At 40.2% G+C, this 123,058-nt stretch overlaps 4 protein-coding genes and 1 long non-coding RNA gene across 6 annotated transcripts in view; 2 read left to right on the forward strand and 3 right to left on the reverse strand.

The window, feature by feature from the left end:
• Positions 1 to 21,202, reverse strand: part of LOC133538676 (zinc finger protein 721-like) — a 22,876-nt gene extending 1,674 nt beyond the window's left edge. Inside the window, exons 1-7 of one of the 2 annotated variants that reach the window (XM_061880373.1) lie at positions 19,616 to 21,200; positions 10,468 to 10,643; positions 9,540 to 9,641; positions 6,975 to 7,290; positions 6,310 to 6,389; positions 4,810 to 5,061; positions 1 to 1,770 (exon numbers count right to left, since the gene is read on the reverse strand). The exon at positions 1 to 1,770 is cut by the window's left edge and continues 1,673 nt beyond it. In XM_061880373.1, coding sequence (XP_061736357.1) covers positions 1,160 to 1,770; positions 4,810 to 5,061; positions 6,310 to 6,389; positions 6,975 to 7,290; positions 9,540 to 9,641; positions 10,468 to 10,643; positions 19,616 to 19,809 — 1,731 coding nt within the window. In that variant the 5' untranslated portion in view covers positions 19,810 to 21,200 and the 3' untranslated portion in view covers positions 1 to 1,159. Of the gene's footprint in view, positions 1,771 to 4,809; positions 5,062 to 6,309; positions 6,390 to 6,974; positions 7,291 to 9,539; positions 9,642 to 10,467; positions 10,644 to 19,615 lie in introns of both variants that reach the window. The other variant, XM_061880374.1, reaches the window with a different exon arrangement.
• Positions 21,203 to 33,252: 12,050 nt separating this feature from the next.
• On the forward strand, positions 33,253 to 40,677 carry LOC133538678 (cyclin-dependent kinase 4 inhibitor D-like). Its single transcript, XM_061880375.1, has 3 exons — positions 33,253 to 33,414; positions 33,676 to 33,847; positions 39,755 to 40,677. Exons 2-3 carry the CDS (start codon positions 33,707 to 33,709, stop codon positions 40,106 to 40,108), a joined length of 495 nt encoding a protein of 164 aa, XP_061736359.1. The 5' UTR covers positions 33,253 to 33,414; positions 33,676 to 33,706; the 3' UTR covers positions 40,109 to 40,677.
• A 20,378-nt stretch (positions 40,678 to 61,055) lies between these two features.
• nol11 (nucleolar protein 11) lies at positions 61,056 to 92,194 on the reverse strand. Its single transcript, XM_061880376.1, has 18 exons — positions 92,008 to 92,194; positions 88,817 to 88,930; positions 88,661 to 88,717; positions 88,406 to 88,554; positions 86,099 to 86,156; positions 84,394 to 84,535; positions 82,592 to 82,795; positions 81,992 to 82,068; positions 81,551 to 81,674; positions 81,368 to 81,459; positions 80,060 to 80,125; positions 77,592 to 77,776; positions 72,452 to 72,577; positions 72,147 to 72,371; positions 71,954 to 72,032; positions 70,252 to 70,344; positions 70,077 to 70,184; positions 61,056 to 61,607 (listed from the first exon to the last, which is right to left on the reverse strand). The coding sequence occupies exons 1-18, from the start codon at positions 92,152 to 92,154 to the stop codon at positions 61,494 to 61,496; spliced, it is 2,160 nt and encodes a 719-aa protein (XP_061736360.1). The 5' UTR covers positions 92,155 to 92,194; the 3' UTR covers positions 61,056 to 61,493.
• Positions 92,195 to 108,137: 15,943 nt separating this feature from the next.
• LOC133539244 (coxsackievirus and adenovirus receptor homolog) lies at positions 108,138 to 109,001 on the reverse strand. Its single transcript, XM_061881417.1, has one exon. The coding sequence runs from the start codon at positions 108,999 to 109,001 to the stop codon at positions 108,138 to 108,140; it is 864 nt and encodes a 287-aa protein (XP_061737401.1).
• A 10,607-nt stretch (positions 109,002 to 119,608) lies between these two features.
• Positions 119,609 to 121,446, forward strand: LOC133538563 (uncharacterized). Its single transcript, XR_009803042.1, has 3 exons — positions 119,609 to 119,676; positions 120,160 to 120,218; positions 121,279 to 121,446. It is a non-coding gene; the product is annotated as an uncharacterized LOC133538563 (long non-coding RNA).
• Positions 121,447 to 123,058: the final 1,612 nt, after the last annotated feature.

Genomic DNA, 123,058 nt, shown 5'->3' on the forward strand with positions numbered 1-123,058 from the left:
TTTACGACCGCAGATGGTAAAATCCCTAAATTCCTCGCAATAGCTCGTTGAGAAATGTTGTTCTAAAACTGTTCGACAATTTGCTTACAAAGTGGTGACCCTCCCCCCATCCTTGTTTGTGAATTACTTAGCATTTCATGGAAGCTGCTTTTATACCCAATCATGGCACCCACCTGTTCCCAGCCTGCACACCTGTGGGATGTTCCATATAAGTGTTTGATGAGCATTCCTCAACTTTATCAGTATTTATTGCCACCTTTCCCAACTTCTTTGTCACGTGTTGCTGGCATCAAATTCTAAAGTTAATGATTCTTTGCACGAAAAAAACGTTTATGAGTTTGAACATCAAATATCTTGTCTTTGTAGCATATTCAACTGAATATGGCTTGAAAATGATTTGCAAATCATTGTATTCTGTTTATATTTACATCTAACACAATTTTCCAACTCATATGGAAACGGGGTTTGTAAAATGAAATTGTATAAAAGACTTACCGAACGTGTGGCTAGAGTATGTGAAACAAATCAGTCTGGAAAAACAATCTTGACTCAGATGTATTCCAACATGGTCACTGGAGCAATGGCTTCAGTTTAAAGACGGTTCTGACAAATTGTAATTCCTCTGAAAACCAATCAAACAAATAAATAAATAAATGGGTTGTACTTGTATAGCGCTTTTCTACCTTCAAGGTACTCAAAGCGCTTTGACACTACTTCCACATTTACCCATTCACACACACATTCACACACTGATGGAGGGAGCTGCCATGCAAGGCGCCAACCAGCACCCATCAGGAGCAAGGGTGAAGTGTCTTGCTCAGGACACAACGGACGTGACGAGGTTGGTACTAGGTGGGATTTGAACCAGGGACCCTTGGGTTGGGCACGGCCACTCTCCCACTGCGCCACGCCGTCCCAACAAGACACATTCTGGCATTACTATGAAACATTCCTTTAAATAGAATGTCTAAATTAGGTTGATATAAATTACAACACTGAAACGTGTTCAACAAGATGAAAAAGGACCAGAAATGTATTTTCAATCAATTCTTATAAACAGAATAGCAGCAAGTGAATCGGTGCTTCATATTCAGCTCAGCTTTCAGACAGTACATTAGTAACACAGATGAAGAATGTTTTTTTCCCAATAAAGGGTGAATTACACCTCAGTTTGTTGTTTAGGTCTCCCCAATGGCTTTGTTGGAGGTTTTGGCTTCTTTTCGTGAATCATCCTATGCGATCTGTAGCCCTGAAAGTAATAAAAAGACTTCCCACATACTTCGCAGGTGTATGGTTTCTCTCCGGTGTGAACCCTCAGGTGCACTTTAAGTGTCTCGGCACGTGTGTAACTTTTCCCGCAGATGGCGCACAGGTGAGGGCGTTCTCCGCTGTGAGTTTTGAGGTGCACCGCGAGGTAGGAGGCATACAGGAAGGCCTTGCCGCACTGCTCGCAGTGGTAGTTCTTTTCCCCGCGGTGGGCCAACTCGTGTCGCTTGAGGCTGCACGACGAGATGAAAGTCTTTCCGCACTCGGAGCAGGCGAACGGCGAGTTGGCGGTGTGAATACGGCTGTGGATTTTTAAGGACTCTATGTTTTTGAACGGCTTGCCGCAGACTGGACAAGCGTAAGGCTTTTTGTGACTGCCGCGGTGTTCTTCAAGTTGATCTTTCAGGGGGAAGTTCATTCCACACTCCCCACACACATGATTGGTGACTGAGGGCGATTCTGTAGTGGGACTCTTCTCCTCAGCTAACGTCCATTTTGACTCTCCTGAGGGCAAAATATAGACATTTACAGTGCATCCGGAAAGGATTCACAGCGCTTCACTTTTTCCACATTTTATGTTACAGCCTTATTCTGGCCCACTATCAATCAATCAATCAATCAATGTTTATTTATATAGCCCTAAATCACAAGTGTCACTATAAAGTGGACTCTCACATTATTAATCGTATCCACTCAGCATCCATTGCACTGGTCACCTAGAGGCGGATTCCCACAATAGAATAAGAGGAGATGTATTGCGGAAAGAGATTATTCTAGAGCAGGGGTGCCCATTACGTCGATCGCGAGCTACCAGTCGACCGCGGGGGATGTGTCAGTCGATCTCCAGCCAGGCTTTAAAAAAAAATAGACCTAAAAATGAGTGATCATCAATCTTCACCAAGACGTCACTTAAATGACATTCACGGTACCGGAGGGTCTTGTGAGATGACGCTGGCTGCTGCAAGATCATTATTATGAAAATATGACAGAGAGGAAGGCGAGAAACACTTTTTATTTCAACAGACTCTCGCGCCGTACCTTCCGTCAAATCTCTAAAGGCCGACTGCACATTTCCTATCTTCACAATAAAAAACCCCGCTTCATGCTGCCTGCGCTAACTAAATAAGAGTCTCGGAAAACTGACGTGCACAAGCGATCCCTCAGAAAGCTGGCGTGCACATCCCTTGTGCACGCCAGCTTTCCGAGACTCTTATTTTGTTAGCGCAGGCAGCATGAAGCAGGGCTTTTATTGTGAAGATAGGAAATGTGCAGTCGGCCTTTAGAGTTTTGACGGAAGGGACGGCGCGAAAGTCTGTTGAAATAAAAAGTGTTTCTCGCCTTCCTCTCTGTCATTTTTTCATAATAATGAACTGGCAGCAGCCAGCGTCATCTCACAAGACCCTCCGGTGCCGTGAATGTCAATCAAGCAAGCTACGGAATTTGCCGCCAATGTTTTTCTTGTAAAGTGTATGGAAGCTGGATGAATCAGATGCCAAAAACCAACCACTTTCATGTGGTATTGTACAGAAAGGACAACTTTTTTTCTCCTCCATTTGAAAATGTGGGCGTTATCATCATTACTGTCTGATTCCAATCAATGCAAGTCATCAGAATCAGGTAATACACCAACTTATATTCTTGTCTTTGTGAAAGAAAGACATCTATATGTGTTACACATGCTTGTATTATCATTAAACACATTTAACTTGTTTACAAAAATGTCTCTTTCATAAACAAATAAATATAAATGATATATATATAAATGAGGTAGATCCCCTCGAGTTGGTCGATTGAAAAGTAGCTCGGCTGCAGAAAAAGTGTGGGCACCCCTGTTCTAGATTGTACCTAATGTCATAACTGTTTTTATTGACTATTGAGTATTTTAATGATTATGGGATAAGCAGTAGAAAATGGATGGATGGTACTTTTTTGTCACTTATTGTTTGTCTTTGGTACAATAATGTTTATAATTTTGGGCCATTGGTTCTTTGTTTTATTTTTGCAAAAATATATATATATTTTTTTATATTGCAATTTTTTTTATCTGTGGTATGAAAATTATTATGTAACATAAGTTATTATTATTTTTTTGGTTCTTTGTTGTTGCTATTTTTTTATTATGACATTTTATTATTGTATCATGTTGTACTGCATTTTAATCTTTTGTTTTGTGATTGTGTGATGTTTTTTGCCTGGACCCCAGGAAGAATAGTCTCCACTGCGGTGTAGACTAACGGGGATCCTTAATAAACTAAACTAAGCATCCGCGGTCCTTTTCAAGGTTTCTATGGTTTCCGTTGGGTTGAGTTTTTTCTTGCCCTGATGTGGGATCGGAGTCGAGGATGTCGTTGTGGCTTTTGCAGCCCTTTGAGACATTTGTGATTCAGGGCGATATAAGTAAACTTTGATTAATTGATTGATTGATATTCCAAAATGGAATACAATCATTTTGGTCTTCAAAATTCTAGATAACACCCCATTATGACGTGTTTTTTTTTAAAGAAAATTTGCAAATTTATTAAAAACATAGTTAAGTATTCACAACCTTTGCTCAATACTTTGTTGACGCATCTTTGGCAGAAATTATAGCCTCAAGTCTTTTTGCATACGATGCCACATGTTTGGCACACCTATCTTTGGGAAATTTCTCACAAATCCTTGTTTGCAGTACCGCTCAAACTCCATCAGGTTGGATGGAAAGCGTTGATTTTCATCCAGGATGTCTCTGTACATTTCTGCATTCATCTTTCCTTCTGTCCCGACTAGTCTTACAGTTCCTGCCACTGAAAACCATCCCCACACCATGATGCTGCCACCACCATGCTTCAGATGTAGGGATGGTATTGGCCTGGTGATGAGCAGTGCCTGGTTTCATCCAAACAGGATGCCTGGCATTAACGCCAGAGTTCAATCTTTGTCTCGACAGACCAGAGTTAGTTGTTTCTCATGGAAAGAGTATTTACTTTTTTACAGAGAAATGGCTTCAGTTTGGCCACTCTCCCATGCAGTCCTGATTGGTGGATTGCTGCACAGATGGTTGTCCTTCTGGAAGGTTCTTATCTCTCCACAGAGGAATGCTGCAGTTCTGACAGAGTGACCAACGGGTTCTTGGTCACCTCCCTAACTAGACTAAGATGAAAGCATCAATGTACATTCTGGATGAAAACCAACGCTTCCCATCCAACCTGATGCAGCTTGAGAGGTGCTGAAAAGAGGAATGGGTGAAACTGCCCAAAGATAGGGGTGCCGAGCTTGTGGCATCGTATTAAAAAAAAATGTAAGGCAAAGTACTGAGCAAAATACTTATGTATGCGTTTTTTAGTTATCTATTTTTAATAAATTTGCAATAATAAAAAACAAACATTTTTACATTGTCATTACGGGGTATTGTCTGTAGAATTTTGAGAACAAAAATGAATGTATTACATTTTGGAATAAGGCTATAACATAAGAAAATGGGGAAAAAGCGCTATGAATACTTCCTGGATGTACTGTATTACTAGGATTTATTTCACACTATAATAAATAGAAGTTGTTTCTGACCTTTGTGAACCTTCATGTGTGTTTTGAGGTTCCCACTCTGCGTGAAGCCTCTTCCACATATGAAGCACTTGAAAGGCCTGCTCCCCGTGTGGATGACAAGATGGCGTTTGAGGGCAGTGTTATGAGGGAACACTCGGCCACAGGTTGGACAGTCGACGACCTTCTTGGCCCTGGGCCGAAGCTGGTTAGGTTTGGGATCCTCCATGGACGTATCCTGAAGGTGCTCATCTGTGTGGTCTTCATAGTCAGCCTCTACGCAATACACATGACTCTGTATTACATTCAATAATGGATTGCCACTTGTACTGTACGTTGGTATTGGAACAATGATTGTCAAACTGTGGTACACAAGCTCCATCTAGTGGTATGCCAAATAATCAATTGTTTAAATATCTAAAAGTGTTACTGTTCAAACTACAGTGGCCAAAAATATTAAATATACTTGTTAAATATAACCTCCGCCTTGTTTTCAATTAATATTTAGGCCAATTATGTGACTGTATTTTAATGTTGGTCATTTTGGTGGTAATAGGAGAGGGGTACTTAGTGAAAAAAGTTTGCAAACCACTATATTAGAACGTTACAATTATGTGGACTAGGTGCATACTAGGGCTGCGAATCTTTGGGTGTCCCACAATTCCATTCAATATCGATTCTTGGGGTCACGATTTGATAATATTTCGATTTTTTCGATTCAACGCGATTCACGATTCAAAACGATTCTGTATTCATTCAATACATAGGATTTCAGCAGGATCTACCCCAGTCTGCTGACATGCTAGCAGAGTAGTAGATTTAAAAAAAAAAAAAGTTTATATTTGTAAAGGACAATGTTTTATTAACTGATTGCAATAATGTAAAATAGTTTTAACTATTAAACGAACCAAAAATATGACTTATTTTATCTTTGTGAAAACATTGGACACAGTGTGTTGTCAAGCTTATGAGATGCCATGCAAGTGTAAGCCACTGTGACACTATTGCTCTTTTTTTATTTTTTATAAATGTCTAATGATAATGTCAAAGACGGATTTTTAATCACTGCTATGCTGAAATTATAACTAATATTGATACTGTTGTTGATGATATTCATTTTTGTTTCACTACTTTTGGTTTGTTCTGTGTTGTGTTTGTGTCTCCTCTCAATTGGTCTGTTTATTGCAGTTCTGAGTGTTGCTGGGTCAGGTTTAGTTTTTGAATTGGATTGCATTGTTATGGTATTGCTGTGTAGTGGTTTGTTGGATTGATTAAAAAAATAAAAAATAAAATAAAAAATATATTTAAAAAAAAAAAAAAAAAGAGAATCGATTCTGAATTGCACAACGTATTCTATTCTATTCAAAACCATTTTTTCCCACACCCCTAGTACTTAATGAAAAAAGTTTGCGAACCACTATGTTAGAACATTACAATTATGTGGACTAGGTGCATACTGTGTCAAAATTAGGATTCATGTCAATCCTACCAAAGAATATTGAGTCTCTATACATTAGGTCTCACCAGTGTCATTTAAGGTATTCTCTGCCTTCCCGGTCTGCAAAGGATAATTCTCTGATGATATTTTTGTCTCCTTCTGACCCCTGAAATGCAAAAAGACAGCCACACACCATTATCACTACATTTCACCCCTCTCTATCAAATTAACTGCAAAGTCTTTTAAAATCACAGGCTGTGTAGACAACAAAGCAACGGTCTCGCGAATCAGAGCTGGGTCATAAAAACATTGGTTGCAGGCAACCTCTGAGTCCTATCATATCGTTCTTATTAAATCCACAAGATGGCAGTAGCTGCTGCTTAAGTGTCATGAGTGGTCAGTGCCCAGCAGTTTTATCTACCAATGCGTGCACTTTGAAATGCACATGTAAGTTGCGTAATTAATCAATTAGCTATTACGACATTGGTTCTCATGCTATTGTTTTTTTACTTGTACAAAAAACCTTGTTTTTGATGAGTTTAACTTTACACTTTGTCATTCACTTCAAATAATTTAAAGTTAAAAAAACTGTTCGTTTTTTTACAATGATTATCAAATTTGCAAAATAACAGCCACAAATTTTAGACCCCGCCCACTTTTTGGTTTAGTGAAATAAACGCCTCCGTTATTATTACAGCATTCGGGGTGGATAACCGTCTTTTGGAAACAGATATGATAAAAAAAACCATACCAAACACATGTGCCAGGAATGTAGTCTGAATTGCTGCCTTGCTCATCTGTGATGTCATCAAAAGGTGACATGTCAGAGTCAGAGTCAGATTCAGAGTCAGAGTCAGAGTTAGAATCGGACGATTCATCTTCTAAGCACTGGTGGGTTTTCAAAAGGTCCTCGTTTTCCAACTTAATGCCGCAGTGTGGACAATTGCCACCATCTTCTGCCGGTTCATCTTTTATAGGAGAAAGCATGTTGATCTCTTCCTCACACGCACAAACTGATTCTATATGGAGACTCTTCTCCTCCTCAGCTAATGTCCACTGTGACTCTCCTGGGAGCAAAAAGGAAAGATAATGTTTGTTATTTCTACATCCCTGGAATATACACAGGACAAAAAAGTTTCCACATGCACCAACAAGCAAGTGACAGTTTAACGGCAATCTGGTAGGTTGGGAAATGTGTGTTATAAAGTGGGTAACACGTGCCCCATTTCTCACAATAAATAACAATTACAACAGTTGTTGTTGCTGTCCATTTAAAACAGAAAAAAATCGAAAAATATTACTTCTGCGTAATGTAAATAACATGGCTGTGCAAAAAATACAAAATGTTGTGCAAATAATACAAAATGTATCTGTCAGAATAAGTATATGTAAGTTATCACACAACTTGTTTTCCCATGAGTTCAGGCTGCCCTGCGAGAAGACACAAGCTGTCTTTGTCCTTATCAAGCAAAAGGCCTACGGCTTGTAAAACTCCACTGTGTGCGATGGGATGCAACATGGAGGTGTCGGTTTCTTTGATCTATTGACAACTAGAGGAAGACCTTGTCATGACCCTAAATCTACAAAGCGGAGAGGGAGCAGACCTGACACAGCTCTTTATGACCCCCCTCCCCTTAGAAACAGCTGTAGCCATGTAATCAAGAAATGCCCAAATAAATGAGGAGGCGTGGAGCTCCCTCCTCAGAGTGTGGGACGACACTGTACAATGGTACAGGTCTACACGCTCTCCTCATGAGCTAAATTGAATCCTGTCTCTTTTTCTTTTCTTCTTGTCTTGTCTAATAGATGTCATCGGTGTTTGCACCTGACAGTATCAAACTCAGATAAAACTCAGGCATTTTTTAATTCCAAGTCAACGACGTAATGGACTGTCACACACGTACAGTTCTAGTCAGCACCCAGTAAGTGACTTGACCTAATTGTGCAGCTATGATCTTCCTCACTTCGGCATGCATTTTTGGCAGCATTTCTCCCTGCGACATATAACTTGAGAACAGTTTTGATTTGGGCTTACATGGTAAACAACTCAAATGGATGCTTTATCCAGAAGCATATATTTGTCCAAATGTGGCCAAGTACACGCATTGTGGGTTTCCCGGACGCCGTCTACATCGCTAAAAGAAAAATCTAAGAAGGATAATCCCTCTGCCATCTTCCACTAGTTATCTTAATAAATAAATTGTTGTTCTCTTCTACAACTCTCTCCTCATCATTTTGGATGTGCGTGTCTGTTATGATATCCCTTCCCGCCCTATCTTACCTCTGATTGGCCTGTCCGTAATGTTTTGCACTAATCTTAACCAATCATGACTCATCATTGTAAACAACTAACCAATCGTGAATGTTCTCATACGTGCAGGCACATCTTGGACGGAGGAAGGGGAGGGGTTTAGTAGCCAATGGAGTTTTGAGAGTGAGTGGGAAACGAGGAGAACAAGGAACACAACAAATAAGCGGTCTTCGGTCATTTTAACGTGAAAATAAAATTATATCGATATCACAATATTTTCTTAATTCATATTTTGTTTAAAAATATATCAACAAATCTTACAAACTCGATATATCCCGCAGCCTTAGCGTAGATCATGTGGGACTTCTTCACTGTTTCAGAAGAAGATATTTTAAATGCTATTTGAACTATTGCTATTGGCAATATTCCACAAACCTTCAGCGAGGTGAGAGAAAAAAACATCTATCATTAACAGAGTAAATTTGATCAGCCACATAACACACCAGCATCACTACAACAGTGTTTTGATAGCCTATAAAGACTGCTTAAGAAGCTGCACCAGAGCCAGCGTCAAAGAAAGGCCAAAGGCTTGTTCCTATCACAGCAGCGTTTGAAAAGTACAAAAGGTTTACCAGAGATAACCCGAGGGCTAAAGCAATCTGTGATTTAATTATTTCAATTATGGTGCTGGACGATCGGTCAATTACCATCGTTAAGATAGTGGCTTTTGTCAGGAACAAATCTACAGGTACGGTTTGTAAAATCCACCTTTGTTGGAGTCCTTTTTTAAATGAAGTACAACATCCACTGATATTAATGCGACCCCACTTTTATTTATTTCTTTAAAACAGCATGTAAAAACCTATCGGTGCTTGTTGAGGTCAGTTCCAAATCTGTGAACCTTATCATTTCATGCTTTAGCAACGTTTAACATGAGTATCTGAGATTATAACAACATTTACAGTTCAAAAAAGAGAAAGAAGACATTAGGTATCCTTTAACCATGAAACTATGGAGATGCATGCATGTATTTTCTTGCCTCGATGAGTTAAAAAGGACACTTACGGATTAAACAATGGTTGTGGTTGTCTTCTGGCTCATTGGACGTTTCCAGAAGATGATAGTCAATGTTTTGCTCGTCAACCGGTTCTGACTTTATGGTTTCCTCTATAACAGAGCAGGTGTTGAAAAGCAAAATAAAATCACTGCACTACTATTCTGTTTCAGGGTCAAACTCTCAGCATTTTGCAACCTTCATTGACAGTGGAGGCAATACTTTAACTATAACATTCTCAGAAGTTTAACAACTGTTGAAAAGGTTTCTAATAAAAACTATTATTGGAATAAGTATTGGAAAAATTAAACAACAGTTTTATTTTTACCATAAAAAATTAAGAGTGTACTACATTCAATATATTTGTTTCAGTTTCACTTTACGGTGTTAGCACTTTTATGACTTCTGCACATGAAGTTGTGCGTGTTTGTGCTTTCAGCTTTGGATTTGTGAGAATAGTAAGGTATTTTTCAAAGTGGCAAAAAGAGAAGCAATTAAAATCTCCCTTTTTCCAGTCCAATCTTAAGTGATATAGATAAAATGTGATACATTTCGCGAGGTTGGAAACAATCGATATTATTGAAAGCAAGACTTTTCAAAGTGTAAGGCGCCAGGGAGAGCAACTTGAGAAAAATATAGGATTTTTTTATTCTCAAACCTGCTGTGCTAACTTCAGTTTGGTTTAAAAGCAAAACTAAATAGATGTTTAGCTCCTAAAGTGAATGGGTAAACACAATCTGGAGTAAGCAAAAAATATGCTCCAGAAAAACTGCTTTCAGGGCGTAGTGAATGCCTCAACACATTCTATTCTCACTGTGCCGCACTGTAAAACCCCTCATTTAAACCATCTGGATTTTTTCAAACATTTTTATGATCACAGTATCTGCATTAAGACACAAATAAGATCTTAACTTATCTAAAATGAACTTGCAGTCTTACCTGAAAGAGGCCCGAGTAACCTCGAGTCTGCGAATGTTGATAACGGCTCGAGAGCGGCAGATGCAGTGGTCCTCTGCATAATAGACATCTGGAGTTCACAAACATAGTCTTTTAATTCCTGGTTTCTGGTCTGCAAGGGACATTCCTCGTATGTTCTTTGAGTCACCTTCTGATACCTGAAACACCATGAGACATTTGCATCAAGAGGGACAGATGTTTATACATGCCTTACAGTTTATTCAATTTAAAACCAAACAGGACAAGCAATTAGAGACATCAGCTAATGTACAATAGAGGTTAGTATAGTTTATTGATTGATTGATTGAAACATTTAGTAGAAGATTGAACAGTTCAGTACATATTCTGTACAATTGGCCACTAAATGGTAACACCTGAATAAGTTTTTCATCTAGTTTAAGTCGGGGTCCACGTTAATCAATTCATGGTACAGTCACAAGGTTTCCCCCAGGGTCTTTTTTATATTTGCTTAAAACTGTGGATTTTTCTGCACAATTATTTGCACTTAAATCATACATTTTTAGTAATAAATATGATAAACGTTGACCATCATGTATGTATTCAATTACAGGAAGTGTGTTTGTCCTAAACATTCCTTCCAACTCTTTTTACACACTAAGGCATTTTTTAAAGTATTCTATTCTTGAACAATTAGACAAAAATAACAGACCGCGGCTTGAATTCCGTGACAATATCGTTTGAGCCATCCAAATTATTGACACAGATTTGTTTTTGAATGAATATAAAGTGGTGTGCTGTGAGGGTCAGCAAGGCGATCTTTGCTAGCCTACAGTAACAAACTCCAGAAATCATGATCATAATTGAAGATAAAAGTAATTTTTAATTTACTTTCCCTAAATATCTGAAAGTATTCACATTCTCTTCATGCCATATTATGCTCCTTCCAGCGCTTTTTTTTTTAGGTTATATAGTTTTTATCCAATCAGAATTCAGCCAGCTTATGTTGCTATGCTGTACCAAATCTGCCAGAGCCTTTAGAATCAACAATGCAGGTGTTATGCGCTGTAAGTGAATGGGCACAAACATTTGACGGACGGTCGCGATAGCCAATCAGATCACGAGTTGTTGTCAGCTCCTGGTATGATCAGTGTCAGAGCTTGGTCCGCATCGCCGGCAGTAAGTCGGACCCATTTCCAGTAAGTATTGAACTCCGCCAAGGCTGTAATTTGTCACCGATTCTGTTCATAACTTTTATGGACAGAATTTCTAGGCGCAGTCAAGGCGTTGAGGGGATCCGGTTTGGTGGCTGCAGGATTAGGTCTCTGCTTTTTGCAGATGATGTGGTCCTGATGGCTTCATCTGGCCAGGATCTTTAGCTCTCACTGGATCGGTTCGCAGCAGAGTGTGAAGCGACTGGGATGAGAATCAGCACTTCCAAGTCCGAGTCCATGGTTCTCGCCCGGAAAAGGGTAGAGTGCCATCTCCAAGTTGGGAAGGAGACCCTGCCCCAAGTGGAGGAGTTCAAGTATCTAGGAGTCTTGTTCACGAGTGGGGGAAGAGTGGATCGTGAGATCGACAGGCGGATCGATGCGGCGTCTTCAGTAATGCGGACGTTGTATCGATCCGTTGTGGTGAAGAAGGAGCTGAGCTGGAAGGCAAAGCTCTCAATTTACCGGTCAATCTACGTTCCCATCCTCACCTATGGTCATGAGCTTTGGGTCATGACCGATAGGACAAAATCACAGGTACAAGCGGCCGAAATGAGCTTCCCCCGCCGTGTGGCGGGGCTCTCCCTTAGAGATAGGGTGAGAGGCTCTGCCATCCGGGGGGAGCTCAAAGTAAGCCGCTGCTCAACCAAATCGAGAGGAGCCAGACAGAGGAGGTGGTTCGGGCATCTGGTCAGGATGCGCCCTGAACTCCTCCCAAGGGAGGTGTTTAGGGCACGTCCAACCGGTAAGAGGCCACGGGGAAGACCCAGGACACGTTGGGAAGACTATGTCTCCCGGCTGGCCTGGGAACGCCTCGAGATCCCCCGGGAAGAGCTGGACAAGGTGGCTAGGGAGAGGAAAGTTTGGGCTTCCCAGCTTAGGCTGCTGCCCCTGCGACCTGACCTCAGATAAGCGGAAAAAGATGGATGGATGTAGGGCTGGGCAATATGGCTTTCTTTTAATATCTTGATTTTTGTAGGCTTTATCGTGATATTTTGCCTTAGCCTTGAATTAACACTGACTTGATACATATAATCACAGCATGATGATGAGTCTATGTGTCTACATTAAAACATTATTTTTCATACTGCATTAATATATGCTCATTTTAAACTTTCATGCAGAGAAGGAAATCACAACTAAGTCAATTGACCAAAACTGTATTTATTCAACAGTTATTAAGCAGTGGCACAAACATTCATGTCATTTCCATAACTGAAAGTGCAAGATTGTCAGAGACATTTTAAGTGTCAAATAAAAATGAGCAGCATAATAGGAAATCAAATAATGTCCGTCCATTGCTATGTGGTAGGTTACTACGGGCGTTATTAAATTCTGTTGCCGACTATTTTTTTCATACGGTATTGATCTGGAAATGGTTGCCTCAGCATTTTGACGGTGTGGGTCTGTGGCACCGAACGGAGATGTTGAAATGCGGAGTAAGCACTCTTCATTCTCTTGCAGGTGACTTTTAACATGATGCTACATATCTTTTTAAATACACCAATGGTGCAACTGGACACATCCTCAGTGATGTAACCTAGGATCACAGGGGGTTTCGGGTCTTTCAACAATCAGACCCCCTCCCCTAGGCGACCCAGCCAGGGTTGATCAGGCCCCAGCCTGTGTCCAGGTAGCGCTACTGCCCTACATGCCACGCCTCTCCCCTCCTGATCCACAGCCACCTTGATGCCACTTCTGCTGCATCTGTGACTAACTTCATGGCCCTTTGCTGGCTGGCCCCTGTGATGTCAAGCATTCTGTAGGCCCTGCAGAGAGATTTGCCCACAAACCCTCGACACCCCACTTCAACCGGCCGGCACATCGCTCGCCACCCATTGCTCCGACACTCCTCCACAAGCTGAGAGTACTTTGCACTCTTCCTCTCATTGGCCTCCTCCATACGGTCCTCCCAAGGCACTGTGAGCTCCAAGAGGATTACCTGCTTGGAGGCCACTGAGGTGAGCACAATATCTGGCCTTAGTGTTGTTTTAGCAACCACGTCAGGGAACTTCAACTGCTTTCCCAGATCAACTGACAGCTCCCAGTCGCGTGCTGTTGCCAACAGGCCAGACGAGGTGTTCCGGGCAGCCGGTGTTGACTTCTCCCCAGCTCTGATGAAAGCAGTACTCTTCACTGGGCGGAGGCTCTTGCTGTGACTGACTCCCCTGCAGATGGCATCAGCTATGGCCTTCAGGACCTGGTCATGTCGCCAGCGGTACCGCCCTTCACCCAGGGCTTTTGGACAACAGCTTAGGATGTGCTCCAAGGTTCCTCTCCTCTGGCAGAGGGGGCACCCTGGTGTCTCCACCTTTCCCCAGGTGAAGAGGTTGGATGGACTTGGCAGCACATCGTAGACCGCCTGGATCAAGAACTTTATTCGATGGGGTTCGGCTTTCCAGAGCTCGGTCCATGTGACCTTACGCTCTGATACTTGTTCCCATCTCGTCCAGGCGCCCTGTTGCCGCATTCCCGCCATCTGGCAGGCTCGCCTTTCCTCAACTCCTGCTCGCACTTCCTCGAGGATCAGTGACCTCTTCTCTTTCCCCTGCGCCTTGTCATAGCGAGGTGTTCTTCTGCTACCTAAGCCAGATCTCCCCTGCGCCACTGTTCCCACCAAAACCTTTTGCCGTAGCCTTGCCTCTGCAACATCCACAGCCTCGACAGCTCTCCACTTCCGCCCCGTCCTGACTTCAATCCCAGCCTGTGCAACCTTTGGGTCACTGGACTCCCGATACTGTAGGAGCTCCCTGGACCGTGTCACCATGAACTCCTCGCTCAGGCTGCTGATGGGGAGCTTCAGTTTGTTGTTATGCCCGTATAGAGCAATGCTGCTCAGGCTTGGCGGCAGTCCTAGCCACCTGCGCAGGAACCTACTGACCCTCATCTCAAAGCCTTCCACCGTTGAAATGGGGACTTCGTACACCATGAGGGGCCAGAGGATCCGAGGGAGAATCCCGTGCTGGTAAATCCAGGCCTTGAACTTGCCAGGAAGGCCAGACTTATCCACCACGGTCAGCCAGGTCTCCAGGTCTTGGTTGGTCGATCTTGTGGAGGCTGCGTCTCTCAGGCTGCAATTAAACACCTTTCCCAAGCTCTTCACAGGTTCCTCGGTGAGTGATGGTATTTTGGTGGTGCCAAGTGAGAAGCAGAATTTGCCAGTAACCTTTCCTTTCTTTAGCACTAGGACCCTCGACTTGGCCGGCTTGAAGTTCATGCGAGCCCAGGAAATCACCTCCTGAAGGCCATTCAAGATCCACCTGCAACCTGGGACGGATGTAGTGGTCACTGTCAGGTCGTCCATGAAGGCTCGGATGGGTGGCTGCCGGACTCCAGACCTGGAGAGGGGACCTCTGCACTGAACTTCCGCAGACTTCACCAGCATGTTCATGGCGAGCGCAAAGAGGATGACTGAGATCGTACAGCCAGTGATGATCCCCTTTTCAAGCCTGTGCCAGTCGGAGGTTGTTTTTCCGGAGGAGACTCTTAGATGGAAGTTGGCATAGTAGTCCAGAATGAGGTCTCTGAACTTCTTTGGAATGTGATGCCGATTCAGTGCCTCTTCGACCAGCTTGTGGGGTATGGATCCATAGGCATTTTCGATGCGGCGTCTTCAGTAATGCGGACGTTGTATCGATCCGTTGTGGTGAAGAAGGAGCTGAGCTGGAAGGCAAAGCTCTCAATTTACCGGTCAATCTACGTTCCCATCCTCACCTATGGTCATGAGCTTTGGGTCATGACCGATAGGACAAAATCACAGGTACAAGCGGCCGAAATGAGCTTCCCCCGCCGTGTGGCGGGGCTCTCCCTTAGAGATAGGGTGAGAGGCTCTGCCATCCGGGGGGAGCTCAAAGTAAGCCGCTGCTCAACCAAATCGAGAGGAGCCAGACAGAGGAGGTGGTTCGGGCATCTGGTCAGGATGCGCCCTGAACTCCTCCCAAGGGAGGTGTTTAGGGCACGTCCAACCGGTAAGAGGCCACGGGGAAGACCCAGGACACGTTGGGAAGACTATGTCTCCCGGCTGGCCTGGGAACGCCTCGAGATCCCCCGGGAAGAGCTGGACAAGGTGGCTAGGGAGAGGAAAGTTTGGGCTTCCCAGCTTAGGCTGCTGCCCCTGCGACCTGACCTCAGATAAGCGGAAAAAGATGGATGGATGTAGGGCTGGGCAATATGGCTTTCTTTTAATATCTTGATTTTTGTAGGCTTTATCGTGATATTTTGCCTTAGCCTTGAATTAACACTGACTTGATACATATAATCACAGCATGATGATGAGTCTATGTGTCTACATTAAAACATTATTTTTCATACTGCATTAATATATGCTCATTTTAAACTTTCATGCAGAGAAGGAAATCACAACTAAGTCAATTGACCAAAACTGTATTTATTCAACAGTTATTAAGCAGTGGCACAAACATTCATGTCATTTCCATAACTGAAAGTGCAAGATTGTCAGAGACATTTTAAGTGTCAAATAAAAATGAGCAGCATAATAGGAAATCAAATAATGTCCGTCCATTGCTATGTGGTAGGTTACTACGGGCGTTATTAAATTCTGTTGTTGACTATTTTTTTCATACAGTATTGATCTGGAAATGGTTGCCTCAGCATTTTGACGGTGTGGGTCTGTGGCACCGAACGGAGATGTTGAAATGCGGAGTAAGCACTCTTCATTCTCTTGCAGGTGACTTTTAACATGATGCTACATATTAGCAGTAATGTACTTTTTTGTAGCAATGCTTGTGGCCGACACTTGACAAATTACAGTTGTCTGTTCGACATATTCCCATTTGAAGCCAAACCACCGCCAGACGACGGACTCCCATGCTGTTTTTCTTGGGAATGAATTCTTCCTTCGTTCACACTTTTTGTCTCTCGTATTACCACTCGCACGGCTCTGCTAGCATCACAGCTAACGTTACCCATTCTGCTCCGTGAGGGCGTAGACGAATGTGACGTATGAGGTGACAGTATGTGACGTACGTATAAGGTGCGCTTGTCTGTGAGAAGGAGACACAGGAAAGAGCGAGAAGAGCCTGTAATGCAGTGGTTCTTAACCTTGTTACAGGTACCGAACCCCACCAGTATCATATGCGCATTCACTGAAACCTTCTTTAGTGAACAATAAAAGTTTTTTTCTTAATTAGGGTTAGGGTTAGAGGCGGCATAGCTCGGTTGGTAGAGTGGCCGTGCCAGCAACTTGAGGGTTGTAGGTTCGATTCCCGCTTCCGCCATCCTAGTCACTGCCGTTGTGTCCTTGGGCAAGACACTTTACCCACCTGCTCCCAGTGCCACCCACACTGGTTTAAATGTAACTTAGATATTGGGTTTCACTATGTAAAGCGCTTTGAGTCACTTGAGAAAAAGCGCTATATAAATATAATTCACTAATTTTATCCTATCTTATAAATATTAACCATGTAATTATGTTATTATATTAAATAAATACTAATGAAGATATGTTTTACAAACAAAGTTACAGGAATGTACACATGATCCCATGTTTGCATCTTATTGTGTAACGTGAATGTTTTAGTGGGAACTAAATGCGATATCAGAAAGGGGTAAAAATGATTTCCAAAGCAGGAACCCCAGCCAGACATACAATACTAGTACACAGCTCATGAAAAACAACATTTTGTGGTTATTGTTATTGTAATTGGGCCAAAATACTTATTTTAGAAAATAATCTCATGGAAATGACTGCTGTCATTTGATTATAATAACAAAACATTTAACTTGATATTTAGTCAGGTTTGGGACCGATGTTCTGCTGGTGTGGCCACAGTACATGTGCACGTCTAACGTCGCTCACATGTGCTCGCCTGAATGCTCAAGGAGTTTTTGCGTTTCCTCACGCATATGGAAAATTAGAGGGAACATTGTTTGGTGGTATCCATAATACGCCGATGGGGAGAAGTTTTTATTTACACGATGAGTCGGCTGCGCCTAGACCCCTGTGTCGGAGGCTCTGCCGAACCCCTGAGGCCGACCCTAGGGTTCGATCGAACCCAGGTTGAGATCCACTGCTGTAATGTAATGCCCGTAACTAAAAGCAACTGTGTGAGAACATCCATCCATTTTCTACCGCTTATTCCCTTTTGGGGTAACGGGGGGCGCTGGCGCCTATCTCAGCTACAATCGGGCGGGAGGCAGGGTACACCCTGGACAAGTCGCCACCTCATTGCAGGGCCAACACAGATAGACAGACAACATTCACACTCACATTCACACACTAGGGCCCATTTAGTGTTGCCAATCAACCTATCCCCAGGTGCATGTCTTTGGAAGCCGGAGTACCCGGAGGGAACCCACGCATTCACGGGGAGAACATGCGAATATCACGATATAGTCATTTTCTATATCGCACAGAGACAAACCCGCGATATATCGTGTGTATCGATATTTCGCCCAGCCCTAGTATGAGTACTAAATAGTTTCAAAGACTATGTCTCCCGGCTGGCCTGGGAAAGCCTCGGGGTCCCCCGGGAGGAGCTGGACGAAGTGGCTGGGGAGAGGGAAGTCTGGGCTTCCCTGCTTAGGCTGCTGCCCCCGCGACACGACCTCGGATAAGCGGAAGAAGATGGATGGATGGGAAAGTCAATTAAAAATTACTTTTATTTTTAATAAGGACCATGATTTCTGGTTATTTTAGGCCAGCAGAGAAGGCTTTGCTTGCCCAGACGGCAGTTTTGACAAATGATATGACGTCCCCATAACAACATCCCTAGCCACGCCCCCACCCGCCACCGTTACTTTGGCAATCAATACGAAACCCTCTCTTGGATTAACTCTAGTAGTGGAAATCATTAACTTGGGTTTCTGTGTGTTCTCCCCTGTAAAGCTAACACAATAGACCAGGGGTGCCCATTACGTCGATCGCGAGCTACCAGTCGACCGCGGGGGGTGTGTCAGTCGATCTCCAGCCAGGCTTTTAAAAAAAATAGACCTAAAAATGAGTGATCATCAATCTTCACCAAGACGTCACTTAAATGACATTCACGGTACCGGAGGGTCTTGTGAGATGACGCTGGCTGCTGCAAGATCATTATTATGAAAATATGACCGAGAGGAAGGCGAGAAACACTTTTTATTTCAACAGACTCTCGCGCCGTACCTTCCGTCAAAACTCTAAAGGCCGACTGCACATTTCCTATCTTCACAATAAAAGCCCTGCTTCATGCTGCCTGCGCTAACTAAATACAGAGTCTCGGAAAACTGGCGTGCACAAGCGATCCCTCAGAAAGCTGGCGTGCACATCACTTGTGCACGCCAGCTTTCCGAGACTCTTATTTTGTTAGCGCAGGCAGCATGAAGCAGGACTTTTATTGTGAAGATAGGAAATGTGCAGTCGGCCTTTAGAGTTTTGACGGAAGGGACGGCGCGAAAGTCTGTTGAAATAAAAAGTGTTTCTCGCCTTCCTCTCTGTCATTTTTTCATAATAATGAACTGGCAGCAGCCAGCGTCATCTCACAAGACCCTCGGGTGCCGTGAATGTCAATCAAGCAAGCTACGGAATTTGCCGCCAATGTTTTTCTTGTAAAGTGTATGGAAGCTGGATGAATTAGATGCCAAAAAACAACCACTTTCATGTGGTATTGTACAGAAAGGACAACTTTTTTTCTCCTCCATTTGAAAATGTGGGCGTTATCATCATTACTGTCTGATTCCAATCAATGCAAGTCATCAGAATCAGGTAATAAACCAACTTATATTCTTGTCTTTGTGAAAGAAAGACATCTATATGTGTTACACATGCTTGTATTATCATTAAACACATTTAACTTGTTTACAAAAATGTCTCTTTCATAAATAAATAAATATAAATGATATATATAAATGAGGTAGATCCCCTCGAGTTGGTCAATTGAAAAGTAGCTCCCCTGCAGAAAAAGTGTGGGCACCCCTGCAATAGACCATTAAAATGTAACATGCACCTTCCAAGTGACTTTACTTACGAGTCCAGAAGCACGAAGGCCAGCTCCTCGTCGGTCTTGCAGCCAACCTCTTCTCGCAGTTGTCTCCAGCCTGTAAATGCGTGTCCAATGTTGACTCTCGTCCGGTCCCTCACTCGGTCCAAGTCTCTTTTCCTTTCCTTCGCTTCGGCCGTCCTCACTCTCTTCTTTTGCTTCTTCTTGGCGGAGTCTGCCATGACGTCACAGCTAGCTCGTAGCTCGCGGCTACTTTAGCTTCTCCTTTGCCCAGTTTAATGACTCCTCTCAGCTAGACCATCACGTCAGTTCCAGGGCGTGTTAAAGCCCTAAAAAAAGCAACCTGGGACATGTTGGTGGTAATTACAAGGCGCGTTATGTCCCGACCTTGTACGGATGCTGTAGGAGCCGAGCAGCACCTGTAGCAAACGCCGTTTTGACGGCTTTAACAAATCCGAAATCTCAGTTTTTCACACCCGTTATTTTCAAAACATAACATGTGATAATATATTTGTTTAACGCTCTGCCCTACACAGTATGTTCTTTATCGAAGCTCTGGTGGTGCGTTGACAGCGAGGGGACCAGTGTTGCCAACTCCCCAGTAAGCAAAGTTGCTATTGGCTGTCATAGAAGCCGCTAGATGACGTCATCGCCTCATTTGCATAATTTATTGCCATGCAAGTTTAAATAGGTGAAGATTAACCTCGCGGGAGGGATAAAATGTGAATTTAAAAATGCTAAGTATGAGCACAACAGCAAATTAACTTTCCTCTGTTGATTTCTTGTTTGTGTTTTTTTATTTCCATCCATCCATCCATTTCCTACCGCTTATTCCCTTTCGGGGTCGCGGGGGGCGCTGGCGCCTATCTCAGCTAATTTACCGTAATTCGTTTTTGTCCTGGATTGTTAAAATATGGAGCCCATAAAGCAGGCCAGGGCAATTATTTTTCTTCAGGGGCCCAAATTTAGAGAATCTATCCATCTATCTATTTTTAAGAACACATACCGTATTTCCTTGAATTGCCACCGGGGCGCTAATTAATTTAAAACCTCTTCTCACTCCTGCGCTAACCAAAGGCATGCGGTAAAAGTAAGCATGCGCTAATTATTTTAAAACCTCTTCTCACTCCGGCACTTACCAAAGGCATGCAGTAAAAATGTGAGTGTGATGTAAGCTTGGACCTTAAATCCTACTGAATAGCTCTCAATCTTCTTCCCTTTATGCAATTTCAAATTACCAGTATTGAAATCAGCCTCCTCCATTTTGAAAATGGTGACAGGGGAAGTGTCACTCATGACGTCACGAGTTGGACCCGGCGGTAATACTAAGCATGCGCTAATTATTTTGCGAAGCGAGTTTGATCCGGCAGTAATTCAAGGCAGGCGCATACTATATGCCCTGCGGCAATTCAAGGAAATACGGTATACAAAACCTAACAATAATGTCAGATTGAATGCTAGAAAGGTTATGACAGATTGCCTTTAAAAACGGAATGCATCCATCAATCCATCTTCTTCCACTTATTAGGTCGCGGGGGCAACAGCCTAAGCAGGGAAGCCCAGCCTTCCCTCTCCCCAGCCACTTCGTCTAGCTCCTCCCGGGGGATCCCGAGGCGTTCCCAGGCCAGCCGGGAGACATAGTCTTCCCAACGTGTCCTGGGTCTTCCCCGTGGCCTCCTACCGGTCGGACGTGCCCTAAACACCTCCCTAGGGAGGCGTTCGGGTGGCATCCTGACCAGATGCCCCAACTACCTCATCTGGCTCCTCTCGATGTGGAGGAGCAGCGGCTTTACTTTGAGTTCCTCCCGGATGACAGAGCTTCTCACCCTATCTCTAAGGGAGAGCCCCGCCACACGGCGGAGGAAACTCATTTGGGCCGCTTGTACCCGTGATCTTATCCTTTCGGTCATGACCCAAAGCTCATGACCATAGGTGAGGATGGGAACGTAGATCGACCGGTAAATTGAAAGCTTTGCCTTCCGGCTCAGCTCCTTCTTCACCACAACGGATCGATACAGCGTCCGCATTACTGAAGACGCCGCACCGATCCGCCTGTCGATCTCACCATCCACTCTTCCCTCACTCGTGAAAGAGACTCTGAGGTACTTGAACTCCTCCACTTGGGGCAAAAACGGAATGGAATTTAATTTTTTTTTTTACTGAATGAGACACCCAGAATGTACTTGTCCAGAGTCGGGACCCAGGATGGACCGATTGCTTGTGTATCGGCTTGGGGACATCCCTGCGCTGCTGATCCGCCTCCACTTGGGATGGTTTCCTGCTGGCTCCGCTGTGAACGGGACTCTCGCTGCTGTGTTGGATCCATTATGGATTGAACTTTCACAGTATCATGTTAGACCCGCTCGACATCCATTGCTTTCGTCCTCTCCAAGGTTCTCATAGTCATCATTGTCACCGACGTCCCACTGGGTGTGAGTTTTCCTTGCCCTTATGTGGGCCTACAGAGGATGTCGTAGTGGTTTGTGCAGCCCTTTGAGACACTAGTGATTTAGGGCTATATAAGTAAACATTGATTGATTGATTGATAAAGAATGTGTCCATCCATCTTCGACCGCTTGTTCCTTTTGGGGTCGCGGCAGGTGCTGGAGCCTATCTCAGCTGCATTCGGGCAGAAGGCGCTGTACACCCTGGACAAGTCGCCATCTCATCGTAGGGACAACACAGATAGACAGACAAACATTCACACCCACATTCACACACTAGGGCCGATTTACAGTAGTGTTGCCAATCAACCTATCCCTAAAGAATGTGTGATTTACAATATTAATTATGAAGGATAAAACACTGAATATTGACAACATATACATCACACCCCCTTTGCCAATCAACCTGTCCCTAAAGAATGTGTGATTTACAATATTAACTATTAAGGATAAAACACTGAATATTGACAACATATACATCACACCCCCTCTCCATCCACATATTTTACAATCAAGCGAAAGGCAACAAAAATGCAAGAAACCCAGCGAAATATGAACGTGAAGGGTAAAAAAAAAAAAAAACACCTACAATCTGATATATGTGATAATTCACTAACCTTCAGAACTTTGTCGTAAAAATGTCCTTCCACGTCTGTCCCTGACACCCACACTTCAGGCTCTGGAAACACTCTGTGGAAACACTCCCCACCCACACTGCTTGGTGCCTCGTCTGAGCTGCTGTGACTTAGATTACCATAGTAACTAATTAGATTACCATAGTAACTAATTAGATTACCATAGTAACTAATTAGATTATTTTTTTATGATAACTTGCGTACAATTATTCTGACAAATATGGTTATCACTTTTGCATTCCGAAGTCCCAAATTAGGGCAAAAGTGATCCAATCCATCTGCGAATATCAAACTCAAGGGCCTTATCTTATGGGATCAAACTGAAATACAACTGTTTACTTATACTTAGAGTTTGGCTTTCTCCAAGATGAATATGAACATTCACCATGTGGAGAACATAATGTGAGTTAATTGATTCACTTCACTATATTAAACAAATATTTAGGGTGATTTTTATTGAGGCAGATGAGATTGGAACATATAAGGTACATCATTGAGTAAACTTCAAATATCACGTATATATCTGACTGCCGCTGTGTTGTGGTTTTTGATCATCAAAATATTTTTTAATATAATATAGTTTACTATAATATAATGTACATTTTGTTGTCCACCTGTGTTGGCCCTGTGATGAGGTGCGAACATGTCCAGGGTGTACGCCGCCTTCCGCCCGAATGCAGCTAAGATAGTCTCCAGCACGCCACGCGACCCTGAAAGGGACAAGCGGTAGAAAATGTTGGACGGATAATGTACATTGAATATATTGTAGTATTCCAGGAATGGAACATAGTTGTGATACAACCACACAACAAACCTCAGTGTGCGTCTTCGCTCTTTTCCCGGCAATACTCGAACGCTTTCATGGAGTATACCCTTCAAAGGATTTTTTGAAACTGAAACTTAACATGGAGGTTGATGGCTGTCATATCTGTGGAGCTGTAGAGGATGTCAATTCACTTTTTGTGGCATGTGAGGGTGTGCATGTGTTTTGGGAGGGGATCAGAGATTGGCTCAGAAACAAGGATGTGGAGATGTCCCAATTCGCAATAGAAGAGATCAAATTTGGCATATTTATAAATGATGGTAACATAGAAATTGTGTAGCCTTTACCTTTAGGCTGTTTTTGAGGGCGACTGTGTTAAATTAGTTTGACGCGTGCAAAAGATTCAATAACCAGTACTGTTTAAATGTTTGGATATGCCAATTCATTTATTTTAAGCTATCAAAATTAAAACGATTGTAGGCTATAGAGCAGGGGTCACCAACCTTTTTGAAACCAAGAGCTACTTCTTGGGTACTGATTAAAGTGAAGGGCTACCAGTTTGATACACACTTAATGGATTATTTATAAAAACATTAGATTTAAAACTACCAGATCTCATCCAACTCAAGACTGCCCAAATGATTTATAAAGCAAGTAAAGATTCACTTCCAACAGAGAAGATTTTTACAGAGAGAAAGGAATTATAATTTAAGAGGAGAACTACTTTTTAAGATCCAATATTGTAGAACAACGCAGAAACGAATGAGTATAACAATAGCAGGGGTTAAAATAAGGAACTGTTTAAAGGATGAAATAAAACACAGCACCAACATAAACCAGTTTAAAAAGCTTTTTAAATCATTTATCTTTAGTAAATATAAGAAAGAAGAGCAAACATTTTTTTAGAAAGACAATAATATATAATATGTATATAAATACAATTTATGATTTCATAATTATACATATAGGTTATATTAAAATGTATATATTACCACTTTATATGGAATTTAAATAAATTGTGTGTATATATATATATATAATATATATATATAAGTGTACAAATTTATGTTTGATCTAAATGTTAAACTGTGTATATGAGACGTGTGCTACATATATGTTGCTTATATATTGTTTGAAAAAAAAAAGTAATATAAGTGAAGCATGTTTTAGATTTTATATATTTTGAACCTTGTTCTTGTTGTGACGGGGTAGGTTTATATAAGCGTTGCTTCAACCTACAGCCTTTCGGCTCAATCATTGCTCAAATGAGTGTTTTTTTTTCTCGTTTTTTTTGTTGTTCTTTGTTTTATGTGAAGATTGCCGAAATAAAATACATTGATTGATTGATTGAAATAAATTGCCAGAAATAGCCAATTTGCTCAATTTACCTTTAATAAATAAATCTATATATATAAAAGAAATGGGTATTTCATTCCGTCGTACATTTTTTCCTTTTACGGAAGGTTTTTTGTAGAAAATAAAAAAACACTTAATTCAACGGTTTAAAAGAGGAGAAAACAGGAAAAAAAAAGAAAATTAAATTTTGAAACATAGTTTATCTTCAATTTTGACTCTTTAAAATTCAAATTTCAACCTAAAAAAAGAAGAGAAAAACTAGCTAATTCGAATCTTTTTGAAAAAATTACAAAAATAATCCATGGAACATCATTAGTAATTTTTCCTGATTAAGATTAATTTTAAAATTTTGATGACATGTTTTAAATAGGTTAGAATCCAATCTGCACTTTGTTAGAATATATAACAAATTGGACCAAACTATATTTCAAACAAAGACAAATCATTATTTGTTGTATATTTTCCACAACAAAAATTTTAAAAGAAATTCAAAAGACTTTGAAATAAGATTTAAATTTTATTCTACAGATTTTCTAGATTTGCCAGAATATATATTTTTTAATTTTAATTTATAATAAGTTTGAAGAAATATTTCACAAATATTCTTCGTTGAAAAAACAGAAGCTAAAGTAAAGAATAACATTTAAATTAATTTACTATTCTTTACAATATAAAATAAATAAAAATACTTGAACATTGATTTAAATTGCCAGGAAAGAAGAGGAAGGAATTTAAAAGGTAAAAAGGTATATGTGTTTAAACATCCTAAAATCATTTTCAAGGTTGTATTTTTTCTCTAAAATTGTCATTCTGAAAGTTAAAAGAAGCAAAGTAAAAAAAATAAATGAATTTATTTAAACAAGTGAAGACCAAGTCTTTAAAATATTTTCTTGGATTTTCAAATTCTATTTGAGTTTTGTCTCCCTTAAAATTAAAAACGTCGAGCAGAGCGAGACCAGCTTGCTAGTAAATAAATACAATTTTAAAAATAGAGGCAGCTCACTGGTAAGTGCTGCTATTTGAGCTATTTTTAGAACAGGCCTTCGGGCGACTCATCTGGTCCTTACGGGCGACCTGGTGCCCGCGGGCACCGCGTTGGTGACCCCTGCTAAAGAACATAAGTGTCATTTTTAGTATGCTGACCTTGAATTGAACATTGTCACAGCAGCGAGACCTGACTACACTGTTTGTGTCCTCCGTGCAATCGACCGCCGAGTGCTCCCACCGGAACCCAATGGAATGAAGCACCATGGCAACCGCACCATAGCAACGGTCCCATCCCTGTCAACACTTCCTGGTTCTCAAGAAGAAGTGGGCGGAGCAATCTGCCGAAAAGGAAATTCAGCAATCAATTAGAGAAAGCAAAATAAAAACAATATATACAAAACAGGAAATTTGGCTCCAACAGAAATGCTCGTCAATATTATTATGCTTCAAGCTCAAATTTTTATACATTATTGTTGAGTTCTAAAAGCAAAATTGTATTATCAAATTAACAATACAATTTGGAGAATGATTAAAATACAAAAGCCCTTCAATTTATATCCTTGTTAAAAACATTTAAAACGATTTAAATAGCACTTTTTTTTATAGTATTTTACTCCATCTGAATTTGCTTGTTTTATTTTCTTGATGTTGAAAATGCCCTGACTTTTGTGGGAATTTCAAATGTATGATTGTTGGTCAATGAAAAAAAAAAAAACATAAAAAACTCGAACGGTTTACTTCCTATAAACAACGTCACTTCCCTCTCTTCCCCAGAAGTCCCGCCCCCCAGTTGAAGTAATTGGCCAACACCCCATAGCCAGCGGCTACAAGAAGTCATTTATATGATGAGCAGGAGTACTCCCAGAACACATTACGTATACATACTTGCCAACTCTCCCGGTATTTTCCGGGCGACTCCCAAAATTCAGCGCCTCTCCCGAAAACCTCCCGGGACAAATTTTCTCCCGAAAATCTCCCAAAATTCAGGCGGAGCTGGAGGCCACGCCCCCTCCAGCTCCATGCGGACCCGAGTGACGTGTCGACAGCCTGTTTTCACGTCCGCTTTCCCACAATACAACTGTAGAATGATCGAGGGCGAGTTCTTGGTTTCTTATACGGGTTTATTGTTAGGCAGTCTCATCAACGTCCTCCCAGCGCGGTAACAACACACAATAACAGCAGTCACGTTTTTTGTCTACCGTAAAGCAGTTCGTATGCCGTAAACAGCAATGTTGTGACACTCTTAAACAGGACAATACTGCCATCTACTGTGCATGCATATGTGACAATAACATCTATGGCTTTTAGAGCAGTGGCTCTCAACCTTTTTTCTCTAGCGTAAAACAGTTTGTATGCCGTAAACAGCAATGTTGTGACACTCTTAAACAGGACAATACTGCCATCTACTGTGCATGCATATGTGACAATAACATCTATGGCTTTTAGAGCAGTGGCTCTCAACCTTTTTTCAGAGATGTACCCCCTGTGAATTTTTTTTTAATTCAAGTACCCCCTTATCAGAGCAAAGCATTTTTGGTTGAAAAAAAAAAAGATAAAGAAGTAAAATACAGCACTATGTCATCAGTTTCTGATTTATTAAATTGTATAACAATGCAAAATATTCCTCATTTTTAGTGGTCTTTCTTGAACTATTTGGAAAAAATTAAATAAAAATAACTAAAAACTTGTTGAAAAATGAACAAGTGATTCAATTATAAATAAAGATTTCGACTCCCACTATTATTTTAGATCCACTATGGACTGGACTCTGACACTATTATGTTAGATCCACTATGGACTGGACTCTCACTATTATGTTAGATCCACTATGGACTGGACTCTCACTATTATGATAGATCCACTATGGACTGGACTCTCACGCTGTTATGTTAGACCCACTATGGACTGGACTCTCACATCTGCGGTCCCCTCCAAGGTTTCTCATTGTCCCATTGGGTTGTGTTTTTCCTTACCCTGATGTGGGATCTGAGCCGAGGATGTCATTGTGGCTTGTGCAGCCCTTTGAGACGCTGGTGATTTAGGGCTATATAAATAAATAATGATTGTTTGATTGATTGATTGATTGATTGATTGATTGATTGATTGATTGATTGATTGAGAGTCGACCAATATAACGTAGCGATACTGCCGATACTTACGTTGTACCGATGTAGTATCGAGACAATCATGATGAGAGCTGTAGTTTTCAGTTCTGTTTGAGTTTTACTTTCACAAATATCAAATAGTGCGGGGATTACTATCAAAAGAGCCACATAACATATAATACATCTCATAAGCCTTTTGATAAAGGCCATGTTGTTTGGCAGCATTGGTATTGGATCGATACCAGCGGGATGAGATTGAGTCGATTCTTGTCTACGTATATTGTCATCAATATTTGATCGGGTTATCGAAATGTGTTTTCTGCAAAAAAAAAAATCCAAGTAAAATATTCCCAAAAAACATAATGTGTAGTTTCCTTTACTGAAAATGTGAAATGGAAATACCAGGTTATCCCCTGTATTTAATTGGTATTGGATCCATCTATCCATTTTCTACCGCTTGTCCCATTTTGTGGTCCCGGGGGGTGCTTGAGCCTATCTCAGCTGCACTCGGGCGGAAGGCGGGGCACACCCTGGACAAGTCGCCACCTCATCACAGGGCCAACACAGATATATTATATGTATATATTGGGGGTGGAAAAGTTCACAAACTCCACGGTGTGGATGTTTTTACGGTTTTGTAAGAGATAGTTTTGTGTTCAATGTAGTGAACATTGTTGGATTTGAAACACCCAGGATACCGTATCTCCCAATATTGCACCATTACCATTTAATACTTGTGGTTCTTACACAAGCGTATCATTAAATTGAACTTAGAATCGGCACCTAAAGTTTTGACTTTCTGACCCTTCAATGGAATGCAAGAATTTTCATATATATTGATTTTGAATAGTTGTGAGCCCTGTGATGAGGTGGCGACTTGTCCAGGGTGTAGCCCGCCTTCTGCCCGACTGCAGCTGAGATAGGCACCAGCGCCCCCCGCGACCCCAAAAGGGAATAAGCGGTAGTAAATGGATGGATTTATTGCTGGTTAATTTACCACAGGGGAAAGGCCGCCCCTGGCTAAATTGAGGCCCTCAGCAGAAAATTACATCACAAAACTTTATTCTCACATTTCTATGAAATAATTATTATATAAAATTTTATTTTATTCATGTTTGATACTAAAACAAATGTTTTGCTTTACCATTTTTGTTATCTGGGAGACTGACACGGGCATTTAGCTTTTCCAGACACCATCCTGACTCACGGTTTCAACATTTTGTACTTGTTAAAACTGTAACCCGACCCTGACTTAAGTTGAAAAACGTATTCGGGTGTTATCATTTAGTGGTCAATTGTACAAAATATGTACTGAACTGTGCAATCTACTAATAAAAGTTTCAATCAATCAATCAATAGTGCGTATTCAAAGTGCATGTGTAAAAAAAAAAAATTAAAAAGATTCCCAGTCCACAAGTATCCTCATTCTCAACACGTTCTCTTAGATTTCCATGTTATGATACATGTTCACATTATTTATTGACTGTATCTAAAAAAGATTTAAAAAAATATATTTTTATTTAAATGAAGATATGATACTGAACAATGACTTGGTTTATATTATTGTATATACCAGGGGCGTCACTAGACCTAATACTCTACTGGGGCACACCTGGGGCACAAATAATTCATGTGAGCGTGCAAAGCGCGCAAGCAAAAACATTTTTAGCACTTATTTATCATAAAAAATACATAAATAGTGCTTTAAACTATGAACTCATATCAGATTATGTTGTATGGATCTTTGATTAACCACCTGAAATTAACTAAGGCATTTGACCTACTTGTGCACTTTTTTACTTCAGACTTCTAAACTGCTACTGGTAAAAGCAAAAAGGAAGAGCGATGAATCTTTTTTAAATATATATTGCAGTAATCATCTGCAAATTTAACATCTACAAAAGTAAAACAAAAAATAAAGCACCCCTACATCTCTGGGTTCTTTTATATTATTTAATTTCCATTCATGGCAATGTGGCTAATCCTATTTCAGATACACAAAACTATAAAATACACACAAAACAATAAAGCCACAGTAGTAGAATAAATGATCAACTGTTGTGTGTCTGTTCAGGGAATCATTTTCTGAGAAGTAAACTGTAACGTCTCCTTTTCATTTTTGCAAAGTGGTCAATCACTCTGGACAGACATGGAAATATTACAGTAACTGTTATACAGTTGACCAGTGGTTCCCAACTGCTGGGTTGTGACATAAAAGTGGATTGTGTGTCATTTTCAGGGAGTCACAGTCAGATGTGTGCATGAAAAAAAAAAGTTTAGGGTGAAAAAAATCAAATTGTGGCAACAAAACCAGATAATTTTAGCCTTTTTTCTAGTGACTATTCGTGAGTATTTTAGCAAAAGGCAAACCGACTAAAAAGTTGGAGGAGGACTCAGGACAGACATGGAAATATATTTAAAAAAAATCTAAATGGGGCAACAAAACTCGATATTTTCAGCCATCTTTCTGAAAACAAATACAGAAATGTTACTATTTTTTCTGGAAACAAAACCAGATGCTTTAGCTGTAGCCATTTTTGTGGTGACAAAACAAGATTATTTTAGTCAAAGTCACAAACAATCGCGCTGCTAGGACGAAATCAACACCTAAAGTTTTGACTTTCTTACCTTTCAATGGAATGCAAGAAAAAAGTCGAGGATTTTCCAGAATTCTTGCTTTTACAAAGCCTCCTTTCCAGCAATTAGTCCTTTCATATTTATCAACATGTTACAACTTTCAAAATCTAAGGGTTTTGCTGTTAACAGAATATTGACAGTCTACTTCTCTGACTGACACTTTTTGGGCAGCATATCAAAATCTCCAGTCAACAGTTAAACCAATACAGAATGTCACATTTTAACAGAACTTTCATCAAAAATGTTGCTTTTCCACACACCATCCTGACTCAAGGTTTCAACATTTGGTACTTGTTAAAACCGTAACTTAAAAGGGTTTGCTGAACAGCTATCAAGGTATGATGCAATCGGCACCCATGTTAGCTACCCAACCGTAACCTAAAAAGGTTGGTTGAGCAGCTATAACGACTATGCGGCCAGATGTTCTGGTGGAAGGCATACCATCGCTACTGTTCCCCAGAGGGCACAGTACGCATGGGCAGTTAGTCAATTTGATTACTCTGACTGATCACCGATGAATGCGTTGAGATTATAGAACGAAATCCTGTATTGGCGCGCAGTATCAGCTAATCCTTTTGATAGCTCAGGTGATGGAATTGAAAGCTGAATAAGTTAATGCTGAGTTCCTTAGGGTACTGGTTCAAATCCAGCTCAATGGATCACACATTATGTTTTAATATGAATTGATTAACGTGGACCCCGACTTAATTTGAAAAACTTATTCGGGTGGTTCCATTTAGTGGTCAATTGTAGAAAATATGTACTGAACTGTGCAATCTACTAATACAAGTTTCAGTCAATCAATCAATAGTGTGTATTCAGAGTGCATGTGTAAAAAAAAAAAGAAAAATTCCCAGTCCACAAGTATCCTCAGTCACAACACGTTCTCTTAGATTTCCATGTTATGATACATGTTCACATTATTTATTGACTGTATCTAAAAAAGATCTAAAAAATATATATTTTTATTTAAATGAAGATATGAAATAATCCTAAATGAAATTCAATGACTTGGTTTATATTATATTATATACTAGGTCATAAAATCAGTGTCAGTTAAGTCGGTCCATAGGTTGCCTGTAGGGATTTTTAATGTCCAGCAGATGTCAGTATTTAGTGACACAGTATCAATACAGTTTTGCAAGGTGTCAAAAGGTTATACAACATCTCATCAACCCATCATTAATGATAAAACAAGTCAGGAAATTTCTAGGCTTTTATCTGCACTGAACATTGTCAGTTTTCTTTACTGTCAAAGACTTTTTGAATAATCAATCAATCAATCAAAAACACCAGTCAAATGACATTTTTGGTATGCGGTGTTACCTTTCACCAGACCTTTGTTTAATCTTGTTGTTTGTTATCTGGAAGATTGACACAGGCATTTAACTTTTCCACACACCATCCTGAATCACAGTTTCAATCGTAGTCCATGTTAACTACCAAACCGTAACTTAAAAGGGTTGGCTGAACAACTATAAGGACTAGCAGGTCATTGCTAGCGTTGCTGGAATGCACAGTACTCATGGACCAACCTTAGGGAAATTCTCATTGAAATTAATGGGTCATCCTCCAAAGTTCCACATTTTCCGTCTGATTCCAACTGTTCCAACTTCAAAATACTCAGCCTTATCAGGAATTGTGTGGTCAACTTCAACAATGCTAAAATAATTCCAGGATTTCAGTTCATCTTCAGCATTGGAGCATTTACATGCAATTCCTTCAGGAAATGCCTCATCTAGTTTTAAAGGTTTAATTAAAAAAAGGAAAATAACTACAAAAAAAATTACAACAATACAACATTTCCACATGTTTTTACCTATTCAAACCATTCCACCTTCGACACATTGCACCATTCTGGAAATCCAAACTTCCCATTTTCGTAGTTCAAAAAAAGTTCAGGATTTTCCAGAATTCCTGCTCTTCTGAAGTCAATCAATCAATCAATCAATCAATCAATGTTTATTTATATAGCCCCAAATCACAAATGTCTCAAAGGACTGCACAAATCATTACGACTACAACAACATCCTTTTTCTGGCGACTACTCCTTCCACATTTTTCAACGCGTTTTAACTGTTCCACCGTCGAAGCTTTCCTCTTAATCAGAACTGGAAAAATTCTCGGTTTCCCCGAAATTCCGTATTACCATTTGTCATTTCAACATGTTATTTACTTCAACAATTCTCCACCGACTGAGAAATTGTCCAAGACATCAATACATTTCGATTAGATAGTACTTTATTTATTCCTTCAGGAGAGTAAATGCCTTGGCAGAAGACACCACCTGATTAAATGTAAAACTACAAAGAGCAGACTGCCAAAGACTCTTATACCGCAGGATTTTTTATTTTTTCAAATAATCATCAAATGTCGCCGTTGACATCAGTGATGCAATTTGGAACATAAATTATATATTTAGTAAGTAGAGAGGATAAACAAGGAGACCGGGCAACAGGAATAAGCGGCAGGAAAAGGCTAGCTGGCTGGCCCTCAGTGGATAAAGTTTGGACACCTCTGAGTCATAAATGAATGAAGGTCCTCCACAAACAACAACGTATACGAATCGCCCGCTTTCTCCGTTACGTGCTCTGATTGGTCGGTCGTTGCTGTTGCCACGGTGATAGTGTAGTACCCGAGCCGTAGCTCCGCCTTTTTGCCAAATATGGCAAAGCCCCACCCTCTAAACGAGCTGTGATTGGTCAACGCGGGTTCCTCTCGGTGTTTGTAAAAATTGCAGACTGCAGACGCAGCTGTGGGGACCGGAGCTCAGCGCGCAAATGTATTTTTCCAATGTTGATAAACATTTCTTGTTCGTATCTTTCTTCAAATATTACCGCTCGTTGAAGAAATAGAGCAGAGAAAGGCAGGAGCGCCGCCCCCGAAATAAGCGACCGAGGTAGGTTTAAACCCCTTTTTTTAACGGTTCGCTCTTTCATGTTAGCCGTTAGCACTGATGCTAATCGCCGTCAGGATCCAGTTGACATGTCGCCGCTCCGCCTGAGGAGGCAGCGAGGTGGACAATTGTAGCCCAATTATGTCGTTTCAAGTCGGTTAGAGGCTGTGGCGTCACCGTGGAAACAAAGCTAGCTGCGATAGAATTGAATTGGCCGCCGTGCGCATCCAGTGTTTTGTCTAAATGTCCGCCTCTCCCCTCCAGAGAAGAAAGGTGAACATCACCGCAGTCTGACATGGTTTTCAGTCAGATGGATGCCGCTAAAGCGTTGACGTTTGCAGCGGCTAAAGGGAGCGTCGGCGAGGTGCAGAGGATCCTGGAGGAATGCAGGCTGCATCCCGATACTGTCAATGAATTTGGCAGGACCGCCCTGCAGGTAAACACGACGCACCTTTTTTACACCAGGGGTCAGCAACCTTTTTGAAACCAAGAGCTACTTCTTGGCTACTGATTAATGCGAAGGGCTACCAGTTTGATACACACTTAAATAAATTGCCAGAAATAGCCAATTTGCTCAATTTACCTTTCAAGGCCTACTGAAAGCCACTACTACCCACCACGCAGTCTGATAGTTTATACATCAATGATGAAATATTAACATTGCAACACATGCCAATACATTGCAATTTTAAAATTCCCGGGAGTTTCGTCTTGAAAATGTCGTGTAATGATGACGTGTACGCAAGACGTCACAGGTTTTTAGGAAATATGAGCGCTGCGCACACACACACAGCTAAAAGTCGTCTGCTTTAACGGCATATCCATCCATCCATTTTCTACCGCTCATTCCCTTTCGGGGTCGCGGGGGGCGCTGGCGCCTATCTCAGCTACAATCCGGCGGAAGGCAGGGTACACCCTGGACAAATCGCCACCTCATCACAGGGCCAACACAGATAGACAGACAACATTCACACTCACATTCACACACTAGGGCAAATTTAGTGTTGCCAATCAACCTATCCCCAGGTGCATGTCTTTGGAGGTGGGAGGAAGCCGGAGTACCTGGAGGGAACCCACGCATTCACGGGGAGAACATGCAAACTCCACACAGAAAGATCCCCAGCCTGGATTTGAACCCAGAACTGCAGGACCTTTGTATTGTGAGGCAGACGCACTAACCCCTCTGCCACCGTGAAGCCCGGGATAATTACACAGTATTTTGGAGATCTGTGTTGCTGAATCCTTTGCAATTTGTTCAATTAATATTAGGGAAGTCAAAATAGAAAGATGGAGTTGGGAAGCTTTAGCCTTTAGCCACACAAACACACGGTGATTCCTTGTTTAAAATTCACAGAGGTGAAACTTTACTATGGATCACACCGAACATGGATCCCGACCGAATTCAACCAGCAGGTTTCGGTGAGAAAATTGTGGTAAAAAGTTGCTTCTTACCAGTTATCCGCCCATTAAGCTGCCGTCGACTTCCCTGAGACACTGCGCATCAACACACCCGTGGACACACACCTCCGACTATCAGGTACTGTTAAACTCACTAAAACACTAGCAACACAATAGAAAGATAATGGATTTCCCAGAATTATCCTAGTAAATGTGTCTAAAAACATCTGAATCCGTCCCAATGCAAACGTGTTTTGTTTTTTTTAACTTTTTTTTTTTCTAGTCCGTCGCTATCAATATCCTCAAACACGAATCTTTCGTCCTCGCTCAAATTAATGGGGAAATTGTCGTTTTCTCGGTCCGAATAGCTCTTTTTGTTGGAGGCTCCCATTACAAACAACGTAAAGATGTGAGGAGCCAACACATGACGTCATCGTCTGCGACTTCCGGTAGAAGCAGGGCTTTTCTGTTAGCAAGCAAAAGTTGCAAACTTTATCGTGGATGTTCTCTACTAAATCCTTTCAGCAAAAATATGGCAATATCGCAAAATGATCAAGTATGACACATAGAATGGACCTGCTATCCCCGTTTAAATAAGAAAATCTCATTTCCCACTACTAGCGACCACGCAGTCTGATAGTTTATATATCAATGATGAAATCTTGACATTGCAACACATGCCAATACGGCCTTTTTAATTTACTAAATTGCAATTTAAAATTTCCCGCTAAGTGTCCTGTTGAAAACATCGCGGAATGATGACGTGTGCGTTTGACGTCTCGGGTTGTAGCGGACATTATTTTCCAGCCCGATCCAAGTTATAAGTAGTCTGCTTTAATCGCATAATTCCACAGTATTCTGGACATCTGTGTTGCTGAATCTTTTGCAATTTGTTCAATTAATAATGGAGACGTCAAAGTAAAAAAGATGGAGGTGGGAAGCTTTTAGCCTTTAGCCACTAAAACACAGCCGGTGTTTCCTTGTTTAAAATTTCCGAAGATGAAGCTTTACTATGGATCAGAGCGGTCAAGCGAACATGGATCCCGACTACATGTCAACAATCAGTTTTCGGTGAGAAAATTGTGGAAATAAGTCACCTCTTACCGGAGACAGCAGAGCTTGCGCTGTCCATGCGGCTGCCATGACTTTCCTCAGAGACTCTGGCGTCAACACACCCGTGGCCACACCCCTCCAACTTCAGGTACTAGCAACAGAATAGCAAATTCATCCTAGAATGATCCTAGTAAATGTGTCTAAAAACATCTGAATCGCTCTCACTGTCCTCGCCTTTTTTTTTTTTTTTCTAGTCCTTCACTCTAAATTTCCTCATCCACAAACCTTTCATCCTCGCTCAAATTAATGGGGAAATTGTCGCTTTTCTCGGTCCGAATTGCTCTTACTGCTGGTGGCTCACATTATAAACAATGTGAGGAGCCCTTACACCGGTGACATCACGCGCACATCGTCTGCTACTTCCGGTAAAGGCAAGGCTTTTTTTTTAGCGACCAAAAGTTGCGAACTTTATCGTCGATGTTTTCTACTAAATCCTTTCACTAAAAATATGGCAATATCGCGAAATTATCAAGTATGACACATAGAATGGACCTGCTATCCCCGTTAAAATAAGAAAATCTAATTTCATTAGGCCTTTAAATAAATTGCCAGAAATAGCCAATTTGCTCAATTTACCTTTAACTTTATGATATTACTAATAATGATATTCATCTTTGTGGAAACACTGATCATCTTAATGATTTCTCACAATAAATATATATAGAAACATAAATATCAATATGGAACACTTTGTTTTTTTATATTTTCTCTGAGTGCACATTTTTCAAATTGTACATTTTCAAATAATTATTATTCTTTACAATAAAAAAAAAAATACTTGAACATTGATTTAAATTGTCAGGAAAGAAGAGGAAGGAATTTAAAAGGTAAAAAGGTATAAGTTTAAAAATACTAAAATCATTTTTAAGGTAGGGCTGGGCGACATCGGGTTTTATTAATATTGCGATATTTTTATGCCATATTGCGATATACGATATATATTACAATATTTTGCCTTGGCCTTGAATGAACACTTGATGCATATAATCACAGCAGTATGATGATTCTAGGAGTCTACATTAAAACATTCTTCTTCATACTGCATTAATATATGCTACTTTTAAACTTTCATACAGAGAAGGAAATCACAACTAAGTCAATTGACCAAAACTGTATTTATTAAATACTCTTCATTCTCTCACGGGTGACTTTTTAAATGAAAGAACAAATTAATAGTGTTGCTACCTTTTTGTAGTAACACTTCTGCTGTATACTTTGCATATTGCTGTTGTCTGCTGAATATCTTCCCACTTGAAGCCAAACCACCGCCAGATGATGGATCCCCTGCTCTTTATTTTGGGCATTTATTGTTCTTCCACCGTTTGTGATCAATTTCGCACCTTCTCTCTCTTGTATTGTCACAAGCTCTGCTCTGCTTGCACGAAATGCCTTAGCTAACGTTAGCCATGCTGCTACCTCTGCTCGGCGAAAGCGTATGACGCAAGCCGCGCGACAGTATGTGACATATGTAAGAAGGTGGGCTTGTTTTCCGTCTCCGTGAGAAGGAGAGACGAGAAGGAGTGAGAAACGCCAGTAATGTAACGCACGCAGCTTAAAGCAACTGTGTGAGAGAGAACTTATAATCGGATATTACAATATAGTCATTTTCTATATCGCACAGAGACAAACCTGCGATATATCGTTTATATCGATATATCACCCAGCCCTATTTTAAGGTTGTATTTTTTCTCTAAAATTGTCTTTATGGAAGTTATAAGGAAAGTAAAAACATTTATGAATTTATTTAAACAAGTGAAGACTAAGTCTTTAAAATATTTTCTTGGATTTTCAAATTCTATTTGAGTTTTGTCTCTCTTAGAATTAAAAATGTCGAGCAAAGTGAGACCAGCTTGCTAGTAAATAAATACAATTTACAAAATAGAGGCAGTTCACTGGTAAGTGCTGCTATTTGAGCTATTTTTAGAACAGGCCAGCGGGCGACTCATCTGGTCCTCACGGGCAACACGTTGGTGACTCCTGTTTTACACTGACTTCATATGCATTGAAATGTAATTACATGGAAAAAGGGTAGGATTAAATAAGCTCCGTTTCTTCTTAGTCCTTTTCAAACATTTAACGAGAAACTGAAGAAATGTGAAGTATAATACTGTAACTGTCAGTTTTTTGCTCTTGTTGCTTTTTCACTATGAGCTATATAATGACTATAAAACTATAACTATGAAATGAAACATTTTAGTAGCACAGAAAAAAAATGCTATGCTATCATAAATATCATAAAGCCTAATGCGGGGTAGGGCTGGGCAATGTGGACGAAAAAGTATAACTCGATATTCGATGTATATCTCGATATATTTTTTGGCGGAAATACATATATAAACATACACATTTTTCTGCGATATTCACTGAAATTGAAGGGAATGAACTGTGTTGTAAACCAGTGTTTTTCAACCACTGTGCCTAGTGTGCCGTGAGATACAGTCCGGTGTGCCATGGGAGATTATTTAATTTCACCCATCTGGGTTAAAAATATTTTTTGCAAACCAGTATAGTCTGCAAATGATGTGTTGTTGAATTTCGCTAATTTTACCTATTTGGGTTAAAAATATTTTTTGCAAACCAGTAATTATAGTCTGCAAATGATGTGTTGTTGTTGAGTGGCGGTGCTGTCTAGAGCTCGGCAGAGTAACCGTGTAGTACTCTTCCATATCAGTAGGTGGCAGCCGATAGCTAATTGTTTTGTAGATGTCGGAATGTCGGAAACAGCGGGAGGCAGCATGCAGGTAAAAAGGTATCTAATATTTAAACCAAATATAAACAAAAGGTGAGTACCCCTAAGAAAAGTAATTGAAGCTTAGGGAAGGCTATGCAGAACCAAACAAAAACTGGACTGGCTGCAAGTTAAACAAAAACAGAAAGCTGGACAACAGCAAAGACTTACTGTGGAGCAAAGACGGCGTCCACAAAGTACATCCGAACATGACATGACAATCAACAATGTCTCCACAAAGAATAATAATAATAATAATGGATTAGATTTATAGCGCGCTTTTCTACTGTTAGATACTCAAAGCGCTCACAGTGAAGTGGGAACCCATCGTTCATTCACACCTGGTGGTGGTAAGCTACATCAGTAGCCACAGCTGCCCTGAGGTAGACTGACGGAAGCGTGGCTGCCAGTTTGCGCCTACGGCCCCTCCGACCACCACCAATCATTCATTCACCAGTGTGAGCGGCACCGGGGGCAAGGTTGAAGCGTCCTGCCCAAGGACACAACGGCAGCGATTTGGAAAGTCAATAGGTGGGAAGCGAACCTGCAACCCTCAGGTTTCTAGCACGGCTGCTCTATCCACTACGCCATGCCGCCCCAAAAAGGATAAAAACGACTCAAATCTTCTTGATTGCTAAAACAAAGTAGATGCGGGAAATATCGCTCAAAGGAAAACATAAAACTGCTACAGGAAAATACCAAAAAAAGAGAAAAAGACATTAAAATAGGAGCACAAGACAAGTACGAAAACATTACACACACGAAAACAGCAAAAAAACTCCAAATAAGTCACGGCGTGATTTGACAGCTCATGACAGTAAACCTACTTTGAGACAAGAGCTATATTATTATTCAGCCTGGTGTTCACTATTCTTTATTTATTTTAAATTGCCTTTCAAATGTCTATTCTTGGTGTTGGGTTTTATCAAATATATTTCCCCCAAAAATGCGATTTATACTCCAGTGCGACTTATATGTTTTTTCCCTTCTTTATAATGCATTTTCGGCAGGTGCGACTTATACTCCGAAAAATGCGGTGTAATAACGTGATGTATCGGAGAGTTGTTAATAATATAAATGCTCAAAGCGTTTGCTCTCCTGCAGGTAATGATGATGGGAAATTCCAAGGTTGCGGATGTGCTCCTGGAAAAAGGAGCAGATCCCAACGTCCAGGACAAGCAAGGGATCGCACCGATCCACGACGCCGCTCGCACGGGATTTCTGGACACGGTTCAGGTTTTGGTGGAGCACGGTGCCTCGGTCAACGTGGCCGACCAGAGCGGCGCCCTGCCAATCCACATCGCCATCCGGGAGGGCCACCGAAACGTGGTGGAGTTCCTGGCGCCGCGCTCCGACCTAAAGCACGCCAACGCCAGCGGTCAGACGGCGATAGACGTGGCCCGAGCGTCACGCGAGCCAGACATGGTCAACCTGGTGTTTGCTCACATTCACTCTTAGTGTCTGCCGGCTCCTTTTGTGTGCTAACTTTAACCTCATTTGTTTGTTCGCGTCGTTCAAACCTGGTGACTTGAATTCATTGCTGTGTAAAAGGTTTGTTTTTGTTCGCTGTAGCTCAACTTGCATGTATGACGCTGGACATTTTGCCATGGCAGCTCTTTTTTTCAGTCAGTGGGTGGCTACACACAGTAGGTACCTCTTTTGCACAGTGCAATTTCAGCACCTTTATATACAAATATTTATCTGTTTGGGAGTGCACATTAGCCCGTTCCCCTCCCAGTGTTTTGTTGTGTTTGCATTATTTGCATTGTGTAACAGTTGATGAGTTGTGTTATTGTTTTTAATTTGATGAAATTTCAAATGGTGCACCCTAATTAGTTGTGTTTCCATAACTAGATCAACTTAGTTTTTGAATTATTTATTGTTGATGAAATAGCAGTTACTTTTCTTGTCGCCTTGTAAATAGCATCCTTCATTGTGATTTGTTCAAATGTTATTTATACATATAATACTTTTAATACAAAAGTAAGATGATTCAAGCACACAAATAAAAGTTTGGAACTTTTGAAGTGTTTTGCAGCTGCTTTTTCCTCAAGTTGCACACCATGACAAAAGCTGCTTTGCGCCACGGCTTGGAATACGTTCATCCCTCACCACGTCACATTTTAAACATTGCGGCTATACCACATCGCGGGTTTTTTGGGGATATTTTTTTTAAAGCATATTCCACAATTTGTTTCGGTCGCAAATTAAGTATTTTTAAGTATAAAATGACAAAACGAACAAAATCAATACGTTAGATTTAGCTTGGTCTCAGGCAGGATAATGTTGGATTACAAGTGTAAAGGTGTATATATTCATAGCACTTCACTTGTTCCACATTTTATGTTACAGCCTTATTACAAATAAAATACATTTTTGTCCTCAAAATTCTACACACAATACCCCATTAATAAACAGAAAATATGATTTTTTTTTTTTTTTTGCTAATTTGTTACAAATGCAAAATCAAATATACTATTCAGATTCTTTGCTCAATACTTTGTTGATGCACCTTTGGCAACATTAACAGCCTCAAGTATTTTTGAATACGATGTCACAAGCTTAAGCACACCTATCTTTGTGCAGTTTCGGCCTTTCCTATTTGATTTATAAACGGTGCAGGCCTAAAATTTGGACACACCTTTACAATGTAAATAGTCGGGGAAAATAAAGAAAACGCATTGAATGAGGAGGATTGTCACTGAAGGCATCAAAACTATGAATAAACATGTGGAGTTATGTACTAAACTAAAAAAGGTGAAATAACTGAAACATGTTTTATATTCTAGTTTTTTCAAAATACCCACCCTTTGCTCTGATTACTGCTTTGCACACTCATGGCATTCTCTTGATGAGCTTCACGCACACCTGTGAGTGAAAAACATTTCAGGTGACTACCTCTCGAAGCTCATCGAAAGAATGCCAAGAGTGTGCAAAAAGTAATAGGAGCAAAGTGGCCATTTTGAAGAAACTAGAATATAAAACATGTTTTTAATCATATCACCTGTTTTTGTTAAGTACATAACTCCACATGTGTTCATTCATAGTTTTGATGCCTTCAGTGACAATCCACTATGTAAATCGTCATGAAAATAGAGAAAACGCATTGAATGAGAAGGCGTGTCCAAACCTTTGGCCTGTACTGTGTGTCTCTGTACATTACTGCATTCCTCTTTCCCTCTATCCTCACTAATCCCCCCAGTTCCTGCTGCCACCACCATGCTTCACTGTCGGGACGGCATTTTGGCAAACTTCTTACAAAGAAATGGCTTCCGTTTGGCCACTCTACCATACAGGCCGGATTGGTGGATTGCTGCAGAGATGGTTGTCCTTCTGGAAGGTTCTCCCCTCTCCACCGAGGAATGCTGTAGCTCTGACAGAGTGACCATCGGGTTTTTGGTCACCTCCCTGACTAGACTTAGAGGAATGCAGCAATGTACAGAGACGTCCTGGATGAAAACCAACGCTTCCCACCCTACCTGACGGAGTTTGAGAGGTGCTGCAAAGATAGGTGTGCCAAGCTTGTGGCATCGTAGTCAAAAAGACTTGAGGCTGTAATTGCTGCCAAAAGTGCATCAACAAAGTATTGAGCAAACGCTGTGAATACTTATGCACATGTTGTATATTTTTTTTGTAATACATTTGCAAAATTAAAACAAAAAAAAATGTTGAGAGTACATACCAGTCAGTGCTGCTGGAGTGATCTCCAAGGGGTGAACGTCACGTGCAAGCCAGGTGAGTTGGTGTCCTGGAGGACTGGTAAGATTTAACTCATCAGGGTTAGGTGAGTCTTTATGATTCCTTTCAGCTGTAAAAAAAAAACACATACATATCTGTTTATCTGACGGCGACAACATGAACACAATGCATTTAGCATTATCACTACCACTATTAAAATCACTATAGACAGTTATTTTAAACATGACAAACAAGTTAGCAAAAGTAAAACCTTTTTTAAACAAGTCGTGCATGCTTTTATTTCAGGTCGCCTGGACTACTGCAATTTGGCAGGCGCTTTTATCCAAAGCAACATACATAAAAAGTACATATAAAACAATTACAAAATATTAAGACAAAGTGACATGACTGAATGAACTCTCTGCTGCTGCAGCAACAGATACAGTCTATAGATATTTAGATATCTAATGTATTCATACATTGTTTATGTAGGATATACGCGTCTATATATAACCTAATCATATTGTTTCTTCAATTTAAAAATACCTGACCGTTTTTTTCCTCCTCTGGAATTGTATTCCAGTTTTGAACTCGGACGTCTGGTCACTTATAGCAGTGTTTTTCAACCACTGTGCCGCGGCACACTATCTAATTTCACCTAATAGGTTAAAATATTTTTTGCAAACCAGTAATTATAGTCTGCAAATGATGTGTTGTTGTTGAGTGTCGGTGCTGTCTAGAGCTCGGCTGAGTAACCGAGTATCCATCCATCCATCTTCTTCCGCTTATCCGAGGTCGGGTCGCGGGGGAAACAACCTAAGCAGGGAAACCCAGACTTCCCTCTCCCAAGCCACTTAGTCTAGCTCTTCCCGGGGGATCCCGAGGCGTTCCCAGGCCAGCCGGGAGACATAGTCTTCCCAACGTGTCCTGGGTCTTCCCCGTGGCCTCCTACCGGTTGGACGTGCCCTAAACACCTCCCTAGGGATGCGTTCGGGTGGCATCCTGACCAGATGCCCGAACCACCTCATCTGGCTCCTCTCGATGTGGAGGAGCAGCGGCTTTACTTTGAGTTCCTCCCGGATGACAGAGCTTCTCACCCTATCTCTAAGGGAGAGACCTGGAAACTCATTTTGGCCGCTTGTACCCGTGATCTTATCCTTTCGCTCATGACCCAAAGCTCATGACCATAGGTGAGGATGGGAACGTAGATCGACCGGTAAATTGAGAGCTTTGCCTTCCGGCTCAGCTCCTTCTTCACCACAACGGATCGGTACAACGTCCGGATTACTGAAGACGCCGCACCGGTCCGCCTGTCGATCTCACGATCCACTCTTCCCTCACTCGTGAACAAGACTCCTAGGTACTTGAACTCCTCCACTTGGGGCAGGGTCTCCACCCCAACCCGGAGATGGCATTCCACCCTTTTCCGGGCGAGAACCATGGACTCGGACTTGGAGGTGCTGATTCTCATTCCGGTCCACTCGGCTGCAAACCGATCCAGTAAGAGCTGAAGATCCCGGTCAGATGAAGCCATCAGGACCACATCATCTGCAAAAAGCAGAGACCTAATCCTGCAGTCACCAAACCGGAACCCCTCAACGCCTTGACTGCGCCTAGAAATTCTGTCCATAAAAGTCCATAAAAGTAACCGAGTAATACTCTTCCATATCAGTAGGTGGGAGCCCTGTAGCTAATTGCTTTGTAAATGTCGGAAACAGCGGGAGGCAGGGTGCAGGTAAACAGGTGTCTACTGCTTAAACCAAAAATAAACAAAAGATGAGTACCCCTAAGAAAAGGCATCGAAGCTTAGGGAAGGCTATGCTGAACGGAACTAAAACTGAACTGACTACAAAGTAAACAAAAACAGAATGCTGGACGACAGCAAAGACTTACTGTGGAGCAAAGACGGCGTCCACAATGTACATCCGAACATGACATGACAATCAACAATGTCCCCGCAAAGAAGGATAAAAACAATTGATATGTTTTTGATTGCTAAAAAACAAAGTAGATGTGGGGAATATCGCTCAAAGGAAGACATGAAACTGCTACAGGAAAATACCAAAAAAAAGGGAAAAAGCCACCAAAATAGGAGTGCAAGACAAGAAGTAAAACACTACACACAGGAAAACAGCAAACAAGTCCAAATAAGTCAGGGTGTGATGTGACAGGTGGTGACAGTACACCTACAAACCCCGCTGCCATATGAGTTGGGAAATTGTGTTAGATGTAAATATAAACAGAATACAATGATTTACAAATCATTTTCAACCCATATTCAGTTGAATATGCTACAAAGACAACATATTTGATGTTCAAACTGATAAACTTTTTTTTTTTTTTTTTTTGCAAATAATCATTAACTTTAGAATTTGATGCCAGCAACACGTGACAAAAGAAGTTTGGAAAGGTGGCAATAAATACTGATAAAGTTGAGAAATTCTCATCATACACTTATTTGGAACATCCCACAGGTGTGCAGGCTAATTGGGAACAGGTGGGTGGCCTGATTGGGTGTAAAAGCAGCTTCCATGAAATGCTAAGTCATTCACAAACAAGGATGGGGCGATCTGTCGTATTTTACGCTTCATAATGCGCCACACATTTTCGATGGGAGACAGGTCTGGACTGAAGGCGGGCCAGGAAAGTACCCGCACTCTTTTACTATAAAACCACGCTGTTATAACACATGGCTTGGCATTGTCTTGCTGAAATAAGCAGGGGTGTCCATGATAGCGTTGCTTGGATGACAACATATGTTGCTCCAAAACCTGTATGGACCATTCAGCATTAATGGTACCTTCACAGATGTGTAAGTTACCCATGCCTTGGGCACTAATACACCCCCATACCATCACAGATGCTGGCTTTTGAACTTTGCGCCTATAACAATCCAAATGGTTATTTTCCTCTTTGTTCTGGAGGACACCACGTCCTCTGTTTCCAAATATAATTTGAAATGTGGACTCGTCAGACCACAGAACACTTTTCCACTTTGCATCAGTCCATCTTAGATGAGCAGCGTTCCTTGATGTTGTTGATAAATGGGTTTGGCTTTGCATAGTAGAGTTTTAACTTGCACTCACAGATGTAACGACCAACTGTAGTTACTGACAGTGGTTTTATGAAGTGTCCCTGAGCCCATGTGGTGATATCCTTTACACACTGTCGGTTTTTGATGCGGTACCGCCTGAGGGATCAAAAGTCTGTAATATCATCGCTTACGTGCAGTGATTTCTCCAGATTCTCTGAACTTTTTGATGATTTTACGGACCGTAGATGGTAAAATCCCTAAATTCCTTGCAATAGCTCGTTGAGAAATGTTGTCCTAAAACTGTTTGACAATTTGCTTACAAATTCGTGACCCTCACCCCATCCTTGTTTGTGAATTACTTAGCATTTCATGGAAGCTGCTTTTATACCCAATCATGTCACCCACCTGTTCCCAATTAGCCTGCACAACTGTGGGATGTTCCTAATAAGTGTTTGATGAGCATTCTTTAACTTTATCAGTATTTATTGCCACCTTTCCCAACTTCTTTGTCACGTGTTGCTGGCATCAAATTCTAAAGTTAATGATTATTTTGAAAAAATAAAAAAGTTTATCAGTTTGAACATCAAATATGTTGTCTTTGTAGCATATTCAACTGAATATGGGTTGAAAAGGATTTGTAAATCATTGTATTCTGTTTATATTTACATCTAACACAATTTTCCAACTCATAGGGAACCGGGGTTTGTACTTTGAGACAAGAGCTATAGTCATGCATGCTTGCTTATGCTTTTAAGTCATATCCAACAATTGCGACAACAACTTTTTACTGTCAACTGAGTTTACGATTTCTGTTTATTGTGTGACTCCAGATTTTTTCAACACAAAAAATGTGCCTTGGCTCAAAAAAGGTTGAACACTGACTTATAGAACAGTGGTTTTCAACCTTTTTTCCAGTGAAGTACCCCTTGTGAACATTTTTTCAAATTCAAGTACCCCCTAATCAGAGCAAACCATTTTTGGTTGAAAAAAGAGATAAAGAAGTAAAATACAGCACTATGTCATCAGTTTCTGATTTATTAAATTGTATAACAGTGCAAAATATTGCTCATTTGTAGTGGTCTTTCTTGAACTATTTGGAAAAAAGTAAATAAAAATAACTAAAAACTTGTAGAAAAATATACAAGTGGTTCAATTATAAATAAAGATTTCTACACATCGAAGTAATCACCTTAAAGTGCCCTCTTTGGGGATTGTAATAGAGATCCATCTGGATTCATCAACTTAATTCTAAACATTTCTTCACAAAAACACAAATCTTTAAAATCAATATTTATGGAACATGTCCACAAAAGTGAATATTGCATTGTTGCATTTCTTTTCACAGTTCATGAACATCCATCCATCCATCCATCATCTTCCGCTTATCCGAGGTCGGGTCGCGGGGGCAACAGCCTAAGCAGGGAAACCCAGACTTCCCTCTCCCCAGCCACTTCGTCTAGCTCTTCCCGGGGGATCCCGAGGCGTTCCCAGGCCAGCCGGGAGACATAGTCTTCCCAACGTGTCCTGGGTCTTCCCCGTGGCCTCCTACCGGTTGGACGTGCCCTAAACACCTCCCTAGGGAGGCGTTCGGGTGGCATCCTGACCAGATGCCCGAACCACCTCATCTGGCTCCTCTCGATGTGAAGGAGCAGCGGCTTTACTTTGAGTTCCTCCCGGATGGCAGAGCTTCTCACCCTATCTCTAAGGGAGAGCCCCGCCACACGGCGGAGGAAACTCATTTCGGCCGCTTGTACCCGTGATCTTATCCTTTCGGTCATGACCCAAAGCTCATGACCATAGGTGAGGATGGGAACGTAGATCGACCGGTAAATTGAGAGCTTTGCCTTCCGGCTCAGCTCCTTCTTCACCACAACGGATCGGTACAACGTCCGCATTACTGAGGACGCCGCACCGATCCGCCTGTCGATCTCACGATCCACTCTTCCCTCACTCGTGAACAAGACTCCTAGGTACTTGAACTCCTCCACTTGGAGCAGGGTCTCCTCCCCAACCCGGAGATGGCATTCCACCCTTTTCCGGGCGAGAGCCATGGACTCGGACTTGGAGGTGCTGATTCTCATTCCGGTCGCTTCACACTCGGCTGCGAACCGATCCAGTGAGAGCTGAAGATCCCGGCCAGATGAAGCCATCAGGACCACATCATCTGCAAAAAGCAGAGACCTAATCCTGCGGTCACCAAACCGGAACCCCTCAACGCCTTGACTGCGCCTAGAAATTCTGTCCATAAAAGTTATGAACAGAATCGGTGACAAAGGACAGCCTTGGCGGAGTCCAACCCTCACTGGAAATGTGTCCGACTTACTGCCGGCAATGCAGACCAAGCTCTGGCACTGACCGGGGTGGTGGTTCCTCTCTTTAAGAAGGGGGACCGGAGGGTGTGTTCCAACTATCGTGGGATCACACTCCTCAGCCTTCCCGGTAAGGTTTATTCAGGTGTACTGGAGAGGAGGCTACGCCGGATAGTCGAACCTCGGATTCAGGAGGAACAGTGTGGTTTTCGTCCTGGTCGTGGAACTGTGGACCAGCTCTATACTCTCGGCAGGGTTCTTGAGGGTGCATGGGAGTTTGCCCAACCAGTCTACATGTGCTTTGTGGACTTGGAGAAGGCATTCGACCGTGTCCCTCGGGAAGTCCAGTGGGGAGTGCTCAGAGAGTATGGGGTATCGGACTGTCTTGTTGAAATATTATTCAATAGATATATTTATAAAGGATTTTTGAATTGTTGCTGTTTTTAAAATATTTTAAAAAAAAATCTCACGTACCCCTTGGCATGCCTTCAAGTACCCCCAGGGGTATGCGTACCGCCATTTGAGAACCACTGTTATAGCATATACGAATATTCTATTACTGTTGAACTATGAATAATAAAACACGCCTAAGTCCTTTATCCTTTTTGAAAAAAAAAAAACGTGTGAAAACCAGTGGTATTCAGTGAGGAAACATGAATTTAATGCGCTGACGTTTCATTTCTCCTGTCAAATGAATTGCACTGAGTGGAGCGGATCACCACTCCAAGATGGCGGCCCCGCGTCTCGTCGGCGCCAGTAGGCAGGCGCGCTCGATGCTGCGTCTAGCTACTTTTCAAAATGAACAAGTCAATGTGAACTACCTCTTCTTTATGTATATTTTTTATGTGTTCATTTGTGAAATACATTTTTTGGCGAACATGTTAAAAGGTGTTTAAGGATAATACAAGCGTGTTTAACACATATATTCCCTTCTTTCATGAAGACAAGAACATACACTGGTGTGTTTACCTGACTGATGACTTGCAATAATTGGAGGCAGACACGATTCACATTTTCGAATTGAGGAGAAAAAAAAAGTCGTCCTTTCTGTCCAATACCACATGGAAGTGGTTGGTTTTTGGCATCTTATTTGTTCAGCTTCCATACTCGTTTTTATACACTTTACAAGAGATACGTCGGCAGCAAACTCCGTGTCTCGCTAGCTTGTGCGCGCCAGCTTTCGGAGACTCTTATTTTGTTAGCGCAAGACAGGATGGAGCAGCGCTTTTATTGTGAAGACAGGAACTGTGCCGTCGGTCTTAGGGCTTTTGACAGCAGTTACAGGGTGAAAGTCTGTAGAAATAAAAAGCGTTTCTCGCCTTCCTGCCGGCCATTTTTTTCTTAATAATCAACTCGCAGCAGCCAGTGTCATCTCATAAGACCCTCAGGTGCCATGAATGTCAATCAAGTGACGAAAGTGACGCTTTTGTGAAGATTAATGATCGCTGATTAGGTTTTAAAAGGTTCCTGCAGTGGAAAAAGGCCTCTTCTCTTAAAAGGCAGTGGTACTGGGTTTGAATCCCAGTCGGAAATACACTATATTAGCAAAAGTATTTGGCCACCTGCCTTGACTAACATATGAACTGGAAGTGCCATCCCATTCCAAACCCATAGGGTTCAAAATGATGTCGGTCAATCTTTTGCAGATTACTGCCTCAACTCTTCTGGGAAGGCTGTCCACAAGGTTGTGTTTATAGGAATTTTCCACCATTTTTCCCAAAGCGCATTGGTCGAGAAGGCCTGGCTAATTCATCCCAAAGGTGTTCTATTGCAGGGGTGCCCATTACGTCGATCGCGAGCTACCAGTCGACCGCGGGGGGTGTGTCAGTCGATCTCCAGCCAGGCTTTTAAAAAAATAGACCTAAAAATGAGTGATCATCAATCTTCACCAAGACGTCACTTAAATGACATTCACGGTACCGGAGGGTCTTGTGAGATGACGCTGGCTGCTGCAAGATCATTATTATGAAAATATGACCGAGAGGAAGGCCAGAAACACTTTTTATTTCAACAGACTCTCGCGCCGTACCTTCCGTCAAAACTCTAAAGGCCGACTGCACATTTCCAATCTTCACAATAAAAGCCCTGCTTCATGCTGCCTGCGCTAACTAAATACAGAGTCACTTTTTATTTCAACAGACACTCGCGCCGTACCTTCCGTCAAAACTCTAAAGGCCGACTGCACATTTCCTATCTTCACAATAAAAGCCCTGCTTCATGCTGCCTGCGCTAACTAAATACAGAGTCTCGGAAAACTGGCGTGCACAAGCGATCCCTCAGAAAGCTGGCGTGCACATCACTTGTGCACGCCAGCTTTCCGAGACTCTTATTTTTTTAGCGCAGGCAGCATGAAGCAGGGCTTTTATTGTGAAGATAGGAAATGTGCAGTCGGCCTTTAGAGTTTTGACGGAAGGGACGGCGCGAAAGTCTGTTGAAATAAAAAGTGTTTCTCGCCTTCCTCTCTGTCATATTTTCATAATAATGAACTGGCAGCAGCCAGCGTCATCTCACAAGACCCTCGGGTGCCGTGAATGTCAATCAAGCAAGCTACGGAATTTGCCGCCAATGTTTTTCTTGTAAAGTGTATGGAAGCTGGATGAATTAGATGCCAAAAACCAACCACTTTCATGTGGTATTGTACAGAAAGGACAACTTTTTTTCTCCTCCATTTGAAAATGTGGGCGTTATCATCATTACTGTCTGATTCCAATTAATTCAAGTCATCAGAATCAGGTAATACACCAACTTATATTCTTGTCTTTGTGAAAGAAAGACATCTATATGTGTTACACATGCTTGTATTATTATTAAACACATTTAATTTGTTTACAAAAAAGTCTCTTTCATAAATAAATAAATATAAATGATATATATAAATGAGGTAGATCCCCTCGAGTTGGTCAATTGAAAAGTAGCTCGCCTGCAGAAAAAGTGTGGGTACCCCTGTTCTTTTGGGTTCAGGTCAGGACTCTGTGCAGGCCAGTCAAGTTCATCCAAACCATACTCTGTCATCCATGTCTTTATGGACCTTGCTTTGTGCACTGTTGCACAGTCATGTTGGAAGAGTAAGGGGCCCGCTCCAAACTGTTCCCACAAGGTTGTAAGCATGGAATTGTCCAAAATGTTTTGGTATCCTGGAGCATTCAAAGTTCCTTTCACTGGAACTAAGGGGCCAAACCCACCTCCTGAAAAACAGCCCCACATCCTAATTTATCCTCCGCCAAATGTCACACTCGGCACAATGCAGTTCAAAATGTAGCGTTCTTCTGGCAACCTCCAAACTCAGACACGACCATCAGATTGCCAGATGGAAAAGCGGGATTCATCACTCCAGAGAAGGCATCTCCACTGCTCTAGAGTCCAGTGGCGACGTGCTTTACACCACTGCCTTCCACGCTTTGCATTGGACTTGGTGATGTATGGCTTAGACACAGCTGCCCGGCCATGGAATCCCATTCCATGAAGCTCTCTGCATACTGTATGTGGGCTAAGTGGAAAGTCACATGAAGTTTGGAGCTCTGTAGCAACTGACTGTTGCAGATAGTCGGCGACCTCTTTGCACTATGCGCTTCAGCATCCGCTGACCCCTCCGTCAGTTTACGTGGCCTACCACTTGGTGGCTGAGTTGCTGTTGTTCCCAAACTCTTCCATTTTCTTATAATAAAGCGCGCAGTTGACTTTGGAATATTGAGGAGCGAGGAAATTTCAAGACTGGATTTTTGGCACAGGTGGCATCCTATGACAGTTCCATGCTGGAAATCAGTGAGAGCGGCCCATTCTTTCACAAATGTTTGTAGCAGGGGTCAGGAACCTTTTTGGCTGAGAGAGCCATGAAAGCCAAATATTTAAAAATGTATTTCCGTGAGAGCCATATCATCTTATTTAACACTGAATACAACTAAATGTGTGCATTTTTAAGTAAGACCAACATTTTTAGAGTACAATAAGTCTCTTATTTTTTTTAATAACATTGTTATTCTGAAGCTAACCAATAACGTTGATCATGTTTTTGTTTGGCCATGTGCTGTTTGTCCTTTGGACTCTTTAAGTTCCTGTTTTTTTCCACTCCCTTATCTGGTTTCTTTGGTTACTCATTTTGTCCACCTGTCTCTGGTGGACAAAATGCCCGCTCACCTGCTTCCCGAGCACTAATCAGAGGCAGTATTTAAGCTCGTCTTTGCCAGTCAGTCGCCCTGGCGTCAATGTGATCTTTTCTTGCTCTGTGCTGACTTGTTTCATGCCTTGCTATAGTTTCGTGCTTCATGCCATGCCAAGTAAATTTTGTTTGATTTATGTTCATAGTCTGTTTATGCGTTAGCTTTCTTCCTTAGCCCAAGTTGTGCCTCCGCTGTGAGCGATTTTTGTTTGTATCTTTTTTTAGTTTAAATTAAATCATGTTTTTACCTAAATGCCATGTCCCGAGTAGTCCGTCTGCCTTCCTGGGGGAACGACCCTGCAGAAAGCTGCGACCCCCCCATCATGACATAAAATACTCCTTACCATTAATACGACTTCTTGAACAGGTGCGGTAGAAAACGGATGGATGGATTTAAATGCATGAGAATGTTTTATATTTTTCACGTTATTTTTAGCACTGTGTTTACCAGCGAAATTATTCATAATTATCGCGTTAAGCAATGTCAGCTAAGATTTATCTGAGAGCCAGATGCAGTCATCAAAAGAGCCACATCTGGCTCTACAGCCATAGGTTTCCTACCCCTGCTTTTCTTCTGACTTACTCCTATCTGGGCCTGTTTTGGTTCTGGATGACTTTTGGGCCCGCATCACTTCTATTTGGACCTGATTTGGTTAAGTTTTGATGAGCACAAATTACCCAATGGTTTAATTCAAACAAAATCTTGTTGACATGTATGACTTAAGTGTTTTTATGACAATGACAAAGGAATTGATTGATTGATTGAATTTGTCTCATTCAAGCAGCTTTTCTAGCAATAATTGTAGTTTCTGAAAAAATATGACAAAAATGTTAAATATACTTGTTAAATAAAGCCAGAACTTTGTCCTTAGTGAATACTTAGGCCTACTATGTTACTGTATCACTTGAGCCAAGTGCTTTCTGAGGTGGTACTTGGGATAAAAAGTTACACTAATCGCACATTCAAAACAACCGTGGAAGAGGACGAGGCGACAACTGATTTTTTAAAAACTTGTTTAATAAAGGCCTTAGTGGCCACATGTGTGGACAGCACTTTTTAACTCCTTTTTGCAAAATTGTGTACACTACTGAATTGGGGTCTTATGGCCACTTATGTGGACACTTATACTGCCATCTGGTGGTGTCAGAAGAGTAAAACATATAATGGAATTTGGAAAAAAAAAGGTTTAAAAATTAAAATTAGCATGTCCCTACACATGAAGTATTGTGTACTTATGGACTAAGTGCATCATACCAAAAGCTGATTTTTAGTGTTTATTCTAATTAGGGTCCAATAAGCCCAAATAGCAAAGAGAAATAAAAAAAGCATGCAAACAAAAAGTTTGGGCCTTAAAAGGTTATGGTTGAACTGTTTGATGAATTTACATTTAAAGGCCTACTGAAAAGAGACGTTCTTATTTAAACGGGGATAGCAGGTCCATTCTATGTGTCATACTTCATCATTTCGCGATATTGCCATATTTTTGCTGAAAGGATTTAGTAGAGAACATCCACGATAAAGTTCGCAACTTTTGGTCGCTAATAAAAAAACCTTGCCTGTACCGGAAGTAGCAGACAATGTGCGCGTGATGTCACGGGTTGTGGAGCTCCTCACATCCGCACATTGTTTACAATCATGGCCACCAGCAGCTAGAGCGATTCGGACCGAGAAAGCAACGATTTCCCCATTAATTTGAGCGAGGATGAAAGATTCGCGGATGAGGAAAGTGAGACTAAAGGACTAGGGAAAAAAAATAGACGGCAGAGCGAATCAGATGTTATTAGACAAATTTGCTAGGATAATTCTGGAAAATCCCTTATCTGCTTATTGTGTTACTAGTGTTTTAGCGTAAGTCGGAGGGGTGTGGCCACAGGTGTGGTGACCGCCAGTGTCTCTGAGGGAAGCCACGTTTCTCCACGAGGCGAAGGCAGCCGTTGGGGCCGGGCTGAGATTATTTTTTTTCCCCTCCTCCACGGTGGAAGCATCCCATTTTTGGGGGCGGCCGGTCTGAGGAAGGAAGAGTCCGCAGCTGCCTCTTTGACAGGTGCACGAGGAATGACGCAAGCTCTCTGCTCATGTCTACGGTAAGAGCTGACTTATTGCCACCATTTTCTCACTGAAACCTGTCGGTTGACATGTGGTAGGGAACCATGTTCGCTTGACCGCTAGGTTCCATAGTAAAGCTTCACCGTCATCTTTCGGGAATGTAAACAAGGAAACACCGGCTGTGTTTGTGTTGCTAAAGGCGGCCGCAATACACCGCTTCCCACCTACATCTTTCTTCTTTGACGTCTCCATTATTAATTGAACAAATTGCAAAAGATTCAGCAACACAGATGTCCAGAATACTGTGTAATTATGTGATTAAAGCAGACGTCTAATAGGGGCTGGAACAAAATGTCTGCTACAATCTGTGATGTCACACGCACGCGTCCTTTTTTCTTTTTTTTTCTTTGTCATGAAAAAGGGACGTTTTTATGGTTGGTGCACTAACTGTAAGTGTATATTGTGTTTTTTATGTTGATTTAAAAAAAAATATATATATATTATTTTTTTTTATAAAAAATTCTTCTGCGGCCCGGTACCAATCGGGCCACGGCCCGGTGGTTGGGGACCGCTGGTATAAACTATCAGACTGCGTGGTCGGTAGTAGTGGGTTTCAGTAGGTCTTTAAATAAGTGCCTAAGGTGCACAAATATCCGTTTTTAAAAAGGTGTTACGGTGATGCTAAAAGCGAAGGAAAAGCTAAAATACTGCTTCCGGTTCAAACTGTCATCACACAGATAAACAAGCGTTTTTGCATCTGGGAAAAATGTAATCCATAAAAGGAAAACAGCACAAAATCCAATTTTACGGCAATATTTGATTGGAAATCAACCCTTTAAAAATGAATAAATCTGCCAAAATCAAAAACTGCCTTAATTTATTATTTATTTATTTTGTTTCAGAATTGGGACTAGAATGAACACGGGCCATTTTAGCCTTTCCTTTGCGTTTAGCATGTTTTTAGCATAACGTTAACATCTTTGGTCCGCGTACCTTCCGTTTAACTTGACTCTCTCTGAATCTTTGAAATAATTACTATTCGAAAGATTCGACACAACTGTTGCAATAGCAGCTAGCGGCGCGTCCCGCCATTGTTGTTTGAATCAAACAGTCTCTTCGGCGCCACATCACATATATGAAATCCCGCCCGGCAATCCTGATTGGTTCATTAACAGAGGCGGGCTTTGTAAAAAAAAAAAAAATGATTGTATGTGATTGGATAAACTACTTGTCCGTTATCTTGAGTGACGTGCGACTTCAACCACTCACATTGAAATCAGCCCGTGACGATATGAGAGTGACGCTAGGAATTACAAACCCGGTTGGAAGAAGAGCCAAAACTTCCTTGCCACCAATAAATGCATTCGAAACCCTTCTCTTTTCATCTTTTAAATAATTAATATTCGGTAGATTCGACAAAACCGTCGCAATAGCAGAATCAATGTCAGCACACTTCGAAGCTACGTCACGTCTATGAAATCCCGCCCGGCGATTCTGATTGGTTCCTTACCAGAAGGCGGGGCCTTGTAAAAAAAAAAAGATTAAATGTGATTGGATAAACTACTTGTCCGTTATCTACCAGACCCTTGTGGGGAGCTTAGCGAACTACAAGGGCCTGGAGAGAGTCAGTTCACCTTCTGCTTCTGTAGAAGCATTTAAGTCTCATCTTAAAACTCATCTGTATACTCTAGCCTTTAAATAGACCTCCTTTTTAGACCAGTTGATCTGCCGCTTCTTTTCTTTCTCCTATGTCCCCCCCTCCCTTGTGGAGGGGGTCCGGTCCGATGACCATGGATGAAGTACTGACTGTCCAGAGTCGAGACCCAGGATGGACCGCTCGTCGGGACCCAGGATGGACCGCTCGCCTGTATCGGTTGGGGACATCTCTACGCTGCTGATCCGCTTGAGATGGTTTCCTGTGGACGGGACTCTCACTGCTGTCTTGGAGCCACTATGGATTGAACTTTCACAGTATCATGTTAGACCCGCTCGACATCCATTGCTTTCGGTCCCCTAGAGGGGGGGGGTTGCCCACATCTGAGGTCCTCTCCAAGGTTTCTCATAGTCAGCATTGTCGCTGGCGTCCCACTGAATGTGAATTCTCCCTGCCCACTGGGTGTGAGTTTTCCTTGCCCTTTTGTGGGTTCTTCCGAGGATGTTGTAGTCGAACTACAAGGGCCTGGAGAGAGTCAGTTCACCTTCTGTTTATTTTATTTCCAAATTCTGAAACGCAAATCAAAAAATAAAATTACTGCCTTTTTTTCCAATTTTTATTATTTATGGCAGATTTTAAAATAAACAAAATGTTTCATTTCCATTAACATGAATTGATTAACGTCCCAGTGGGTGTGAGTTTTTCCTTGCCCTTATGTGGGCTCTGTACCGAGGTTGTCGTTGTGGTTTGTGCAGCCCTTTGAGACACTTGTGATTTAGGGCTGTATAAATAAACCTTGAATGATTGATTGAACGTGAACCCCAATTTAAACAAGTTGAAAAACGTATCTGGGTGATACCATTTAGTGGTAAATTTTAAGGAATACCGTATTTCCTTGAATTGCCGCCTGGGCGCTAATTAATTTAAAACCTCTTCTCACTCCTGCGCTTACCAAAGGCATGCGGTAAAAGTAAGCATACGTTAATTATTTTAAAACCTCTTCTCACTCAGGCACTTACCAAAGGCATGCAGTAAAAATTTGAGTGTGATGTAAGCTTGGACCTTAAATCCTACTGAACAGCTGTTAATCTTCTTCCCTTTAGGCGATTTCAAATTACCGGTATTGAAATCAGCCTCCTCCATTTTGAAAATGATGACAGGGTAAGTATCACTCATGACGTCACTAGTTTGACCCGGAGGTAATACTAAGCATGCGCTAATTAGATTAGATTAGATTAGATAGTACTTTATTTATTCCGTCAGGAGAGTTCCTTCAGGAAAATTACAATTTTCAGCACAATCCCATTCAAGATCAGACAAACATTACAGGGAGACAGAACAGGATCGCTGACGGGTCTGCCGGCTTCCAGCGCCCCTTACAAAAAAGATGACATACAGGTAAACAAGGGGGGGGGGGGGTAGAAGATTAAAATAAAATAAAAAAATAAAAAATCGGTCTTAGCCTAGGCCCTGGAGTGGGGGTGCAGACTGAGGCCAAGGGAAAAGAACAACTCATAGCCATAGTACACATCCCTCTTACATGTGTGTAAGAGGGAAACATCAAACATCAAAGAACACAGAGGACATTAAAGACATTAAAGCAGCAGATACAACCAGACACTTCTACATACAGCTATGAATAAAAAGTAAAAGAAACATATCCACTGTGGTGGCCTCTGCGGTGATCCACGCCATCGTCCGCTGGGGAGGAGGGAGCATGGCCAGAGACAGGAGCAGACCCAACAAAGCAACCAAGACAGCCCACTCCACTCTCGGCCAGTGTCCAGTCCGCATGGATGAGGGAGGATACGTCCAAGGTGACTGAGGTGTCCGACACCTGCTCACCCAGTCAAGACACCGCGAAGCCTCTCCGTCCCAGCGCTCAGTGCTAGCTCCGCAGCCCTGTCCCCTCATCCGCATCTCCTCCAGTCCCTCCAAACAGACTCCGGAGTAGCAGAGACCCAGCAGCTGGTCTCCATGGCCAAAAGGCTCCCGGGAGGCAGGTCCAGAAGTCCACAAAAAAGCACCACAGAGGTCACGAAAGTGCCACCCCTTGTCACACAGTCCCAAAGGGTCCCGGACCAAAATGCAAAAAAATATAATAAGACATGAAAACAAGAGGGAAACACAAAAATATGATACAAGAGCACAGAGCTCCTGCCTACAGCAGCCACTACAGCAGCGCCATCTTGGAAATTATTTAGCGAAGCGAGTTTGACCTGGGAATAATTGAATTATATTTTATGTAGCGCTTTTCTCAAGTGACTCAAAGCGCTTTACATAGTGAAACCCAATATCTAAGTTACATTTAAAGCAGTGTGGGTGGCACTGGGAGCAGGTGGGTAAAGTGTCTTGCCCAAGGACACAACGGCAGTAACTAGGATGCCACAAGCAGGAATCGAACCTGCAACCCTCAAGTTGCTGGCACGGCCACTCTACCAACCGAGCTATGCCGCCCCTCAAGGCAGGCGCATACTATATGCCCGGAAATTCAAAGAAATACGGTATGTACTGAACTGTGCAATCTACTAATAAAAGTGTCAATCAACCAATCAATCCATTAAAATAGTGCCATCAAATTGTGCTGTTTTCCTTTTATGGATAAAAATTTGCACAGATACAAAAATGCTTATCTATTTGCGTGATGACAAATTGAACCAAAAGTAGTATTTTAGCTTTTCCTTGGCGTTTAGCATGTTTTTAGCATAACGCTAACACCTTTGTTAAGCAGGAGTCCTATTGTCGTATGAAAAAAAGTGTCAAATAGTTGTCTAACGTTTGTTTCATAAATAAAAATAGAAAAAAATGGCCCGATATTTGTTTTTTAATTGGCAATTAAGATTTGGAAATAGAATGAACGGCAGTTACACGGACCTTAAAATACTGCTTCCGGTTCAATTTGTCATTACGCAGATAAACACGCATTTTTGCTTTTTGGATGAAGAATATTTTCGATTTTTGTGTTTATCGGGAAAAATAAAACGGCACAAAATCCAATTTTATGGCAATATTTTACAGGCAAAAAAAAAATATTTTTTTGTTTTAAAATCTGCAATATACAATAAAAATAGAAAAAACGGCCCCAATTTGGTTTTTTGACTTGAGTTTCAGAATTGGAAAAAGAATGAACGTGAGGTACACAGACCTTTTAACGTATCAGTACCCTGATATATGTCTGCCAACAAGGTGACTTTCATGGCTAATTGGGCTTGGGTCGCGAGCTCAGGTCTGATCATCATGTAGCTGGCCGCCTCGGGAGAGGGTGTATAGTGTTAAAGGCCGAAACACCCAACGACCCAGAGGAACACTACTGATGATGCGCACCCGTACATTTTTTTATCCGTCAGGTCTTCCATTCACATTCACTGTTCATCTACAAGGCCACCAAATGTATGTGCTCGCAAAGGATGCAAATACCTCATTCTGTGTTTTTAATTTGTCTTAAGAGTTGTTTTTTTTAACGTGTTTTAGGAGTCTTTTTATGTGTTTTAGGAGTCTTTTAATGTGTTTTAGGAGTCTTTTAATGTGTTTTAGCAGTCTTACTACGTGTTTTAGGAGTAATTTATGTTTTAGATGTCACTCTGCATCTCTTAGGAGTCATTTTAGAAGTTGTTTGTTGTGTTTAGGGAGTCATTTTAAATATTTTACTAGTGTTTTTATTGTGTTAAGTCATTTTATGCATTTGTGTTTCGCACAAGAGGTAGAACACGGATCAATCGTCCTGTCCCCTTAGCAGAAAAACAGCCCCAAAGCATGATGTTTCCACTCCCAAGTGGGCTGGCTCAAGGTGGAGGACAGAGTAAAACAACTTGCACTGAGCCTAGTCTATAAAATCCGCTACACCTCCTTGATACCGAAGTACATGTCAAATTACTTCCTTAACGTAAATGACCGCCATAACCACAACACCAGGGGGAGCTCCACAAAACACGTTAAACCCAGATTTCGATCTAACAAAGGTCTTAACTCATTCTCTTTCTATGCCACATCAATGTGGAATGCACTCCCAACAGGTGTAAAAGTAAGTGCATCTCTATCCGCCTTCAAAACCGCTCTAAAACAACACCTCCAGGCAACTTCAACACTTTACTAATACCCTCCTCCATTCACATCCCATCTCCCCGGATTATAAACAACTCAAATGTACTTCTAATGTATATACTTGTTCTTATGCTATGTGAACTCACTATGTTCTCTGCTGGCTGTACATATCCTACTAAATAAGACCTACACTGTTTCAATGTCCACATTTCTCTGTTGATGCAATTGTTGATGACTGAAGTTCTGATATCAACCAAAGCTCCTCATCCCACCCCCCGGATTGTAAATAATGTAAATAATTCAATGTACATACTATGATGATTAACTTGTGTGATGACTGTATTATGTTGATAGTATATATTTGTACCATGAATTGATTAATGTGGACCCCGACTTAAACAAGTTGAAAAACTTATTCGGGTGTTACCATTTAGTGGTCAATTGTACGGAATATGTACTGTACTGTGCAATCTACTAATAAAAGTATCAATCAATCAATCGATCAATCCCATGCTTCACAGTAGGTATGGTGCTCTTGGGATGCAACTCAGTATTCTTCTTCCTCCAAACACAACGAGTTGAGTTTATACCAAAAAGTTCTATTCTGGTTTCATCTGACCACATGACATTCTCCCAATCCTCTGCTGTATCATCCATGTATCCATTTTGGTATAAACTCAACTCGTCGTGTTTGGAGGAAGAAGAATACTGAGTTGCATCCCAAGAACACCATACCTACTGTGAAGCATGGGGGTGGAAACATCATGCTTTGGGGCTGTTTTTCTGCTAAGGGGACAGGACAATTGATCCGTGTTAAGGAAAGAATGAATGGGGCCATGTATCGTGAGATTTTGAGCCAAAACCTCCTTCCATCAATGAGCTTTGAATGGTTGACCAAATACTTATTTTCCACTATAATTTACAAATAAATTATTTTAAAATTCTTACAATGTGAATTCCTGGATTTTTTTTTCACATTCTGTCTCTCACAGTTGATGTGTAACTATGATGAAAATTACAGACCTCTGTCATCATTTTAAGTGGGAGAACTTGCACAATCGGTGGCTGACTAAATACTTTTTTGCCCCACTGTATATAATTTATACACACATACACTTTGACCTTCCAGACATTTTCTCTCTCAATGTGGCCCCCCAAGTCAAAATATTTGCCCAGCTCTGCGGTAGATAGTCAGGTTAGTAGAAATGAAATGTGTATTTAACAGGAATTTAAAGTGGCAATTGTACACCACACGACAGTATGGGATTGGTTGATTTAAAAAAAAATACCTGAAGCAGCCAGGCAGAAGAGCTGATTGGTTGAGAAAGTTAGGCAACGTTGGAAGAAGCGACTCTGATTGGTCCATTTCCCAAAAAGTGCAATACAGAGGGAAACTCCCCAGTTCCAACCAGGCAACTCAAACAAGGTTTGCTGCAATAAAAGGTTGAATGAACAGTTTAATGATGAAACACATACTAATGTAAAATCTCATTTCAAAAGTATTTAATTCCCAAAGGAAACATGGTTTCAAGTCAGATAAAAGATTTCCAAACATAATACCAGCTATACAAGGAATACTTTAAAACTACAGGTATTTATGCAGACAGTTTTACAGGCATTAAAAATATTAGCAAGTAAAAAAGCCACACAACCTATACAAACTGAATGGATAAAATCTTACACATGAAAACTTTTCAATTGCACCGTCATACTTTCACATTTTTAATCAAATGCCTGGACAACACATTGTTTGAATGATAATCACGTGGACAAATTGCCATCCATCCATCCATTTTCTACCGCTTTTCCCTTACGGGGTCGCGGGGGGCGCTGGCGCCTGTGGACAAATTGCATTAAATCCAATTCATGGCAAACATGGGAAAGTCGATATGATGCTATTTATTTAAAAGCATTCAACTGAAACCTAAAAAAGTTCTATGACTTCAATGGAGTACTTTCCCATGTCTTTGTTTATCTTCGCATTTTGGAGTTCTTGCAGGGTGCCCCCCATCTTTCCAAGCTCAGAAAATAGTTTTACCTGCAAACACAAAGATCATGGCTCAATATATTCCCATGAGAATGTTTCCCTTTGTGAAACAAAAAGTGCCAATGTGGTAGTCCTTGTAAACTCTTTGCAGGACTAAATCAACCATCCAGAAGCTTTAATTGCTGCACTAACTTTCACATTTGATGATACGGCACCAATTACTGGTACCTGGGAATCGATACCGGTACTCATCAGTACCAAATTTGAGTACTTCTGTGTCAGCATTGTTTTTAATAATAAAAATCTAATTTTTATTGAAACATTTAAGAATGAACTGCTGTCCAGTCTTATTATCGTACTTTATTATTACCGTATTTTTTGGCCCATACTGCAGACTTAAATCCCCTTTCCTTTTCTAAAAAAATTGACAGTGCGCCTTATAACCCGGTGCGCCTAATGTTATGTTTCATTCTGGTTGTGGTTACGGACCTCTAAGCAATTTTATTTGATACATGGTGTAATGAAATGTGCGACCAGTAGATGGCAGGCACACATAAGACTACACGAGGACGCTAGCAAGCAAGGCAAAAATAGAACAGGGTGCCCATTAGGTCAATCGTGAGCTCCCGGTCGGTGGCAGAGGGTGTGTAAATCGATCACGAGGCATTTAAAAAAAAAATAGACCTAAAAAAACCCAATCTTTGATCTTCACGATGATGTCACTTGATTGACATTCAAGGCGCCCAAGGGTCTTGTGAGATGCCTCTGGCTGCTGTCAGATTAGTATGAAGGGGGAAAAAAACAACCGACAGGAATGAGAGAGGCTCTTTTTATTTATCTCACCATACCATCCATCAAAAATGTGAAGACCGGCAGCATAGTTCCTCTCTTCACAATAAAAGTGCTGCTACATCCTGCCTGAGCTAACAAAATAGAAGTCTCAGAAAAATTGCGCATACAAAACAGCGAGCTACGGGGTTAACTCCAATCTATTTCTTGCAAAGTGTATGAAAAAGAGTATGGAAGCTGGACAGATTAAAACGCTAAAAACCTAATCACGTTCATGTGTTGTTGCAAAGATGACTTTTTTCTTCCGAACTATATATTCAACGTTATTGAATCCTGTCTGATTAAAACCAATGCAAGTTATCAGAACAAGATAATACACAAACATGTATTCTTGCGTTCATGTAATAAGGGAATCTTTGTGTAAAACATGATTGTATTTTTATTAAACACCTTTAACCTGTTAACAAAACATATATACACGTATGTATATTTATATATACACACATTTAATTTTCCTGAGGGAACTCCTGAAGGAATCAAAAAAGTAGTATCCTTCTATCTACATGTGTATCTATCAACAATGTAAAAATAGAGATAAAGGCATCATGTAATGAAAAAAAAAATAAAAAAAAAACACACACACACACATACACGTGCCGTGATTACATGATGCCTTTATCTCTATTGTTACATTTTGATAGAGGGTTTTGTTTTTTTTAAGATGCTGTATCGAGACTGATCTATTAAGCGTTTGAGCAGAAATATGTCGTATAAATGCTGTGTCACATGAATGGTTTTTGAAGTACTACCTTTGTAACTCCCTCCAAATAGCACAAACCTTAATGTGGGATTTATTTTAAACATTTTTAACGTCAAAATAAACTTTTTCTGTTCTTATACATCTATCAAGAAGATTGCCTTACCACCAGTCTACACATGTGAGTTCATTCCAGCGAACATAACTCATATACCTACAGGTGAAACCGCAAAAGCATGGTCCCATCTAGAGCATCTCCAAGATGAGATACCACCTCTGCAAGACTGGGGAGTAGGTTTGCTCATCGGGTACAATTGCTCACAAGCCTTATTTCCCAGGGAAGTCGTGTCTGGCAAAGAAAACCAGCCCTACGACCAGCGTACAGACCTTGGATGGAGTATTATTGGTAACCAGAATCCCTGTGTAGACTACGGCGATGCCATCAGAGTCAGCCATCGCATTGTAGTGAGACAAGTGACACGAGGTTTGGAGCCTTATATCAACCTCACGGGACCAATGTTTTTCTGGCTTACGGCTATACTACCCTGAGCACACCTGATCTCGTCAGATCTTGGAAGCTAAGCCGGGTCTGGCCTGGTTAGTACTTGAATGGGAGACTGCTTAGGAATACCAGGTGAATTGAAGGGAAAAGAAGCCTTCAATAAATCAGTCAAAGAAAGCCATTGTGTCAGTGCTATTTGGAGGGAGTTACAACCTTTGTGACATGAAAACAACACAAGTAATGTAAAAAAAACACGGTGTTTACTTTTTGATATCAATATAAAACTCAAAGCAGTTTACTCGCCATACAGCAATAGATGTCTATTACCCGACACCTTCTATGTTAGCTACTTCTCTTTGTTTGTAATGTCTATTTTCTGCTGGATTTACCCTCTATTTTATGCTGCAGCTGTAGCATATCTGTAATTTTACACATGGTAATTGTTATATATTGTATATATGATACACACATATAACATATCAGTATATATCCTATACTGTACATATATTATGTAAATATTACATATATGCTATATTTTATACTGCTTTTAGTCTATTATAAACCTGCATTGTCCTTTCCATCTTTTCCATCATTTTTAACTGAGCTACTGTGTGGAACAATTTCCCTTGTGGATCATTAAAGTTTGTCTAAGTCTAAGTCCAAGTCTAACGAATATTAAGTTTATTAAACAAGCTTTGTTCTTCTGCAACGCATCCTAGAGGTTCAGTGCAACAGTTTTGCCAACAAAAATAAAGAGGAGTGACACCTCTCACAAGGAATACACATTATTCACAGCCACCATTCAATTCGATGAGATGACAAAACATTTTAGCTAGTATTGATATTATTTGAACACTGGTACATTTTGCAGTTAAATAAAGGACTAGTAAGCATCCCAGTAAACGAAGCGAAGACTTTATAAACAAGTTGTGACCATGTTCTCGAAACATCGCCTGCAGCATGTTTCCTCACATTAACTCTCAGTCACAATAGCTGGTGGACGCTGTATTGAGAATATTAAAAAAACATCAAATCGTTTTCTCCTTTGCTGTATACTTTAAGTGGAACAAGTACGTCCATCTCCAATATTATCCACACCTGTCTCCATCCAAACACAGCAGTTTGCTCTTAAACGCATGGCGGAAAGCGAGGGAAAATGAAGTTAAACCAAGCGCTTGGCTCTGTTTACTCCGAGGGGAAATCTCCGGAGCAAAGTCTGTGTAGTAGGTCCGCTATGATTGTGAAGCCAAATGACACTAGTGCGCATGCGCCTAATTTAATGTTGCCGAAAATGCATTAATAAATGACAGGTTTTCGGTAATTAAAAATTTAGACCGTATCACTAACCGTCTGGAATTTTATCGCAAATTATCATTATACCGTTAACCGTTACATCCCCAGTCCATTAACAAGTAAAAAGTGAAAGGTGGTCAAGGCGTGTTCTTGCTGTCGATGATGGTAATTCTTTTAGGGCATTATGGCAAGTGCAGTGCTTAAATTCAAGCCCTGCACAAGGAGCTTAAAGGCCTACTGAAATGATATTTTCTTATTTAAACGGGGATAGCAGGTCCATTCTATGTGTCATACTTGATCATTTCGCGATATTGCCATATTTTTGCTGAAAGGATTAAGTAGAGAACATCCATGATAAAGTTTTCAACTGGAGAAAAGCCCTGCCTCTACCGGAAGTCGCAGACGATGACGTCACATGTTTATGGCTCCTCATATATTCACATTGATTTTAATGGGAATCTCCAAGAAAAACAGCTATTCAGACCGAGAAACGACAATTTCTCCATTAATTTGAGCGAGGATGAAAGATTTGTGTTTGAGGATATTGATAGCGATGGACTAGAAAAAAATAAAATAAAAATTAAGTTAAAAAAAAAAAACGCGATTGCAATCGCGTTGCATTGAGACGGATTCATATGTTTTTAGAGACATTTACTAGGATAATTATGGGAAATCCCTTATCTTTCTATTGTGTTGCTAGTGTTTTAGTGAGTTTAACAGTACCTGATAGTCAGAAGTGTACAACCACAGCCGGGTGTTGACGCGCAGTGTTATTACCACAATTTTCTCACCGAAACCTGCTGGTTGACATTCGGTTGGGATCCATGTCCGCTGTGATTCATAGTAAAGTTTCACCTCCGTGAATTTTAAACAAGGAATCACCCTGTGTTTGTGTGGCTAAAGGCTAAAGCTTCCCAACTCCGTCTTTTTACTTTGACTTCTCCATTATTAATTGAACAAATTGCAAAAGATTCAGCAACACAGATGTGCAAAATACTGTGTAATTATGCCGTTAAAGCAGACGACTTTTAGCTGTGTGTGCACGCAGCGCTCATATTCATAACAGCCCGTGACGTCACGCGTACACGTCATCATTACGCAACGTTTTAAAGAAAAAAGTCCCTGGAAATTTAAAATTGCAATTTAGTAAACTAAAAAGGCCGTATTGGCATGTGTTGCAATGTTAATATTTCATCATTGATATATAAACTATCAGACTGCGTGGTGGGTAGTAGTGGGTTTCAGGAGGCCTTTAAAAATCCGTCAAAATGTTTCAGTACGACTTTGATAACCTACAAAGCAGCATCACATGATGGGTGTCGGCGCATTACGACTACCGTAGTTGGATGTACTGTACATCAATATACGGGTATTATTATGGTGTGTATAAGGACCCCAAAATGACAACTGTTAAGAGACATTATCTGGAGTTTTGTTTTGACCCATTATGCAAAACCAACTTTTCTTACATGTTGGTACCTGCTGATGTGTATTTGGGATCTGCTTAAGTCCTAAAATGTGTCCACATCCGCCATTGTAGTTTGCGCTGTAGTCAATAAGCTCCTTTTTCTCTATCCTCTTGTGGTGGAGCATTTATTCTCCACTGATGCCATTTCTAATACAAAGTAGCGTACAGTTAAACTTTATATCTGTCAGTATACTCGCAATGGAAGCGCTGAAAACTACTGGTACAACAATGACGGGGAAAAGACACGTAAATAAGACCGCCCACAAAACGGCGCATCCGGAAGAGACGGTCAGAAAGTGGCTTGAAGATGGTCTGTAAAAAATCATCTATGCATCATATTGACCAGAGAACCACCATTACATGTTATGTAGACCACAAAGAAATGTTTTAAATGTAGGAAAAAATAATAATAACATGACCCCCTTATGTGTGACAATAGACCCGCTGATCCGGTGCACCTTATTGTCCAAAAATATGGTACAATTGTGAGTCAGTTGCTTAGTTAGCATTGAAAATTGCGACATTACCTAAAGATAATTTGGCTGAATCCGCTCTCAGTGCTGCTGGAGTGATGGCTACGTGTTAACAGTTAAAGGATGTAACCATATGAACATTTTATCCATCCATCCATCCATCATCTTCCGCTTATCCGAGGTCGGGTCGTGGGGGCAGCAACCTAAGCAGGGAAGCCCAGACTTCCCTGCTCCCCAGCTACTTCGTGTAGCACTTCCCGGGGGAACCCGAGGCGTTCCCAGGCCAGCCAGGAGACATAGTCTTCCCAACGTGTCCTGGGTCTTCCCCGTGGCCTCCTAACGGCTGGACGTGCCCTAAACACCTCCCTAGGGAGGCGTTCGGGTGGCATCCTGACCAGATGCCCGAGCCACCTCATCTGGCTCCTCTCGATGTGGAGGAGCAGCGGCTTTACTTTGAGTTCCTCCCAGATGGCAGAGCTTCTCACCCTATCTCTAAGGGAGAGACCCAAACTCATTTGGGACGCTTGTACCCGTGATCTTATCCTTTCGGTCATGACCCAAAGCTCATGACCATAGGTGAGGATGGGAACGTAGATCAATCGGTAAATTGAGAGCTTTGCCTTCCGGCTCAGCTCCTTCTTCCCCACAACGGATCGATACAACGTTCGCATTACTGAAGACGCCGCACCGATCCGCCTGTCGATCTCACGATCCACTCTTCCCTCACTCGTGAACAAGACTCCTAGGTACTTGAACTCCTCCACCTGGGGCAGGGTCCCTTCCCCAACCCGGAGATGGCACTCCACCCTTTCGGGCGAGAACCATGGACACGGACTTGGAGGTGCTGATTCTCATTCCAGTCGCTTCACACTCGTAGCCGAGTGTGAAGCGACCATATCACGGTTATTTTAGCCACAATTATCACCATTATTACAATGGTAATATTGTTGAATGTGCTCAGAAACTGCTTATACACACACTGAATCATTGGATTAAAAACAAAAACAAAAAACAATTCTAGCTTTTAAATGTTATAGAACATTTTGCATGTTGTGTTTCACTGATAGTTTCTTTACTCTTAGTATTTTATCAAGGGGCTAAGCTTTTATTGTTTTAAATATTGGTTTGTACTATATCACTTTATTTAAATGAAAAGTGTGTCGCAAAATTAAATGTATAATTACTATCTCTGGCAGGCGTTCTACTCTTTAGTTGTCCTATTCTTTTCAGCGGTCCTTGAACGCAACGTAAAAAAAACCCAAATGGTCTCGTTTTTCTTAGATCGATCATTCTGTGCTAAGAGAGCACAGCTTGTAGATTCAGTGTGCACAAGTGAATGTCGTAATTGCTCAGAAAGCAGTGTTTATATACATTTAGATTGTGGCATGTCTTTTCTTAATGAAAACATTTGATGTATTGCAACTGTATGCATCTTGCATTAACAAACTATAAACCACAGTGCAGAAAACCAATAATGTCTCTTTGTTTTATGTTAGCATTCAGTCCTTTGTGTGTATCAAAGTGCAGTTATCAAACATTTTAATTTAAAACAGTAAAGCACATTAGGAGTTTTACTGCGGTTATCACTGATACAGTTTATCGCTAAATATTTAGTTCAAGCCGGTAGAGTCTGCAACTAAAGTGGACGTCATGGGCAACTCAGGTACTACAACATGACATCGTTGGATTTTAAAGGGGAACATTATCAGCAGACCTATGTAAGCGTCAATATATACCTTGATGGTGCAGAAAAAAGACCATATATTTTTTTAACCGATTTCCGAACTCTAAATGGGTGAATTTTGGCGGATTAAACGCCTTTCTGTTGATCGCTCATGTGGTGATGACGTCAGAACGTGACGTCTCCGAGATAATACAGCCGCCATTTTCATTTTCAACACATTGAAAACACCGGGTCTCAGCTCTGTTATTTTCCGTTTTTCGACAATTTTTTGGAATCTTGGAGACATCATGCCTCGTCGGTGTGTTGTCGGAGGGTGTAACAACAATAACAGGGAGGGATTCAAGTTGCACCACTGGCCCGGAGATGCCAAAATGTCTGCCGCCAGACCCCCATTGAATGTACCGGAGTGTCTCTACATTTTACCGGCGATGACGGACATGGCACAGAGATGTATGGATAACCTGCAGATGCATTTGCAACGATAAAGTCAACGAAATCACAAAGGTGATTTTTTTTAATGTTGACTTATGTGCTAATAGGACATATTTGGTTGCGGCGTGACTGCCAGCTAATCGATGCTAACATGCTATGCTAATCGACGCTAACATGCTATTTACCGGCGGTGCTAAAGCAGACATGGCACAGAGATGTATGGATAACCTGCAGATGCATTTGCAACGATAGTCAACAAAATCACATAGGTGAGTTTTGTTGATGTTGACTGCCAGCTAACCGATGCTAACATGCTACGCTAATCGATGCTAACATGCTACTTACCGGCGGTGCTAAAGTAGACATGGCACAGAGATGTATGGATAACCTGCAGATGCATTTGCAACTATATTACGTTTCCTTCCACCCACATTTAATGCAAAAAAAACACCAATTGACGGATTTAAGATGCTCCAGTGCCAAGAGATGCGAAAGTCCTGATCGTTTGGTCTGCACATTTTACCAGCTATGCTAACGTAGCTATTCGGCCATGCTATGGCTATGAATAGCGTCAATAGCTATTCGCTCAATAGCTTCAGTTTCTTATTTAATACTTTCATACTCCAACCATCCGTTTCAATACATGTGTAATCTGTTGAATCGCTTAAGCCGCTGAAATCCGAGTCTGAATCCGAGCTAATGTCGCTATATCTTGCTGTGGTATTCGCCATTGTTTGTTTACATTGGCAGCACTGTTTGACGTCACAGGGAAATGGATAGTCGCATCGCAAATAGCGAAAATCAAGCACTTTAAAGCTTTTTTAGGGCTATTCCGGGACCGGTAAAATTTTGAAAAATACTTCAAAAAATACAACAAGCCACTGGGAACTGATTTTTATTGTTTTTAACCCTTTTGAAATTGTGATTATGTTCCCCTTTAACGTGAATTGGTGCCCGGTAGGATACGGCCGATGCCAAAAAGAAGTAACACATTTGATAACCGATCCCTTGCTGCAGAACATCTTGTGAGTTTCTCAATGTTGGTTTTGTTGTTTTTTATATGGGAACATTTATTATTTTGAGACATTTTTCAGACATGAAACAGGAAGAAAGAGGAAATACCTGAGCATTAATGTAGCGGTACAGGTTCTCGACCAGGTTTTTGGCTTCTGTACTCATGACCAGAACGGTGAAATGAGCATCCAACAACAAACACATCCAATTCATAATCTATAGGAGAAGAAAAAACATTCTCAATAAAACACAACTTCTCATTCCGTTGCGTATTGTTACACACCTGGGTCAGACTTGGTGATCTACAGCCATGCTCCTGAGGAAATGCAGCTTGATTGTACTTTTGGTAGAGGAACTGCAAGTACTGGAGAAAAAGCTGATGAAATGAGAAAAATGAAGTCAATTAAAATGCAGATTTGTTTTGATCAAATGTCAAAGGGAGAGCAGAGGTAGGGATACAAATCGAAAACCGGTTCTTGTTTGGATAGGGTTCCATTCCTGGGAACCGTTTGCCAGTTTTTTTAAGTTTCCCTTAGCAACACAAAATCTGGGGAGTTGTTCACGAGGAAGGATGGCAACAGGGAACTTACAATATTTGTAAAAGGGTAAGTTCACCAAAGTAAAGAAATACTACCAAAAACACTCGCGCACACACAGAAATGTGAAAACTTGGGAATAAATGAAACGTTTTCAATCCCCTCGTAGCCAGAAGTACATCTTCACAAGCAGCAACAGTGGCGATGTCAGCAGTGTACTGCAAGCAACTAACTGTCATGTTAGTACCTCATTGTGAAGTGAATTGTATTTATATAGCGCTTTTCTCTAGTGACTCAAAGCGCTTTACATAGTGAAACCCAATATCTAAGTTACATTTAAACCAGTGTGGGTAGCACTGGGAGAAGGTGGGTAAAGTGTCTTGCCCAAGGACACAACAGCAGTGACTAGAATGGCGGAAGCGGGAATCGAACCTGCAACCCTCAAGTTGCTGGCACGGCTGCTCTACCAACCGAGCTATGCCGCTGCGACTAACTGTACATATAAAATAAATACTTATCATGCAAATCATGAGGACATATATATACATTAGGGGTGTGGGGAAAAAATCGATTCGAATTTGAATCGCGATTCTCACGTTGTGCGATTCAGAATCGATTCTCATTTTTTTAAAAATCAATTTTTTTTATTTTTATCAATCCAACAAAACAATACACAGCGATACCATAACAATGCATTCCAATTCCAAAACCAAACCTGACCCAGCAACACTCAGAACTGCAATAAACAGAGCAATTGAGAGAAGACACAAACACGACACAGAACAAACCAAAAGTAGTGAAACAAAAATGAATATTACCAACAACAATATAATTTCAGCGTAGCAGAGATTAAAAATCCCTCATTGACATTATCATTAGACATTTATAAAAAAAAAAAAAAAGAACAATAGTGTCACAGTGGCCTACACTTGCATCGCATCTCATAAGCTTGACAACACACTGCGTGTAATGTTTTCACAAAGATAAAATAAGTCATTTTTGGTTTGTTAAATAGTTAAAAAAAAATTACATTATTGCAATCAGTTGATAAAACATTGTCCTTTACAAATATAAAAGCTTTTTACAAAAATCTACTACTCTGCTTGCATGTCAGCAGACTGGGGTAGATCCTGCTGAAATCCTATGTATTGAATGAATACAGAATCCTTTTAAATCGGGAAAAAATCGTTTCTGAATCGAGAATCGTGTTGAATTGAAAAATGTTTTGATTTTGAATCGAATCGTGACCCCAATAATCGATATTGAATCGAACCGTGGGACACCCAAAGATTCGCAGCCCGAATATACATACATACATACATACGTGCAGTGTTTATATAAAACATTGATGGTTTTAAGTCAACTTTGAAATCTCCTCCCCATGCAGAGGGCTACAGACTGGTAGTCATCATATAAAGTTAAAACGAAGAACTAAAACAGAGAACTCACAAAAACGTGTTGGGATGAGAGATCTTTTAAATGTGGAAGGAGGAGGTCATCACTATAAGCTGTCTGCAGGATTTCATTTCTGAACAGCTCCAGTTAAGATGTCACAACATGTATAATTTTCATGATTAGTCACTAAGCTGAGAAATCAATGACTGATACTTAAGTTGTGTGCGTGGCTGCAGTTAAAGGATACAGTAAAACCGCCTTGTGCAAGCCTACTGGACAGATCGGTTCTAGTTGTGCTGAATTTTTCTCTTCTGCTGTAGTCACTGAGGCATCCGAGTGGTCTTCCTTCGAGGAAGTGGAGCTAAAACCATTCTGAAAGCCAACCTGACCATGTACCCTGGAGGCCAATGTTTCCATGAAGGAGACGCTGTCAGGCTCCAGGTTGACTTTCTCTGCATCTGTATCTGGTATACTGCATGAGAATGCAAGAATACAGATGGTTAACCATATGACACATTAAAAGTGCTGCGAGTGGCTAGCTGTGATACCTACCTGGTGAAGGCCTTCAGGCAGGTGCAGGTGACAGCTTCTGGGATGTCAGGGAAAAACTGCAAGCAGAGCTGACATAGGAAGTAATCCTTCTTTTCCAGGGCCAGCTGCACCAGGTCAGGGCACACACTGCAACAAAGATGCAATAGCTAAAAGATGCCATAAAGCAAAAATGCTGCTGTTGGTCAGGCTCCATGCGAAACAGTTGTATTTTTGACACAATGCCAGAATGAGAAGAATTCCAAGAGGTCATTAAAAAAACAAACAAAAAAACATTTATTTTTGTAATGAGTTACAGGTGACAAGAAAAAATGAATCAAATTAAGTGGAAATTTGTGCAACTGCAGACAACAAGGATGAGTATCAAATATTGTACATTTTGGCACAAACCAATTTCTGCCAGTCCTACCAGGCACCGATTCATGTAAAATCCAACAGTGCCATGTTACGGTACCTGGGTTGAATGTTACATCACGCCCGGTTCACTCTTCGCACTTCGGCGGCATAGCTCGGTTGGTAGAGTGGCCGTGCCAGCAACTTGAGGGTTGCAGGTTCGATTCCCGCTTGTGCCATTCTGGTTACTGTCGTTGTGTCCTTGGGCAAGACACTTTACCCACCTGCTCCCAGTGCCACCCACACTGGTTTAAATGTAACTTAGCTATGGGGTGTCACTATGTAAAGCACTTTGAGTCACTTGAGAAAAGCACTATATAAATATAATTCACTTCACAAAAAAATTCACTTCACTCCAGCAGCACTGAGAGCTGACTCAGCCAAATTACCTTTAAGTAATTTCCAATGCGAACAAAGAAATTTACTCAAAAAGCACTCCAACATAAGTTAATTGAGGGTTCACTTTTCCAAAAATGTGCTAGCTTGATGCTAGTATACATTGGCTTTGCTATTGTCATGCTGCTGATTAGTAGGGCTGCACGATTTAGGGGAAAAAATAAATAAATGCAATTTGTCTGTCCAAAATTGCAATTTGCTTTGCGGTGTGTATATTTTATACATGAAAATGCATAAAACTGCAAAAATAACAAGTGAAAGAAGACGCGTTACTTTTAGACAGTCAATCAACATATCTTTGTCCCAAGGTGCCACACATTAGAAGAATAAGTGAAGTGAATTATATTTATATAGCACTTTTTCCTTGAGTGACTCAAAGCGCTTGACATAGTGAAACCCAATATCTAAGTTACAATTAAACCAGTGTGGGTGGAACTGGGAGCAGGTGGGTAAAGTGTCTTGCCCAAGGACACAACGGCATTGACTCGGATGGCGGAAGCGGGGATCGAACCTGCAACCCTCAAGTTGCTGGCACGGCCACTCTATCAACCGAGCTATACCGCCCCAAAAACTAAAAAGTGCATGTAATCATTATATATAATATTAATGCAAGTAAACATTTAAAAAGGACATAAACTTTTATCTCATTTCTGTAGAATTGTTTACAATTGTACTGTAATTGAAAGGTAAATAAATGTGTTACTCTACATAAACAAAAAATAAAATGAACTAATTTCTGTAGGCAAAACTTTAACCTAAACAGATATTGAACATCTTAATGTGCAATATTTTCTGAGTTGGAAAAATGAATTCGGACATCGTCTTTGTTTTTATTATCACGTGATCACGACAGCATTTTTGCTCGTTCGTCATTATTCGTCGATGGGTTCATATCGCCTATCCGATTTAAAGCAGAAATATTCCTTCAACAGGACTTTTAGATTCATTATCACATTTTTTACCTCCTAATTTGTGTTACTTTGCAGTACGTCTCATTTGAGTCGCGAGGCTCTCTGTACTGTGTGTTGGTGACGATGCCCCCCTCTAGTCTCCACTGAGACAAAGATTGTTGATGACTGAAAAGAAGAATCAGTCTGTTCAGTTAATTCCACTGTTCAATAAACACGCTCAGGTGCCGAGGGCGATGCTTAAAGTAATACGTCTTTCTCCCTGTTCAAAGCAAGAGACAAACAAGTGCAAGGCTCAACAATTCTGATTGGCTAACATGGCTGTCACTTAAATGCTGGTGACAGCGGAGAAAAATAAATACCTTAGCCTCCTGCGGTTATTTACCGCACAAATTAAAACATTGATGTCGATTCAATTTTGATTAATCGTGCAGCCCTACTAATTAGCATTAGCAATTTCATATTTTACAACTAGCAGTACAGCTCGTAGGTTCAATCTGCACAACTGAATATCTTAGTTGCTTGGACGACAATGTGTTTATCAAAGTTAAGATTGGGGTCTGTCATTTCTTAATGGGGAAAGACGTTAATGCCCCTTGTTTTTCTGTAACATTTATGCAAGTGAGCTGGCGCCAGTCGGCCCCTGAGTTTGACAAAGTGCAGCTTTAAATCTTTGTTTTTCGATAATTTTTATTTAAAAATGGTAATACTAACCTTTGGGGGTTTTACTGCGGTTATTAATACTGTTTTGTCGTTACACTGCTAATACTGAACGACCATAACACTCCCTGTCTGTAGTGGAAGCAGTCATCGCTCAATCAATTGTGACCTGGGACTGAAAATAGTCAAACCAAAACATAAAGAAAGCATTGCTCAGTAGATTATAAAGTCTGTGTCCACATTTCAAAAAATGTTTTACACAATCTTTTAATTTGGGTTGTTCCCTTCAAAAAATTTTCGGACCATCATTCTCTCCTCTTGTAAGTCTTCCTCATTTATGCCTGTTTTTCTGTGGTTTCTATGCTTCTTTATTTCTTTGCAACAGACTATCAGCAATTGTCCAGACAAACTGGAGATAAACTCTTGATACACTTCATCTTCGACATCAACAACACAGCTTGGACGTGAGCAATGTGGAACGACAACACGGACAGGCAAAGCTAACAGGGAACGTTATTATCACAGCTGATTGTGGAGTGGACCCACTTTGTGCAGAACAATTTATGTCCGCGGTCAAAGCCACTTCTTCAGTTCTGCAACTAACGATTTTTTTGATAGTCAATTAGTCAACAACTGTCTTAACGATTAGTTGGATTATAAAGTGTACACACCTCTAATGTGATTTTTCCATCGACTTTTAAATCCAACTTAAGTTATTTTAGGTGTGCTTACAAACAACAAATGACTAATTCATTCTGTGCTGCTCATTTAGCTGTTACAATAATGAAAATGACTGTTAAAATGTCCAATTAAAAGAAAGAAAAAGCCAAAGTGCTGAAAAACAACAACAATTAACCTTGTGTATGTATAAAAATAACAGTTAAAATAGCAATGTATAGAATTGTATCAATGATTAATTCTTAACATGTTAGGTAATGAATAGATTGTATGTTTAATCTTATGATACTTCAGCATTGATGCATAGTGTCGGTCTGTGTTTGTGTGTAAGCAAATTGACGCTGCTTTAAAATGCAATTGAATTGATGTAGACAAAGTTTACCTCACTGACTTTGGCTAAAATGATAAGTTATTTTTCAAACATAGTCATCTCACACTTGCTAGCTAGCGAGCAAGGTACAAGTAAAAAAATAAATATAATTCACAAATGCTCTTCGCGAGGTTGAGTCCGCATCCTTTCTCCAGACGTTCGACATCATTTCTGTGCTTTAAAGGGGAACATTATCACAATTTCAAAAGGGTTAAAAACAATAAAAATCAGTTCCCAGTGGATTGTTTTATTTTTAGAAGTTTTTTTCAAAATTTTACACCTCCCGGAATATCCCTAAAAGAAGCTTTAAAGTTCTTGATTTTCTCTATTTGCGATGCGACTGTCCATTTCCCTGAGACGTCATACAGGGCTGCCAATACAAACAACATGGTGGTTGCCACAGCAAGATATAGCGACATTAGCTCGGATTCAGACTCAGATTTCAGCGGTTTAAGCGATTCAACAGATTACGCATGTATTGAAACAGATGGTCGGAGTAGGGAGGCAGATAGTGAAAACGAAATTGAAGAAAAAACTGAAGCTATTGAGCGAATAGCTATTGACGCTATTCGGCCGTAGCATGGGTGTACCTAATGAAGTGGCCCATAGCATGGCTCCCTTATTAGCATCGCCGGTAAAATGTGCGGACCAAACGATCAGGACTTTTGCATCTTATGACACTGGAGCAACTTAAATCTGTCGATTGGTAAGTGTCTGTTTCACATTAAATGTGGGTATCTAGTTTCAAATGTACATACAGCTAGCGTAAATAGCATGTTAGCATCGATTACCGTAGCATGTTAGCATCGATTAGCTGGCAGTCATGCTGCGACCAAATATGTCTGATTAGCACATAAGTCAACAACATCAGCAAAACTCACCTTTGTGATTTCGTTGACTTAATCGTTGCAAATGCATCTGCAGGTTATCCATACATCTCTGTGCCATGTCTGTCTTAGCATCGCCGGTAAAATGTGAAGACACTCTGGTACATTCAATGGGGGTCTGGCGGCAGATTTCTTGCCAGTGGTGCAACTTGAATCCCTCCCTGTTAGTGTTGTTACACCCTCCGACAACACACCGACGAGGCATGATGTCTCCAAGGTTCCAAAAATTTGTCGAAAATAACAGAGCTGAGACCCAATATTTACAATGTGTTGAAAATGAAAATGGTGGCTGTATTACCTCGGCGACGTCACATTCTGACGTTATCGCCTCCAGAGCAATAAACAGAAAGGCGTTTAATTCGCCAAAATTCACCCATTTAGAGTTCGGAAATCGGTTAAAAGAATAGATGGTCTTTTTTCTGCACCATCAAGGTATATATTGACGCTTGCATAGGTTTGGTGATAATGTTCCCCTTTAAATGCTCGCGTATCACAGATGTACTCCCATAAAAAACAAGGCTACCGGTAACTTACAGGAGAACAAACTCAAGACTATTATATTGGGTGAAACGGGTGTAAAGCTGACTATATGGGTGTTAGTTCATGTTTAGAGGGCTTTAAAATATTTTAAAACATGTATTTAAAAGGTAATAAACTGTTTCCATGCTCCAACTATGAAAATATTCCATATAAGAATAATACTAACTTACTCAGCAGAAATCCTTATTTTGTGGTCATGTCTTATCCAAACTTACCGCAATAAAACGAGGGACAACTATCTGTGCACCACGCTAAAAATTAGGACCTTTTTCCAGGTGAAAAGCACCAAAACTTCTGTGGCTAGCACTTACCTGTAGCAGAGATGCCGAGTTTGCACGAGTTGTGCCAACGTGGTCGGCGTGTAGAAGGCCGTGTCCGCCATGCTGCGGCACACCAGCGCGGATGCCAGCTGCCCTACCCACTGATGCAAGTCTTGGGTGTCTGTCCTGGAAAAGAGGACCTCCACTTCCTTCTGGACTTTATCTGCTGATGTTGTCTAAGAATAATAAATCCAACAATTATTACTTGTTTCATCTTAGAACTATTCAATATGTCATAATTAACTGTTTTGCAAAATGCACCCAGATGGCCACCACAAACCTCATCCTTATAATTGCAAATATTAAAATACCACCGTATTTTTTGTTTGTGCTACTTTTATGTCGTAAAAAGTTGTTTGTGCCGTTAAGGTTTTTATTTTATACTAAAATACATCTACTGACTAGGGACGTCATCCAACCCTCGCACCTTGTCAAATTTACCCCGAACCTGTCCCATTTGGTTGTGCTGTTAGTGCTGCAAATGTTTTTGTCTATTAAAGATTTTATGTTGTTAACATGTAATTATTCACATCCATAGTGATGTGCGGATTGATATTGACATACAGTAACAGGCCAAAAGTTTGGACACACCTTCTCATTCAATGCGTTTTTTTTTTTTCATGACTATTGACATTGTAGATTGTCACTGAAGGCATTAAAAACTATGAATGAACACATGTGTAGTTATGTACTTAACAAAAAAAGGTGAAATAACCAAATACAAGTGTGTACAAAAAAGTAATCAGAGCAAAGGGTGGCTATTTTGAAGAAACTAGAATATAAAACATGATTAAAGTTAATTCACCTTTTTCTGTTAAGTACATAACTCCACGTGTGTTCATTCATAGTTTTGATGCCTTCAGTGACAATCTACAATGTAAATAGTCGTGAAAATTAAGAAAACGCATTGAATGAGGAGAAGGTGTGTCCAAACTTTTGGCCTGTACTGTATCTATCAATATCTCCGACACCAGATCAACCTTAATTCTGGAAAATCTATTCGTAAATCAAAACATGGACAAATTGATACATGAGTAATTATAAATAAATACAATTTGAGAGCTTGTCTAAATTATATGTGGTTGGTGAAAACTACTTTTTCTTCCGCCTGGGTGAGAGCGTAATGCGCAAGCGCGGCAGACACTCCTTTAAACTGAGATGCTACGTGATAGTTGTTAAAAATCAGTGGGGAGCAAGCATTCTTTGACACAATATGAATATGTTATTGTAATTAAAACTTTTGTCGTTTCTCGACGTAATACGTCCAATAACTTTTTGGACGCATTGTACATTTTTGGACGTAAAATGTTGATGTGCTAACAGCGCACGTCTGCCTCTCTTTTCTCTCCCCCTCCTCACCTTTCTCTCTCTCAGTCCCCTGCTCACTTAGGTACACTTTGTATATCGGCCTCCCTACTCTGCCAGAGATTGTTTTATTGTTTGAGATTGTTGCATTTATTGTTGTAATATTTTGCTATTTTTACACTAGTGACTTTTTTCCTGAACAATTGTTTGTAATACACACAAATGGGGGCGGCTGGTTCTGCAAAACAACATCCATTTTCCTCAGCTTAACTGAGGTCAGGTCGCGTGGGCAGCAGCCTAAGCAGAGAAGCCCAGACTTCCCTCTCCCCAGCGTGTCCAGGGTCTTCTCTGTGGCCTCTTGCTGGTCAGACGTGCCCTAAACACCTCCCTTCGGGAAGCGTTTGGGTGGCATCCTGAGCAGATGCCCGAACCACTTCTCCTCTCAACATGTTTAACATAAGAATTATAATAGTTAATAACAAAAACTATAGTAGTTGGAAAAATGATTTTGTTAAAAACTATAATAGACAAGAAATGTTTGTAGTACAAACGTTTGGGACAAGTTTGGGAAAATTTGGACAAGTGTCGGCGGGCTGGTTATGAAAAATAAAATGTTAACATAAAAACTATAATAGTTAAATAACCAATTTTGCCGCAAGTTTGGAAAATGTCAAGGTGGGGGAGCTGGTAATGAATTATAAAACATCAACATAAAAACAATGATTAAACAAAAATATTTGCAGCAAAAACGAAAGATAAGTTTGGGGATATTTTGACAAGTTGGGGGGGCTAGATGACGCCAGTTACATTTTTTTTTTTTTTTTTTTAAATAACTGCAAAACCTAAACTTGTAAAGCACAAACACGTTATTGTGATAGTCGCAATCATAAGGGGAACCAACTTCCCACAGGTACCACTCACTGATAAGAGACAACAATGTACCCAATTTAACATCTGGATTTTCTTATGCATTCCAATATGCAACTATGGAATATATTTAGTTCATCAACTGTCTGAACCTTATTAAAATAAAGTATGTTTACTTTAACAAACCTTGAAGGAGATACAAAATGTTGGTACTTTTTAAAAACAGTAAATGTCCAGCCAAACGACACTACAAATCCAATCTGAGTGGAGTGAAATGAAATTCTTACCGTGATGAGCTCCAGAACTTGTTCAACTGTTAAATTGGGGGTTGACTGGGTCCTTCGTGTCGTTCTCTGGAAAGATATTCATCTCAAAGTAAGCATCTGATTTGAACAGATACTCGACTTAAGTTGTACAAACTTTTTGACTTTATACATAGCCTATACAAATATGTGTACATATTTATTTTACACACACACGCGCACTATATACAGTATGTAAAGTAGTAACAGGCACATTTTTAATAACATTTCATTTTTACGTATTTTGATCATTTTAAGCATACGTGGCACAATAATTTAAAAAAAGGGGGAACAAGTGTCTTTTCATGTCGTTCTCGCCAGTTTCGTGTCCTAAATGGTTGTCAAAGTGTACCAACTTGTCGGATTACTTACGCAGACATCTCATATCCAGGTGAGATGCATGATTTATGATCTACAATAAACTTACAGGGCGCAAGGAAGCAAGAAAGCAGTAGACCACTTGATGTTGTAAACATAGCGCCGCTATAGTTTGTCTGCGTTAGCGCCTATAATAACATCACTACTACTTGGTTAATATTCAAATCACAGACTGTAAATGCAGTATTGTGGGCGGTCTTGAAATGGTTATTTACTGGGTTTTATAGGCGAAATAGAGGAGCTGCCATTGACTCCTTTATGAGCGTACTTTTTTTTTTACAAGTTAGAATGCATTAAAAAAAAAATACATCCGTCCTCATGTCTTTAATAACACTGGTGAACATTTGGAAAAATTCCCCAAAAAGTTCAGTTCCCCTTTAATGTTTTGTAATCACTCAGAAATATCAAACAGCTAAAATGTGCAAAACATGGCAAGTGTGGAGTGTGTTTTGCATTTTCCCACAATGCATTTTAGTGGATTTAAATGGGTGTTATTTTGAAGTTGCTTTAACAGTTTTTAAAATAATATCCACAAAGCTCAGAGATCATGTTGAGTTGTGCGGCACCATGTTTGTTGATTATTTTATTTTTGCATTTTGAGTGGGAAAGGTTGTTTGGATTGGGTCCGATAGTGAATGCTGTGCAATCTGTTCACTGATTTGCAGTTGTAATGATGTCCACAAGGTGGAGGCCAATCGGGTACGGGTAAACTTTTAAATATTCTCAATTTAATTAGAGTTTCCTCGCTGGACAGTCCTTGTTAATCCCCATGAGGTGCCTGCTTAATACCATTCATTATATTATATATAATTACTCATTTAACCCAATTATTTAACATTATTCGGGATCAATTGGAATTAAAAAGGAAACCTGTAGATCTTCATGTAATTAACTTTCATAATTTATCATACGTACCAGTTTTCTAGTCTCCATCGTTCTTGAAGGCTGAGCTCTCTCTCCATGTAAGATGTTGCTCCAAGATTGTACACAAACAGGAGGTCTGGATTCTGTGGAGTTGAAAAGAAAAGTTTGAGAATGAGTCACAAATCAATCCAGCACGTTAGTAGTAGACGTAGTTTATAAAGGGTTGTAGCTCACCTTCAGTCTTAGCGTGCTTCAGTTTGCCCAAGGCAGATGCGAGTGAAGATTTGACGCACCCGTATGGAATAACAGACAAGGTTTTGCCATGTGGAATGAATAACTTGCTGGAGTAACTCCATAGCTACAAGAATAGAAAATATACTTAACAAATAATCAGTGCATGTGAATTTTTAGCTTGTAAACTGCTATTAAGTTGTGAGGAGGAACTGGGGGCCCTGTCACAGTGGAGAGCAGATGTAATGCTCTACCAAAGTCATACAGTCCTCCATCAGCACCCAGCAGCTGGGAGGAGAGGGAACATTGGCACAATGACCGCGAGAGCGGGTGTTGACCAACTTCAGCGAGCACATATTCTTCTTAACCCCATGTCTCTCCACATTTTGATCATTAAAATCCAACATTTAGTTTGATAGGTTATGAAAATACTTTTAATCTTACCTGTCCAAAGATTTTACCGGCCATTTCCTTTCCTGCCTGAAGTGTCTGGAAACTGATGTTCCAAATGCAGAGGTAGTCTAAAACAACAAAGACAGCCAATGAAGCACAATGCAGATACTTTACTCAAACATATTCATCAGTACTTTCAGAAGTACAAAATGCTGTAAGAACAGAATTGTCCAGCTCACAATTCACTACGGACAAAGCATTAAAACATTACTGTGAAAATGGAAGAAAATATGGTGTTGGTTGTTTTTCTATAAACTTTGTTCAGATGTCTGTCGAAATCTTTGTCCGTTGATCAAGAAGTGAGGTCTCTGACTTTAGCAGAGGGTAATCTCTGTACGAGCTCATCCCAAATACACTCCAAATACTCCCAAAAAGTATTTTATGGAACTGTTCCCACAAGGCTAGAATATAATTACAGATTAAAGAGATTTGGCGTACAGAGTTAGGAGCTATAAAGGGGTCATAGGCAAAACCTTAATTGGGTTTATCTCAAATCGTTCAACATTTGGTACAACTGAAACCTTCAACCAGTTACATGTTCACACCAAATACATAGACATTTAAATTTTTACAAAACACAAAGTCATATACCTTTACCAGCTCCGGCCGAGGGGTGTGGAACTCCAATTACAGCAATGTGGGCTTCATCCAAGTGGAGGGCGGAAGCTGCGTCCAGCCGGCCCTCAACAGAAAGCTCCAGCAGCAGGTTACGGGGAAGTGGAATGGTCTGGATGCCCTGATCAGATCCTAGGCCTCGCAGAGAGATAACACTCTGGTACACATGTCCATTAGGGTCTGGAATTAGAGACAGAAAGAGACTTTACATGGGGGAAAAAAAAATCAATTCAATGTGTCCAAATAAAGAAGAATCAAGAAATGCAATGGAAATTACTAAAATCAATTGGATCAGATTAGGGGTGTAACAATAAATGGTGATAGTAATTTACACTTAGAACTGAGAGAGAACCCACCGTTCATTCACTCCAAAATTTTGCTTTGATGGTGATATAGGGACGGCGTGGCGCAGTGGCCGTGCGCAACCCGAAGGTCCCTGGTTCAAATCCCACCTGGTACCAACCTCGTCACGTCCGTTGTGTCCTGAGCAAGACACTTCACCCTTGCTCCTGATGGGTGCTGGTTGGCGCCTTGCATGGCAGCTCCCTCCATCAGTGTGTGAATGTGTGTGTGAATGGGTAAATGTGGAAGTAGTGTCAAAGCGCTTTGAGTACCTTGAAGGTAGAAAAGCGCTATACAAGTACAACCCATTTATTTATTTATATAAGCCACATTTGTAGCCACAGCTTCTCCGGGTTAGACCGACGTATATGTGGCTGCCAAATTGCCCTTTCCAACCAGCACCAAACATTCATTCACATTCATATACCAGTGTACTGGGAGCAATGTGGGTAAAGGGTCTTGCCCAAGGACAAAACGGCAGTGACGAGGATGACAGAAGCTGGATTTGTATCAAGAACCCTTAAGTTTTCTGCACGACTGCACTACCATCTGAGCCATGCCACCCAATATTACTGTTTTACATTAAAATGATCGAAAAACCGAGATTGAAAACTGCACTTTGATAAACCCACATATTGACTTGTGCTAGCTCGTTAGCTTAAATGCTCGAAAGAAAACAGACATTAACGTCTTTCTCTATTCAGGAACGACAAACCCTAATCTAACCTGATATAAACACATTGCTGGCTGAGCAACTAAGATGTTCAATAGTGCACATTGAATCTACAGACTGTAGAGATTGTTCTATAATCAGAAGGCAAAAAGATGCAAGTTTCTTCACGGTGCGTTGGAGGACTGCTGAAGAGGACGACGACACAATGCCCACCAGAAATAATAAATAGTTGTTTTTTGTTCAGCACTTTAGTCCAATCAGAAGCCTAGAGGAAAAGCCACAGCTGACTTGGTGGCATTACACTGAGTTATCTTGATATACGAGATGTACAACATCTTTAAAAGCATCCTGCACTTACACAGAGCCCTGAGAACATTATCAATCTTTTTTTAAATATTTAATGTGCGTATATGTGCCTGTGCTGTTGAAACCCAACACTTGTGGAATAATAACATGTTTAATTAGCAACATGGTGATATATTACATGTGCACAGAAGTGTACATTATTTCCAGTGCAGCTTAACAGGGAGCTGAGGAAACCTCTAGAATGTTTAAGCCCCTAAAGCTCAAAAGTGTCTGCGTGCCACTGCAAAACCCTTGTGGAATTATAATGCATTTAGTCATCAATATTGATATACGTGTAATGAAGTGTATATTGTCCTTAACATCAGAGTACACCAACAAGGAGTAAGGATGTTGGCGTTTTAACATCACAGTCCATGAAAGAAAAAAGATGTGTTAACATGTGAAAATGGAGGCTTACATAAGTACAGCAGGTAGATGAGTTTATCTCTGCAAGATGCAGAGAAGCTGAGAGGGAAGAGGCCGGAATCTTCTCGCTCCAGTCGATACTTCTGCAGCGTATTTGGATTGAGTTTCTGCAGGTAGAGGAAATGGTCCCCCTTCTGGACAGAGATATTGAGGTTACATAAAGGCCTTTAATTGTGACCACTGGTCAAATTTGCACACTGCCAGAAAATCATAAAAAATTGAGTTTAACGCTATCACTGTGTGTTGTATAAGAAAGGATACATGTCATGCTAGTCACAGAAATCAGTGGCAATACTTATTTTATTGTAGCAATAAAGATGTTTCATTGCTTCGAAAAGCTTTGAAGCAAATATAAAAGTGAAACTCAAAAAATTTATATTCTGCAAAAGTCTATTCATGTCAGCAATACAACTTCAAATTTGAAACTAAATGTTTGATACAAATTCCTTCCATGCATAGAAAAAACATGTCCAGCCTTGTGTTATAATTTGGATGATCATGGCTAACCGTTTAAAAAAAAAAATTCTCAATTCAAGATTTTGAGATCTGTAAGCCATTATCATCCAAATATATTAAAAGTAAGGTTTGAGATATCTTCAGTTGCATTTTATGAGCTATATCATATATTAGTTACATCTTGTAAATCTAATTTTGCTGGAATAAACAAACCTTTGCACAGTATTAAATGTGTTTTATTTCACCTGTACAAGCCATATACTGTGTAAAAAATATGTGAGCGCTAACACAGCTAATGGTGTAGCGCCGACTGTTGAGGCGTACAACTTTTTGCAGAACAATTTACGCCAGTAGTTTTCAGCACTCACAGCCCTGTTCGAACCTAAGAGGAACTGCCGAAGATGATTTTCAGCGTAAAGGTGACGTTTGTTTAATTTGTAATGCAAAGAAACATTATTCATAAATTTAAGACATTTTAGTGCTTTGTTTATTGTTGGTATTAACATTTATACTTCTCTTTTACTTAATGCTTTCAGCCGTATTATCCCTTTCTGATGTATTTTTGGGGGCAATTAAAAAAGAGGTACGTGTCATCATTTGGACATCACCCGCTGGACCTAGTCATACATTTGTTTGTAGTGTCAGACGTCAAAATATAGCGCCATTTAGTGTAACAATTGTACTCACGTGGAGTCCCTCAATGTACAATTTTATTTCTGCATTCAATAGGCAATGCGCAGATGTAAAGGCGGAAAAGTGTTGCTGGACTATTTAGAAATATGGTTAACCTTTAGTCTTGCTAGTGTGACTCCAAGGAGACAAGCAGAGCAGCGGTGTTGTGCTAGCATCCACACCTGTCGTTTAATAACAACGGTGCAGTCTTTGATGCATGCCGAGGACTTAACAAAAACCGGCTGCGGAAGCCCGGGAAAAATTAATGTCAGTTAGGTTGGCATGTTCACAGATCGCTGTGTCGATACACAATGGCCTCTGATGTGGGCGGTTTTTACTTCACAGGGCTTCAAGATTCTTACTCTTCTGCCTCCGTGGCTGTGAAAGTGATGGATTTGAAATGCAGCAAAGCCTGCTTTTTTATTATTGCAGAGAATCACTCATTTAATAGTGGCTATCAAAATCAGGATTGTGATTAAAACTCAATTTATTGTGCAGCTCTATGCATGTGCCCTTTGTTATAATGTATGTTTGTCATAAAAAAAACAACCTATAAAATAAATCCGCACCTGTTCTGTGGTGAAGATGACAAACTGCTGCGTTTCTGCCACTATGTTGGTACTCCACCTGAAGACAAAAATATAGCTTGAGAACAGATATAACACTCATTAGAATATGAACATCGCTCCTCTGTTACTTCTCACACCCCCTCCTCGATCGACATTTTACAATCAAGCAAAAAATCGACAAACACCGCGAAATATGCACGCAAAAGCTTAAAAACACCCACCATCTGATACATCACTTTTCTGCAGAATTTTGCTTTAGCATCTGTTCTCGACACCCGCGTTTTAAGCTAGCTGCTCTAGAAACAAAACCCGCCCATACTGCTTTGGTGCCTCGTCTGCCTGGAGCTGTTTGAAACTTTTATTTTATTAATAGATTGCACAGTACAGTACATATTCCGTACAATTGACCAATAATGGTAACACCCGAATAAGTTTTCCAACTTGTTTAAGTTGGGGTTCATGTAAATCAATTCATGGTAATTCATGTTGTGACATAGATTACAGTGATAACAAATATATTAGGGCTGGGCGATATATTGAGTTTTTAAGATACATCGATATATTTAAAAAAAAAGATATGAATAAAAAAAAAATTGTAACATCGATATAATTTATTTCATTTTAAAATGACCAAACGCCGCTTACAATATTTGTTGTGTTCCTTGTTCTCCTTCGCTCCTCACTCCCTCTCATGGGCTACTAACAGACCTCCCCTTCCTCCTTCCAAGACCTGCTTGCATGTATAAGAACATCCATGATGGGTTGGTTGTTTACTATAATGAGTCACGATCGGTTGAGATTAGGCCAATTAGAAGCAAGATAGTGTGGGTCATCGAACCAGAAAGGGAAATCACAACAGACATCCCAAATGATGACGAGAGTCGTAAAAGAGAAGAGCAATTTAAATATTAAAAACTAGTGGAAGATGGCAGAGGGTTTTTCTTCTTTAGATTTTTCTTCTAGCGATGTAGACGACATCCAAAAAACCCACAATGCATCTACTTGGCCACATTCGGACAAATGTATGCGTCTGGATAAAACATTAATTTGAGTTTACCATGTAGGCTCAATCAAAACTGTTCTCGAATTGCAATGTGCATATTTTGCATGAGAAATGCTGCCAAAAATATATTATTTGCACAGCTATGTTATTTTACGTGAAAAGAATATTTTTCTATTTTATCTATATTGTGGAATTCTGTGCTACTTAAACAATTTCTTTTCTGTGCTGTTAATACCCATAATACCCATCTTGACTAACTGGGTTAATAAAAGTGCCACTGACTGTTTCCAGTACAGCTGTCATTCACTTCAATTTCAGTGAATATCACTCAAAAATCAATATCTTTATATGCATACTTTCACCGGAAAGTATAGAGAGATATATATGGAATATCAAGTGGAAGTAAAAATAAATCAAAATGTACTTTTTCCCTTGGGGATCATTAAAGTTTGTCGAATGTCTACATCCATATCGCCCAGCCACAGGACTGTGGAAAAACTAGTGAGCATCCTGGATGATGCCAGTCACCTTATTATCAGTAGCCAGAGGAGCCTGTTCAGTGCTACACTGCTTCATCCCAAGTGCAGGACTAATAGACTCAAAAGCTCCTTTGTCCCACATGCCATGATTAGACTGTACAACTCCTGTCTGGGCGGGGGGGTACTAAGATGACAGGGGATGCAAAACAATAACAGTGCAATACTTTTTAATAACATGATCACTACTGCCTAGTTTCTCTTGTTATATTCTTATTTTACTGTTATATTTTTATCCTCATTGTTGCTTTTTATTTCTATTGTTATTGTAATATTTTCCTATTTCGTTTCCATTTGTACCGCCATTTACTTTTTACTTTTTAAATTCGATCTCAACTCTGTACACTGCTGCTGGAATTTTAATTTTCCTGAGGGAACTCTCCTGAAGGAATCAATAAAGTACTTACTAACTAACTAACTAACTAACCGTATATCACCCAAAAGCGCAATTCCAACCACGGAAATACTTTCTATAGCTCAAGGTAAATTGAAAACAGAACTGCTCAACATAATGGCAGCTACAGTTTCGACTTTAAAAGGTATATAAACATTTTTTCCAGAGGGCCGGATTGAAAATCTAAACGGGGCGTATGTCGTACTTTGATGTGAAAACTTAAATAGATACTCAAATTTCAATGTACTAAAATATGTGATGCACTGAGATCGCAGTGATTGAACTGCCAGGCGAAAAGGAAACTACTCATCCAACAATGTCAATCAAAAGTGAGCATCATCTTTGTAAAAGGGGGTATGTAAAGTTTATCTAACCTGATGGTTTCATCTGGAGCCAAAACTTCCTCAATGGGTTGCTGAGGAGCGGAGAGGAGAGAATCAAGAAGTCTCACAGCTCCTCTCTGGAACAAGACCACTGGATCTCCTCCGACAACACAGTGGACCCTCCAAATGTTAGATGACACCTGGACACAATACAACGGATTCAAACTAAATGCTTGAATCTATAACTTTCCTATCTAGAAACAGACTGAGATTTTTGAGGAAGGCACAAATCAAGTTGACGCTTACAGTTGCTTTGAAGGTCTTATCCAGGGCAACGTCTTCTTCCTTCCATATCCTGATCACCTGAAACGCATATAATAATAGATACAATAGTAGATATCACATCTAGATGGATCTAAATACATGGAACGTGTGAAAGCTACAGATATAAGTTGTGCTCACCGTATTGTCTGTGACTGTCACATATTCTTTAGCGTGCGTGTTGTAGACTGCTGGACAGGTCAAACAGTTGCCTTGTTTCACAGTCCAGCTCCCCAGTGGCTTCTGGTCTGAAACCTGACACAAGCACAACAGTAAAGGTGTGTTCACATTATATGTACTCCCGTATTCTGTTCCAGAAAAACTATTTTGGTGTGGTCTGGTTAGCACTCCTCCTTGTATTTTTGTAAGCTGTAACCAAAAAGCTGTGAAACCCTATGACGCTGTGCTCCATATTTGGATTATTTACGGATATATGGCTTTACACTAGAGATGTCTGATAATATCGGACTGCTGGTATTATCGGCCAATAAATGCTTTAAGATGTAATATCGAAAAATATCGGTATCGGTTTCAAAAAGTAAAATGTATGACTTTTTAAAACGCCGCTGTACGGAGTGGTACACGGACGTAGGATGAAGTACAGACCCAATAAACCTTAAAGGCACTGCCTTTGCGTGCCGGCCCAATCCCATAACATCTACGGCTCGTCACACACACACAAGTGAATGCAAGGCATTGTTGGTCAACAGCCATACAGGTTACAATGAGGGTCGCCGTATAAATAACTTTAACACTGTTACAAATATGCGCCACACTGTGAACCGACACCAAACAAGAATAACAAACATTTCAGGGGAACATCCATCCATCCATTTACTACCGCTTATTCCCTTTCGGGGTCGCGGGGGGTGCTGGCGCCTATCTCAGCTACAATCGGAAACATCCGCACTGTAACACAACATTAACACAACAGAACAAATACCCAGAACCCCTTGCAGCACTAACTCTTCTGGGGCTACAATATACACCCCCCCCACTACATCAACGCCGCCCAACTCAACCTCTTCATGCTCTCTCGGGGAGAGCATATTCCAAAATCCAAGCTGCTATTATAACACGTTTTTTAAAAAAATAATGCACTTTGTGACATTTTTTTTTCCCATAACTTGAGTTGATTTATTTTGGAAAACCTTGTTACACTGTTTAATGCATCCAGCAGGGCGTCACAACAAAATTAGGCATAATAATATGTTAATTCCACGACTGTATATATCGGTTGATATTGGAATCGGTAATTAAAAGTTGGACAATATCTGCAAAAAGTCATTATCGGACATCACTACTTTACACACACACACACATATATATATTATATGTTAGGGCTGTGAATCTTTGGGTGTCCCATGATTCGATTCAATATCGATTCTTGGGGTCACGATTCGATGATATATCAATTTATTCGATTCGATTCTCGATTCAAAAACGATATTTTTCCGATTCAAAATGATTCTGTATTCATTCAATACATAGGATTTCAGCAGGATCTACCCCAGTCTGCTGACATGCTAGCAGAGTAGTAGATTTTTGTAAAAAGCTTTTATATTTATAAATGACAATGTTTTATCAAATGATTGCAATAATGTAAATTTGTTTTAACTGTTAAACGAACCAAAAATATGACTTATTTTGTCTTTGTGAAAACATTGGACACAGTGTGTTGTCAAGCTTATGAGATGCGGTGCAAGTGTAAGCCACTGTGACACTATTGTTCTTTTTTTTTATTTTTTATAAATGTCTAATGATAATGTCAATGAGGGATTTTTAATCACTGCTATGCTGAAATTATAACTAATATTGATACTGTTGTTGATAATATTCATTTTTGTTTCACTACTTTTGGTTTGTTCTGTGTCGTGTTTGTGTCTCCTTACAATTGCTCTGTTTATTGCAGTTTTGAGTGTCGCTGGGTCAGGTTCGGTTTTGGAATTGGATTGCATTGTTGTGGTATTGCTGTGTATTGGTTTGTTGGATTGATTAAAAAACATAAATAAATAAATAATAATTAAAAAAAAAAAGATTGTTTTTTATGTAAAAATGACAATCGATTCTGAATCGCACAACGTGAGAATCGCGATTCGTATTCGAATCGATTTTTCCCCACAGCCCTAATATATATATACCGTATTTCCTTGAATTGCCGCAGGGCATATAGCATGCACCTGCCTTGAATTACTGCCGGGTCAAACCTGCTTCGCAAAATATTTTGTGCATGCTTAGTATTACCGCCTGGTCAAACTCGTGACGTCACGAGTGACACTTCCCCTGTCATCATTTTCAAAATGGAGGAGGCTGATTTCAAGACCGGTAATTTGAAATCGCATAAGGGGAAGAAGATTAAGAGCTATTCAGTAGGATTTAAGGTCCAAGCTTACATCACACTCATATTTTTACTGCATGCCTTTGGTAAGTGCCGGAGTGAGAAGAGGTTTAAAAAATAATTAGCGCATGCTTACTTTTACCGCATGCCTTTGGTAAGCACAAGATGGAGAAGAGGTTTTAAATTAGTTAGCGCCCCGGTGGCAATTCAAGCAAATACGGTATATATATATATATGTATATATATGTCAATATATATATTGACATATATATATATGTATATTGAATTAATCTTTGTTTGGTTTGAGTTTGAAAACCAGTGGCGCTGTTTTTTTGTACTGTCCCTGTACTTGTTTTGATTTCATCCATCCATTTTCTACCGCTTACTCCCTTTTTGGGGTCGCTGGCGCCTATCAGAGCTACAATTGTGCGGAAATATTATTTATCTTATTGCATGTAAATGTTGAATATCATAAGTAAAGGTTTTGAAAACCTATAAAAATAAATTTAAAAAATAGCTAGGCGTGGTCTGTAGCATGCCAAAGTGAAGTGAATTATATTTATATAGCGCTTTTTCTCTAGTGACTCAAAGCACTTGACATAGTGAAACCCAATATCTAAGTTACATTCAAACCAGTGTGGGTGGCACTGGGAGCAGGTGGGTAAAGTGTCTTGCCCAAGGACACAACGGCAGTAACTAGGACAGCGGAAGCGGGGATCGAACCTGGAACCCTGAAGTTGCCGGCAAGGCTACTCTACCAACCGAGCCATACCGCCCCAAATGTGACCTTAAACTCTAAACACCCTTTATTGCCTCACTTAAAACATATTATCACAGTTGCTGAAATAAGTTTTCCGGTTGTTTAATTGTATTTTTGCAACAAAAAAAGAAGCCAAGTTGCCAACGTGAGTTGAACGTGACGTAGCTGCCCTGTTGTTGCTAACTAGCGAGCTAGTTGTTGCTAAAAACTCCCCTCAAAAAGGTTACAATGTACCTTGTAAAGAGTCACGCATCTGTTGGAGTCGGTGACAATTACATGGTCGCTGTCCCTCTCCTCTTCAATGCCCTGAATGCCGGAATTTGACAGACTGGGGGACGAAAGGAGTCCACACAACGTGTATGCTTCAAATAGCGCCGCCATGTTGGACGAGAAGGGGATGACGGAGATCTCGCGAGACTAGAAGAAACCTCGCAGCAGGGTTGAACATCCGAAGCACACCAATGGTGGGCGAAATAGACATCTTGTAAGAGGCCTACTGAAATGAGATTTTCTTATTCAAACGGGGATAGCAGGTCCATTCTATGTCTCATACTTGATCATTTCGCGATTTTGCCATATTTTTGCTGAAAGGATTTAGTAGAGAACATTGACGATAAAGTTTGCAACTTTTGGTCGCTAATAAAAGAGCCTTGCCTGTACCGGAAGTAGCAGACGATGTGCGCGTGACATCACGGGTTGTGGAGATCCTCACATTGTTTACAATCATGGCCACCAGTAGCGAGAGCGATTCGGACCGAGAAAGCAAGGATTTCCTCATTAATTTGAGCCTGGATGAAAGATTTGTGGATGAGGACAGTGAGAATGGAGGACTAGAAAAAAAAAAAGACAGGGCAGTGGGAGCGATTAACATGTTATTAGACACATTTACTAGGATAATTCTGGAAAATCTGCTTATTGTGTTACTAGTGTTTTAGTGAGATTATATAGTCGTACCTGAAAGTCGGAGGGGTGTGGGGAGGGGTGTGGTGACCGCCAGTGTTTCTGAGGGAAGCCGCGTTTCTCGACGAGGCGAGGCGAAGGCAGCCAGTAGGGCCGGGCTGAGCTTTTTTTCCCCCTCCTCCACGGTGGAAGCATCCCACATTCGGGGGCGGCCGGTCGGAGGAGGCAAGAGAGTTGGCAGCTGCCTCTTTTAGAGGTGCACGAGGAACGACGCATGCTCCGCTCATGTCTACGGTAAGAGACGACTTATTACCACAATTTTCTCACCGAAACCTGACGGTTGACATGTGGTAGAGAACCATGTTCGCTTGACCGCTCTGTTCCATAGTAAAGCTTCACCTTCGGGAATGTAAACAAGGAAACACCGGCTGTGTTTGTATTTGTAAAGGCAGCCGCAATACACCACTTCCCATCTACATCTTTCTTCTTTGACGTCTCCATTATTAATTGAACAAATTACAAAAGATTCAGCAACACAGATGTCCGGAATACTGTGTAATTATGCGATTAAAGCAGACGACTTATAGCTGGGATCGTGCTGGAACAAAATGTCCGCTACAATCCGTGACGTCACGCGCACGCGTCATCATACGCGTCATCATACAACAACGTTTTCAACAGGATACTTCGCAATTCGAAATTTAGAATAGCAATTTAGTAAACTAAAAAGGCCGTATTGGCATGTGTTGCAATATTAATATTTCATCATTGATATATAAACTGCGTGGTCGGTAGTAGTGGCTTTCAGTAGGCCTTTATAAGTAGATGAAACTAAGAAAGAAAGAGTGAAAGAAAGAAAGAAAGAAAGACAGACTCAGCATCGAGCGCTATTGCCTACTGTCGCTGAAGAGACGCGGGGCCGCCATCTTGGAGTGGTGATCCGCTCCCCTCAGTGCAATTCATTTGACATGAGCAATGAACTGTCAGCGCATTTAATTAATTTTACGCGCTTTTTGTCATACGTGTAGCTATGACAAAGGACACATATTTTGGCAAAGGACACATGTTTTGGCAAGTTTTATTCTTCATAGTTTGCTTAAGAGTAAAGAATATTCTTATATGCTATAAATCCGTAATCAAAACTGGGAATATAATCCCAAAGAAGGAGGAAAAAAACGGCCAGCTATTTTTAAGTTGAAGAAACAATACGATTAGGTTATATGTACATGTGTATATCCTATATAAATAATGTATGAATACATTAGATATCTATATATCTTAGGGACTCGAAGGTATGCCAAGGGGTACGTGAGATTTTTCAAAAATATTCTAAAAATAGCAACAATTCAAAAATCCTTTATAAATATATTTATTGAATAACACTTCAACAAAATATGAATGTAAGTAAGAAAATACAACAATGCAATATTCAGTGTTGACAGTTGGATTTTTTTGTGGACATGTTCCATAAATATTGATGTTAAAGATTTCCTTTTTTTGTGAAGAAATGTTTAGAATTTAGTTAATTAATCCAGATGGATCTCTATTACAATCGCCAAAGAGGGCTCTTTAAGTTGATGATTACTTCTATGTGTAGAAATCTTTATTTATAATTGAATCACTTGTTTATTTTTCAACAAGTTTTTAGTTATTTTTATATCTTTTTTTCCAAATAGTTCAAGAATGACCACTACAAATGAGCAATATTTTGCACTGTTATACAATTTAATAAATCAGAAACTGATGACATAGTGCTGTATTTTACTTCTTTATCTCTTTTTTTCAACCCAAAATGCTTTGCTCTGATTAGGGGGTACTTGAATTAAAAAAATGTTCACAGGGGGGGTACATCACTGAAAAAAGGTTGAGAACCACTGATCTAAGTCACAGAGTGTTTCCAGAGTGTCAGTCTGAAATGCAGGTGTCAGGGACAGACGCGGAAGGAGATTTTCACAACAGAGTTCTAAAGCTTAGTGATATATCAGATGTATCGCATTTTAGGTGGGTTTATTTGTACCCTTTGCGTTCATATTTTTCTGTTTTCTTGTATTTTTGTTGCATTTGGCTTGATTGTAAAATATTTTGACTGAGAGGGGTTGTGACGTTCACATGTCAATATTCAGTGTTTTATCGTTCATAGTTAATATTGTAAATCCCACATTCTTTATTTTAATGTACATCCTGGGTGTATCATTCAGTAAAAAAATAAACAATTCCATTCCTTTTTTTAAGGCGGTCTGTCATAACGTTTTAGCATTCTGTCAGGAGTGTGAGTTGGATTTATTGTGCTTCTTCGACGCAGAGGATGATTTGCACGAGCCAGGCATGTATTCAGGTACATGATTAAATTTATTTACATACTAAACACAAAAAAAGGCAAAACAAAGGCCGCTCAGAAGGAGGTATAATTCTAGGCTACAAAATACAAACAGGAAACAAAAACACTTGCACGATGGCATGAATTAACTATAAACAAAAACAGCATGATGGCATGGCTATAAACAACTAAAACAAAACACTTACTGTGACCAAAAACAAGTGGCATGAAAAGCAAGGAGCGTGGCAGGTGATCGAGGGCATGGAGCATGAGCAGCATAGGTAGGTGGGCATGTACAGCAGAAAGCAAACAGCAAAGTTCTCAGGACGAGGACAGAAACAGAATGGTATAAATAGCAACTATGATGATTAGAAACAGGTGTGGGACTGAGGGCTGGGCGTGACTTGGAGACCAGGTGGAAACTAATGGGTTACTATGGAAACAAACAAAACCAGGAAGTGTAAAACGGGAAACAAGAGTCCAAAAACAAAAAAAACATAATCAAACTTAAAACTGAATTACAGGCATGACACATTCATCCATCCATCCATTTTCTACCTCTTGTCCCTTTGGGGTGGCGGGGGTTGCTGGAGCCTATCTCAGCTGCATTCGATAAGAAAGCGTAGTACACCCTGGACAAGTCGCCACTTCATCGCAAGGCCAACATAGATGGACAGACAACATTCAATTAGTAATTACTGTGAGGTTTTGTATTAGTGTTCCTAAAAATAGATATACCGGCCCCCACACACATTTTATTCTCTAAATTTGGTCCCCGAGTCAAAATAATTGCCCAGACCTGTGCTAGACCCACTCGACGTCCATTGCATCAGGTCTCCCCCTAGATGGGGGGGGGGGTCACCCACATCTGCTGTCCTCTCCAAGGTTTCTCATAGTCATTCGCATTGACATCCCACTGGGTTGCAAGTTTTTCCTTGCCCTTATGTGGGCTCCGAACCGAGGATGTCGTTGTGGCTTGTGCAGCCCTTTGAGCCACTTGTGATTTAGGGCTGTATAAATAAACATTGATCGATTGATTGATTGACAGATACTCCGCCTTTCGCCTGAATGCAGCTAAGATAGGCTCCAGCACGTGTGTCAGTTTGGTTAGGTTTAGTTTTTTCCTCTGCATTTGTCTTTGTTTCTTCTGTGTGTGTAGTATTTCCTGTCAGTGCTCTTATTTTGTCTGTTTCCTGTGTTTCTCCCTGAGCGCTGTTTCCCCTAAGCTGTGGCTGATTGACACCTGGCCACACCTGGTGTCAATCAGGCCGCTCCTATTTTAACCTGCCTTCCCATCCAGTCTGGGCTGGATTATTGTCACTTCTGTATTGTCATTATGTCGTGTCATGGCGTTGTCACCACTACCTGTCCATGTCATGATTACTTATCATTGTAGCTGTGCCTACTTCTGTTCACTCTGTTCATGCCATAGTTCCGTCGTGTCACAGTAAGTGTTTTTTGTTCATAGCCAAGTTGTTATCCGCCTTGTGCGCGCCTTTTGTTGTACCCTTCTCTGACAGAGTTTGTTGTTGACAAATCCCAAAATGCACAGAAGATGCCAGGAATTTTCCAGGTAAACATTATTTAATTTAGCACTAAAACAAAACCAAACAAAAGGGGTACAACAAAAGGCGCGCACGGATAAAACCTGTTGGCGGCCCTGTTCCGGCCCTCGGGCCGTACGTTTGACACCCCTGCTTAAGAACTTTGTTGTGAAAAACTCTTTCCGCGTCTGTGGAAACGCTTCCCGTCCACACTGCTTGGTGCCTCGTCTGAGCTACTGTGACATAAGTTACCATAGTAACTAATTAGATTACCATAGTAACTGTTGTATCATTCCTTCAGCGCAGATTCCAACCATTGAAATACTTTGTATAGTTCAAGACTTACGGTCATGACAAAACATGACTGTACATCATAATGGCAGCTACACTTTCCATCTTAAAGATTAAAAAAAATTACTTGGGAATGTCCAGGGGGCCTGATTGAAAAGATTAACTTGCTGCATGTGGCATTTAATGTTTATTTACTTATTCCTACTTTATGGTGTACTTTTCTAATACAAGATGTCCAACTAATTTTTGTCATGTATTATTATACCAAGATTTATATTTTCTTTCATTGTATCGATGTCTATAGCATCTATTTGTATTTGTGTTTGAATATCTTGTGTATCGTTTCCGAATATCATTATTTTAGTTTTACTTCAGATTAGTCTATTTTCATCAAACCATTGTTTTCAGTTATTCATCCCTCCTGTTATCTCCACTGAGTTCTCTCCTGAACCAAACAAGGTGATATCATCTGAAAATAATACCAAGTACAAGTCCTTTGCGACTTTATATAAATGTGGAACCATTTTGGTCCTAGTATTGACCACTGAGGTACACCACAAGTTATGTTTAAGCTTAAGTTTCAAAAATTGCATCCTCTTCGAAGGTTAGGTAGCTTTTAATGAAATAACTAATTTAATTAGTTATTTATTTAGTCATGTAAAATGCTTTTGTTAAGTCCATAAATCCTCAGGCATCACACTGTTTATGATTTATTGCAAACTACATTTAATAAACTAGAAAAGCCTTCAAAACCCCTTTTCCACTGCAGCAAACTTTGGTGCTGGAGTAGCTGAAGTTCCAAGTCAGAATTTGAACCGGTGTTGGCCAACTTGGATGCAAAGTAGTTCTACAACATATTCATTTTCCATTGCCCCCTGTAACCGTGTCATTACATCACAGTAGTTAGATTAGATTAGATTAGATTAAATTAGATTAGATAGTACTTTATTTATTCCGTCAGGAGAGTTCCTTCAGGAAAATTATAATTTTCAGCACAATCCCATTCAAGATCAGACAAACATTACAGGGAGACAGAACAGGATCGCTGACGGGTCTGCCGGCTTCCAGCGCCCCTTACAAAAAAGATGACATACAGGTAAACAAGGGGGGAGGGGGGACGGGAGAAAAAAATAGAAGATTAAAATAAAATAAAAAAAAATCGGTCTTAGCCTAGGCCCTGGAGTGGGGGTGCAGACTGAGGCCAAGGGGAAAAAAACAAAACAACTCATAGCCATAGTACACATCCCTCTTACATGTATGTAAGAGGGAAACATCAAACATCAAAAAACACAGAGGACATTAAAGACATTAAAGCAGCAGATACAACCAGACACTTCTACATACAGCTATGAATAAAAAGTAAAATAAACATATACACTGTGGTGGCCTCTGGGATGTTCCACGCCATCGTCTGCTGGGGAGGAGGGAGCATGGCCAGAGACAGGAGCAGACCCAACAAAGCAACCAAGACAGCCGACTCCACTCTCAGCCAATGTCCAGTCCGCATGGATGAGCGAGGAAACGTCCAAGGTGACTGAGGTGTCCGACACCTGCTCACCCAGTCAAGACCAGTTACGACCCTTATCGGAAAATAGTAGTGAATTAGCGTGCAAACTTAACAAAACAACAAACAAAAAAAGGTCTGTTAGAATAATACATACATACATACAGTAATGCTATAGAGCAGTGGTCCCTAACCTTTCTGTAACTGTGGACTGGTAAAAGCTTGAAAATTTGTCCCACGGTCGTAAAAAAAAAATACAAACATGTGTGCTTACAGACTGTATTGATCTATATTAATACATAACGTAGGAACCAGAAATATTAATAACAGAAAGAAACAACCCTTTTGTGCGAATGAGTGTGAATGAGTTTTTGGTTTGGTGCACTAATTGTAAGTGGATCTTGTGCTTTTTATGTTGATTTAATTAAAAAATATATATGTATATTTATTTATATTTTGTTTTTATTTATTTATTTATGGTGCGGCCCAGTACCAATCAATCCATGGACCGGTACCTGCTATAGAGAATATATATCCCAAATGGCCTCTTGATAAGTGCAATACTGGACTGTGAAACAGAATAATGTGCAATCTCCTGTCACCTTTAACCTCTGTCACTTTATATTTGTATATATGTGTATATATTATATATATATATATATATATATATATATATATATATATATATATATATATATATATATATATATATATATATATACATATATATATATATATATATATATGTGTGTGTATATATGTATATATACATATACAGTATGTGTATATGTGTACGTATATAAGTATGTATGTACAGTATGTGTATATCCATCCATCCATCCATCTTCTTCCGCTTATCCGAGGTCGGGTCGCAGGGGCAACAGCCTAAGCAGGGAAACCCAGACTTCCCTCTCCCCAGCCACTTCGTCTAGCTCTTCCCGGGGGATCCCGAGGCGTTCCCAGGCCAGCCGGGAGACATAGTCTTCCCAACGTGTCCTGGGTCTTCCCCGTGGCCTCCTACCGATTGGACGTGCCCTAAACACCTCCCTAGGGAGGTGTTCGGGTGGCATCCTGACCAGATGCCCGAACCACCTCATCTGGCTCCTCTCGATGTGGAGGAGCAGCGGCTTTACTTTGAGTTCCTCCCGGATGGCAGAGCTTCTCACCCTATCTCTAAGGGAGAGCCCCGCCACACGGCGGAGGAAACTCATTTCAGCCGCTTGTACCCGTGATCTTATCCTTTTGGTCATGACCCAAAGCTCATGACCATAGGTGAGGGTGGGAACGTAGATCGACCGGTAAATTGAGAGCTTTGCCTTCCGGCTCAGCTCCTTCTTCACCACAACGGATCGGTACAACGTCCGCATTACTGAAGACGCCGCACCGATCCGCCTGTCGATCTCACGATCCACTCTTCCCTCACTCGTGAACAAGACTCCTAGGTACTTGAACTCCTCCACTTGGTAGTATGTGTATATATGTATGTGTATATGTATGTATATGCCTATGTATGGATATATGCATGTATGTGGATATATACATTTGACTAGAGACTTAGACTTCCTTTTATTGTCAATCAAATTTTAACTTTACATTACAGATAAGAACAAAATTTTGTTGCATATACTGTATATTGTATATATTAGACTAGGATAAATGACAGTATGTGTATTTGTACTGTATATGTGTATGTATATATGTGTATGTGTACGTATGTACAGTATGTGTATATATGTATGTGTATATGTGTGTATATGCCTATGTATGGATATATGCATATATGTGGATATATACATTCGACTGAGAGACTTAGACTTCCTTTTATTGTCATTCAAATTTTAACTTTACATTCCAGATAAGAATGAAATTTTGTTGCATATATTGTATATATTACACTAGCACAAAAGACAGTATGTGTATATGTACATGTGTATGTATATATGTACGTATGTAGAGTATGTGTATATATGTATGTGTATATGTGTGTATATGCCTATGTATGGATATATGCATGTATGTGGATATATACATTCGACTAAGAGACTTAGACTTCCTTTCATTGTCATTCAAATTTTAACTTTACATTACAGATAAAAACGAAATTTTGTTGCATATACTGTATATTGTATATATTACACTAGGATAAAAGAGCAATAAGGTGCAGGTATAAATAAATAGATTACTGTACAGATAAATATATTGCACTTTTGCATATGCATCCGGGGTTATGGATGTATGTTGTATTGTCTTTATATTCCAACGAGTTAATCAATTTTGGGGGGAATTGAGGGGATTTCTTTAATGCGTTCAAGAGTCTTACGGCCTGTGGGAAGAAGCTGTTACAGAACCTAGAGGTTCTGCTACGGAGGCTGCGGAACTTCTCTAGAGTCCGGTGGTGAAAACAGTCCTCGGTGGGGGTGGGAGGAGTCTCTGCAGATTTTCTGAGCTCTGGTCAGGCAGCGGCTTTTTTGCGACCTCCTGGGTAGGAGGAGGAGTCCTGATGATCCTTTCCACCGTGCTCACCACACTCTGCATAGACTTCCAGTCTGAGGCACTATTATATATATAGATATGTAACTTATTTTTTTAAATCTTTTTTACTACTTATATTACTATATTATTGTGTATGTACCTTAGGGGACCTGCTCCAATTTCGTTGTTCTTGAACCTGTTCACTGTAATAATGACAATAAAACTGTTGTGATCTGCTGCTTAGTGTTTTTTCATTCTCAGTCTGACCCGTTTATTTCCTGTTTTTGTCCATCACTATGGTTACACATCAGTTCACCTGCTGCTCACGCCCCGCACACCTGCTACAGATAATCTAATTTATTCCAGTTCTCATGCTGAAGTTTTTGTTTTACTGTTTTATGTGCCTACGTGCCAGTTTATTTCTCATTGTTGTATATTCTAGCTTTTATGCTAGCGTCCTTTGTTTTATTCTACTAGCTCTAGCATTTTTGTTATATAACTCTTTTTGTTATTTAAACACATTTTGTATATCTTACCTTTGCTGTGTTCACTTGACGCATCCTCGAGGGAATCGAACCCGGCATCACAATGCCGAACAGACGTAACAAAAACTCTATTCTTCTATTCTATTCTTCAAACCCTTTATTTATTGAATCCAAAATATTGAAATTTAATGAGTTGGTGCATTTGCAAACATCTAAAGTGATGGACAAAGCAAACCATAACCTGCTACCCGACATCCATCCATCCATTTTCTACCCGTGTTCCTTTTTGTGTTCGCTGGAGCCTATCTAAGCTGCATTCAGGCGGTAGGTGGGGTACACCCTGGACAAGTCGCCACCTCATCGCAGTGCTACACTATAATGTACAACAATTCTTATCAACAAAAGAGAAATATAATATCCGAGAAAACCGTTACTTAAAATATGTGTATGCACGTACAAGACTTAAAACCTTTAGCATAAGTTAAATTGTGGAATGGATTAATTAAAGAAGTCTTACAATGTGCTGATGTGATCCACTTCAAGAGGCTGTTCAAACTTAAAAGTGTTTACAAAGTACAAGGAAGAAGAATTATGAGACATGTTGAAAATATGATGTCTCTTTAAGTCAATAATGACTGACTTACCTATTTATTAAGAGAATTGTCGTATTAATTACTCCATCCATCCATCCATTTCCTACCGCTTATCCCTCTTGGGGTTGTGAGCCTGGAGCTGGAGCCTATCCCAGCTGCGTTCAGGCGGAAAACAGGAAGTGGACATTTGTGTAAGTAACTACTCTGAATTTGTTTTACATTTTCAATATCTATTTGTATTTGTTTGACTTTCCCTTCTGCTGTTACCAAATATTATTTTAGTTTGACTGATGGAACCCGCGTGGTTCCGTCCCTGCTTTTGCCCGTTACGCACAGGACTCGAACATCGGTCGCCGGAATGCGAGACGAATAGGCTAACTACAGAGCAATCGACCTGATAGCCGGCACTGCTCTTGAGGTTGTCAGGGGGTCCCGGGGGCCTTGTCCCTGGCCCTCCTTGTTGCCTAGGTGCCGTACCTGATGTTTGGGGTGGGGCTTACTGGGCCCTGCCTTCAACACGTCGTGGCGACGGCGTGGCGCAGTGGGGGAGTGTCCGTGCGCAACCCGAGGGTCCCTGGTTCAATCCCTACCTAGTACCCACCTCGTCACGTCCGTTGTGTCCTGAGCAAGACACTTCACCCTTGCTCCTGATGGGTGCTGGTTTGTGCCTTGCATGGCAGCTCCCTCCATCAGTGTGGGAATGTGTGTGTGAATGGGTAAATGTGGAAGTAGTGTCAAAGCGCTTTGAGTACCTTGAAGGTAGAAAAGCGCTATACAAGTACAGCCCATTTATAACACATACTAGGTGCAAATAACAGACATAACCACACCAGTGACGTGCAGTCACGGGAGGCAGGTGAGGCAGTGCCTCACATGCCATCATGGAGAGAAAAAAATGTAAAAAGAAAAAAAAAAATTGTTAGATGTATCCAGTGATTATACTTTATAAGTTATTTTCCATTTAACTTCACCAGTTTTAGATCATTTTTATTGAAAAATCGCTGAATTTTCACATTTGCCGTTCAAATACTGAGAAGAGACTTGCAGTAAGTCAGCCAGTTGAGCATCCCCATGGATTGCGCAATGACTCGGCTAACTGCTGTCTGCTGTGCAGTGAGACCGTATTGCTATATGAATTATATTATACATTTCCATAGTTTAGTTACAGTTGTGATCAAAATTATTCAACCCCCACACAATTTTGGTGTTTTAGCAAGTTGGACATTTATTCCGTATTTTGTTTATAGTCATATCAAATAAAGATGCATTAAATAGACAAATGCAACTTGAATTACAACATTATATTTTGTAACATACCAAACAGTGTCATTTCTCTTAATATCTCATTAAGAAAATGTTTCAACCCCTTGAAGATCATAACTCTTAAGAACAGAATTTGAATAAAGTCTTTTCAATCAGGTGTTGAAAACACCTGTAGATGTGAGTAGAACCATAATGAGCCAGTGTGGTTTTCCCGTGGATGCGTCGAAGCAGAACACAGCATAAGTAAGATAAAGGGTATTTATTTAATAATAAAAGGCTATGAAAAAAAACACTGGTGTAAACAGAAAAGGTAAACAAAAGACGCTAGCGTGAAAGCTAGGATAAAACACAAGGAAAACTAAAACTTGGTACGAGGACACAAAAGAGTAAACAAAAACATTCAGCATGAAAGCTGGAAAATAAAGTGGCTTAGCGTGAGAGCTAGCGAGAAAATACATACATAGAATGATGAGAGTTGTCACTGTTGCGCGTGGACAAATTAGGATCCGAGAATGAGTAAACAGAAAAGGTGAGCTTAAATAGGAGGGTGAAAATTAGTAGCAGGTGTGCGGGGCGAGACTAACAGGTGGACTGATGTGCAACCATAGTGATGGACAAAAACAGGAAATAAACGGGTCAGACTGAGAATGAAAAAACAAACGTGAAGATCTGAGCAGCAGATCGCAACACAATGGTGTATTTGCAACATGGTGAAGTCCAGGGAGTGGTCAAAGAAGTCAAGAGAGGAGGTAATTTATCTTCATAAGAAAGGATATGGATATAAGAAAATAGGAAAGACATTACACATTCCAAGAGACACAGTTGGGAGCATAATTCGCAAGTTTAAAGCTAAAGGCACAGTGGAAACACTACCTGGGCGTGGTAGAAAGAGGATGCTGTGGCCAACTGCTGTCCCGTTATTGAAGCGTACAGTGGTGAAAAACCCCCGGGTAACAGCTGAGGAACTACAACAGGACATTGCAGAGGGGGGAACGCAGGTTTCGTCCCAGACACTAAGGCGCGCACTACGAGATGAAGGCATCCATGCCAGAACTCCCAGGGCTGGAAGACTCTGGAGTGGCCTTCACAGACCCCAGACCTAAATCCTATAGAAAAGCTGTGGTGGGACTTGAAGGCAGTTGCAGCACGCAAGCCCAAGAATATGAATGACTGGAGGCCTTTGCCCAAGAGGAATGGGCTAAAATACCTGTAGATGCTTGCAAGAAGCTTATGTCCGCTTATGTATCACCTTTGAAGGATGTCATTACTGCCAAAGGGTGTTCTTCTAAGTACTAAAGATGCATGTAACTAGGGAGTTGAATCATTTTGTCAATGAGATATTAAGAAAATGTCCTTTTTTGGTATTTTTTAAAATAGTGTTACAATTGAAGTTGCATTTGTCTATTTGACACATCTTTATTTGATATGACTATAAACAAAATACGGAATAAATGTCCAACTTGCTAAAACACCACAATTGTGTGGGGGTTGAATAATTTTGATCATAACTGTAGCTCAGGTATATAATGTAGTGTATTATGTCAACAACTGTATGTGTGTAATGTATTTCTTGTGCTGGACAATCATAAAACGGCTGTGAAGACGTACTGTGTGAGGCACCTGTTCTCCCGCCTCCTGGTGGTAGAGGGCACTAGTGATCCCATAGATCATTCTTGCGAATACTAGGCTGCAGAAGTGACAACAAACTACAGTTAAGCAAGTCAACTGCAGCGGCAGCGATCGTTTATTTTTTCCTCTTTTAGCATGGATGAGTACATGTCTAAAATAAAACAGTTTTCTAAACTGGATGTAACAGACTTCCTGCCGCCATCGTGTGGGTTGCATGGATCATCAACAGAGGACATCGCTTTGCACATTTGACTATTTTTGCAAATAAAAGTCGCTCGCTCTTTCAGTGCCTCCTTCTCTGCTCGCGCCGGTCTCCTTTTCAGTCGCCTGTCTTCCTGTGCTCGTCTGGTCTTCCGTCTGGCTCTCCGTGGTTCTCGCTCGCCTGAGCGCTCGTCTGATCTTCCGTCTGGTTGTCTCCTACTTCTTCTGCCTAGATTGCTCCTCCTTCCCCCTTTTTATGCTGCAGCAGAAGATATCGCGATTGGGCGCAGGTGTGTTGTGTCCGCACCTGACACTGATGGCTGTAATGTCGCTCCAGGCGTGCCCCGCCTCTCCGCTCTGCTGCATGACCCGCCTCCTGGCCTCCATCTTGGTCAGGACAATCTTATGTCCTAGCCCGCTGTCGGCTCGTCGGCTCAGTCTCTTCACACTGGACTTTCAATCGAAGCCGGGGGTAATAATTAAAGGAATACCAACGCCGGAGCTAAAAGGTTTGCTTCAGACAGTGATCTCCATCAAGACAGAGACTTTTAAAACCGAAAAAAGATAAGGAATACTTCTATAAACAAGTTATCGATGCTTTTGTTCAGAAGGAGCGGAGCATGGACTTCATTTATAAGTAAAGGTAAGACCATAATAACATTTTCTTTATTAAATGTGCTTTTTTGTGTGCTACAGTTTGTATGTGTAAAGAAAGCTGGTATGAGCTTTTAAACATAACCCGTTAACTGCTGCCAATCATCATCAGCCGTTGTCAGTCCACTGCTGGACGAAAGCCTCAGCATGTTTCTGCCGAAATTGTATCGACAAGGCGATACAATTTTGCTTAAACTGTTTACAGCTTGTTTGGAAGGCATATTTCGCTCTCTGGAGTGGGAGGATAAAGGAGTTGATATCAACGGAGACAAATTTAATCATCTGAGGTTTGCGGATGACATTGTTGTCTTGGGAGAGCAACTCAGTGAAGTGGAAGATATGCTTAAAGACCTTGCAAATGCCAGCAAATGTTGTGGATTGAAAATGAATATGAAGAAAACAAAAGTTATGGCAAATTCCATGGTTCCCAATGAACCTGTGACTGTCAATGGAAATGAAATTGATGAAGTTAATGAATGCATCTATCTGGGGCAGAGATTTAGCCTGAAAGAAAAGAGTCAAGAACAAGTGATAGGGAGGAAAATCAGATTGGGCTGGTGCCAATATGGAAAACTGAACAACATCATGAAAGGAGAAATACTGTTAAGCCTAAAAAGAAAGGTATTTAATCAATGCGTGTTACCAACAATGACATATGGAGCTGAAACTTGGGCATTATCAAATAAAATGGAAAAGAAAATAGCAGCACAACACAACATGGAAAGAAATATGCTCGGAATCACATATAAAGACAGAAAAACATATGAATGGGTGAGAAAACAAACGCAAGTCCAAGACATTATGAGAACTATCAAATTAAATAAGTGGAAGTGGGCTGGACATATCAGTAGGAGAACAGATAATAGATGGACTTCCCTAATGACATCATGGAGACCCATGAAAGGGAGCAGAAATAGAGGAAGACAGAGGGTGAGATGGCGAGATGAAATAGACAAATATTGGGGAACAGTGCAGTGGCAGGGAGCAGCTAGAGATCGTTCACTGCCAATCAAATGGTGAATAAGATACTCTTTAGGCTTCACATGTTAATAAATCTGACTGTGCACGTCAGTGCCTCACCAGCCATGAACCTCACCGCACTTCACTGAAATTTTGTATAGGGCTCCAGACTGAGGGCAACTGACTGTTATTTTATATTTATTCCATTCATGAGTTATAATCTTTTGACAGGTCTTTCTTAGGTTTTGCCTGCTTTTGACAGGTCTTTCTTTGGTTTTGCCTGTGGTGGTGAAGAGGTTTGTTTCGGTTATTGGTGTGCTTTATCTACGTAACACGTTGAGATTAAGAGTCCATTAAAGGGACAGCTAGGACTAATATGTGTGCTTCATGGGTTGATAACCTCAAATTATGTTGCATTACAAATGTTCTAGAAAATGGATGGTTTTGCCACAGGGTGTCATCCTCCAAGAGCGCCTACCTCATCATAAAACGAATGTACCTGTAGGAACAATAACTACAGAAAAATGCTTGTCCTTCACCTTGTCAGAAGGCAGGTTTGATCACATTACGCCTGTACTGGTTCACCTGCACTGGCTTCCTGTGCACTTAAGATGTGACTTTAAGGTTTTACTACTTTCGTATAAAATACTACACGGTCTACCTCCATCCTATCTTGCCGATTGTATTGTACCATATGTTCCGGCAAGAAATCTGCGTTCAAAGGACTCCGGCTTATTAGTGATTCCTAGAGCCCAAAAAAAGTCTGCGGGCTATAGAGCGTTTTCCGTTCGGGCTCCAGTACTCTGGAATGCCCTCCCGGTAACAGTTCGAGATGCTACCTCAGTAGAAGCATTTAAGTCTCACCTTAAAACTCATTTGTATACTCTAGCCTTTAAATAGACCTCCTTTTTAGACCAGTTGATCTGCCGCTTCTTTTCTTTTTCTCCTCTGTCCCCCCCTCTCTTGTGGAGGGGGTCCGGTACGATGACCATGGATGAAGTACTGGCTGTCCAGAGTCGGGACCCAGGATGGACCGCTCGTCGGGACCCAGGATGGACCGCTCGCCTCTCTGTCGCTTGGGGACATCTCTACGATGCTGATCCGACTCCGCTTGGGATGGTTCCCTGTGGACGGGACTCTCGCTGCTGTCTTGGATCCGCTTTGAACTGAACTCTCACGGCTGTGTTGGAGCCACTATGGATTGAACTTTCACAGTATCATGTTAGACCCGCTCGACATCCATTGCTTTCGGTCCCTTAGAAGGGGGGGGTGGTTGCCCACATATGAGGTCCTCTCCAAGATTCTCATAGTCATCATTGTCACTGGCGTCCCACTGGGTGTGAGTTCTCCTTGCCCACTGGGTGTGAGTTTTCCTTGCCCTTATGTGGGTTCTTCCAAGGATGTCGTAGTGGTTTTTCCAGTCCTTTGAGACATTTGTGATTTAGGGCTATATAAATAAACATTGATTGATTGATTGAAGGCTTTCTTATTGGAAAACTATTCAGTCAGTTTCATTGATCAATCAATCAATCAATGTTTATTTATACAGCCCTAAATCCAAAGTGTCGTCACTAGCTCTCCACGATTTGTTTTCCTCAACGACCAAAAACTGAGAACGAAGACAATGGCCAGCAGAAGCACGGCAGTCACAGCCACTGCTATAATCACTTTATTTCCATTGCTTGTTATCGGCGGTGAGTCTGGACAAGCCAGTAGGATCTCGTTGTAATTGGTTGCATCGCTCTTGTTCGATGACGACGGTGGACACTTAAGTAGGATATCACAGTGTCTGGTATCAAGCAGACTTTCCACCGTACAGAGATAGCTTCCGCAGTTGTCCTCTGAGATCCTATTTACAAACAAGTTCCCTCCTGTGGCGTCTTCAATGGCGTTAGGAAGCAATGTCTGCTTTTCACTCGTCTTTGTCCAGCTGTACATCAGCGGAGGAGTGCCTTGTGATGATCTGCATTTGAGCGTCACGTCATTACTCCCCACGGGCTCTTCTTCCACAGCACACACCGGTGTGCTCAGCTTCTCCATGACTGTCAGGTTCATCTTTTTCACGGTTCTTTCATTACTGGCCATCAGGTGGCACTGGTAGGTCCCAGCATCTGACATACGCAGGTCGCTGATGATTATGGAAGCGTCTCCATTGTCGGGGGGGGTAGATGTAAAGTGAATCCTGTTTTCATTCTCATAACTACTGTTTGATATAAATAATGTTTTCTGATGTTTTGGCGACGTAAATTGCCACTTCACTATGACCGTGTCAGGGGGATGTGTGTACTTGCAATCAAGTGTGACACTTGATCCTTTGTCCTCGAAGTAGGAAGTATTTTTGGAGGTGATTTCAAGAGCACAAGCTGTGGTGCAAAATGCCAGCACCGATACAAAATACCACAGCACAGAAGTCATCATTGGACTGTTGGACAGGAGCTTTCTGTAAAATAAAACAGAAATTACATTGTCTTTTGGGTCCTCACCAACTCAAGTCCGAGTTTTTGTTGTCAGAACTCTTTTGCCACCATAATCTTTAAGAAGCAAAACGGAGATTTACATGGCTCTATGAACACCCTCCCGCTGATTTGTATCGACTTCTTAAAGGCCTACTGAAAGCCACTACTACCGACCACGCAGTCTGATAGTTTATATATCAATGATGAAATATTAACATTGCAACACATGCCAATGAGGCCAATTTAGTTTACTCAATTGCAATATTAAATTTCCCGCAGAGTTTCTTGTTGAAAACGTCGCGGAATGATGACACGTGCGCGTGACGTCACGGACTGTCAGGAGGTTTTCGGGAGAGGCGCTGAATTTCGGGAGTCTCCCGGTAAATCCGGGAGGGTTGGCAAGTATGGCTCCCATACCTGCTCCGCCTAGCCTGTTCAGTGCTAGACTGCTTCATCCCAAGTGCAGGACTAATAGACTCAAAAACTCCTTTGTCCCACACGCCATTAGACTGTACAACTCCTCTCTGGGACAGGGGGCGGGGGGTACTAGGATGACAGGGGATGCAAAACAATAACAGTGCAATACGTTTTCATAACATGGTCACTACTGCCTACTTTGTCTTGTTATATTCTTATTTTACTGTTATATTGTTATTCCCATTGTTTTTATTCTTTTTGTAATATTTCTCTATTTTGTTTCCTTTTAAACCCCCATTATTTACTTTTTACTTTTTTTAAAATTGATCTCAACTCTGTACACTGCTGCTGGAATTTTAATTTTCCTGAAGGAACTCTCCTGAAGGAATCAAGAAAGTACTATCTATCTATCTATCTATCTATCTATCTATCTATCTATCTATCTATCTATCTATCTATCTATCTATCTATCTACCTACCTACCCACCCACCCACCCACCCACCCACCCACCCACCCATCCATCCATCCATCCATCCATCCATCCATCCATCCATCCATCCATCCATCCATCCATCCATCCATCCATCCATCCATCCATCCATCCATCCATCCATCCATCCATCCATCCATCCATCCATCCATTTCCCTACTGATCGTGCAAAGATTGCTTTCTGGGGGACGGCGTGGCCAAGTTGGGAGAGTGGCCGTGCCAGCAATCTGAGGGTTACTGGTTCAATCCCCACCTTCTACCATCCTAGTCACGTACGTTGTGTCCTTGAGCAAGACAATTCACCCTTGCTCCTGATGGGTCCTGGTTAGTGCCGTGCATGGCAGCTCCCGCCATCAGTGTGTAAACATGTGTGTGAATGGGTGAATGTGGAAATAGTGTCAAAGCGCATTGAGTTCCTTAAAAAAAAGGTGAAAAAGCGCCATACAAGTACAACCCATTCACCATTTACTTTCATGATCTCCCATCTGACGGGTAGAGCCAAAGCTTGGTCTTTGTCCATAGTTCTGTCTTTGTGCTAGTCTTTGTTTTCATTAGTCAAGTTTGTTCTCCGCCGTTGTGCGTGCCTTTTGTTTGCTTTTTTTGTAGTTATAGTGTTAAAATAAAATATGTACTTACATTCACGTCTTGCCCCTGCCAACTTTCCTTTGCATTTAGGAAAAACAAACTCCAAAAACCACCTATTGACAGAAGGCAAAACGTGTTAACTGTGACATAAAAACCAAAAACTTACGTGGCATGGGCAGGAGGGAAACTATGGATAGTATGAGTGACAGGCAGGGCATGGCATGAAGTAGAGGTAGCATGGAATGACGTGGGTGAAGTTATCAAGAGTGATAGAAGGTGGTGGAAGGTGATGTTGCCCGGACGAACAACAGAAACAGAACGGCTTAAATAGCAGTGACATGATCAGTGAAAACAGGTGCGAGACATGAGGACAGGTGAAAACTAATGTGTAGTCATGGAAACAAAATAAACAAGGAAGTGCAAAAATAGGAACTGAGTGTCCAAAAAACAAACAGAACATGACTAAAACAAAACATGATCAAACAGACATGACAAATATCATGCAAAAGCAGAGATTACAAACCATTGAAGTACTTTGTATAGTTCAAGACTTGCGGTCATTTGAAAACATCACTGCACATCATAATGGCAGCTACACTTTCTATCTTAAAGATCGAAAAAAAAATATTTCGGAATGTCCGGCGGGCCAGATTGAAAAGCTTAACAGGCCGCATGTGGCCCCCGGGCCTTAATTTGACCAGGTCTGATCTAGACCCTTTGCTTACTTGGTTGACCACCACTGTTTTTCCACTTCCGGGAAGACGCTACTGTCAGGCTTGTACGTGACAGTGTGGCCATGTTTTAGTTTTTCCTGTCTGTTTCCTGTCAGCGCTCTAATTTAGTCTGTTTCCTGTTTTTTCCCCCTCAGCTGTTGCTGATTGGCACAAGGCCACACCTGGTGTCAATCAGCCCGCTCCTATTTGAACCTGGTTTGTCCTCCAGTCGAGTGCTAATAAGATATCTTTCATAACATCAACATCTTAGCTTTGTGGCTGTTAAGTTATTTTTTTCCGCTGTGCTCTGATGTTTGCTTTTCCTCATTAGCAGGTATATGTCTTACGACAGTTTTTTTGTTTTTTTGTTTCCACTAGAGTCAACTGAAGTCTCAGTGTTTATTTGTCCAGTAAATAATTCCTATGAGGCCAACTGCAATGTACTGTATAGGTTACCTCAGCTAACATTGACAGTATTTATTTGTGATTTAGCCTTGATTTACCTGAGAAGTGATTCTTAATCCCAATTGCCCGAAAAACTTTTAAAATCCTGGAGGAAGCGAACAAAAAAGTGCACTTACCGGCACAGAAGACTTAGTTGGATTCTATGACATGGACAGCAGCAAACAAAGTCAGTGTCATTAACACACGTCTCACAAGGGATAAAAAAGATGCGTATGTCATAATTATACCTTTGAAGTTTAAAGTTAGCCTTTATATAATAAGGGATGATGTATAAAATGGAAACTACTGGTGAGGTCGGTTTATCAACATTTAAATAATGAAGGATTTCCTCTTTTCATTTAGAACAGGGGTAACCAACCTTTTTGAAACCAAGAGCTACTTCTTGGGTACTGATTAATGCGAAGGGCTACCAGTTTGATACACACTTAAATAAATTGCCAGAAATAGCTGATTTGCTCAATTTACCTTTAACTCTGTTATTATTAATAATTAATGATATTTATCTTTGTGGAAACACTGATCATGTTAATGATTTCTCACAATAAATATATATTTTTGATGACATGTTTTAAATAGGTTAAAATCCAAACTGCACTTTGTTAGAATATATAACAAATTGGACCATGCTATATTTCCGACAAAGACAAATCATTATTTCTTCTAGATTTTCCAGAACATTTTTTAAAGAAATTCAAAAGAATTTGAAATACGATTTAAATTTGATTTTAAAGATTTTCTAGATTTGCCAGAATATTTTTATTTCATTTTAACCATAAGTTTGAATAAATATTTCACAAATATTCTTCGTCGAGAAAAATTAATTTAATTTAAAATGTACTTATTATTCTTTACAATAAAAAAAATAAATTTACTTGAACATTGATTTAAATTGTCAGGAAAGAAGAGGAAGGAATTTAAAAGGTAATAAAGGTATACGTGTTTAAAAATCCTAAAATAATTTTTAAGGTTCTATTTTTTCTCTAAAATTGTCTTTCTGAAATTTATAAGAAGCAAAGTAATTAAAAAAAATAAAAATGTATTTAAACAAGTGAAGACCAAGTCTTTAAAATATTTTCCTGGATTTTCAAATTCTATTTGAGTTTTGTCTCTCTTAGAATTAAAAATGTCGAGCAAAGCGGGACCAGCTTGCTGGAGAGACTATGTCTCCCAGCTGGCCTGGGAACACCTCGAGATCCCTCAAGCTTGCAGAAAGTAGCTGGGGAGAGGGCAATTTATATTCCTAAGATTCAACTTAATTGATCCGTGCTCGGCAGTTTGCCCTTCCGGTAAATATATATTGCTGTAACTTTAACGTTTGGGAACTGAGGAAACTAATTGTTGAAGCTTTGAAAGTGGAATTCTTTCCCATTCTTGTTTTATGTAGAGCTTCAGTCGTTCAACAGTCCGGGGTCTCCGCTGTCGTATTTTACGCTTAATAATGCGCCACACATTTTTGATGGGAGACAAGTCTGGACTGCAGGCGGGCCAGGAAAGTACCTGCACTCTTTTTTTTACGAAGCCACGCTGTTGTAACACGTGCTGAATGTGGCTTGGCATTGTCTTGCTGAAATAAGCAGGGGCGTCCATGAAAAAGACAGCGCTTAGATGGCAGCATATGTTATTCCAAAACCTGTATGGACCTTTCAGCGTTAATGGTGCCTTCACAGATGTGTAAGTTACCCATGCCTCGGGCACTAATGCACCCCCATACCATCACAGATACTGGCATTTGAACTTTGATTCGCTTCCCCTTTGGTCTGAATGACACAATGTCGAATATTTCCAAAAACAATTTGAAATGTGGATTCGTCAGACCACAGAACACTTTTCCACTTTGCATCAGTCCATCTTAGATGATCTCGGGTCCATAGAAGCCGGCGGCGTTTCTGGATGTTGTTGATAAATGGCTTTTGCTTTGCATAGCAGAGCTTTAACTTGCACTTACAGATGTAGCGACAAACTGTATTTAGTGACAGGGGTTTTCTGAAGTGTTCCTGAGCCTTTAGATATTGATGTCGGTTTTTGATACAGTGCCGTCTGAGGGATCAAAGGTCACGGTCATTTAATGTTGGTTTCCGGCCATGCCGCTTACGTGGAGTGATTTCTCCAGATTCTCTGTAACCTTTTGATGATATTATGGACCGTACACAGTAAAATCCCCAGTGTTAAATATGCAGTGTTAACATGCATTATATCTATCAGAGTTATTACAACAACAGCTGGAGTAAAACGCCCCCCAGTGTTGGTGTTGATTTCCATCGTTGAAGAGACAGTGTTAGCCCCGCCCCCCAGCCCCTCCTCGTGGCCACTCCCTGAAGAATGTTCTAGAAGCCATTTTCTGAATGTTTAAGGACTGTGGTAAGTTGCTTCTCCTCTCTTACTAAATCAATTATTTGTAATTTGTAGCATCATGTCAGAATTTACTTTATGTTGTTGCTCAATATGTAATGAAGCTATTTGTGTACGGTTTTGTATCTAAAAAATATGGTATTCTAAGAGGGCTAATGTCACCCAAGTGAATGCTAGCTTAAATGTTAGCCACCTCAGACTTCGTTTTTTGTGAGGGTTGTGGGACAATTTCAAACATTATATGAAGTAGAATTTTTCTTTTCATTTTTATTTATCTCATTCATTGATGTGCATTTGGAACGATACATAATTATATCACAATTATACAGTCTAAATTCACACAATTCCTGGGAAGGAACAGGATGAAGAAAATCTTATAATTTCCTGCCCCCATTTGACATAGTACATTATCTTACTTCATGAATGTCATTTAAGCCGACACATATATCCAAATGTAATGAAACAATCAAAAACAAAAAACACAAGAAAAAAACACAACAAGTGCAAAACTTCATCAAGTATAAACCCATCCATCCATCCATTTTCTACCGCTTATTCCCTTTTAGGGTCGCGGGCGCCTATCTCAGCTACAATCGGGCGGAAGGCGGGGTACACCCTGGACAAGTCGCCACCTCATCACAGGGCCAACACAGATAGACAGACAACATTCACACTCACATTCACACACTAGGGCCCAGTTAGTGTTGCCAATCAACCTATCCCCAGGTGCGTGTCTTTGGAAGTGGGAGGAAGCCGGAGTACCCGGAGGGAACCCACGCATTCCCAGGGAAAACATGCAAACTCCACGCAGAAAGATCCCGAGCCTGGATTTGAACCCAGGACTGCAGGACCTTCGTATTGTGAGGCAGACGCACTAACCCCTCTGCCACCGTGAAGCCTAAAGTATAAACCATACCCAGAAAATAATAATAATAATATACACCTCACGGAATGATACAGAGCAAATACAAAACCAGACAAAAAAATAAGTAAAATAATAATTAAAAAACAAAATGTAAACACTTATGGCTGTCCATATGATATTATTTTTCTATCTTTATATATTTTTTTCAATTGGAATATATTTTTACAGTTTTTTTATCTCGTCGTAAAGAGAATTCCACAATTTTACCCCCACCACTGACGTACACATTTGTTTTAAAGTTGTCCTTGAATATTGTTGTTTGAAATGACCTTTTCTTCTATGCTCTGTATTCTCAGAAGTGATGACAAACATTTTTTTGTAAATTTGCTGGTAACAAAATTTTTTTTTTTAAATTTGCTGGTAATGTTTTACTTCTAGCCTTAAACATGACACACAATGTCTGTAGCTTTACTAGCTCCTGTAGTTTCAATAGTCCAGAGTTAATAAATAATATGTTAGTGTGTTCTAAGTAATATACTTTATGAATTATCCTTATAGCTCTTTTCTGTAATTGATACAATGCCTTTATGTTAAATGATAAATGGGTTGTACTTGTATAGCGCTTTTCTACCTTCAAGGTACTCAAAGCGCTTTGACACTACTTCCACATTTACCCATTCACACACACATTCACACACTGATGGAGAGAGCTGCCATGCAAGGCGCCAACCAGCACCCATCAGGAGCAAGGGTGAAGTGTCTTGCTCAGGACACAACGGACATGACGAGGTTGGTACTAGGTGGGGATTGAACCAGGGACGCTCGGGGTTGCGCACAGCCAACCCGAGCTCTGTTACTCTTATAAGTGTTCCCCCACACTTCCACACAGTAGCTGATATATGGCAATATAAGTGCAAAATACAATATGCGCATTGCCCTATAATCTAACACATATTTTACCTTTTTTAATATAAAAATACTCTTAGACATCTTTTTCCGTACATGTGCAATATGAGATTTCCATGTCAGACCGTCATCCAGTATCACTCCTAAAAATCTAAGTTCAGAAACCCTTTCAATATCAATTCCATCTATTGACAGTTTACCAAAAATCATAAACTTAGTTTTTTTTTTTACATATATTTATTAAATAAATTTACATATTTAATATGTAAATTCTACATAATTATGCTCTGGAGATGTGGCGAAAAAAATAGTGAGTAACCCTGGTCTAGGCAAGCGTGGGTGGCCAGAGCACAAAATCATGAGGTTTGTGTGTAAATATTTTTGCTTCTACATTGTTAATGGCGAGGTTACTAAACAATCACCTGTTAGCTTACCAGCGTGAAGATATGCAGATAAGATTACAGGTATCAGAAATCATGTTTCATTTTATGTGTTTTTTGAATTGAGTGTGCAATTTCACATTTGTTGGCCCTTTTTTTTGGTAGCCCTATTTGAAATTATATATAGGAGTATCAAGTCATTAGGTTTTTCTAATGATCATTTTTCTTATATTTGTGTATACAATATTTGTTTTGACTGGGCCTTTCAACTTTGGCTGTATGTTTCGCTTCAAAATAACTGATTTGAAACTCATTTAAAAAATATATCAAATGACCTGTCAATTTCTGCTTTTTTTCTGTTTCCTAGCATTTGCCAAATTCGATTGAAACCGTGATTCAGGATGGTGTGTGGAAAAGTTAAATGCCTGTGTCAAATGTCCAGATCAGAAACAACAAGATTAAATAAATTTCTTCTGGAAAGTAATACTGCATACTGATTTTGTCATTTGATTGGCAGTTTTGATTCATTGATTTTTTTATAAAGTCTTTGAAAATAAAGAAGACTGACAATGTTCAGTGCAGATTAAAGTCTTGACATTTCCTGACTTGTGCGATCATTAATGATAGGTTGATGAGGCGTCGTATAGCCTTTTGACACATTGCTAAACTGTATTGATACTGTGTCACTAAATACTGACATCTGCTGGACATTAAAAATCCCTACAGGCAACCTATGGACCGACTCAACTGACACTGATTTTATGACCCAGTATATACATTAATATAAACCAAGTAGAGATGAGTGGATAGGCAATTATATTATCCACATCACCAAAGTAGTCATCCACCCAAATCATCATTTCATCATGACCGTTCTCATCCGCTATAATATATCAGAGGTCTGCCACCTTTACCACTCACAGAGCTATTTAAACCTGTTTTGCAGAGTAATGAAGACAATGTGGACCGTTAACATACTATCCAATTGCATTCTTCTTGATGACAAGAATATGGGCGTGCTGAGAAGCCTTTGCCTTAGACATCTTCAAAAACATCAACTAACCAATTGTTGGTCGGCAACATGTTGTGTGCAGCCTCCACTATTTCACGTACAAGATTGAAAGGCATACTGGGTGATACAGAGTACACTGATGGTTGTGATGTAAACAACTTTAACACTTACTAATATGAGCCACGCTGTGAATCCACACAATACAAGATTGACAAACACATTTCGGGAGAACATCCTCAAAGTAACACAACATAAACGCAACACAACAAATACCCAGAATCTTTTGTATCAGTGACACTTCCTGAATATATTTTGCACCCCCGCGTCCCCAACCCCGCCCACCTTACCTACGCACGGGTGGCGTGGGGTTGGGTTTGCTGCTAGCGGGGTGTATAAAATAGTCAGGATGTGTCATGAATACAAAGGATTCTGGGTATTTCTTGTGTTGCGTTTATGTTGTGTTACTGTGAAGATGTTCTCCCGAAATGTGTTTGTCGTGTGGCTTCACAGCGTGGTGCATATTACTAAGAGTGTTAAAATTGTTTGAATCACAACCATTAGTGTACTCTGTGTCACCCAGTATGCCTTCCAGTCGTGTGTGTGCGTGCGCGCGCGTGCAAGCTTTATCAACATGATGCTGGACTGTCAAGCAGATTGTACATTTTGTAGAAGGTGACATGGCTAATGGCATTATAGCATTTCCTAATACTTTTTATCCGGGTGATTGCTGCCAGTCATTCAAGAGAATAATAGTGTTTTCCAGTGTCTTCTTCGCTTTATGAACTGGGTCTTAAATGGCTCCTTGAATGGCAAAGAATACTCATCCCAGAACCATGTATAACAAATATTTCCGGATGGTTCAACTGCCACCCGCCCGAATCTAATTAAGATACATTTTTTCGTCATTTCAACCGCCCGACCCGCGGTTTATCCGCGCACTCTGCGGATGAGATTGCAAACTGCGCATCTCTAAAATCAAGTCATTGTATTTCATTTAGGATTATTTCATATCTTCATTTAAATAAAAATACTAAAAAAAAATTTTTTTACACATGCGCTCTGAATACGCACTATTGATTGATTGATTGAAACTTTTATTAGTAGATTGCACAATTCAGTACACATTCTGTACAATTGACTACTTAATGGTAACACCCGATTAAGTTTTTCAACTTTAGTCGGGGTCGGGTTCCACGTTAATCAATTCATGGTAAAAGCGTAATGAGTGATCCATCGAGCTGGATTTGAACCAGTGCCCTAAGGAACTCAGCATAAGCTGAGCTCATACAGAATTTGGGTTGAAGCGCTATTTTGGTTTACAGACTATTTCTAGTCTTGTACCCATCACTACTAACCATGCTTTCTTTCCCTCTTTCGTCGATAATGCCTTTTTTACAGACAATTTCTAGTCTATATACATATATACTCACACACATATATATATATATATATATATATATATATACACAAAACATATCCATATAAATATATATAGAAATATATATATAGTACATATATACATATATATATATATATATATAGTACATGTATACATATATATACACACACACACACATTTATATATACAGTACATATTTACACACACACATATATATATATATACATACACATATATATATATATATATATACATCTATTATACATCTATACACACACACATCCATCCATTTTTTTCTATCGCTTATCCATATACTGTATATATATATGTATATATATATATATATGCATATATATACACACACACATATATATATATATATATATATATATATATGTATATATATATATATATAAACACACACACACATATAAATACATGTATATATATACAGTATATATATATACATATACATATATATATATATATATATATACATATACACATATATACACACACACATATTTATATATACGTATATATACACACACATATATACACAAATATATACACACGCACACAATTTATATATATATATATACATATATATATATATATATATATGTAACGGCTATAAAAAATACTTGAATTATTTGAGTGAAATTCCAGCTAAAATATGTATATTGTTTTGTAATGCAATGAGTTCCAATTGCGCCATCTGGTGGTACCTGAAAATCTGTAAATATGACCGGAAACCGGAAGCAATTAGCAGACTTCCTGCACTGCTAAAGGTAAGACATGTTCCGCTATTGCTCCGCAAAATATTGTAAATTACACTAAAGCTAACGTGACATTTATTGTAAGATACACAGTTATTTAACAACAGTTCAAATGCTTTGTTGTGGAATCTTCGTTTTGAATTGTTTGTTGCTCACATTAGATGTACTACTATTTTGCACTGAAGTCCATATTATTTTCCCCCATAGACATCGAAACCAGCAGAGATGCTAACCACATATTGTGTGTATGTGCATTCCGATCACTCATTGCAGGTAATTATTGTTTCACTATGTGCGTGTTACGTGTCCGTACGTTCATGTTTAAGTTTGAATTGTCCGACATTTTGGCTTGGACACCACGTGGTCTGTCATTTTTGCTAGTCGCCACCAGAGAGTGCTAAAAGTCCATACAATTATTTGTCATGTCGTGTCTTGTATTGTATTTTGTACTTTTCTATTTTCTATTTCATAAATATATAAAAAAGGATGATGTTGGTTAAAAAACAAGTTATAAATATGTTGTATTGAATTGATTGTAATACCAGTGCAGATACAAGCAAGTTAAAACCACTATACGATCACACAAAAAATGTAGACTGTTAAAAAACATTGTATTAAGTTACACCTGTAATTGTATTTCATGCATTTGTAAAAATATGAAAATGTTATGTACTTGAGCAGACTTCACTGACATCGAAACCAGCAGAGGTGCTAACCACATATTGTGTGTATGTGCATTCCGATCACTCATTGCAGCTACCAGTAAAGAACCACATCATCCAAACCAGCCTGTGTGTGGATTCTTGACGGGACAGGTACACAGCAGTTACATTTACATATCTATATATATATATATATATATATATAATATAAAATGAGTTCAGCATAAAGCGAATAAATTGTTGATAAAAAATATAAATGTCAAAATATCAATTGGCCCCCAGCCAAATTATTTTAACCCAATGTGGCCCCATAGTCAAAAAGTTTGGGGAACCCTGGTCTATCGCATATTCATGAAAACAAACACGAACGCGGACTGAAAAATATCGCTCTCATCACGCTTGTATCAATTCAGAAGCGATACTCCACTTAGTATCGACATTAATCCTACTTGGGTCGATACCACCACCCTTTGATAGTGATGGGATCGGCAGTTCTTTTGACTGTACTGAATCACTAGAATCAGTTCTTTAAGTTGAGTCGTTCAAAAGATTTGTTCACCGAATCACTTCTGCAGCAGCAGTTCTGTGTGCAGGTTGGCGAATCATGAGTCAGTCAGTAACAGCTTCCCCAGCGGCAGATCTCGCTGTGTGTGAATCTGACAAGATAATAAAAATGTATTTTAAAATTTGCTACAAATATTATTTTCTTTTTCTTTCTTTCTTTCTTTTTTTTTTGTGTCCTCTCCATGAAGTGCCCATGACATTTTAAAATGGATCAAAAAACAAAATAAGAAAAAAAAAAGTTTTTTAAAGTGGTAAAAATTACATACAAATTTACAAATGGTATTATTATTTTTCCATTTTAACATTTGACACGACGACAAAATGGAAAATTGTTCTTAAATGTGTTTGAAATGCAATTATTTTCTACATTATTACATTACATTTATTTTAACAATTCATAGTGGATTTGACTAGATAGAAAAAATGATTCTAAAATGTGTTACAAGTTTTCTTTTTTCACATTACATTTTATTATTTTAACATGTAATGTTTCTAACAAAACATACATGTATTAAATATGTAATAAAAATCACTCTTCCTTTTATATCACATCCAATGTGTTTTTTTTTTTTTTTAAACAATTATGATCACTCTAAAAGCGGTATATAATAAACACGATATGAAAAATAGATTAAAAAAATGTGTGCAGGTCGGCGAATCATGAGTCAGTCAGTAACAGCTTCCCCGGCGGCAGATCTCGCTGTGTGTCAGTTGGCGAACGACACAAGCCCTCAGCACCCAATGAACGACGCGCAAAGTGACTGAACGAGATCCTCAATGGGACGTCATTCTCCGCGACACAGTCACTTCCCTGCGTCAGTACCAGAGGTGGGTAGAGTAACCAGAAATTGTACTCAAGTAAGAGTACAGTTACTTTAGAGATTTATTACTCAAGTAAAAGTAAGGAGTAGTCACCCAAATATTTACTTGAGTAAAAGTAAAAAGTATGTTGTGAAAAAACTACTCAAGTACTGAGTAACTGATGAGTAACCTGATTACGGCAACAAATAATCCACCAAAACATAAAAATAGCAATGAGCAAATTCTGAGCCAGGAATATCTCTTAAGCAACTAAAACAATAATATATATTAAATAATAGTACATTAAAATAAAATTTAAAAAATGGCACATTGAGCCACAATAACTTAACAGCACCATAGCCTCAGTAGGCATTTATTGATTTGATTGATTGATTAAAACTTGTATTAGTAGATTGTACAGTACAGTACATATTCCGTACATTTGACCACTAAATGGTAACACCCCAATAAGTTTTTCAACGTTTATCAATTACTTAATAAATGACCAAGTCGAGGTGATCTACCTCATATATACATATACACACATATCATATATATATATACACACATACATTTATATATACAGTATATAATTTCTATTTATTTATTTTGCCGTTTTTGTTCACATGTTGAAGGTGTTTTAATGAATATACATGCATGCTTAACATATAGATTCCTATCTTTCATGAAGACAAGAATATAAATTGGTGTATTACCTGATTCTGATGACTTGCATTGATTGGAATCAGACGTTCACGTTTTCAAATGGAGGAGAAAAAGAGTTCCTCTTTTCTGTCCAATACCACATGAAAGTCGTTGGTTTTTGGCATCTCATCTGTCCAGCTTCCATATTCATTTTTTATACACTTTTCAAGAAATACATTGGCGGCAAACTCCGTGTCTTGCTCGCTTGTTAGTGCTGGCTTTCGGAGACTCTTATCTTGTTAGCGCAGGCGCGATGGAGCAGCGCTTTTATTGTGAAGACAGGAACTGTGCGATCAGTCTTTAGGCTTTTGACGGGAAGTACGGTTGAACTAAAAAGTGACTTTTTTCCTTTACACTTTTGATTGATTAATTGATTGAAACTTGTATTAGTAGATTGCACAGTACAGTACATAATCCGTACAATTGACCACTAAATGGTAACACCCGAATAAGTTTTTTAACTTGTTTAACTTGGGTCATGTGACCGCCTGGCTCTGTTTGATTGGTTCAACGTCACCAGTGACTGCATTTGATTGGTGAAACGCAGGCATGCGTAGATTTTACTTTGAAGCTCTGTCATTAACCAAAACAAACATTAATAGATAGATTAAAAAAAGTATCGAGTAACGACCTGATTGTAGATAAATGGAACGGAGTAAAAGTAGCGTTTCTTCTCTATAAATATACTCAAGTAAAAGTATGTTGCATAAAAACTACTCATAGAAGTACAATTTATCCCAAAAGTTACTCAAGTAAATGTAACGGAGTAAATGTAGCGCGTTACTACCCACCTCTTGTCAGTACGTTCGCGAAAGGAACGAATCAGTTCAGGAAGTGATTCGTTCAGTACGTTCACTCAAAAGATTCGTTCTTTCGAACGAATCGTTTGCGAACGACACAACACTAATTCCCTTTTGGGGTCG

Source organism: Nerophis ophidion, linkage group LG20 (assembly GCF_033978795.1).
Source record: "Nerophis ophidion isolate RoL-2023_Sa linkage group LG20, RoL_Noph_v1.0, whole genome shotgun sequence".
Classification (NCBI taxonomy): domain Eukaryota; kingdom Metazoa; phylum Chordata; class Actinopteri; order Syngnathiformes; family Syngnathidae; genus Nerophis; species Nerophis ophidion.

Excerpts from the sequence above, each read along its gene's own strand:
- LOC133538678 (XM_061880375.1), top strand. The coding sequence starts at position 33,707 with ATGGTTTTCAGTCAGATGGATGCCGCTAAAGCGTTGACGTTTGCAGCG. Across the intron at positions 33,848-39,754 it reads TTGGCAGGACCGCCCTGCAG|GTAATGATGATGGGAAATTC; the intron begins GTAAACACGACG and ends GCTCTCCTGCAG.
- nol11 (XM_061880376.1), bottom strand. The coding sequence starts at position 92,154 with ATGGCGGCGCTATTTGAAGCATACACGTTGTGTGGACTCCTTTCGTCC. Across the intron at positions 77,777-80,059 it reads AAGTTCTGGAGCTCATCACG|ACAACATCAGCAGATAAAGT; the intron begins GTAAGAATTTCA and ends TATTATTCTTAG. Across the intron at positions 72,033-72,146 it reads TTGCACAAGGCGGTTTTACT|AAATGAAATCCTGCAGACAG; the intron begins GTATCCTTTAAC and ends GGAGCTGTTCAG.
- LOC133539244 (XM_061881417.1), bottom strand. The coding sequence starts at position 109,001 with ATGACTTCTGTGCTGTGGTATTTTGTATCGGTGCTGGCATTTTGCACC.